Below are 144,179 nucleotides of genomic sequence, written 5' to 3'. Positions count from 1 at the left end.
CTGTTGGATTTCAGTTTGAAAATCAACACTGGGGTTTCCTTTCTTTCCTTTTGATTAATTTTGACTTTGTAATCATACCTCCAGAGAGGTAAGAGTCCAAACAAGTGGCACAGAAACTATTGTTATAAAATCCATATTCACAGCAATATTTATCTGACAGGGAGTAAAACACACACAATCCTGATAGAATTAAAGGTACTTGGGTTGTTTCTGATTAGTGCCGGCCAGGATTAGAGCTCTCTGTGTATTAGACAAAAGTTGACAATAGCTCTAACTGTCTGATGTTTCATGTTTTTTTTCTTGTTTTTTCATGGATTTATGGATCGCAATAAAGATGTATGGTATGGTATGGTATGGTTGTTTCTGATGTGCCAGTATGGCAAAGAACTGACTAGTATGTTTTCCCAAATACATGCATTCAGTAAAAGTTAAAACAAAATTGAAGAAACAAAACAATCTAAACCCATGTTGGATTAACGAGACCGCAATCATGTGTCCACTTACCTGAACACAATGGGATTTATTTAGGAGTAAACATGCACTGGATTGCACTGTAAGTAAATTTTCAGAAGCAGTAATTGTTTTTCTTAGAGCTGTGCACAAGTGGCCGCTCGAAATTCTCCACTCTATGTGTGAGTAAAAAAATGTGTGTGTGTGTGTGTGTGTGTGTGTGTGTGTGTGTACAATTTCACTGAATTTCTCCAGTGGGAGGAGAAATTCTCCAACCGTTTCTCACAGGTAAACATCACCATTGGCAAGGGCTGTAGAACAGCTTCTTTCTTCCCCCCCCCCAAAGGTATGTTCCCCTCCCACCCAATGCCACTGCAAAAGACCCTTCTCCAAATGTTATATTTCTCATGGGTGATTGTGGATAATACAGGTGCTGGCAAAACTGCACCTCTCTGAAAGCCCTGTAGCATCTGTGAGATGGAGGGGGGCAGTGTTGCATCCAACTCCATGAAAGGGGTGGAGCTAACACTGTGCCAAAATCTGTCCTCCAGTTTCCTTAAAGTTTTCTTCTCCCGTGAAAGAGACTTCCACTTTTCTGCCTTTTTAAGGGCATTTTTTTTTAAAAAAAATTAAATATGTGTGGTATTTTTGACCCTAACTAATCACTGTGAGGTGGCTAAGGATACTGGCTGTATTTTTCCTTTCTACTGTACATCTCACCATTGCTCTGCAGTCTCCCAGGCTGCCTGCGCTTCCTGTTCTGAAAAGGCCCTACGGTGGGGAATAAATTCATGATGTCTTGCCCTGGGTGGGAAGTGCAAGAAGCTACAGGCTATCAGATGATTGTACAATGAAAGACAGGACAGTCATACACACACCTCAGCCATCTCGTAAGTAAGGTAAACATAAGGTGGCCATATGAAAAAGAGTCACTCTACAAAAGAGGGCATGGCTCCTGAAGCTTGAACTGTGGTGATGAAGAGGGAATTTCACCAGGTTCTCCATATATACAAATGACAGCTGCTGAAATACCCCTTTTCTATGCAATTGTTAAAGATACAGGAGCTCTGTCCTCCTTTCCATATAATCCGTAGAGAAAGAGAAAGACTATAGATAATACCACTGGAGGGTAACAGTAGTGAAACCAATGACCGATATTACTAATGTTAGAATTTTCTCTTTTAAGAAACATAAATTACCTTAGGGCCAATTCAGACTGTCACTCTGCATATGGCCAACCATGACTGCACCAAGAATGCACCAAAAGCATTACCTGTATCGTATGTAATGAGAACATGTTGTGATTTCACATGGGGCTTCTCAGTCCACATTGTGAATGCCCGTTATTGTATGCAAGACTATAACGTATGCTTGTGATGAATGAACTGGATGGACGTTCATTACAAAGGTAAACCTGACCAAAGATTACTTCTCATGCCTGCTTACCAACGGCAGTCAGATTTTGCATTAACTTTGTCAACAATGTGAAAAGTCAGCTCAGGCTAATCATCATCATCATTATCATCATCCATAGTTACTGTGAATTCAAAAAAATTGTGAGAATTAATCCAAAGGAATATGACATCACAGGTTCAGCAGAAATAGAAATGTGTAGAATTCAGTAAAAGCTTGACTCTTCTTCTTCCTGCTGTTGCTCAACAGTGGTTTTTTTATCAATATTTTTTTAAATCACCAACAGAGGTAAAATGGTTGACAGGCACGCCTACAATTATAGATGATTAACATTTGGGGGATCTCAACTGTGCTGCATTCTGACACAGTGAATTTACTACTTTGTCCCCATAGGTCAGGGTGTTGTACCACTTTCAGCCTGTGCTTGTCCAGTTTGGATAAACTCTCTGAGGGACACAATCCAGTGGTGACTGGGCCCAAAGACAAAAGGGGCAGGGTAAAGAAAACAACAGCATGGTTTTAGCTTAGATCTCTTACTGCTTAGGAGAAGCATTTACAAGTTTTTAGAAACTGCCCAAAAGGCAGGAAACCACCCAATGAGCAGTGTTTGGGAGCAGGTAAGGGATGTAGCCAGAGGAAGGTCATTGGAATTCCAGAGGACTGGATTGGGACCCTGGACTGGGACCCTTGTTGTAGGTTCAGTCTAGCCTCTAGACTCCTCCCATCTTATAGAAGGAGAACCCACCTGCAGGATTGTTTTAGGAGCCCTACCAGGGAGCTGTATCTAACCTTGTAAATGAGTCAATTAAATTACCATCATCTGTGTGGAGCCTGAATTTAATAGCGGAGGATCTACAGATAACACAAAGATGGCTATATCAGAATTCCCTGACACTGCCTCTCTGTAGGCTCCATAGAGAACAAGATATGCAGCCATAATGAGCTTCTTTAAACAAAAGATTTATACCACGCTCATGTATGGAGACTCTCGGAAGTTAGTGGGTCATTTTGATGATGATGTGAGCCTCCTGCATGTCTCCCACTCCTTCCCTCCATTATTCTTCTGAAATATGTTGGGATTTCCTGCCGTATGCATTCAAAGTTGCACTAAAAACACCCACTAGAGGGTGCTGTCCCAGTGAACTATATGGGTGGGAGGTTTTACATTACAGGCCACATGGTTGCTGCTCTCTTCCCATGTAATTCAGCTTGCTTCAAATACAGAAGAGAAGCAGGAAGCAGAGCACCATTAAGGAAATGCGATTTCTCTTTAATCTAAAGGGCTTCTATGAAATCAGATCAAATTCAAACTCAGACATAAGTATGAAAAGAAGCTAAAATGAATATTTCAGTATTTCTTACTATTAAGGCTATATGTTCTTTAAGGATTATCTGAATGTTGTGCTGGTGGCATAGTTATACTGACACACACTCATTCATACACACTTCAAAGGACAAGCAATCTACTGGAGGGAATAAGCCCCTTGCACTGTGAAAGTTCATTGTCAGCTTGTCAGGCTGGCGCTTCATTACAATGCATTGCTAAATCTCAACGTGTCTGCTATGGTCAGTCGCAAGTCTTGCAATAATATTGCCCCACTACTCCATTTGGAAATTCAAAAATGCTCTACAAAGAAGGAGCCAGTGGAGCTTGTAATGTTTAAGGTAATGCTCAGATGGGGGTCAATGGTTTTACAGAGCTGTTCTGAGAGATTCTGAATCCAGGCATGAGGACTTTTCTTTCTTTCTTTCTTTCTTTCTTTCTTTCTTTCTTTCTTTCTCTTTTTCGCCCTCTTCTCTTCCCTTCTCTTTCTCTTTGGTTTTTCAGAAAGACTATAAACAAGAGGCATTGAAATGTATTGATTTTACTTTTGATGAAGTAGTAGTTGTTGTTATTGTTGTTAGTGAACAGCAGATGTAGGTCAAAAAGTCCAGCTTTAAAAGAATTACTTTTTAAAAAAACAAACGAACACCCAACAACATTTATAACAGATTAGGTGAGAAGTAAGGCTCCATTTGCACAACCATTTTTGAGGCGGCAAAGTCCCCATTCCCCCCTCCCCTGGAAATCCTGCAAATGCACACCCAAAATGATGTTATGCGCAATAACCCATTTCCTAAGATTTGGTAATTACTATGTGGATATAGGATACTGTTCATAGCATGTTCTACACACATTTTACTATATCCACATCTAATGTTTGGTAAAATTCTCCTTACCACTTAGCAGATGCCACATATGACCAAGTTAAATGTTCACTGTGCCCAGAAATGACCTTCAAAGCTCAGAAATGCTCTTATTAAAAGGGAGAGAAATATTAGAAAGCTCTGTTTTAAAGGCCTGCTCCTGATGAAAGTGTTACTGTAGTGAGTAGTGCACCTTCTACAGGAAAGCCACATATCCACATAGAAGGCCCCTATAGGAGGTGGGCTTTGGCTTCCAATCTCCAACTTTTTGGGGGGAGGGCAGCCCATCAGAACAGCTACTAGCAAAGTAATGGAGATGTTTCACTGTTGCTTTAACAGTCTATTTTGACAGTGAACTGAGCTGCTTTTGGCAGAGGTAGTCCATTTTCGAACCAATCCAATGTGAGCCCAGGGTAGGGGGGAGTGACTGTGTTCCCCATCTCACGAACAGTCATTTGAGAGATCTTCACATGGGGAATTAATCGTAGTGAATGAAGAATGCCCTCCTACTTATGCAGCACCACCTAAAGGCTGTGAACATGGGAGAGTATTCTTTGTGAAATTCTCAAGTCTATGTGCAAGTTCAAAACATTTGAAGGTGGGTGAGTTTACCAGCAAAGACAGAGACTGATTGTGGAAGAAAATGGTGGCCTGGCTTGCCACAGACTGCTGCTGCTTCCAGCTACTTCAAGAGACTGGGTAAACTTCTGTAAAGAAGAAAAGGTTTGAGAAAGGCACAGCCACCCTATCTTTACTAGTAAGCCTTTTCCACTGCAATATTTTTTAAACTTTTGCCTACCTTCTGAAAAAAGTCATTTTCTACCCTCAAATGTCCATCCTGCACATCTTTGAAAAATTAGATGCCAAATGCTTTAGACACTACTAATTTTACTACATTGCAGTTGTGAGGAAAATTCCGTTTCTTCTGATTTTTTTCTCAAAAAATGACTATGTATGTAAACTGACCCTTAGTAGTACTTACATTAATTTTGAACAATTATAAGTCAGTATATAGGGATGAGAGGAATATACTTATTTTCCTGGACCCAACTATGAGTATTCTTAGCTGAATATATAATATGTTCCCATAGAATTATATTTTGATAGATACTGATATCAAAAATAGCACCTTTATTCTTTCGACTGTTATTTTTCATTTATTAATTACATTCATGTATCAACTTCTTTGGCCTAATGGAAACCTTTCTCCCTGCTGCACACAGTGATAAAATTACCTATGCAATTTTACACCAGAAAACTAATATAAGTGATTGCCTAATATCACCTCCTGAAAAGAGAAAATAACATTTGAAGTCACAGTGTACATTGTCTTGGTAAGTCAATTCATAGTGAGTGAGTAACTACATCTATTTGTACAACCCTAGGTTTAGGGTTGCCATTTACACACTACCAAAAAAGAGGACAAGAGAGGGCACAAATTTTCATAGCATTTGCATTTACAGCTATATATATATGGCTGAAAATTTAGAAATAATTACTATAATTTAAATAGAAAAACAATATGTCTCACCATAGGAGAGAATGCTGACCAGGTGACTTTTGTGCCTGTTCAGTCTGCTATCTAAGGCCGTGGCTAGACCAGGCCTATATCCCAGGATCGTCCCAGGATCATCCCTGTGCGTCCACATGATGTACAAGGGATCCTGGGAGCAGGGAGGGATGATCCCTTCCTTGCCCTGGGATATCAGCATAGCCTTTAATTCCACTTTTTCCGCAGTTTTGGGATGATCCCAAGACCGCAGAACGTGTGGGCAGGCATCGCGGATTGTCCCAGCCCCTCACAAGTAACCGCGAGGAGCCAGGAGCTGGGCACCCGGCTCTGCCCACCACACCCCATTGGAGGTGTGGTGGGTGGAGGGCGATTTTTTTTTTAACACCTAGCATTCCCTTTAAAAAACAAAAACAAAATGGCAGCCATGATGTCGCACGCCATATGTAGACCAGGGCGACGATCTCACGATCATCAAATAACGAAATCGTCACCCTACTACCCCCTTATCTAGCCATGGCCTAAGTGCTAACCGTTGATGGGCAACATCAAGACTCCCACCTTATGGTTCTTTGACTTCAAACCAGACTTGGGACAGGCTGCCTCTTCAAATAGAGAAAAACTTCCCCCTTATAGTATAGAGCTCTACTATAGTTACTGCAGGATACCACCAAGGAAGTTGGAGCACTGTGTATCAAAATAAAGTTTGAAGGAGTACAGGAAGCTCAGTTTTGGAAGACAAATGAAGTGGGAAAGGTCACAACTAAATATAAACCCATTGGACAGAGGACAGCAATGTCCAATATTTTAGGAGGACAGCAAAGACATTCCACCATAACTTTTAAACTCCTGCTGTGTTTTTAAATTGAGACGATTGTTTTATTGTCCTCTGGTGCTGCTGTTTTAATGATTTGTAATGTATACTGGATCAGGATACTCCATGCAGCTTCCATATTAAAAGCACAAAAATACAATAACAATAATTAGATAAAAAAAGACATAGGCCTTAGCTAGACCTAAGGTTTATCCCAGGATCGTCCCGAGGTCGTCCCTGCTTGCTCCCGGGATCCCCTGTGTGTCATTTACATGAACAGGGATGACCCCAGAATGATCCCAAGATAAACCTTAGGTCTAGCTAAGGCCATAGAGTTGTATCCAGATTTAATCATACTTAGAGTAGACCTACTGAAGTATGACTAAATCTGAATCCAGCCATATGTTCGCTTGGCACCTACATTGTTTTCTTTCCATCGCCAGCTGAAAACCTTTTTATTTTCTCAGTATTTTAATACTTAATTTAACTTAAATTTAAACTTTGCTGTTTTAATCTCATATTTTAACCTATATTATTTTTTGCTGTGTGGTTTTATTCTGGTTGTGCTTTTTATATTGTATTTTGTATTTGTGTTTTAAATTTGTTGGTTGTTTTTATGCTCTTCATGGTTTTAATTTTTGTGAACCGCCTAGAGAGCTTCAGCTATTTATAAAAATGTAATAAATAAATAAATATGTATTTGTTTTGTTCTAATTATTATTATTGTATTTCTGTGCTTTTATTATGGAAGTTGCACTGGCAGCCCTTTTGGGGTGGTGGGGAGACAATTAGAGTTAAAGGGAATGGAAATGCCATACGTCAACATGTCTCTGCGAAGTGCTTGAATATGCCCTTGTGTTGCAGAAACAAGAATCCCAGATAAGCATCAAAACTTTGATATTGTATCCACCTTCCAATATAGCATTGATCCATTTACATGATCCTTCTTCGGTTCCTTGAATCCTCAGTTGTCACTTGAGATTTCAAATAAAATCATTAATGTCTCAGAAATTGCCTGGGAGTATAATACCTAAGGGCCTGCTGTCTTATGAATCATTAAATCCCACAAAATATTTGTTGACTCGTCATCTTTCCACAAATTTGCCTTTCTGCATGATTTCTCAGTTTGTTTTTGTGAAAGCCTAAACAAAATCTTAAAATGCAGCCTTCCTTGTAACCTTATTAACTTCCTTCCTTCCTTGATTCACTAGCATGTGTACTAGCAATGCCAAAGATATACGATGACTGGATTATCAGGCTGATTTGTTATTTTGCATCCCATACATGTATTTGTTGGTGCAGATAATTACAGAGAAAGTCTTGACATAAACAGCTTTAAATTCTTCATCTTTATTCCTCAACTATCTGGGGTACTTAAATAGTTTTGTTTTCATTGCTGTCTAGTTTTCAGAACATCGTCATTGTGTGAGAATGCAGGAGAGAATGCCTGACATATATACCTAAGAGGTCAACAAGTTAGTTTGGCATATATAGAATAATTTTGAGTCCTGTAAGATAACATCACTACCGATTTTCTGAATCAAAGCTAGAATTTGTAAACTGGCTATGATTAAACTGATCTTGCTGTAAAGGGAAGTTATTTCAGAACACTTCCTTTCTTTAAAAAAAGGGGGGGCTTGAGGGATCTTTTACAGAGATCATGTTCTTATTCTGTTTTTGTTTAGCCATCGTCTGCTGTCAAAGGTGTTCATGCAGGACTGAGCTATGAGTTGTGGCACTCCAGTAAACCATCTCCTTTGGAACATTTTTAGCAGCACTGCTTTGAAGATTTGGCCTTTAGCCTAGGAAGGTCAAAACACATTTGGGAGCTTATATTATTTGTCACCAGGGACAGTCAAGGGTAAACCTAGAAGCACATTTCTCTTCAGAATCCACATGCTCAAAATTAAAGTAGCATGGCTCAGTATTTGTACGGGGGGAAATCATCTGAGTTTTCTTTTGCATTTTCATGCCAATCTAATATGCAGCAGTATGATTATACCAAAAATGTACAATTCAGGAATAATATATTATGCATGTACATTCAATAGATATGTAAGACTTCTGGGCCAATATAAAAGCACCCTGGTGCGTTACAGAACACAGTTGTCTATACATATGACAGGCCTAGTTAAATTCACCTTGCATCTAAAATTGTGAGGTTACTTCATTTGAAATGATGGCCCACAAAGATGTCAAGGTTGGTTCACAAAGACCTTGTAAAGGTGTAAAACCTTTTGGTAGTTTAACGCTGAAAAAAGAAAAGCTCCCTGACAATAAAATCTTACAAATGGGGGTTTCTGACATAAAGTTTGTTCATGGCCATAGCTGCAGCCAACACTGTATGTCTGTGTATGTAATACTAGAAAATGGGAATGTTGCCAAGTTGTGGTCTGTGAGTTGGCAGCAATGCAACAGAGAAGCACCACATCTCTAACAGTGGAATCCGATACTTGTCTACTCAGAAGTAAGCCCCATTGAGTTCAATGGCGCTCACTCATAGGAAAGCATTGTAGGATTTCTGCTGAACATTTGTTCACACAAGTCATGATGACAAAAGCAGAAATCATTTGGATGAGAAATTATACGAAAGTACTTTGGGAAGGAGTGTTAGATATGTGTTAGGTGATAAGGGAAATAACTAAGGAAACAGAGGAAAAAACACATAATTGAATTAACATGAGATAAATTTATTGTGATTCAGTGAAATGTAGGGCCTATTCAGACAACACACAAAGCCATAGTTAGGGTGCTAACCCTTTTGCAGCAAATGGTTATGGAGCGAGTTTAAACTATGGGCCTTGCTAGACGAGGCCTTAGCGCGCTTTGTGGGCCGGTTTCCCTGCTGTGCGTCCACATGACGCACAGGGGAATCCGGCGGCAGGCCACGCTGAGGCCTTGTCTAACGCGCCATAAGCGAATTTGCTTATGGCGCGCCTTTTCCCCAGCTCCGGCCTCAGGCTGGGGCTGGGGGAAGTCTAGCTACTTCCGTGGCTTTTTGCGGCTACTCGCTTACGAGTAGCCGCGAAAAGCCGCAGACCTGGCTTTGAGCGCTGTGCCCATCGTGCCAGGGGGGGGGGTGCCCATCGTGCCAGGGGTGTGTGATCCGGGGTGGTGAGATGGCGGAGTCTGACGAAGGAGACGGGAGGAGATGGCGGAGGGCGATGAAGGAGATGGGGGAGATGGCGGAGGGCGACGAAGGAGACGGGGGGAGATGGCGGAGGGCGACGAAAGAGACGGGGGAGATGGCGGAGGGCGACGAAGGAGACGGGGGAGATGGCGGAGGGCGACGAAAGAGACGGGGGAGATGGCGGAGGGCGACGAAGGAGACGGGGAGATGGCGGAGGACGACGAAAGAGACGGGGGAGATGGCGGAGGGCGACGAAGGAGATGGGGGGAGATGGTGGAGGGCGACGAAGGAGACGGGGAGATGGCAGAGGGCGACGAAGGAGACGGGGGAGATGGTGGAGGGCGACGAAGGAGACGGGGAGATGGCAGAGGGCGACGAAGGAGACGGGGGAGATGGTGGAGGGCGATGAAGGAGACAGAGGGCGTGAACGGTAGACGGAGATGGAGAGGGGGGCGGATGGGGGGGCTTAAATAAAAAAACCCTTACCTTCTCCGGCGGCTTCGGGGCGCACGCGGCCCCTTTAAAAAAAAAAAATGACGGACGCTGCAGGGATCCAACGTCCCTGTGCGTCCGGCGTCTGGAAGCTGCGGCGGCGCACGCTAACGACAGCGCGCTGCTGCCCCGCCTCCCTGCCGGCATAAGCCGGCAGGTCTAGCAAAGCCCTATGTTTATGTAGTCACCATGGTTAGGAATGGTTCACACAACACACTAAGCCATAAAGTTTAGCTCAAAATGCTTAACCACTGTGGCTTAGCATGTCATCTGAACAGGGTCATTATGACTCATTCCTGAAGATAGCTGAGTACCCTCACAAAATTCAAATTCCTAGTGCTCATTAATAGAAGCAAATGAAATAAAGCCATTCTGTCAATCATTTTAAATTTGTAGGATAGGTGAAGGTTTACACAAAGAGTTTTCATTCTGGCCATGTACCAAAGTTATTTTAGGAATGTTCAAAGGTCCTGGTATGCCCAGTGATTTGAAGAACAGATGCTACTTCTGCCCTCATGCCATATTACAAACTGTTTTTGAGAATCCCTCAGTTACAAAGGAAAGTTGAAAATTAATGGGAATTGTGAAGTGATGCTGTTTGATAAACAGAACACCCTCGGGCATTCAAAACTTAGTTGATTTTTTTTTTTAAATCCTGGCTACTAATGAGAGTATCTTTCAAGGCACATTGATAGTAAAGAGGAAAGAAAAAAGGAATTACAACACAAACAGTTAAACAAAGTTTGTCCAATTTTAAATGTTGGAAAAATGGCTAAATCAGAATTTGAAAAATCTGTAGAACAAAACACAAGTGATGTTGTTTAGTTGGACACAGACAATTTACTCTAGAAATCTGCATAATCAATGGCATTTTCAACAAAGAAGATTATGTGGCATTGGCAACGTCTGTGTGAAATGGAAATTCAAGGTTTCCTAACAGTAGATTGATCATAGTATCACTGTAGAAAGGTTTTGCCTTCAATGAAATAACTGAACCTAAAAATATCATTTCCCTCATCTTCTTTTTTCCTCTTCCTCTGCCTACTAACTCCTTTTTTAAAAAAGAAAAAGAAAAAAAGTGCAAATCTCAATTACACCTCCGGGAAAAAGGTCTAGTGTTCACACTTCATCAAAGGGGGATCAAATACTTTAAACTGTTCTTTTCTAAAGTTAATAGTTTCCAGATCATCATTAGCCATATTTTATTTCTGAAGTGAGGGAAGTCAAGGTTCTGAAAATAAAAGCCACATTCAAAAATCGTTGCTAAAATTGCATGCTGTACTTTGATCTAGTTATCTGATAAACTTAAAGTGAGCCTGGTAATGAGTCTGAACACTGGCACATTGACATGCTTTTATATACAACCACAGAGTTCCATGGGAGTTCAGTATAATTATTCCTATTATGGTTTATGGAATGATGTAAGATTCAGTGTGATGTTATTCTATGACCAGCAGCTTGAGTCTAACCATGCTGTCTTGGATCGCCCGCCCATCATTCCAGCCAAAAGGCAATCCCAAACTGATCAAATTCAGGAGCAAGTGTAACTCCTTATTTGTGTGTGCTGATAGGACTCTTTCAGAAATATATAGTTTTTGAGATCTCAGAGATCTCAGATTTGTCTGCCCACATGTTCTGGAGCAAACAAACATTTTCAGTTTGCATATTGGGGTTAGCGACCAATTCCAATTCAGTGTCAGCAAGTGCAGCCTCATTGAAGACAATAGAGTTGCACCTACTGGGCCTGAATTTAGTTCACAGTAGGGCTCGCTGGAAAGAGCATTACACTACTGATAGCTAGGGCAACACACTGCTTTTTCCTACATGACCTAAATGCAATCTCTAGTCACACAAATGAAAGTCTGAATGACTGCTCAGTGTTCTTATTTCTGAAAGCTGCCTAAGGCTGCTCTGCATCCCTACATTTCTTTTCTTTTCCTCCTCCTCCTCCTCCTCCTCCTCTCTCTCTCTCTCTCTCTCTCTCTCTCTCTCTCTTGGTTGCCTGGAAGAAATATGCAGCTCTTCCTTCCATTTTGTAATACTATCTGCTTCTCCAATTGGAGATGCCACATTTTCTTCTCCAGATTTACAATAGGGCATCCCCATCACTTTTAAGCACAGTTCTCTATCGTTGGAGACTAAAGCCCTATTCAGGCATTCCTGGAAGCATATTGTTTAAACATGTGAAGAGGGGGAGCACTCCAGCTCTGACCCCTCCATCACTGCACTCATCGCCCTGGAGGCATCAAGGGTGACTGTCTGAAGAAGAGGCCTTCTCTATCTGTGCAGGCTCTCCACACCACCCAGAATACTGATTCTCTTCTTTAGAATACTGAGAATACTGCTCTCTTCTTTAGGCACTCTCCCTGCATCAATTGCAATGACGGAGGGGGTCTGGGCTGGAGCCCTCCCTTAAACAACACACTTCCAGGAATGCCTGAATAGTATTACACTACTGATACCTAGAGAAATTCTCTCTCTTTCTCTCTCTCTGTATTTCTTTTGTCAACATGACATAGTACATTAAAACTTAAAAGAAATTGTATTTTAAATTTTTATAGGACCCGAAGATAAACCACATACAAAAAAACCCAGGTTCAATCTCTAGCGTGATCATTTGAGCCATTGGAATGGTGTAATGGGTCTATCAAAGTCCAGGCAATTTGTGACTGTGAACTCAATAAGACCTCCTCAGAGAATACTTTGCTAAGGGAATACCTTGCTGTTGAGCCAGAAAGAGGACTTTTCCATTGATCCTAATAGATGGATTTCCAAGAGGAGAAGGCTCTAGGAATAATAAGAAACCCTTTTCTTTCATATTAAATTCAGCCCCTATGTCTCTAAAGGGCCTGGACCTCCAAGGCCCTATTTGAAGTCCACTAAACCGCCCAGAGAGCTCCAGCTATTGGGCGGTATAGAAATGTAATAAATAAATAAATCATCTCTAGATTGCAGGGAGAAGCAAATAAGCCTGGATAGATGCAGCCCAGACATGAAGCACTCAGCCTGCCTGGACACTACCTCTTTGCGGGACTAAAACCAGCTGCGGCAGTTTTAAACACTGCTACCATTAATGCTGAAATATATTGAAGCTCAAGGATGGGTCCACTTCCTCCAACATCTAAGACTAAAGCAGACATTCCTGAGACAGCAGTAGTAGGTGTAAAATTCTTCATTATTGCAGATTTTTAAACTTCCTGCAGTCCATGGAATTCCTGTGTAGCTTTGAGAATCATCACTTGAGGTGTATTGTTTTTCCTGGAACTAGCCATTTCTGCTGGCTCCTTTTTCTATATTGACCATTGTGTACTATGCAACATCTGAACGTCCAGGAGGCATCATCTCATAGGCCAAGACAGGTTTATAGGATAGCCCAATGAGATTGTGCCAGATCTACACCAAGCACACTTTAAAAATGGTTTGGAAACAGTATATGTAATGTGTCCTGGGCCTGAACAGTTGTCAAAACCATTATAAACCATTATAAGCAGTAGTGTAGATCTTGCCCTGCTGCTATTACGAGGGCTGTAAAAAGTGTTCAAATCCTACCACTGGTACAAAACTTCACCTGGGATTTGTGAAAATAAGACTATTCACCAACAAGCCTATCCACTTTGTCTACTCCAAGTTTCCCCCTTCCAAGTAGTGAATGCAGGAGTCCCTCTAGGCAAAGGGCTCCTAGCGCTATCGATCAAAATGCACTGTGTCTTTTACTCCTTAATGGATTTGTTTCTGGTAAGAAAAAAAGATGGAAGCACTGATGGGAAAACATGGGAGGATTACATATTGAAGACAACATTGTCTGAACCAAATTTTGCAAACGAAGCAAGGTGATTGCACAATAAAAGCCTTGTCTGGAAGCACCCCAGCTCTTTAGGACCAGACAGCTGCCTATCTATCTAGACTATGTCTACTTAAATGCTAACATTTCAGATTAACTAAGCTATTCATCAGGCTGTCTTGAGTTTTATCTGGCTACACAATCAGTCAAGTTATTCATTGAATCAAAGCAGTATCAAGCACTATTCCCACTCAAGGGGGAACTCTTAAATAATCAAATAAAAGGTTGTAACTTCCTGCATAAGTAATTCAGAGCTCTTAGCCTTAAAAAAAATGAAAGAGTATGAAGCACAAATCTATATGAAATGCTTTGGCTGTCTTCCTAGAAGTCATTTTCTTTTCTTCTAAAATCATACCCTGGGATTCTGAGATTCTTTTCTTAGGAACAGATGTACAAAAGGAAACACACACATACACACACACCATGGCAATCTTGTGCAGATTTACTTGGTAGTATGATACACTGAACATACTGAGACTTTCTTCTGCATAGCATCAGACCGCATGTGTGTATTTATATTGAGATTGTGGTTGTCCCCATAAATGTCTTGAGGCAGCAGAAGGGTATGCAGCTGTTGCATCTCTCCAGTCCTTTTAATAGGAACACAGGAAGCTGCCTTATACTGAGAGACCATTGGCCCATCTGTGTGTACACTGCCCTGAGATCCTGATGATAGAGGGCGGAATACAAATATTTTAATAAATAAATAAATAAATCTAGCCCAGTATTGTCAACACTGACTGGCAGCAGCTCTCTGGAGTTCCAGACAGGAGTTTTTCCAACTTTATCTGGAGATGCCAGGGATTGAACCACTTGATCCTTCCCTGTCTGTTCTAAAAAGTTACCCTACAACAGGTGGGGAAGAGAGTTATGAAGGAACCAGTGGAGGAAAAGGGAAGAAGACATCATGACTGCAGCTTCGAACCATTTTAAGGATTGTATAGGACACTGTTTATTTTTGGGGGGGGGGCACCTTTAAGGATAAAACCCTCTTAAGGTCACAATCTCCAGAATCAGAGGCATCATACTTCTGAATACCTGTCACTCGGGAGATGGCTTTTGCCCATGTGTCCTGCTTTGGGGCTTTCATAGGCATCTGGTTGGCCACTTTGGGAAACAGGTTGCTGGACTAGTAGGTCTTTGGTCTGATCCATCAGGGCACTCTTGTGTTCTTAGGTTTTTTTAGTGTCAATCTGGCAAACCAACAAAAACCCGATGGAACAATATGGCTGGTTTTAATCTGATATGTGGGTGATTTCAGTAGGACTAACTTCAGTAGGACTAACTAAGGTAACTTTCATGAAATCAGTGAGTTCTACTTTCATGCTGTGTTCCTGTTATGATCTAGATGTAAATAGACTTCAGTCAATGGGATTTATTCATTTATTTACCACATTTATATACTGTTCTGCTGGCTCCTTTTTCTATATTGACCATTGTGTACTATGCAACATCTGAACGTCCAGGAGGCATCATCTCATAGGCCAAGACAGGTTTATAGGATAGCCCAATGAGATTGTGCCAGATCTACACCAAGCACACTTTAAAAATGGTTTGGAAACAGTATATGTAATGTGTCCTGGGCCTGAACAGTTGTCAAAACCATTATAAACCATTATAAGCAGTAGTGTAGATCTTGCCCTGCTGCTATTACGAGGGCTGTAAAAAGTGTTCAAATCCTACCACTGGTACAAAACTTCACCTGGGATTTGTGAAAATAAGACTATTCACCAACAAGCCTATCCACTTTGTCTACTCCAAGTTTCCCCCTTCCAAGTAGTGAATGCAGGAGTCCCTCTAGGCAAAGGGCTCCTAGCGCTATCGATCAAAATGCACTGTGTCTTTTACTCCTTAATGGATTTGTTTCTGGTAAGAAAAAAAGATGGAAGCACTGATGGGAAAACATGGGAGGATTACATATTGAAGACAACATTGTCTGAACCAAATTTTGCAAACGAAGCAAGGTGATTGCACAATAAAAGCCTTGTCTGGAAGCACCCCAGCTCTTTAGGACCAGACAGCTGCCTATCTATCTAGACTATGTCTACTTAAATGCTAACATTTCAGATTAACTAAGCTATTCATCAGGCTGTCTTGAGTTTTATCTGGCTACACAATCAGTCAAGTTATTCATTGAATCAAAGCAGTATCAAGCACTATTCCCACTCAAGGGGGAACTCTTAAATAATCAAATAAAAGGTTGTAACTTCCTGCATAAGTAATTCAGAGCTCTTAGCCTTAAAAAAAATGAAAGAGTATGAAGCACAAATCTATATGAAATGCTTTGGCTGTCTTCCTAGAAGTCATTTTCTTTTCTTCTAAAATCATACCCTGGGATTCTGAGATTCTTTTCTTAGGAACAGATGTACAAAAGGAAACACACACATACACACACACCATGGCAATCTTGTGCAGATTTACTTGGTAGTATGATACACTGAACATACTGAGACTTTCTTCTGCATAGCATCAGACCGCATGTGTGTATTTATATTGAGATTGTGGTTGTCCCCATAAATGTCTTGAGGCAGCAGAAGGGTATGCAGCTGTTGCATCTCTCCAGTCCTTTTAATAGGAACACAGGAAGCTGCCTTATACTGAGAGACCATTGGCCCATCTGTGTGTACACTGCCCTGAGATCCTGATGATAGAGGGCGGAATACAAATATTTTAATAAATAAATAAATAAATCTAGCCCAGTATTGTCAACACTGACTGGCAGCAGCTCTCTGGAGTTCCAGACAGGAGTTTTTCCAACTTTATCTGGAGATGCCAGGGATTGAACCACTTGATCCTTCCCTGTCTGTTCTAAAAAGTTACCCTACAACAGGTGGGGAAGAGAGTTATGAAGGAACCAGTGGAGGAAAAGGGAAGAAGACATCATGACTGCAGCTTCGAACCATTTTAAGGATTGTATAGGACACTGTTTATTTTTGGGGGGGGGGCACCTTTAAGGATAAAACCCTCTTAAGGTCACAATCTCCAGAATCAGAGGCATCATACTTCTGAATACCTGTCACTCGGGAGATGGCTTTTGCCCATGTGTCCTGCTTTGGGGCTTTCATAGGCATCTGGTTGGCCACTTTGGGAAACAGGTTGCTGGACTAGTAGGTCTTTGGTCTGATCCATCAGGGCACTCTTGTGTTCTTAGGTTTTTTTAGTGTCAATCTGGCAAACCAACAAAAACCCGATGGAACAATATGGCTGGTTTTAATCTGATATGTGGGTGATTTCAGTAGGACTAACTTCAGTAGGACTAACTAAGGTAACTTTCATGAAATCAGTGAGTTCTACTTTCATGCTGTGTTCCTGTTATGATCTAGATGTAAATAGACTTCAGTCAATGGGATTTATTCATTTATTTACCACATTTATATACTGTTCCACATCTAAATAGATTTAGAATAGAAATAGGATCCTATTAATGGTTAGACAGAAAAAGGTCCTAGTACTTTCAGCAAAGCTGGCTGAGGCATGCTGGGAATTTCTCTCTCTCTCTAAACATGCATAGGATTGCATCTTTAATCAGCTAAATCCCAGAATTTGGCTTGACTAGTTTGTTGATCAAAGTGTTAGTCTTGTTAAGCATATCTAACCTATCCACTAGCCTCATTCTGCCACACCATATTTTTTAAAATAACAGAACGCATCAAATGGGCTTTGGATACAGTTGCTCTAAAGTTAATGAAAGGGGGGGAAATGATCTTGCATGTAGAAAATAACTGCCAATAAAAGCTACATCAAAAAGACGAGGTCTGTTTCTTTCTATTTAGTTAGCCATACACATCTGTTAAAGTGAAAACAACAAGAGCTAATTATTATTCCTTATTAATAAATGGGGAAGCTCTTTCACAACAGGGACCAGTCAGGTTGAGAAATGCTGTCACTGAACTCAAAACAATGCTATTGATTGCTACAATGCATACCTACATAGGCTCCAGTGAAACCTTGCACAGTTGGCTTAGTTAACTTGCACAGTCTTGGCAGTGCTAACATAAACCGCAGATACCTCACACTGTGTGTTATCTGTTTAGGTTCATTGTGTTTTCTTTATGTGATTTCCCCCTTCCCCCCTCCTACCTTCAGTCAGAAGAAACTATTAGGAGAGAGACAGATTTCTCTAATGAGCCTAGAGGTAATGCAAAATTCATGTGGTTTCACCTGCAGCTTCATAGGGCATGGCATGCACATAACAACAACAACAACAACAACACCAAAACAAAAAAGGTGGAGAGAAGTTTCTATGGTTTTCTTACAGTTGCTGCAGAAGCAGGTACCTCTGGTAGCCACTGGGCATCATGACCCACTTGTTCGTTTTTAGGAAGAAGTGGATATTTTCCATGGGAGAAGCTCAAGCATCAGATTTGCTCCTTGGAGCATTAATAAAAGGGCTCAGTTAGCTTCATCTCATTATTTTACTATGAGTATTGACTTTGGCCTAGAGTCATGTATAGATAAAATGGTGCAAGGGCTTGTCCTAAGTGATTACTCAGAATTACAAATCATTTCATGTGTAACTGAATACTGCAGTCTTGCTGGCACCCTGCCCCTTGCTTCTAGCCCCTCACTTCTTACCCTACATCTCCTCTGCGGCTGTAAGAAGACCAATATATCCAGCTCGGGTTGAAAAAGCAATTAGTCTTATTCACCGGGAGATGAATTTTAATTTTCACCAGCATGAAGAAAGCACACTCGCCTATCACACAGCATTATGTCAACAAAGATTTCAGGGCAAAAATAGCCAATAGCTGGGTCACTCCTGGGCAATGAAACAGCGGAACATACATAGCTATACATGTGCCTTTTCCTTCAACGCCATAAACTCTATTAGACAGGGAGGGGGTTAGGGTTTGTAATTGCCAATCACATCTGATCATGTATAAAGGTTATCAGCTAAACATATGTGTTTTAAAAAGAAATGAACAAGGAAGTGAGAAAGATAAATTTTTGTAGCAGTGGGATTCTAAAAGCCCATTATTTTTTAGAGTATAGAAAGAATCAATAAAATAAAGGAACACATAAAAAGCGCCAGATACACTCAGCACATCCAAATAAAATAAAATAAAATAAAATAGAAAGCGTAAAGTTCATCTTGCAAAGTGGTGAATGAGAGATGATGAGCACATAGTCTTCTAAAGAAAATACCAGGCCTCCAGAGTGCATCTCTTGTTCTATATTTTAGTCATTTTCCCTGAGCAACCTCTCCCCACGATCCCCACATTTATTCCTAGATTTATTTTACATCTGCGCTTTGTGGAAAGACAAGGGGTGGAGAATCTCAAAATAGGTTCAGTGCAAGGACCTATGAACAAGTATATAATTTAGTATATAACCATGTTAGATGGCTATCAAATTTCTATAAGGTTAAATTCCTATAAGCTATCAATTTCCTCTACAGTAGGAGTCCGGTAAACTGTAAAAGTGCCTTCCGGTGGAGCCCAATTCAGAAAATATGTCAGCATACATTGCACGCATAAAAGTACAATCCTTTTGCACTTGAACAGGATTACAGTCAAGAAAGACTTGCAAGGAATATGTGTTATTGGATGAAGGCAACACATAACCCTAAAGGTTAGAATTAAAATGTGAGTATCTTAGGCTGAATAGTTCCTCGAATATTTGAAACAGTTATACATACGATCCTTATATGTTCACTTGTGTTAAATATATCACAGTGTAAGGCCATCTATTGTGTTGCTGCAAAATATTTCAAGTGTTAGAACACTAAGGGCATGGCTAGATGGGGCGATATCCCAGGGATCACCTCGGGATCATCCCTTTGTGTCCACATGACGCACAGGGGATCCTGGGAATAGGGAGGATATGGCCCTACACTTCTATCCCGACTTTCCCCGTGGTCTCGGGATGAACCCGAGACTGCGGGAGGTGTGGGCTGCTGTCCCGGTTTTGTCCTGGCTCCTTGCGAGTAACCGCAAGGAGCTAGGAGTGGGCCATGTTGCTCCCCAGGATCTCCATGCCCATCAGGGGTGGGGTGGGAGGAGTGGGAAGGTTTTGTTTTGATTTTTAAAATTACCTTTTGCATTGGAGCGCTCCTGCAATCATTTTCAGAAAAACAAAAACAAAATGGCGGGCACAACGTGCTCTTCCTTCTGGGACATTGCGCACCACATGTAGACTGAGGGGGAGGATCTCACGATTATTATATCGGGAAATCATCTGCCTCCATCCACCTGGTCTAGCCATACCCTAAGATGATTCACGAGTATGAGGAATCGCTTGAGGTGGAATGGCTGAGCAGGAGTAGAGATGGGACAATGGTGTAGGCACAGCTTTGTAACAGGCTCGCACCACAAAATTTTACAAAAATGTGGATGAATGACCTAAAACTAGGGATGGGCATGATTTCAACCATAATGCCATTCTGTTCTGTTTCTGCAGGAATTTGCAGTATCTTTTTAAAATCCTCTCAAGATATGTATTTCAATAATATTTAAATGTGCATTCTCTCTCAAAATATGTATTTAATTGTGGGTTCGGAGAGGTTTAAACTGCAGAGAACAGTGTCACAACATTCTGCAAGTGTGGAATCTGGTGGATGACACAATCCACACATTCATCCAAAGGTCATTTGCTTTGCATGCAGAAGGTCCCAGGTTCAACCCCCAGCATCTCCAGGTAAGATGAGAAAAACTCCTGCCTGCAACCCCGGAGAGCCATTGCTGCCAGTCAGTGTCGACAATACTGGGCAAGTTGAACCAATGTACTGTCTCAGTATAAGGCAGCTGCATGTGTTCCTGAGACAATGCCTACCTGAAACCTGTTGAAGCAGAGACTCAGTGCAGCATTTAGGGACAGCTCCTGGATGCATCTAAGGGGCTCCTAACGGCAGCAGGTTGCCACTGCCAAAAGCAAAAAACTGCGCTTTTGTTGCATCGTGGGTGGGGTGGGGTGGCTAATCCAAATGCTATAGTAAAAGCACAGGGCTTCTTGCAGCTGGGCCCACCCTCTACCCAGGTGGACATCAACCAATCAGTGGTCACCATCCATCCACCCATACCTCCGCATTGAGTAGGCTGACCATATGAAAAAGAGGACAGGGCTCCTGTATCTTTAAAAGTTGCATAGAAAAGGGAATTTCAGCAGGTGTCATTTGTATATATGAAGAACCCTTGTGAAATTCCCTCTATATCACAACAGTTAAAGGTGCAGGAGCTATAGTAGAGTGACCAGATTTAAAAGAGGGCAGGGCACCTGCAGCTTTAACTGGTGTGATGAAGAGGAAATTTCACCAGGTTCCCCATATATACAAATGACACCTGCTGAAATTTCCTTTTCAATATAATTGTTAAAGATACAGGAGCCCTGTCCTCCTTTTCATATGGTCACCCTAGCATTGAGGATGGAGCGCAGTTAGATGGCTGAAGGGCTGTGTTCACCTTGCTCCATCCTGAAAAGTTGGGGTAAATTTTTCCAGTCCTTCTTGAAGAAACCAGGGATCAGCCTGGGACCTTCTGCATGCAAAGCATGTGCTCTGTCTCAACAAGCTATGGGCCCTCCCCATCATTAAGCCTTATGAGAGGCATTTCAACCTTTTAGAATGGAGAAAAACATATACAAGTTGGAAAACCAAACCACCACAAATGATAGACAGTCAGGGGAAAGGGTGTGTGACCATTTGGAAAATCCCGAAATGCCAGATGTGGCCTGCAGACTTGAGGTTCCCCATCCTTGACCTATATCAATGGTTCACTTTTCTTTATCCCTGTCATATGCCATACAATGCATAATACTTGCATATTATTCGGTAGAACTGTATTGGACCATACTCATCTGTTTCGATCGTTCTTATCTGTTTCTTCTGCAAAGGCTCTTCTTCATGCCGGTTGTTCCTCACCTTGACTATCGCAATCTTCTTCTGACTGGTCTTCCTTTATCTCATATTAGGTCTTTGGTTTTTATTCAGCATTCTGCCACTAAGATCATTTTCTTGGCTTGTCACTTTGATCATGTGTCTCCACTTTTGCAATCTCTTCACTTGGCATCCTGTTTCTTCTAGGATTCAGCATAAGCGTCTTCTTTTGACTTTTAAAGCCTGTTGCAGTTTAGCTCCTCCTTATCTTTCAGCCTTTATTTTGCATTATAGCCCCACTCGCATTCTTCGCTCCACAAATGCTATGTTTCATATTCACCCAAGGGTTTCTACTTCCCTTGCTCAGCTCCATCCATTCTCTTCCAGAGTAGTTGAGGATGTTTGCTTCAATTACTGTTTTCAAATCTCAGTTAAAAACTTTTCTCTTTTTGAAGTCTCTGTAATCTTAGTTTAGATTTTATTCATTATTGGTAATGCTGATTATTTATTTTTGTAGCATTTGCTGCATTCCCTTCCTTCCTTTTGGTTTTATTTTTTGATTTTATTAGAATGTAATCCTTTCTGGCAGGGATTTGTTTTATTGTTTTATTTTGTACAGTGCCATGCGCATTGATGACTCTAAATAAATAAATAATAAGAAAACACGGATTCCTACAAGCAAATTGGCCTGTGGAAAGAGTGGGCAGATGAAGTTATTTCATTCACTACATAACAGCCAACAGAGACCTTACTGAGGACGTGCCCTCCCTTTTTTATTTCATGTTTAGTAACAGACACTAAGGACAGATGATATAGTCTGAGTGAAGTAATCCCATAGTATGAAAGAGAATTATAATTTTTGGAATGACATGAATTTAGGTAACCACAGAGGAAAAGTTAATAGTAAACCAATTCAATAACCTGCATTTTTCTTTTTGGCAGCTTTTCACAGGTATCTTTACCAGTGTGACCCTAGTCCTAATCTTTTGCGAGAATTACAACAGTGCATAAATTTGCCACTCTGCTATGGAAGAAAGTGTAAGTGTATGTCTAATTTCTGCCAGGGTTCCAAATGCGGTTGGAGACCTCATGGTGTAACTTGTCCAGGTTGGATTTGCCTTTTTAAAGGGCATATCTATATGATGCATGACCTGCCCTTGGGGATCAAATGCCTGAACAAGGCTATCATAAGTCCGACATTTGGAAACACCCCATGCCAACACCCATGAATAATAACTGATTCAATCTGTTAAAATATTTGTCAAACAAAGCAGTTGCACACATACAAGAGTTACAGGACAATTGAGAAGTCTTCAACCTCCCCCTAAGGCATTTGCAGATGCTTCTTTTAATTCCTGAACCATTTCTGTTTCACCCATCTTTAAATAGAAGGCTGTTGGGGACCTCATATATTCTGAGATACAATTGTTGAATGCAATCAGAATCATATAGTGAGAGCTAACTGTACTGGATTTATAAGTAGGGCTGGTGAAACCCTGGAGTTATCACAAGGCCATTGCAACCTTGAGCAATTACCAGTATGGTCAAAGAATCCCCAACCCATCCCTGACACGTCTAAAGGAACTACACTTCCATATTGACTAGTTGTATAACCATGACAAGTACCTCAAATATTAGGAAAAATTACTGCAAGCTCTAAAACCTTTTCACTTCAGGAATGAAGGCTGCTCAGGCAGTTCAGGAGATCTTTCCTGCAAATGTTGATATATGGTACCTGAATCACATATGAGAGAGAGCAATTTATTTTAAAAGTCCTAACCAAAAATATATATGAAACCATTTGAGTGGCTGTGAATCAAATATTTTCTTTTGAAATAAAGGATCAAGTTAATCCAGGCATGGGTCAGTTGCATTCCTGCATATTCAAAATCTGCATTTATCTGCTATTATCTTTTACTTAACTCATTATCCCCTCTCTCCCATTATCCTTTATTTCCTATCTTGGATGAGTGCTAGTGCAATGAAATATCCAGAAGAGGTTACTTCATGTGCTAAGTAACTAGATTCACAGTAACTAGATTCAGGGAGCTTCGGCTATTGGGCATTATAAAAATGCAATAAATAAATACAAATAATAAATAAATTAAGAAAATGCATCTCTACTTCTCAGTAGGCTCAAGCTAGTTGACAAAGCAGAAGAGGGGACACAGTGAGTGACAACAAGGTAATTTCTAACTGAATCTGAACTATTTATGTAGCAGCATAAAACACAGCTATCACCTTGTGTTCACAAACATCCTTTCTGTGGTGACATCCTACTAAGCTTTTGTCCTCGGCGAAATCCTTCAAGTGGAGGACTTGCCATTGCGTTTCCCTGCCACTTTGCTAAATGTACAGTAAGTAGCTCTGTACTCTCTTTTAAAACTTAATAAGACTTTACAATTTCTATCATAACCCCATAATTGAATGTGTGTAATGATTCTTAGAGATGGGTGGTCTATGGCTGGCACAGATGGCCAGTGTGCTGGTGTCGTAAATGACCATTTTATAGATGGATAATGTACTAGAGTCATAATTCTTTATTGCGGATGGTTATTGCTCTCGATCATGACCCTTGGATATTGAGAGTCAGTTTTTAATATCACAACCATTTAGAGGGGTTAATGGACTAGGTTTTGCAGCTTTTGACCTTTAGATGGTGAAGAGAAGGAGGCTGTATTTGTGCTAGAAAACTATCTTTTTATTTATCTTAGATGTCATAGATATACAAGCGTATATTTAGTCAAGACAAGCATTCCTGATAAAAGTGCACATTACTGGAATTCATATATATCTTCATGTTTATTATTTAAAACAAAACACAAAAATTAAAATTATTACCATGCAAGCTTGGAAGCATTTGTCATTGGTTCAGAATCTGAACCGAGAAGATTGATCGCAAGGGAGAAAGTAGACGCTTCATTTAAGGGCATGGAGCTCTTGCTTCAGAAGCTATTTCTTTTGTGTTGTAAAAATGGCTGCAAGTTGGTGGCAGCCATTTTAGTGCTGCTTGCTAGCAAGAACATTGGCATCGGGTCCTCAATTTCACATGTAGCAATACTGATTAAAATACTAAAAACTTTTTTTTTTAAACAATTTCAAGTAGCTGTGAGAATTAATTTTGGGCAGGGAAAGGAGGAAAGATATAAAAAAGGAGGAAAGATAAAATGAGTAAATATATAAAAAATGGATTATGACTTGTCCTTCCATGAACCTAAAGGCTCCTTCTCCTAGAGTTAGTGAAGTGGTGATTCTTGTCCAAGTGACCATTTTCTCTTCCCCCAAAGCTCCCCCACCATCTACCACACTGTTTTGAACACACACACCCAGCCCTCTGGAGCAGTTTTCAGGGTACACAGTGAGCTACAGAGGAAAGGAGGTAGGGATGGATGAATCAGTGACTTAAGAACATACCAAAATTCTCTGAAATGCAGTTCCAAGCTCCCATAAGAACATAAGAAGAGCCATGCTGGATCAGACCGAGGGTCCATCTAGTCCAGCATTCTGTTCACACAGTGGCCAACCAGCTGTCAACTGGAACCCACAAGCAGGACACAAGTGCAACAGCACTCTACCACCCATGTTCCACAGCAACTGGTGTACATAGGCTTACTGCCTCTGATACTTGAGGTAGAACATAGCCATCAGGACTAGTAGCCATTGATAGCCTTAGGCTCCATGAATTGGTCCAATACTCTTTTAAAGCTATCCAAAGTGGTGGCCATCACTATATTTATTTTTTGATTTATTTATTTTTATGTTTGAAAAGGATTTGAAATGGGGGAAATGTGCATTTCTGTGTGTATTTTTCAAAAGTGTGCCCTTTTCCCCCATTGAACAAAGTGTAAAAATGTGCATTAAAAAAAACCACGTACATTTTCAACAACAACAAAACTGCATTTAAAAAACAACACAATTTTGGTGTGTAGTCACAATTTCTGAGAATTTGCAAATATTTCTAAAAAACACACAAACCTACAACCATTGTACTGCTTGCGCTTGCATTCAGGATTGTGAATATGACATTCAAAGATGATGTATGAACATAAATTAAATTCTCGTACATCCCTAGAAGGAGGAATCAGCAAAAATCATCTGCTCCTTTCTGCCAGACTATGGAGTGTAATTCCACTTGTGAGTGGTCTAGATTGAACCCATAGTAAAGAATTAGTTGCCAGGTCCTCATATGAAGAAATTGTTTATGCTTTTAAATGGTCTGAGGCACTGGCTGATGCTGCAACCATTGTGTCTATTGCCCTGTTTCTTCATGGATCCTCTCAACAACCTTGCATGGATGCCACATTACATTTTTTCTCTTAAGGAAAATCTCACTCAGTGGCCTAATCTACACCAAGCAGGCTATTGCACTATGAAAGCAGTAAGAAAGCATTATATAAAAGGCAGGAGCCACACTACTGCTTTACAGCAGTAATGAAGTGCACTGACAACTGTTGGGGACCATTGACACATACCATATCCCACTTTCTTACCACTATATCCTGCTTTTTATATACCGTTTTTATAGTGCAATATCCTGCTTGGTGTAGATTAGGCCAATGTTTCTTAGTTTTCACCTTGCATCCCTGCCCAGCTTTGAAGGACCAATTCATAAATGACAGTGTTCCTGCTATTCAATGGTTAATTGAGTGCACTGTATGTATATAATGGCATCTGTGATGAATGCATTTATTGGCTTTGCATATATATATATATATATATATATATATATATATATATATATATATATGCAGCAAAATAGATGTATGCATGTGTTCCTCACAGGTGATGCCAACAAGTGGGATGCACAGGGTTTCATTAATAGAAAATTATATCTGTCTAGGAACGTCAACATATATAAACCATTCTAGTCCTCTTCATTTGGATTTTGCCTAGTTTTATATAGGCTTCTCTCTAGAGGAACCTATCAGCCAAGAAGAACCACCTGTGGTTAGGAAGCTGACCTACTCTTAGCCAGCTGCTACAGGCACTTAACACAGCACTCAGGCACAAGGGAGTTCACAAGGGTGACCCCTGAGTACTTTGCAGGAGTTATTGTTTTCGAAGACAAAGTCTCATATTCTGCCATTATTACAACATGCATATTCTCTGCCCAGATGATGACCTTACATAAAGCTGATCTGCAACATGCTTTCTTTGACCATTGTACTGAGCAACCCATATTCTATGATAAAAGAAACATTTTGCTGGCCGGGTTTTTATTGTTGTTGCACAAAGGCTCATCTTATTTTTTTACAGGAATCAATCGGTAGGTTGGACACTGCAAACGTATGTCTTTCGTTTCTTTGGTAAGTAATTACTTGAATGCTACAACACGCACACGCATGCTTGCACACACACACACACACACACTTATATGTCTTATAATTTCTCTTTCACTGAAGGATACATGAATCTCATGCACTTACTGAGTAGTTAAAAGCTGCTGCAATTTAGTACATGCGTAGTATAGAATCATAGAATCATAGAATCATAGAATAGCAGAGTTGGAAGGGGCCTACAAGGCCATCGAGTCCAACCCCCTGCTCAATGCAGGAATCCACCCTAAAGCATCCCTGACAGATAGTTGTCCAGCTGCCTCTTGAATGCCTCTAGTGTGGGAGAGCCCACAACCTCACCAGGTAACTGATTCCATTGTCGCACTGCTCTAACAGTCAGGAAGTTTTTCCTGATGTCCAGCCGGAATCTGGCTTCCTTTAACTTGAGCCCGCTATTCCGTGTCCTGCACTCTGGGAGGATCGAGAAGAGATCCTGGCCCTCCTCTGTGTGACAACCTTTTAAGTATTTGAAGAGTGCTATCATGTCTCCCCTCAATCTTCTCTTCTCCAGGCTAAACATGCCCAGTTCTTTCAGTCTCTCTTCATAGGGCTTTGTTTCCAGACCACTGATCATCCTGTTTGCCCTCTTCTGAACACGCTCCAGCTTGTCTGCGTCCTTCTTGAATTGTGGAGCCCAGAACTGGACGCAATACTCTAGATGAGGCCTAACCAGGGCCGAATAGAGAGGAACCAGTACCTCACGTGATTTGGAAGCTATACTTCTATTAATGCAGCCCAAAATAGCATTGGCCTTTCTTGCAGCCATATCGCACTGTTGGCTCATATTCAGCTTGCGATCTACAACAATTCCAAGATCTTTCTCGTTTGTAGTATTGCTGAGCCAAGTGTCCCCCATCTTGTAACTGTGCATTTGGTTTGTATTCCCTAAATGTAGAACTTGGCATTTATCCCTATTAAATTTCATTCTGTTGTTTTCAGCCCAGCACTCCAGCCTATCAAGATCACTTTGAAGTTTGTTTCTGTCTTCCAGGGTATTAGCTATCCCACCCAATTTTGTGTCATCTGCAAATTTGATCAGCGTTCCCTGCACCTCCTTGTCCAAATCATTAATAAAAATGTTATACTAATTATAGATGTTTTTACCAATCTGTTTCAACACTCAAGAATAGTGCTTGGGGCAGATCTGAAACTTGGGGACTTTGGATTAAGAATCCCCCCCCAATTCAAAAAGCTTCACCGTAATACAAGTCAAACCCAGGCCCTTTTGAATTTGGGGGCTCATCTACACCAAGCAGGATATTCCACTATGAAAGTGGTATGATAGCGGTATATGCTATGTGTCAATGGGCCCCAACAGTTGTCAGTGCACTTCAATACTGGTATAAAGCAGTAGTGTGGCTCCTGCCTTTTATATACCACTTTCATACCAGAATCTACTGCTTGGTGTAGGTGAGCCGTGGGGCTGAGTCATTATGGAGTACACTCCTTTCCTTCCCCGGCCACCTGTGTCTTCCCTTTCCCCAAAGAGAGCTGGTAGAAGTGAAGTCTATGGCAGCAGACACTGGTAGGATCCACACTACTGCTTTATAATGGTTTATAACAGTATTGACAACTGTTGTGGCCCACAACACATTCCATATACCATTTTCAAACTATTTTCAACATGTTAGATCCTGCTTGGTGTAGATCTGCCGACCATATCATAAGGTATGCCAGAACCCTGATTGAGACAACAATTAGAATACACATTGACCTGATATTTTATTTGCCTTCTCAGAGGATGTTAATCGCATCTCTTATTGTTGATATAATACTCACCCACCCAATACCTTTTCTATGAGAGAAAAAGCAAGGTAGCAGTCACTGAAATTCTGGCTCTAGGAAGAGGGAAGCACATTACATTTCTGAGATTCAATGTTCCGGATGTCTATGAAAATGTACTTGCTAGCCAGCTGCAGGCCCTTTCCCCATGGTTTAGCAATATTAAGAGAAAATGATACTTACCACAGTACTTTCAAGACCTGACTTTCCTTGCTCTCAGAAAGGCCTTTACTGCCCTCCATTTCCAGACAATGCCTACAGCTTACCTGGAGGGGAAGTATAAAGGGGTTCCTTATGCCCAGCGGACATGTATTTGTGGTGCAGGGAGGGTGGAAGATGTAGTTCATTACTTGTTACGTTGCTCCTTGTATAAAGTTATTAGGAATCATTTTCTGGGAGATCTCCTGAGAACATCTCCAAAATTCCTTTCCACATTTGGAGATATTTCTATTGCTGCAAAAAGAGGTGCTTATCCCATTTCTCCACGGATGTATTTGGGGTGTGGCTTCTTTGTCATGAAAGAAAGCAGTAGTGACTTATGGTGTCTTAATAATATATGATTATTTGCAGAGCAACCACTAGTCCTGCATCAGACTGCGAAAAATGGACAGCGTCCTCCCTCAAGTCTGCACCCCAAGTTCAGCTAACTTCACTTAAAAACTCCAGTTTTGTTTACTTTGTCTCCCTCTGCCCAAATTCAAACTGGAGAGAACTGTTCTTCGGCCACTCTCACTAACTGAAGGCTGTGACATTGCAAAGACTGGAGAGGCATTAAAAATGTCTTAAGTCCTCTGGTCACCCATCAGATGCCAGGTTAGGCAAAATTGTATTGATCAGGCCCATCCTCAATAACCAATACAGCCCCATTCATAAAATATAGATTATGATAGCCTAACCTCAATCAGGGAATGAGAGAGAACTGTTGGCACAATACCAGCAGGAACACTTCCTGTCCCAATCCCACTGGCATAAATAGGATTTGGCAAGACTTTGTCCCCCACCCCCAACCCTGGCTTCTATTTGTTCCAATAGGTTTTGCACTAGAGAACGGTGGGTTGTAATTAAGTGATTTGTAGTGGCTGATTTGACATTTTCTGCCACCTTTCTTTTCTTTCCCTTTCCCTTTCCTTAGCACATGTGACAAATTGATTAACAGTGGCATGTAGACGAAAGACAATAGCATGTAGAAAGAAAAAATAACCCAATCATTTATGCTTAGGTGACCCAGCCCTGTGCTGGTTATCCTTCTCAGGGTTAGCGCTTCACTCTTTGGAATTATAGGGGGAACCAAATTTCTTTCACGCGTTAGCTTATCCCTCCTCAACCCTCTGCTGAAATCATCCTGCATCTAAACGTGCATTTTTATATTGTGCCGCACGGCTTATATTATTTGTCACGAAACAGGAGCCGTACATGGTGTTGCTTCCAGGAACGCATTTGCCTTGTCCCTGCCCCCTCCCTCCGCTTCTCTTTTGCCCTCTCGCTTTGTTTGTCCAGCGCTCTTTTATTCGGTACAATATAACGTTTTAGTTCTTGCAATAAATGCCTTCATGTGGAGCAGTTCAAGTAAGAGAGAATGTTATTAGACTGTGCTCTTAGGCAGTCCACCTTCACACGATCAATACAAATATGGGGCTCCCTGCTCATTCCCTCTTTGCTTAAATTCCCTGCAAAAGTGCAAGGGAAGCAGCAGAGGGGATCATCAATCATGGGCCACAGTGACATACGCTGAAGCCCAACCAACGCCAAGATGTTTTAATAAGGCATCCATTAAAACCCTCAAATAAATTGCAATTTAAAAACAGAACATGATACAGACCAAGTTTTCCTCATCCATCTTCTGGCGTGTCATGTAATGTAATTGCATTGTTAATTTATCCAAGAACTTTCTCCATACACTGTTTCATCGGCATTGCTTAATTTCCCTGAAGACTTGTGTGTGTGTGTGTGTGTGTGTGTGTGTGTATGCACAAGTCTGCCTGCTTCTGCTTCAGGGGGTAGAGTAATGTTTCTGCTTAGCATGGCATTAGCCAGAGAGCTAATCAAAGATTTGAAATGTCTGACACTTTGTCAATGGACAATTCGGCTTTGTGTTGTTGCCTTCCCAACTCTCGCCCGGAGCGCCCTCTCCCTCCCCTTTCTCTTTCTTGCCCGGCTTGCTATTGGTTTATGCCCCTCAAGAGTGGGATCACTCAGAGTGCCTGTGGATCCCATCAATACGTATTGACAAAAGGGTTTAGGGACCATTTAAGATCGCAAAGCAGTGACACTCAAAACAAGACAATACTGATTTCTGTTCCCAGGCTTAGGACATGTGCATGGAGTTTTGACAGGGGTAAGGAAAGTGAGAAGCTTTAAATCAATAGCAGAGAATGAAAAAAGTGTTGCTATAGAATAATGTCAAAGTGATTACGCTTACTCTTCCCTCCTTGTTTTTTTTTTTTTTTTTAAGGGCTTGGAGGAGAGATAGAGGCAGGGGCTCGTATGGATTTCTTTGTCTTCCACGCATAAATCTAAAAATAAGCAATGCAATTCTTCATGTAGTGTTGCATCAGCAGATTTTTCACTTTTATTTATTCTTCTGGGTTTTTTCCTTAATCAATTCTTTATCTCTTTCTGCTATGAGGGAAACAGTTGAGAGGCATAAAATAAGATTTGCCATGTACATTCAGTTAAAATCTGCACTGCTGCTCTAGCAGTAATGCCATCCAGGTATCGGTTTAAATCTAATAAATGTCCTCTCAAAAAGTTCTCGGAGCTGAAGGATATGCAGACAAAGGGAAGTAGGATTCTACCCCACCCCACCCCAATGAAACCACTATTAATAAATCAGACTATAACTGTAGGTATCAAGGAGCAATAAACAAAGGCAATTAAATCCAACATCACCAATTTGATATCTTCCAGAACATTCCACCTCTTTCAAGATAGTTGTTCCTGAGGTCACATTTTACTTCATTGCATCCACTTGTGTAGTAGGGGTCAATCCGGTGTCAGAACACACCAATAAAGGCATTATTTTCACAAAATGCTGATCTTCATACAAAGCAGTCTTATATGGAATCAGACCAGCAGTCCACCTAATGATGGACTGTCTCCTTTGTCAGAATTCCCCAAAGCCTCAGACAGGTATTTCCAAAGCCTGCTACCTGAGATTATTTAGGTAGGGAGATCAGGAATTGAACATGGAACCATCCATGGGACAGTTCATACAACACACTAACCCACACTCAGTGATTGAGTGTGGGTTGCAGTTGAACTGTGGGTTAGCGTGTTGTCCAAACCCAGGACATTTTCTGCAGGGTGGCTTGTTAACCATGCAATGCAGCTTGTTAAACACCCTGAACAACAAACCATGGGTTCTCAAGGTGGCTTATTCAAGAAAAATAAGCCATACTGCATGGTTAACAAGCCACCCTGCAGAAAATGTCCTGGGTTCAGATAACACACTAACCCACAGTTTAACAACAATCCATACTTAACCACTGGGTCTGGGGCCACAGCTAGACCTAAGGTTTATCCCTGGATCATCCAGGGGTCAAACCTGTTCATCTAGGTGACACACGGGGGATCCAGTGCTCAGGCAGGATAAACCTTAGGTCTAGCTGTGGCCTGGGTTAGGAAGTCCATGTGTAAATCCCAGTCCATGTGTAAATCAGGGGTGAGGAACCTAAAGCAGTCTGAGGGCCACATTGAATTTTCAATACGTTATTGGGGGCTACATTCCAGTCATAGTTGGGGCTGAAGGCAAAAGGGACAGAGCCAACGGCAAAAGGGATTGAGCCCAAAATACCAAACAACAAAAACAAAAACAAAACCCAGCCTATTTTAGTTTAAGAGCATCATCAGATGGGTGGAAAATCACGTTTCCCTCCCGTCGCTTTGCCTCATGCTGCTGTCCCACAATAGGGACAAGCAACTTCCTCTTTCTTCACATGGGAAGAAAGAGGAAGCAAACAACAGCCACGTGGTCCATTCAGTGGCTGTTTTTAATGCTCAACTTCTTCTGCACACAGTAGGAAATGGCAGCAATCCACTACAGTAACAATATATTTCAGATTTTCCAGTGGGGACGGTTGTGATGGAAAATGAGCAGAAGGAGCAGGAAACGCACAGGAGGTGGACAGCGTCATGAAAAGGACCCCTGAAAAACCATGAGCAGCCAGTAATGACCGTGCTATAAAACACTTGTCTGATGAACCCCTAAAGGTCAACTGTCAGTATCTAAGCCTTAGGAAAGGTATTTCAACCTTTTAGAATGGGGGAGAAAACTGTACAAAAGCTAAGAAAACATGAAAAAGAGGTCTGTGAGCCAGGGGAAGGAGGATGGTCTTGTCAGGAACTCCAGAGAGCTAGATTTGACCTCATGAGGGCTGGATTTGGCCCCTGCACCTCAGCTTACCCACCCCTGGTGTAAAGTATATGCTCTGCCACTAACCTATGGACCCTGTCTGAATGATGACCACTCCAAGCTACTTTCCAGCACCTGAAAATGTTGACCTTAGTAATGTGATCCTAAATATGTATTTATCCCCAAACTCCACAGTATCCAGGGCTCTTATTTGTCCTTACATGGATTTAGAATGAATGTCTCTGGAATGTTCACATGTCATAAAATTGGTAGAGGAAAGGTTCCTGCAAATGAAGGAACAGTAAGCAGATAAGCAGTGGCAAAGCCGCCCAGTCCTGTGAACCGGCCAGAGAGCTTCGGCTATTGGGCAGTATAAAAATGAATGAATGAATGAATGAAAGAAAGAAAGAAAGAAAGAAAGAAAGAAAGAAAGAAAGCTAGCTAGCTTGAGAGAGCCACCCTCTTTTTCAGCCCCACAGCATGTAGTAGCTTTCTTTATCTCTTGCCCAAGTGCAGTAAACTGTCTTTAACAGCCTAGAGGGAATCTACACGTCGTACTGAAGGCGCATGCAAGCGCCTTCAGTGCGACCCGAAAACGCGTGCGTAGATCCTGCCCTGGAAGAGGCAGAGGAAGAGGCAGAGGAGGAGGCGGCTGGGGAATCTGGCCGCGTCCTTGCCGCCGCCGCCCACCACCTCCCCGCCGGCCTCCTGCTGCCGGCGAAAGAGCCTCTGCTGACCCCAGCTACTCACGGTGAGGAGGGAAGAAGCCGGGATGGGTGCCGGCAGCAGGAGGCCGGTGGGGAGGTGGTGGGCGGCGGCGGCAAGGACGCGGCCGGATTCCCCAGCCGCCTCCTCCTCCGCCTCTTCCAGGGCAGGACCTACACACGCGCTTTCGAGTCGCACTGAAGGTGCTTGCGTGCGCCTTCAGTACGACGTGTAGATCCCCTCCTAGTCCTCTAAAGTCATGTGCCATCAAAAAGTGTTCCCCATGCAACAATCGTCAGAGATTGTACACGAATCCAGGATGATGCTCTGAAGATGGGTGAAGGGTTGTGTTCAGATATTTTCATGGTGTCAAGACATTTTGGCAACACTGATCAAACCCTAGCTCAAATCCATCTCCTCCTATGATAACTTTGGCTTAACCTGTCAGTCCCCAATCCTGAAAGAAAAGCCTAAACATCTGTTTATGTTTGTTTGTTTATTTATTTATTAAATTTATATACCACCCCATAGCCGAAGCTCTCTGGGCGGTTTACAAAAGTTAAAAACAGTGGACATTAAAAGAAGTATGCAAAATTTAAAACCATCAAAAAATATAAAAACAACAGTATATGTTCATCCTTTGTTACCATTGGTTCATCCTCCCCTCCTTATCTTCCTACGACACCCCACTATATTTAAACTGTGAGATCTTCAGGGTAGGGACATCTTTTTTTAATGTTATGATTATGAATACTGATTGCTCTGTATTAACTAAGCAGCAGTAACAAAATTGTGTGTTACTGTATTGTATTGTTTTATTTTATCTTTGCGCACTGCCCTAGACATTTTAAAAACAGCAGCAGCAACAACAACTCTTCCTAATAAATCATGGGATGCAGGAGGACTAGAGACAACAAACTCAAAGCACATAGCAAAGCCACCCTGACTTAGTGCAGGACTCTGGCTTATTAAAAGATAGTGTATAGAACAAGAGAAAAATCTGAAAGACCTAAATATCCATTAAATGTCTTCTGTCCCTAGAGGGAGTCGAAGATAATATGTACATAGGATGCTATTAGATTAAACTGTAGCATAGCAAAGGTAAAACATAAACTTCTGCATTTCATTTCCCTCTGACTCCACTGTTTAAAATTCTATCCCGTTCCCATACCTGTAACTCAGGATAACACTGCATAAATTTGATAAAGTGGACTCCAATCCATGAAATCTCATACCATAATAATTTTCTTAGTCTTCAAGGTGTTACAAGTCTGTTCGCTATTTTTGCTACAACCAACACCAATTCATTCCTCTGGAAAGAATTCCTAGAGTAGAAGATATCCAAACACACTGATTAAGGAGAATTGGCTTAGCAGTACATGGTGAGAGGCCAGTTGTCCTGCTGGGATCTTTTAGAAATGCCAAGTCAGACCACTGTACCTTTCAGATTTGAACGGACATCTGGCAGGCATGACTGCTCCACTCTCTGCCATATTGTGATATCAAAAGATGCACTGGGAGCAATCCGGACTAGAGAATGGGTGTCATATTAGGCTTCTTGAATCAATCCACCTGGGCAACCAGAAACAACATGAACCTGTGCCAGGAACAAGTGCACTGGTTCCTGCTAGTTCAAGTGAGTTGTCAGGATTAGTGTAGGTGGCACAGCCCAGTGGAGAGCAAAGCCCTGCACTCAGAATTGGTACTTCTTCCAACAGTTATCTATCTGCCTTTTCTACTTTGGGACATTTGGTGGAAAATGCCCATCTTGATTTAGGCTTATGTGTGTGACATTTATGGTTGTTTTACAAAGCAAGGTAAAGCAGCCACAATACAAAGAACTATTAGGTGATTTGAGTTTGCAGTAACACCTCCCCCACCCCCACCCCATGATTTAGAGCATAAAGAGCAAAACACTTTGGCTTTTGGGTGGTATAAAATATAATAAATAAATAAAACAGTGAGAATGATCATGTTTGCATGGAATATAAGAAATATTTTTGTTTTCTATTTTAGAAACACTGGGTACGTCAAGTGTGTGTGGGGGCATTTACAGTCCATGGTAGTCTGCTGGGATGGGCAAATCTGTCAGGGTTGCCTTCTCCTGCATATGAATTTCTACATCTTCAGTTCTTTCTCTCCTGAACATGAAGAACTTTGTGAATTTGGGTAAATTCTTATCAGAAACAACTCTCTCCCAGCTACACCAGCCAAATGCAATAGATAGATACAGCTATTCCCAGCATGGAGAGGCCCATCATGTACCTGGCTGCCAGGATGCTGTTTAGATAAGGTGCCTGTCAGAAAAAAAAGAGGTGGCAACCCTTATTCAAAACTAACACAGAGATTCAAAGTCAGACGTTTAAGTGCACAGCTCTCAAAGCCTTGGTCCTGGATGGATGAATTTATCGGTTTCATGTTCTCCCACATTCAGTTTTTATTTTGTATCTCAATTTCTTTTTGTCTTGATTATGAACAACTTCACAAATATTGGTAACTGCTTATCAAAACCAAACTGGAACGAAATTCTTCTCACCCGTCTCTAGCTAGCTATGGCCATTCTTTTAAAGAGTCGATTTCTTTTCTTTCTTTTCTTTTTCACTTCCTCTCTCTGAACTCTTTCTTGAACCAACTTACAACGCTTGTATCTCCTGCTGCCTTCAGCAGTTGTGTTCCTTAATTTAAACCCCCCGCCCCCACCCCCGGTTATGTAATTAAAGGCTGCTTGAATTCCTTATTGGCTTAAGCTCCCTTCTTAACTCTAGTCTGTGACCTCATGTTCTTGAGATACTAAAATTGTCCTGGACGTACCGTGAATAAACTTATTTTGACCACTAAATTACCTATGTCTGAATTCAATTTGAGGCTTAAATCTAAAGGCGAAAACCTCCTATATGTATATATTTGAACACAATGCATGACCTTTAAAAATCCCCTAATGTTACTATTCTCCTGGTAAGGTAAAACCACATGTCAATGCTAAGTGTGTATAAAATATAGACCTATATTTGCATAGACATGCAAACTGTTTCATATCTCTATTTTTCCCATTGCGCTTTTAAAAAGTTTATTATTCTGCACGAGGACATGTTTGAATTCTTAAAACAGCCATATTTGCTGTTTAGAAGCCCCCTTTTTCATCGATCCAAAGCCCTAATAGAGCCATCAGACTCTTCAGGTCACAAAAGGTCCTTTAGTGCCCGCTACTTTGAAAACAATCCCAGGAATATTTACAAGTGAGCCAATGTGCCCCCACCCCAATAATATTTCCAAGATAACCTCAAGAGAAAACTATTTAAATTTTGTAGCATAAATCTGAGGTCTTAGCCAACCTTCCGTTAGCAAGTTGCCTCCGCCAACTCTCATGCTAATTCTCTGCAGTACCTGCAGTTTTATGAAAGCTATATTTTATCTGTTTGGTTATTTGCAGTCGCATGAGAGCTGAAAAAGGAATATTAGCACCACTCACTTTTTATAGTGGGAGTCATAGTACTTGGTTGACCCCTTTTTCCTGGTCCTATTGAATTTCCTATACAAAGGAAATGAAAATGTTTTATATTTAATACAGGGAGCACATAAACAAGAGATTTACTTATTGCATGTAGTGCTGTTGCCATTTTCTGCTTTTCAGGCAAGAAGTTTTTGAGGAAAATGGCTACGTTGTTTAATGTGAACTGAGGGGACAAGAACAAAGGATACATATTTATGCAACCAACGAAGCAGGAGCGGTTGGAGGGAGAATGCAGTTTAACATTGTTGCTCATTTTCTCTATAGTAAATGACCAACTGGGTTCCTGTGTTTTCAATTCAGGTTGCCAACTTTTTAAAAATTAAAGGCACTACTCCGGTGCCTTTAATTATCTGTTCTGTCAATCTATAAGCAAGTGGGTTTTTTCCCCGGTATGGTAATAACGTGATGGAAAAAAATCAGCTGCTAAATCTCTACTGCTTGAATCCTGAGTACCATGAGTGGAAAGCAGCTTATCAAATAGGTCTTTCCACACCCCGTCTACACCTTGCAACCCTCTGTGAGAGGAGAAGTCATTCAAAACTGGGCAGAGGCACCATGAACGACCATAACTCTACTTAAATAAGGTTGTTCCTCATGATTTTGACACACTCCTCTTTCTCTCAACAGCTCCCTGCACCTCATTCTACCCTGTTTTGGCATGTCCCCACTCTCTGGAATGGCCTTTGGTGGCAAGAGGGGGAGAGGAGGGGAGGGGAGACCTGATTTCCACAAGTTTCCTTCCAGTCACAGCACTCAGGATCAGGCTGTTGATAAAGGCATAGGAGCAGGGTCTGTAAAAACCGCATTAGCCATAATTCCTATTTTTAACGTACAGGTGGTATTTCATTTTCCACAGTGCTCATCTTCAGAGCACAAATTGGGACCTGGGATGTGGAATGCTTTAACCTTCAAAATCCTTTTTTCTGTGCATTTGACTGCTAAAACAGGCTAGGGATGGGTGAGAAATTCATCCCATCGTGTTTTTTAAATGATTTACCTGGTTAGTATTTAAGAACGCTAGATCAGACCAAGAATCCATCTAGTCTACAAGGTCACATTCTTGTACTCCACATTAATCTACAAGGTCACACCCTTGTACTCCACATTAAAAAAAATCAGTCCTAGATGACGCAGGCTGAGTCAGTCAGCGGAATTTGGATGCCATTCAGAGATGGCAGATTTTAAGCTCACCTGGCATGGGTTCTATTTCAGGTAGCAGCATGTCTTAGGTGGCTATTGCCAAGTCAACTAACATAACTATTCATCCTGCTTCTTCCCATGATTACCAATTTGTATTCTCCCATTTTTCCTTGTAAGAATGCATTGAATAAATGGGGAAGGGGTGAAGAATCGCCCTTTTTAGCACATTATTAGCCACTTGGTTGTTATTATGACGGTATTTTAAGAGTAAATAATCTATGTGCAATGAGGTATATATACCTGCTGTTTTTCTTAATACTTGGCATGGCTTCCTTAGTTTCCCCTTTTATCTTTATTTTTAACAGAAAATCAGAACAAAATGCTGAAAATAAAAATAGAGTCAATTTTAAGTATAAAATTATTGCTTTCACCCCAAACCATCACATTCCCCACTTGGAATCTAGTTACTTGAAGGACCGCCTTCACCCATATCAGCCTACCTGCACTTAAGTACAGAAAGAAAGACCCTTCTCATTGGCCAACCTGTGAGAGCAATTAGGTGGGTGTCCATATGGGAGAGGGCCTTTTCTGCAGTGGCCGCAAACCTCTGGAACAAACTCTCATCGGAGATCCAACATGCACCATCCTTGCAGGCTTTTAAGAAGGCCTTAAAACATTTTATTTTACTGTGGCCTTCCCATGACCAGTACTTTTATTGCTCCTATTGTTGTTCCTGCTAGTTTTATTGTTGGTTTTATTGTTTTAATTGCTATTTATTGTGATTATGGTTTTATTGTTTTAAATATTTTAACTGTTTTTATGTATGTTATTGTTGTAAGCAACCTTGTGAGAACTTCTGCCCTGAAAGGCAGCCAGGAAATGTTTTAAATAAATAAATAAATAAATAAATAAATAAATACTGTTCTTTCAATTTTCTAGATATCTAAAAGGCAAATATTCTCACATTCCTCACTCTAACCTATATATCTAACCACATGTACATTTACAACAACAGCACATTGCTGCGCATACTTCAGGAAACAAGTCAAAATAAAGTAACATAATTAAGTGGTCAGGAAAATCAATAGTCAAGTAAGCAAAACAGGAGCAATGCACTTCCTCAGAAGCAAACGTCAGCATCCCAGATAGTTTCCAATACTAAATCCTCAAAATGCTGATTTTAAAGTTCACTCATAACCAGTACCAATTGAGTTGCCACTCTTTTTCTTGAAGGGCTCGGAGCCATTCATTGTGATGTGACAGGCAGAATTTCAGCAGGTGCAGTTACTCTCCTCTGTGCTTCTTCTTGCACCAGAAATTAGAGTTACCACTGATGATAAAGCTGTTATGGTTTCTGTGTGAAAAATGACAGTGCTTTTGTCAGAAAACTGGGGGTGGAAGAGGAAGAGGGGAAGACACTCTACCACTAACCAACAAACAAAATTCAAATAAGTAATTTCGTTTCTGCTTTACCCCTTATGAGCCTCCTGCCACAGCAGCAGTGAAAAGATTATTCATAAGCCACATTTGTAAACAAAAAACCTAAAAACGAATGCTCCATTTGTTTTGTTCAACAACAACACTAAAAATAAATGGTAGCCATCTTTATGTGGCCATATATAAACATAGGTAACTTCCTTCCAAGTATTTAGTAAATAAAAATAGAACTCAACACTGCCATGCTTCCTTCTTCTTTGTTGAATCAATAAAGATTAGGAATGGAAACCACTTTTCCAAGAAATTATCGGAGGCTCTTTAAAGTTGTTAAAAGATAAATTATACGATTGTATATTTCATCCTTACTTTATGGTGTGTTTATTACCTTTTATCCCTGTGTATAACCTCATCTTTGATGTAGCAGATGTATAAGGTGTTTGTTCACCATTCTCTCTATTCCTTCCCCCTTTGTTACATTTCCATTTTCTTATCCCTAACTGGTATACAAATTGTGTTTGCTTTGTACTTAGCATAGAAGAAGAAGAAGAAGAAGAAGAAGAAGAAGAAGAAGAAGAAGAAGAAGAAGAAGAATTAAAATCTCCCCCCCCCCCAAATGATAGTATGCCTACTTGTATCTCTCACTCTTTACATACTTTTCCATCTTAAATTAAAAAGCTAGCCAAACTGTTTCTTACTCCTGTCTGATGTTATCTGACCTATACTATTTATGGCAACTAACCCAAAAAGGATGGGGAGCACAGACCAGTAGAGCTCCATGAAAAGATGTTGTAATTCAGACATGGCCTTTGAAGCTTCACAAGACCTCAACCCATGTCTTCAGGGGCCTTAGTGTATGGCAGCTGAGCACAGTGATCTATCTGTAGAAGGGTAAAACAAAAATTCAGTAGGTACAGTTTTCTCCAGAGTTGAGAAGTGGTGATGTGAAAAGCTACTCTGGCTGAACTTTAGCTTGCCATACTAATGTCAAAAACAAGATCTAATGGGGTTTCCAAAGGGGTCTCCCATGAGAGATACTAGGCTATTTGCTACAGTATCCTCTTGAAAGCTTGTGGTTGCTGAAAATATGGGTTTCAATGTTCACTATGAACCCCCAAATATTGTGGAAGCCAATCCTGTGGGATGCTTAAAGTAGAATTCTATTTTTAAAAATTAAGCACCTCTTTTCATCCTAGCCATATCCCACAATTCACGTGCAGCGTATCTTCTTATTCAAAAACCATGGCCATCTCCAGGTTACTGAGGACCTCAAAACAGTCTCAATGGGTGCCCTCCCGCAGTGAGTTTTCTTTCTGATCACCATTGTCAAAAGTTGCTATTGACAATATGAGCCAGTGTGCAAGTAGGTAGTGGCAACTACTGGTCCTTCTTTTCACCACCACCATTGCCTGGGCCAGAGGAAATGACAGGTGAACGAGCAGGTTGAAATGGTGAAGAGGAGGAACAACTCTGGTCACCACACCTAAAAAAGGATACTATAGAGCTGAAAAAAGTGCAGAAAAGGGCAACAAAAATTATTAAGGCTGGAGCAGCTCCCCTATGAGGGAAGGTTACATCAGCTGGGTTTGTTTAGCTTGGAGAAGAGGAGGCTGAGGGGAGACATGATAGAGGTTTACAAAATTGTGCATGTTATGGAGAATGTGGATAGGGAGACATTTTCCCCCCTCTCTCAAAATACTAGAACCCAGGGTCATCCCATGAAGCTGATTGGTGGGAGATTCAGGACAAATAAAAGGAAGTACTTCTTCACACAGCACATAGTTAAATTATGGAACTGACTACCACAAGATGTAGTGATGGCCACCAGTTTGGATGGCTTTAAAAGGGGGTTAGATAAATTCCTGGAGGCAAAGGCTATCAATGGCAACTAGCTCTGATGGTTGTGTGCTATCTCCAGTATTTGAGGCAGTAAGCCTGCGTGCACCAGTCGCTGGGAAACATGGGTAGGATGGTGCTGTTGCACCATGTCCTACTTGTTCATTCCTGGCCGATGGCTGGTCGGCCACTGTGTGAACAGAGCACTGGACTAGATGGACCCTTGGTCTGATCCAGCATGACACTTCTTATGTTCTTAATTCTAGGGGGCTCTTGTCAGTGGGCCTGACCATGGACACCTTTAACACCAGCCCCGACCATGGCTTTCCATTATAACCTCTTTACACATGATTATGTACACTGATGTCACTACAACAGTTAAGTTGTATGTATGTTTCTTTCACCCCACTTATCTATATGGAGGTTTAATATCTGTGCCGGGGGGGGGGGAGTCATGTATGAAGAAGCGCTCAGTGCCTGTACAAACCCATGTTAGAAAAAGCAGTAGGAGGCAACCTCTGTCCAGTAGAAATCCATATATCTTTTAAATTTATTTTAAATTCTGTTGGGTATACTTATAGGTTGCCATTTGGAATTGGGGCTAAACTATCTCAATATGTAAAAATAAGGATTGGATTTTGTGTGTATGTGTATATATCTTTCTGTTTTAAAAGGGAGGAAAGGACATAATCTCAGTATGTCAGTGGTGTAATATGGGAAAACTACCCTTGTACACAGAATTTAGACTTTCCACTCACAGTAAATTAGTGTTTCTGATTATACCGAGTCTACAGAGGAAACAGACATAAATATTTTGTCTGACATGAGAGACAGTTTGGAAAGAAGTTAAGGAAAATAAAGGTTGCTTGTCCTGGAGATTCTTGGATGTTGTTCTAGACCTCCTGTGCAGTTAGAGAAAGAAGATATGGATATATTTAACAGATAAAATGAGTCTTGTAAAGAAGCCAGGTTTTAATCATAAGGGAGTATTTTCTAGAGTGATTGAGATAATGTCCATGCCAAAACGAAGAACGGGAACATGTTCCTAAAGAAAACAGAGACCATAGCACTGAAGTCAGAATTTAAAAATAAGTTCAAGTCATGGGCAGACGGGCTTTTTTTTTTAATTAAAAAAAAACAAGATTAACTTTAGGAAAACCTATGGATTTTAAAAAATAAAACCTACTTACGTCAATAGGAAGGTTTCTATTGGCCTCAATGGGTTTGGGATTAGTCCTGTTTCTATGTGCCTATGATGCATGCCTGGATCCCAGAGTACATCTGGCTGAATAATGAATTTAATGAATGCTGCCAAATGACTGAGACACTAGCAGCCTGCCTTGCCATAGGGACATTGACAATCCCCATCAATAATCTGTCTGATCTCTACTGGATGTCACAAGAGACTTGAGATTGCTGCTTCTCCTCTACCTTCCTAAATATCTGTTAAATACAGGAAAAGTACAGGGGGTGGGTGGCGGAAATCTCTAGATTTGTTGATTGAAATATTCTATTTAGAAAATAATACATTCTATATCAGGTTAGATTCCCCCTTGACATTTGCTTTGCAGTGGATAAAATTGCTGCCGTCTTTTCACTGGGTAACAAAATATTCACATGGTTATGAGTAATCAACCTGCAGAGAATGAAAGCCAACAGTGCTCCATCGTCTTCAAGCACTGTTTGTTACCAGTCATCTGTGTGTCAAGGTGACCTTTGAAAGTCACACATGGTGTGTCATGTATAAAATCCGGTGGACTGATAGATCAGCACAAACAAGACTGATGGACCCTTCAAAGGATCCTATTTTTAAAAAGTCTGCTTTTACACAACTGTGACATGTTGAATTCCAAGATTATAGATGTGTCCAAAGCCGCAGATTACTCCAAAGCCACACACTTTGCTACTCTTACAACTGCTCTGTTATGGGCTGGCTCTTTCATATTCACAAGCTAGACTGCAGTCCTGTTTGGACAGCTGGGCCCTCCTCCAGAATGTGCATATGGTGGCTAAGCTGCAGGTTCAAGTGACATTCTTGACCCCTCTGGGTATTGGCTAAGCTGCTTAGAATCCATGATGATAAGTAGGGGACTAACAACAGCTCTCCCATTCCATTGTAGTTGTACTGTTACCAAATATACTGTTGTTGTCATTGTTGTTGTTGTTTAATTTGAAGAGGAATGTGCAGCCTAGAGCATCAAATAGTATTTGGTCCTGAAAGACAAGGCTGGTGATGGACATTTTCTGGCATACAGGGACTTCATCCATTGCTTAACTAAAGTATGGAGGAGGAGTTTGAAAATCAACATGGTTGCTCCCAAGCATTTTTCCTGCCTCCTTATGAGTGTGATATTGTGGACCAGAAGCAGATGAACCATGATGTAGGCCATTTTCAGGCCAAGGTCAGTTGCTTGCAAAATAGATGTTTTTAAAATCTAGGCTGTACTGGTGGCAAAGGTAAAGTAAGAAGTACTTCAGGATGGGAGAATGAGTGATTTTCCAGCTCACCTAAGTTAAGGTGACCATATGAAAAGGAGGACAGGGTTCCTGTATCTTTAACAGTTGTATTAAAAAGGGAATTTCAGCAGGTGTCATTTGTATGCATGCAGCACCTGGTTAAATTTCCTCTTCATCACAACAGTTAAAGCTGCAGGAGCCCTACCCTTTTTTGTATCTGATCACTCTAGTTGTGATGAAGAAGGAATTACACCAGGTGCTGCATGCATACAAATGACATTGGCTAAAATTCTCTTTTGAATACAGCTGTTAAAGATACAGGAGCCCTGCTGCTCCCAGACTGTGGAATGGCCTGCAGGAGGAGATTTGTCAAATTAACAGTCTTTTAGCATTTAAGAAAGCTATAAAGACTGATCTCTTCCAGCAAGCCTATCCAGTGGAATTTTAGGATGCTTTTAGGATGTTTTAACAATGTATACTGTTTTTATTCAGTATTTTATGTATTTTATACTTACTGCTGTTCCCCGCCTCAATCAAAATGGAGAGGCAGGTAAGATATTATTATTATTATTATTATTATTATTATTATTATTATTATTACTGTTATTATTATTATCCCTGTCCCCCTTTTCATATGCTCACCCTACCTAAGTTCACTGACAATCACTTTGAAGTTCATCTCAGCTCACTCCTGTTTTACTTTTCCATCTGTGTTTTGGCTCATTTGAATAGGAAGGTGCATATTTTTGAGCATATTTTTCAAAATTGTGGACTCCCACCCCCCATTGACTAAGGGTGTGATTCTATGCATGCTTAGACAAAAAGAAAGCCCCACAACTCCCAGCATTCCCTAGCCAGCCATGCTAGGAGTTGTTGGACTTTTTTTCTGAGTAAACATGCAAAGAATTGTACCTTAAAACATGAAAATGCGTATTTTCAAAGCGTTTTTTTTTAACACAAACTTTTCAAATGTGATCACAAATTTGCGCATCTGTGAACATTTACTGAAAATAAGCACTCCTGCTCATGTCCGGGATTGTGAATCGGACATGTTTGCATGGTTTGTGAACAGAAACGAAATTCTCAACCCTAGAAGTATTGTCCTCACAGCTGCTCTGAATAGTTATATAACGCTTGTCGAAAGAAGGGAAAATACGGGAAATGTATAAAATGCAGCATAACTCCTAGTAGTCTGGTACTTGGAAGGATTTTTTTCCTCAGGACATTAAACTGATTTTGTGTAAGGAAACACTACTGTTAGCCTGCAACAGTCTTTAATTGCAATGAGGTGACAACATACTGGGTAATGAGTTGTAGATGTGTTTACAATGAGTTGACAATGTGTTGGATAAATGTTCTCCTAAGTTGTAGATCTATTTACAGTGAGCAGTGGGGGATGTTCATTAGTTGTCGATTTGTTTGTTTACATTGTTTTCGATTTGTGATTGCTTTTATTAAACAATTTGCAGGCTGATGAAGTAGGATTGTTTGTATGCTTTAATGATTTACTGTTGGAACTTTTTTTTCCGAAAAAGTACTTAACTGCTTCGTCTGTCAGTTTCCACTGCAAGCGATGCCAGTCACAATAGTTTTATTAGCACAGCATGGGCCATTCGTAGGAACATTACGCAGCTAAAAACCCTAATGCTTTCCTGTTCGGTGAGTTGTCATTTGGTTGGCTCCAGCAAACAGATCTTTCTGCAGAGTATAAGCAAATACCTTTTAAGGTTATAACTTGAGCACAAGAACTCCACACTAAGATCTATAAAGCACCACATGGAGTAGTGCTGGCAATTATTTTTCGTAGTCCCTCCAAGAATGTCAGAAGTTAAAAACCGCCATTCCCATCAGCTACTGCTACTACTTTAATCAAACTTTCAAAAAATTACCATCAGTGTGAGCTTAGTTACATAATGCAATGAAACCCAATATACGCTGGAGAGCTATGAAGAGGTCTTTCTACAATACCTCTTTCAGTCGTTCCTAGTAACTCAGTGTAATCTTTACAGCATTGTGCTACAGTAATAACTTGATACCCTCCAATATAAGCACAAGCCAAAATAAATATTTTTCATTGCTTGTTTTGGTGACATCACAATTTACATGTTATGATCACATTCCCCATTTCCCTAGAATAATACAATTTCCCAAGCTGTCTAGTTTTGTAATTAATTTCATAGCATCATATTACAGTTGTGGACTTGCTTTTCAGTTCTCTCTCTTTCCATCATTGCTCTATTCCTTGGCCAATACTAATGTCTGCAAAGAGTTTCCTTACACTTGTGCAGTTCCATTACTTATGGAAATATCATTCGTTCGAGCAGCTTTTCTTAACATCTCATGCCACCTCAGACATGATTTAACAGAGGCAGTTTACACTTTCAGATATGATTCACCAAGTGTCAAAGATGTGATTTAGGCTACAATCATATACCTGCTGACTAGGGAGTAAGCCTCACTGAACCTGATGGGATTTACATCTGTGTAAACATGCATAGGATCAGGTTGTATGCATTTAATTGACATACACACATGTGTAACCAAGCCACAAGAGATCAAGGGGAAAATGTCACAAGACACATTGGCAAAGTGTGGGGCTCCAACATTTAATTGATTAATCAGTTAGATTCATTGATTAATAAAACGGCATATGGCAAACACCACCTTAAAAAAAGGCATTGTTTCTTTTCTCTTAGACAGGAGAAATGTCCCTTCTAAGATGATGCCTGCTATGATATATATGTACATCATCTAAAAAGAAATAATTGGTTCTTCCTTCACAAATAGTGTTTTTACATATGCAAGTTTATGCAAATTTATTCCATGGGTTAATCAACCAAATAACATAATTAATCAATTTAAATTTCTTAATTTCTTTTCTTGAGTTACAGGCCTAGCAAACAGTGTTCTAGAAAGATTGGGAGAGAGTGTTCCAGCAATGTAATGAAGTCAGCTTCACCTTGCCTAAAATGACCAAGGGGCTGGGGTAATACTTCTATGAGGAAAGGTTACAATGTCTGTGTAGCTTACAGAAAAGACAAATGAGGAGGGACGTGATATAGATGTATAGAATTACACATGTTGTGGAGCAAATGGATTTGGAGACATTTTTCTCCTTGTCTATTAATATTAGAACCCAGGGACGTCCCATGAAACTCATTGATTCAGGACAGATAAAAGGGAGTACTTTGTCACACAGTAGATAATTAAACAAGAACCAGTGATGTGTAGTGGTTAGAGTGTTGGACTGGGAGTTGGGAAATCTGAGTTCTAGTTCCCACTCATCCATGGAAACTCACTGGGTGACTTTGGGCTAGTCACAGACTTTCTGCCCAACCTACCTCACAGGGCTGTTGTTGTGAGAATAAAAATAGAGAGGATTATGTATGGCACCTTTGGTCCCTTGAAGGAAAAAAGGAAGGATATAAATGCTATAAGGATATAAAAGGAAGGATATAAATTATATAAAAGGAAGGATTTATATAAAAAGGAAGGATATAAATGCTATGTTATAAACAATAATATAACAACTATGGGATTCACTACCACAAGATGTAGTGATGGCTTTAAATGGGGATTAGACAAGATCATGGAGGATAAGGCTCTCAAGAGATTCTAGTCATGGTGGCTATCTGCTACCTCCAGTATTAGAGGCAGTATGTGTATGTACACCAGTTGCTGGGAAGCATGAGCCAAAGTGTTGTAGATTTCCCAGGGGCAGCTGTGTTAGTCACTGTGTGAACAGAATGCTGGAGTAGATAGACCCTTGGTCTGATCCAGCATGGCTCTTCCTGAGTCCTTTTGTTGCCAATGAACAGCTACAGTACAGCAAAGGCCCTATGGGAACTAAATGCCTCTACATTTTGTATATCACCTAATACATGGTGGTAGCAACCATATTTGATAAGCAATGCACATACCGTTTGAACCTCTACCCATTCTCAGATCACATAGAAAGTTTATGCAGTTGAAACTACAGTTTTGGTAAAACAATGTGAGAGTTCAGGGAATCACAAAGAAAAACCTCCCATCAAATCTATTTTATATGAATATGATTTATAGCACATTCTTCAAATCTGGGGGTGTTGCAGTATGAACCCTGCCACTTCTCAGAGTGAAGAGATGGGGAAATACTTGATTTAGTGGAGGATATCTTAAGATACGTCAAAAACAGAACAGTCTCTTCTTTCTTTGAATTGTTCCCAGTCAAGGAAATAGGATTAAGGATGTTGAGGGTTATATTCTTTGTGGTCTTAAACTATAATTTAAAAAGAAAAATTACAGGTATATTGCCAATCAATAATGTTTCCCCTGGATTTAATAATAGCTACTTTGTGAATACTTCTCAAAATCTAGAGAACATGCAGTACAATTTTACGCATGTTTACTCAGAGATAAGTCCCACCCAATTCAGTGGAACTTACTCTCTAGTGAATGTGCTTAGAAGCATAGCATTAAATTAATAATTTAAAAATGGATTATTTTTGTTAAGTTTGTTACAGTCAAATTGTAACATTTATATAGGCATTATCAGGAAAATTGCAATAGCAAATGCAAAGCATTTATGGCACAATCCTATATATGTCTACTCAGATGTAAATCTCAGTCAGTTCGGATGGATATACTTCCAGGTAAGTGTGTGTAGGATTGCAGCGTAAGAGTCATGAACTAAATTCTAAAGTAAATCTGCAGCATGTTGTAGCTTAGATGATAATGATGATGATGATGATTGATTTATTACATTTATATACCTCATAGCCAAAGCTCTCTGGGTGGTTTACAAAAGTTAAAAACAATGAACATTTAAACCATAAAATACAAACAAAACAGACAATATCCATTTAAAAACAACTATTCTGGGGTCGGTTAAAAAAACTCAGCATATGCTGCTAAATGCCAGGGAGAAGAGAAAAGTCTTGCCCTGGCGCTGAAAAGATAGCAATGTTGGTGCCAGGCGAGCCTTGTCAGAATTCATTGTATACTGAAGCAAATGTATATTATCCTGGTCTAAAATTCTCCGCTCCCCCTTTGTCATGTTCAATGTCCTTTCTCACTGTACAACACCTTGCCCGTTTGGTTTTCTTCACTTACGTTATGATGTGGCATCACTGATAATTCCAGAGGAGGCACAGGGCTATAGAACCAGCTGAAAGACATGTTCAGACTTATTCCCTACTGGCTTCCAGCCCCAAATGTTATTATTCATGTAGAGTAAAGCCAAATAAAAGATGGTTTTGTGGTAGGACAATGGGGGGTCAATTTTCCAAAGGGTAAATGGCAGGCACTCATACAAATCCCATTAACAAATAATTGGAACGATGGGCACACATTTTCCCTCCACACCCCCACTGTTTTTGAAACCTTCCCCAAGGGGATGAATTGCCATGCTGACTGTAGCTTCACAGCTGATGCTGAACTGTCTGCTTCTTCATTGGCCTCAGCTGGGAAACCCGCTATGCACATGTTTTCCCAATGGATGTCAAAGATACTCTTTATTTTTCATTCACAACCAACTTGACACCATTTTTATTCAGGAGACTTTAGTCTTATTTCCATTTAATGTAAAATTCAATCACCATCAGAGGGGATATGAAATAACAAGGGATGTCTTCTGCCCTAAATGCTGTTTAAGGTCTCTACCTTCCATATTCCAAAGATGGGGTGTTGGATGTGTGTTTTCTTTGTCACTGGAGTTTCTTTGCTGAAATTGATGCTCATCAAACCAGATACATTCCAACTGGAAACACATGAAATTTAAACCAGCTTTTCACATGGACATTTTTTATGGCAACTGTTTCAGCAAGCCAGAAAAAGCAGACACCTATAAATGTATAAGGTGATGGATTAGATTGTAATGCAGTCTGGATGCATATGGAGGTGGTCTTTGCCCTTCAGTGCAAATCCGTTTTTATGATAAAAGGAATCTATTGGAATTAACAGTGTGTTGTCCAGGCAACAAGTAACACTGTACATATAATACAGCTGGGGTTTCTCAGAAGCAGGAACTAATCTTATCCCTAATGTGAAGAATTAATTCCCAAGGCTGATTTTAGTGTGGATTTATGCTTCTGTATCTGAGTTTCTGATAGAAAAATTGCAATATTGGTAAAGAAAATTTCTTCCCTATTTTATCAGCATGATGTTATGAACCTATATTCATCATGTTGTGGAGCTGTGTAGGTCATATGGCAAAGTCAACCATACGGTACAACCTTTTTTATTAATAATACTGGTAGTTAAGGTAGAACTGAGATGGAAGTACTGGTGTGTTTATGGGTATCAGTGGCCATTTATAGCCATCCAATTGTAAGAAAAACAGAGAACAATGTACTGACTACTTATACTGGCCTGTTCCTGTTTTTAAATTGACAATGAACAACAAACAACCACTTGACATGGTCTATGAAAGTTGAACACTTCAATGTCCTATTTATTTCAGTGGGCAGACACGTTTACAAATCTGCATTTTCAGACCTTCTCAGCACCAATTTAAATGTTTGTCAAATTCCAATGGAGACATTTCTCTCTGTGTGTTTTTAACCCTTCCCCCCATGCAGTGCTGGTGGAATTTTGGGAAGAAAATACGATAGGGAAAGCTTTTAAATTCCTACCCAGAACACCATAGCCCCAATCCAAATTACTAAATAATCCAATCACGCATAGCTATGCTATATGTGTTTTGATGAACATATAGTTTGGCCCTCAGCATCTAGTGGGTTAATATTTTTATATATGACACTATGAAACAGCACTTTACATTATCATTATTGTCTGCATTGTTGTATCTGATAAATGCCTAAAAACAACAATAGCAAAATCAAAATTATTGGTCAGGTTGATAGCCATAAGTGACCTTGTAAAACTACAATTTCTGCTGAACAGTGATGAAATATTTTACTTATAGAATAGTTATGTTTACAGTCACATTGTTGTTTAAATGAATTTGTCATCTTTGTTTCTTTTACTGTTGTGATGATCTTGGGTTGAAAAGAACCAATTCCCCTCTCATCCTCCCATTTGCATGTAGAATAGAAAACTTCTATCACCAGCCTCTCTCCACTGGTAACCCTCCTGTGCATGCAAAAGCTATGGTCGTGGAGTGTTCTATGTACCGAAGTCACACGTATAGATCCAAACATTTTGATTAAAACCTCAAAGAATGGATTTCCTCTTCTACCCTTTCCCTCCATTCCCTTGTATGGCTTCTCTTTTCTTTCTAGTATTTTTATTTTTAATTAAATTGAGCTACTCGGGGAGATAGTAATCCAATGTCACAGAAGTGGATTTCTGCTCCATAATGGTGGTGGTTCTCCTCCTCCTCCTCCTCCTCCTCCTCCTCCTTCTTCTTCTTCTTCTTCTACTACCATACCCAAATTAGGTTCGGAAAGTTCTGCAACCTTCTAGAATATACTTTGGGAGCATGAATGGGGAAGAAGAACCTTTTTTTGCTAACTGTGACCATTCCATTAAGTCACATAGGATTTTACTCAATTATTGTCTGAAAATCAGGACAAAAGTACTGCTATTGTTATTCATGATGGTAATAATTAATAATAATTGACTTCAAAGGGAAATAATTAAACATGTGCTTAACTCTCTTCCAGTAAGTTACCTGGACCTTAAAAGTGTGTAACATTGGCTGATCATGTTCATTGTGTGTAGTCAGTTAGTTAATTGCACAGATAAGAACCTCTTGGAACAAGACATTCTGAGAATATAAATGACTTGAGGTAAGGAGTCTACAGAATATTTACACAGATTGCTTGGTAGGCATCCAAAGAATTCACATCAGAAAATATTTGGATAATAAGCACTGAGTACTGAATACATAGGATTACACTGACATGAAATTACATGAGTATCACATGGTGAATTTGTATAGTCAAGAATTTTGCAAAGACGATGTTGGAGAATGGTTGTTCCCAATGGAATCACGGGCTTAAAATCAGAACAGGTATAAGTGTTGAATCAACACTTGTAAAATATAACCTTAAAATGACAAGTGGATGTAGAGAATGTTAAGAAGATTGCCAGGCAGGGGTTGGGGTAGGGGAGGAAATTAAAATGGCAAAATGTGATCAGAACACCAAGGATATTTAAAAATGCAAACAAGATTCACATTCAAGATCTAGTTTTTTCAGCACCTTTGAAACCACTCCTGGATTGTTAAAGTGATAAAAGAGTAGATAATTTCCCACCAGTTCAATCTATGCTCATGGGTAGAGAGAACCCAAGACATTTTTATTGCAAAAAATCAAAATGGTGCTTTCCATAGTGTCGAAACGTATAACAATAAACAGTTGACATCAAATTTTATTAGTTTTAACATCAAAGGTAACTGTAACAACAAGTATGTTGCCATAACATAGCCTTCCCAACATGATCCACACATCATGGTCCCCTAGCCAACATGGACAATGGTCATGCTGACTGGGATGTGGGGAACTGTAACCTGGAAGGCACCAGAATCGACAAGGCTGCAGTATTATATCATACCTAAACTCCACAGTTCCTTCAGTACCTATTTTCTCTTCACAAGATGCAATATTTGTCTGGCAATCTGCCATTTTGCTGGCCTTAACTGATACCCTGAACTCTTCTCCAGGGCCAATGACACTTATCAGTGACATAAAGGTTCCAATGTATGTAATTTAAATTAAGGTGGCATTTGTATTTTACCTTTAAATCCTGTGGATTCACAAGGGGACATAGAATCATTCCCTAAATAGTTAACCCTGATAATGTAATTACCACATTGAATCACACACACACATATGAAGAATCACACTATAGGCCTATCTAGTCCAGCATTCTGCTCACACAGTGGTCAACCAGCTACCTGTCGGAAGCAGGCTCATGTTCCCCAGCAATAGGTATGCAGAGGCATCCTGCATTTGATACTGGAGGTGATATATAGCCATCATTACTAGTAGCCCTTGATGGTCTTATCTTCCATGATTCTCTCTAATCACTACATCTTGTGGTAGCAAATTCCATAGATTAACAACATGCTGTGAGAAGAAAGACTTCCTTTTATCTATTCTGAAACTCCCACCACTCAGGTACATGGAATGACTCCAGGTTCTAGTATTATGGAAGAGGGATAAAAACCTATCCACATCCACTTTCTCCATATCCTTTATAATTTTGTACAACTCTATCATATATCCCTGTACTTGTCGACGGCATTGTAACTCATAGGAGAATTACTTCGGCCCTTTGACCATTTTGGTTGCTGTTTTGTGCACCTTTTCCAACTCTACAATATCCTTTTTTAGGTGTGGTGACTAGAACTGTACACATAATTTCAAGTGTAGTCACACCACAGATTTGTATAAGGGCAGTATGATATTGGAACTTTCATTCTCAACTACTTTCCTAAATATGGCAATACAAAACAGGTGATATTCACGGTAGGGGTGTGCACGGAACCCCCGATCTGCTTCTCTTCTAGATCCGCGATTTGCGGATTGGCCCACTTCGCTCCGCCCCCGCTCCGCCTGTGTCCGCTCCGCTCCACTGCGGAGCTCTGGATCCGAATCGGAGCTCCGTTTCCCCCCCCCATAGGGTTGCATTGAAAGCTAAAAAAGTATACAACTTTTTTTCTGTGAAAGTTAAAAACCTCAAGTTTGGCACCATGACACCTCATGGACGTATACACAGGCACGCCAAGTTTCAAGGCAATCCCATCATCCCCTGATTTTTGGGGAATTTTTGAAAATCGGGCACCCCATTCACACCCCTTTCGATAGCTCCATCAATTTGCACGTTAAAAACCTCAAACTCGGCACCATGAAAGTTTATCCATGTGTCCACATGGACGCCCAGACTCAAGGCAATCCCATCATCCCCTGATTTTTGGCGGGGCTCTAACCTCTAACGCACCACCCATAACCCTAAGTCACACCCCTTTCGATAGCTCCATCAATTTGCACGTTAGAAACCTCAAACTCAGCACCATGACAGCTTATCCATGTGTCCACATGGACGCCAAGTTTCAAGGCAATCCCATCATCCCCTGATTTTTGGGGAATTTTTGAAAACCAGGCACCCCATTCACACCCCTTTTGATAGCTCCGTCAATTTGCATGTTAGAAACCTCAAACTCGGCACCATGATAGCTTATCCATGTGTCCACATGGATGCCCAGACTCAAGGCAATCCCATCATCCCCTGATTTTTGGCAGGGCTTAACTCACCCCAAATTGTCCCATTCTACAACTATGTCAATTTGCACGTTAGAAACCTCAAACTCGGCACCATGATAGTTTATCCATGTGTCCACATGGATGCCAAGTTTCAAGGGAATCCCATCATCCCCTGATTTTTGGGGAATTTTTGAAAATCGGGCACCCCATTCACACCCCTTTCGATAGCTCCGTCAATTTGCATGTTAGAAACCTCAAACTCGGCACCATGAAAGCTTATCCATGTGTCCACATGGACGCCCAGACTCAAGACAATCCCATCATCCCCTGATTTTTGGCGGGGCTTAAACCTTTTAACTCACCCCAAATCAAGTCCCATTCTACAACTACGTCAATTTGCACGTCAGAAACCTATCCTTTGGTCCTATGACAGCTTACCCATGTGTCCACATGGAAGCCAAGTTTCAAGGCAATCCCATCATCCCCTGATGTTAGGGGAAGTTTTGAAAATCGGACACTCCAGTATGTCAGGGATTTAAAGTTGCAATGCAGACAGCTCAATGGGGCCAGTTCAAAGGAAATCCCAACATGCCATGAGATAACCCTAAATCTTCTTCCACACTTGAAAAATGGATTTTTGAACTTGATAAAGTCCAAGTGAGTGCAGGAAGGACTTCTCCCCTGAGTCAAAGCAAGACACCATCCCTGCGAGGCGGGAAGGGGAGAAGGGAGGGAAGGCAGGAAGGCAGGCAGGCAGGCAGCATGCATTGTAGTGCCGCAAGGATGGCTTGAGCACTAACACATAGCAAACCAACCCATAAGCGGGCGCAAGGAGGAAGTGAGGCAAAGATGGCTGGTTGTTTCTTTCTAAGCCAGCAGTTACGCATTGAGGGGCACAGAGGAGGACGACTGGGAGCAAGCGTGCCAGAGGGTGCTGGGCATGAACCGCAAAGCCCATCTCCCAGGCACCAGGCGGGCAGAGAGGCAGGCAGAGCAGGCGAGGAGTCAGTCCTGGCAGATGCCCCACCACAGCAGCACCCCGGGGGAGGCAGGCAGGCAGGCAGGAAAGCAGGCAGGCTGCGGGCATTTCTGGGGGCACAAGGAAGTGATGGCTGGTTTCTAAGCCAGCACTGCAGTTAGTCACACATTGCAAATGCAAACCATCCCAGCGAGTTGGTCACCGAGGAGGAGGACAGGTCCAGCAGCAGGCTCATGGGCTCAAACGATAATGAAGGACTTGGGGATACTCCTCCTCCTCCTCTAATGCCACCTGCCTCTTGTAAAGGGGCACTTTTCCCATTCCCACCCTCAAAAAGAGAACGCCGGGCACAAGTTGCAGAAGAGACTGCCTCTGCCTGCTCCTTCTCCTACTTCTGTTGCGGAGCAGCCAGCCAAGGAGTTGCCCGTTTGATTTTCACAGCAGGAGAGGCAGCCTGCTTACTGGTGCCAGACTGAGCCTTCCCTTGACCACTGCTTTCAGCACACCCTGCCACAGACATGCGCCTGCTCCCTCTTCTCATGATGATATTATACTAATATTAATAATAATATGTATAAGAATCTACTAATACTACTAATAATATGTATAAGAATATAATATTAATATTAATAATAAGATGTATAAGAATCTACTAATACTACTAATAATATGTATAAGAATATAATATTAATATTAATAATAATATGTATAAGAAGAATATACTATATGTAGGGAAATGGGACAAGAAGTGTGTGTATGCTTTGCCCAAACAGGATTTGAAATGCTCAATCTGTGGCTGTTGCACTTCACAAACAGCGCACAGCACACTCACACAATAACACAGTCACACACACAGTCCAAGTAATAGAGAGAAGAAATAGAGAATAAATTTCTTTTGGTATTTTTTTGTATTTTTTTGTATATAGAAGGAAGAAGGAAGATGAAACACAGTCAGCCTTTAAGAGAGGGAAGGTGGGGGACAACCAAACAACCAAACAAACAAACAAACACTCCAAAATTTAAAAATAAAGTTTATATTAAATCAAAGTAAGGGAAAAAAACAGAGCAAACTAAGCAAAACGTCAAAAAGAAGCAAACACACACACACACACACGTGCCAAGCTAAATCCTAAATCTATCTCTCCAAACACAGCAGCAGCAGCACTGAACTAAACTAGCTCCTCTCCCCTCGAACGCCAAACCCACAAGACGCAGCTCAAAGCTCTGCCTCTGAGGGTGCCTCTGCCTTAGTCCCCCCCCTCGAACGCTGGGATTGGAGGATGCTTGATGAGTGATCAGGATTGGGAGTTGAATGTGCCTGTCATCGCTTAAAAAAAAAAAAGCCGTTTGACCCGCGCTGTCCCTGTTTGTAATGTTTGTTTACCCGATTTTTAAAAAAATATAGCACGCGAACCACACGACGCAGAGAGGTGAGAGTAGGCTCAAAATGACCCCCATCCACAACTGTCTAAGCACAATAATTTTCAGAAAGATAGCTTAAAAAACAACCCAGTTATCCCCAATTCTTTTCCGCAATGCAATCCTATGGGCGAAAACCGCCATTTGACCCGCGCTGTCCCTGTTTGTAATGTTTGTTTACCCGATTTTTTAAAAAATATAGCACGCGAACCGCACGATGCAGAGAGGTGAGAGTAGGCTCAAAATGACCCCCATCTACGACTGTCTAAGCACAAGAATTTTCAGAACGATAGCTTCAAAAACAACCCAGTTATCCCCGATTCTTTTCCGCAATGCAATCCTATTGGCGAAATGTTTCAAGATGGCGATCGGAGCGGTCCGCCTGAAAGAGGAGCTCCGAAAAATGGGCGCTTCTCTTCGCCTTGCTTCTAGGGCTCCGCGGTCCGCTTCTACTCTGCCTCTGGGCAAGGCGGAGCAGGCCAATTCGCTCCTGCTTCTGCGCTTCTAATCGGAGCGGAGCACATGCCTAATTCACGGTGTCCATTAACTATTACCTTCATTGGATGCCCACAGGGTATTTTGTTCTATCGAATTGAGCAACACTACTAATTACTGTTGTATGTATCATCATGCTTAACTGATAACCTGACTGTAAATGTAAACCATAATTTCAGTTGAAATTATATAAATGTTTGGAGTAGGAATGTGGCAGCACTGAAACCCCAACCAAAGGGTAATTCATGGGTAATAAAATTACCTGCATTTCAAAGATCTCTGAAATAATCTCTGAGTAATAGTGGGTGTTGTTTTTTTAAAAATGGTGTGCTGCCAAATGCCCACATTACTTTCATTTCCAAAAATGTTTCTGGCCTTGCTTCCATCTCAAAACATAAGAAATGCAATGAAGTTTAGTCATAAAACATTAATACCACATGTCAAAGTAAGTGGTCTTTGGATGAACTTTAAAGGGTTTCTTCTATTAAGCTTATAGAAGTAAAGGAAACAGAAATATACCCCATAATATAAAGCAAAAGAATCGGGGAAATGTTAGACTTAGGCCTGTGAATTTGACTTCTTTGGGCCATATTCAAGAGATTTTTTTTAAAGAAACACACAAACTGGGGATGTATGGAACAGAGCTGAATTAGGTCATGGCTGCTCTGAAGATGCCAAATTTCCAGTGTTTATCTCCAGAGCTGACTATGCCGGTTTCCTGTCCTAGGAAAACAAAGAGAAGGAAATTATTCAAAGCTCCACAAAAGGGAGATTTCTCAGTCCCTTGAAGAAGCAGGTGTCTGAAAGTTTTATGGGATAGTATTATTATTTTTTGTATTACTTTTTTAAGCCTTTTGAAATATATAAAATAACTGAAGTTATTTACAATTTGGAACCCTGGAGCACAGTTCTCAATGATTAGTATCACAGACAAAGCTCTATAAAACTTACCTGAAAACATGGATTTTGTCACTGGATTGTGGCCATTGTGTACAGAATTGTCCAAGTTCTTTATGTTTCCCCCCCATTTTAATTTCATTTGATCTCTATATATGCCCAGCATAATGGAACCTGCATTCTTGATCATTGTTCATGAATGTGCAGAACATTAACCATATTGTAGGTTTGCAGGAAGATGTCTTGTCAGTTCAATTGTGCACTTCATTACATGTTGGACGTTCTAAATAGTTTTACTAGAATTTGCATGGTGTCTTATTGTATGATTATAGTGCAGGGGAATCTCTTTATTTTTTTGTTTGAGAAAGCCATTATATCTCACTTGAATGTTTTTGAGCCATTGGTGTGTCTAGGATACTACTAATAAAGCCAGCAAGCTGAAGATTACATCCTAGGAAAGACTTTGGATGGATATATATATACATACATATATATATATCAGTTACTCAACAGCTTATGATGACTCCTAGCTGAATGTGTGAATTACTTTCATTGAAAAGGTGAGGTGGAAGTTCTGTCTGTGGAATTTGATCAGCAATGGCTCATTTGTAGACAGGAAACACCACTTGTTACCGCAGCCATCGACCTAATCTACACCATGAAAGCAGCATGAAAGCAGTATATAAAAAGCAGGAGCCACACCAAGCAGGCTAACACAGTATGAAAGCGGTATATATTGTATTTGTGTTTTAAAATTGTTGGTTGTTTTATTATGCTCTTCATGGTTTTAATTTTTGTGAACCGCCAAGAGAGCTTCGGCTATTGGGCAGTATAGAAATGAAATGAAATGAAATGAAATGAAATAAATAAATAAATAAATAAAATATGGTATGTGTCAACAGGCCCCAACAGTTGTCACTGCACTTCAGTACTGCTATAAAGTAGTAGTGTGGCTCCTGCCTTTTATATACCGCTTTCGTAGTGCAATATCCTGGCCATCAAGTGATGTGTATGTGTGTGATATGAAGTACCCATAAGGTTTCACTCTTTGGTAAGTCATATTGAAAGTGACAGGTTAGTCAGCTTGAAGTGACCATGGTTATATTGGGCTGTACACTTGCACATTTGTTTTTATCACTGCTGCTATAACTGTTATATTCTTGGATATTCCAAGAGTACTTAAAAATTCCTGAGACAGGGCAATAAAATGTACCTAGTGAGCTTTGGATGCAGTAATTTGCCAGTTGCTGAAGTGGGCCTCCAGTTGTCAGCAACATCAACCACATCCAATTTTTCAGCATAAATTTGAGGGGGGGGGAATCCATTAAATTCAAATTTGATTTGACAAGCAGCAATCAGTTTACATTTCCCTGAAGGCAATTGTTGACGTCAAGCTTTGTAGCAAGAGAGATAAATTATTATACTAAAAAAGCACCCAGTGTGTGTGTGTGTGTGTGTGTGTGTGTGTGTGTGTGTGTATGTGTAGGGGAGGGGGTTGCATCTAAAACTATAAAGATCAAAATAGATACTTACATCACAGGTTGAACCAATAGTCTGCAGGATATTGATGGTTTGGTTTTGTCAAAAAAGTTTAAACAGTTCAGATCATTCATGATAAATTGGTTGTGGGAGAGCTTCACTGTGGGCCTAGTAGATCATTGTTGGCCACTCAATGATCAACCCTAAAATATTAAATAAGCAATGGTCTCCCCCACCCCAAAAGGGATCTCAGTTTGTGGGGCAGCTCTCGTGGCTGCTGTGTGTGTGTGTGTGTGTCCGTCCAGATCTACACCAAGCAGGATATTCCACTATGAAAGCGTTATGAAACACTACTGCTTTTTAGAGGTATTGAAGTGCACTGGCAACTGTTGGGGCCCATGACGCATACCATATAACACTTTCATACAGCAATATCCTGCTTGTTGTGGCTCCTGCCTGTTATATATCGCTTTCATACCATTTTCATAGTGCTATATCCTGCTTGGTGTAGATCTGCCCTGTGTGTGTGTGTGAGTTATTTCTTAAAGATATAGGAGCCTTGCTAGGAAAAAAAAAGGACTTCTCAGTGCTATATTAATACTGCAATCATGTACTAATGTCCCTGTTCAGACAACATGCTAAGCCAGAGTGGTGAAGCATTTTGAGTTAAACTTTATGGTTTAGTAGCGTAATGTGTGAACCACTCCTAACCATGTTGGCTACATAACCATGGTTTAAAGATGCTCACTAACCATTTGCTGCAAAAGGGTTAGGGGTCTAACCATGGCTTAATGTGTTGTCTGAACAGCCCATTAGTAAACTCCATACTCTGAATGCAGGTCCTTATATAGTAAAAATGACACCATCTGTGGATGGAAGGAAGGTATTAGTAGTGTGGGAACCCCAATATTTGCAGAAGTACAAAAGAAGTTAATAACAAAAAATCTCTGGAGGGGACAGAACATGAAACAACGCATGGAGGACTGAGTATGCTGTTCTCAACAGGCACTGAATGCTGACAGACTGTAGGGAGAGAAAAAAGGAAATTCAGGTTGGAGAAGTGGGATAGAATGAAGTGACTTGGAACCTGAAAAGTAACGTTCCACAATGCAAGAACTTTTGTGGGGGAAATCTCTGAGTTGCTTCTGTGACAGCATGGTTTTCTCTTTATGGTCAGGGTCATTTGATGTACAGTAAATATGTCTTTGGCAGTACAAAAATGTGTATTTTTATGTAAATGCTTTCAACCATTGCTCAGCCAAAGTGACTTGTGAGCAGACTTACCATTCACTTCACATATTCTGAAGCTATAATATTCTAACAGATTAGTTCAGTTGGGTTGTGAATGGTTCACCAGACTTCATTTCCCAGTGACTCAATGTTTACGGCGTGTGCTCAATTGTTTTAAATCATGACTAAAAAAGTGTAAAACTGGTCTCTGACTGAATTCATGAGTCCAGAAGAATTCTCTGCTCCACTGAATTCAATAAGCAGCATGTATATTTATTTTTTAGGTCTATTATTTTTTAACCTTTTGAGTGTTTTAGAATTGTAGGGTTGGAAGAAGGAGCTGGTCTGAAATGCCAATTTTCAGTTTGGAAACTCTGTAGCAGAAGAAACTTCCTTTTCATGAAAATGTGAAATTCCCTCAGTAATTATAGCTTTGTAATTCAGATGACTGTAAAATTGCACCTGCTCTTTCAAGGCTATTGTCAAGGAATAGGGAGTTGTGGGGTGGGGGGAAAGTTTTACATTTGTGTGTGCTGTAGCGTTTAGTCAGCAAGAAAAGTGAGAACACAGAAGGGAGAATTCCTCGGTTTCCAGACACTATTTTATTGTAGTCGGAATTCTCACAAAACATCAATTGCCCTCCCTAGATGTAAAGTGCCAAAAGGCCTTTAGTGTTCTCAGCCATGGGAACACGATTCCTCTCCCCTGAAGAAAAAATGGCCATTTTGCAATATGAGAAGCTGTGGCTATCTAAAGGGAGGACTGACATTTCAGGCCATTTTAAATGAGTTATATTTACTATTTCTTTCGATGTCTGTGGTCCAAATACATTATCCTGCCAAAGTCTTTCTCTTCTGCTGGCGAGTTCTGCTGAACGCACTTGGGTAACATTCCAAGCAAGACCAAGTAGGATGTGGCGAGTTTGCTTCACTCTTTGATCTTCAACTCTCCCCCACTGTGAGCCACGAATTACAATTTCAAGAAAAGAAAAGCAATAGTTTCTTTTACTAGGAAAAACTGCCTTTCACTTCTATTAAAACTGTCAAAAATGCCCGAAGGGAACAAAGCAAATGCCCCTCCACACCATTATGAAACAATGTGGAGTTGCTGTCAGCATCAGTGTAGGTATAGCATGATCAACGTAGTTTCAGTCCTCTCTACTAAAGCTAGTATGCCAACAGTGCCTTTTTGTGGTATCCATCTAATGGATAGCAATTGCTTTTAAAGGATGGAATAGCCAGGGACTTAATTAAAAGCCTGGGAGTTAGCCAAAAAAGAAAGAAAGACCCAAACAACCTACAAAGAATCACAAGATAAAATCCATACATTATTTCAAGGGAAGCACTGGAATATTTAGTAGGCAAAAGCAATCCTTTAAATTTCACCTTTGTTTTAAAACACATTTATTGCAAAATAAAGGTTTGGTATCTGACATGAAAATTGTACTTCAGCTAACTGAACCCATGGAATAACAAAGCAAAATATATTTGACTGAATAATATTGATTTTACATGAAAGCCCATCAGTTAGTGAAATGTAAAAACCAATAAAGCATCAGCCATAGCTGGGCTGGATATCTCTAGACACAATTTATTTTTACATTTAAACCAATTATTGGGCTTGTTGCATTTAAAAATGTGTACCTATATATCCTTACAAGGACTTTTTTATTCAATGAAATCAATTGGATTGATCTCCATATTCCATATTAAACACCAATCTTAAATTACAACTGACACGTTTTGAAGGCCACCATTCAAGTATCTAGGCGGAAATAAATCCCATGAAGCTTTCTTCACAGATTTTGCTGCCCAAACACAAATACAAATATTGATTACATTTTAACACACAATTTACAGGCTATTTCAATGCTAATTCTTGACTAAGATGTGTTCAATAACAATGGGAATGTATAGAAACAAAATCCTGCCTGAGTGCCTTCCTTTTGCTTATCTGTGTGACATGGTTTTTTGGTTACCAATAATATTGGATGCTTATGAGTGGTCTGTTTGGTAAGTCTGGCTCCCTACAAACCATAGTTTGCAAACCACACGTCAACTCTGGGATACAAGGACCTTCACTACTACCCTTCCTGACAGGACCCAAGCATAGTTTTGGATGGGGATCCATTGTCTGTGGCCCAGGCTGCAATACCATTGCCATAAAGGGAGGGGGGAATGAGGATAAATTTTAGATAATGCTTGAGGATATTTATAGAAGCACATGTCCCTGTATATACATATCTTTTGTCCAAATCAAAAACAGTACAAGCAGCATCCCGAACAGTGAGTTGCTAGTCCGGACCCTTCTCTTGAACAAAGAGAATCTCTTTATGCAATTAATCTAAGGCCTTAGCTAGACCTAAGGTTTATCCTGGGATCGTCCCAGGGTTGTCCCTGCCTGGTCCCTGGATCCCCTGTGTGTCATTTACATGAACAGGGATGTCCCCAGGACGATCTCGGGATAAACCTTAGGTCTAGCTAAGGCCTTTGGAAGCCAGATTTCTGCCTACTCTATGTGACATGTTGTCTCAGGAACTTCAAGTCCCAGAGCCCCATCTGCTTAGGTAGGAGGGAGGAGGGAGGGACAGCTTGCAGAAGGAACAAAGAAGGAGCATTGGTGCCAGGAAGAGTGACAGCCAGTTCTGCTGGTAAAGTTTATAGGCCATATATATTACTCATGTATATATGAGTAAATGACTGCTTCATAAGTACCCTACAGAGTTTTCTGAGAATATTCAAGTCTACTTTGACCAATATGAATACCCTCATTTATCTTATTAATTGAGAGTTACAATCAGAAAAAACAATCCCTTGCAATTAATTTTCAGTGAAGTGTGCCCCTATGGGTTTTTCCCCCCACATTGCTAGTGGCTGTGTCAGAAGCTGCAAGAAGTTTTAGCATGCTAGCATTCATCAGAAACTGGAACCATTCAACTATGGGACAAGAACAGTTAAGCCACGTACCTATTTTGCCTTGAGTGCAAATCTGCTAGAGATACTGACTTTGCAGAGATAAATCATGATTTTGCAATGAAAAAGGCCATAGATATAATGCTTAAAAGTAAATTTCTGTTTATACAGTGTTTGCAACTGTGTTGTTCTATTAGAATATCATCATCATCATCATCATCATCATCATCATCATCAGGATAATAGGACCAACTAAAAAGTTACAAAATAGGTAGCAAGCTGTGTAGGACTCTTCTTCTGTATTTATTTATTTATTTATTACATTTCTATTCCGCTCAATAGCCGGAGCTCTCTGGGCAGTTCACAAAACCAGGTTCTTCAGCCTGGATGTTATGTTAAACAAAAATAGCAATAAGGGGGGGGGCATAGTAGGAAAGCTGTAGGCCATGGTGTAATTTCAGAAACGTAGAAAATGTAATTTCAGAGTTTAAAGAAAAGCTTTATGTGTGTAGGAGGAAGCCCATGTTATCAGTTTGTACTGTGCCCCCATGCCTGGGCTGTTCTTACAGCTAGCACAAATTCCTGTCCTTCTCCCCTTTGCAGTCATTCACCATGATTTAGAGTTACCCATGTAGAATGCAGTGTTTAACATGAACCATAGTTCCTGTATGAATCAGAATTGGAAAACATGGTTTGAATCATTGGTAAACCATGATTATGAAGAAATTATAGTTTTAAACATGTTTAGCATAGTCATTGATGTAAATCTGGTTAAGGGTAGGGAGGGGTATTTTCTTTGGAGAGGATGGAGACCCATTGGAAACTGGGGCATGAAATTATACATCTGTACTAGACCTTTGGGTAGATTTATTCGCCAGCTTAGTTATCTAAGGCCTTGCACAAACAAAACAAAACAAAACACACCTTTTCTGAACCAGTTATATAATGTTTAAGTAGTTTTATAATGCTTTTCCTCCTTGATGAACACAACTATTCTTCAGCAAGCAACTCCACTATCCTGCATATTCAAGCAATCATCCTATATTTTGCAGCAGTGACTCCAAACTAGGCTTGTCCTTCATTTGGAAATATGCCTCTTTTGGGGCCTGATGAATCCTCTTGAGGGACCTGGATTGACTTGTATTTGTGAGCCAAGATGTGCAACAGTGCCACAAACCCAGGAATTCTACCACCGGGGTGGGTGGGGGTTTGCACAAAATAGGAGGCTGATTTGTGCAAAATCATGGCCATATATAGTTTAATTTGTGCAAGTTAGACCATTTTTGGCTGTGATTTTGTGCAAATTGTGTTATTTATGCTGTGAGCTGTGCCTCCCACCGAAACACACCCAAACATCTGGGAGTTGGCCTGACTCATCACACACTGAGTTGGACCAGCTCGCAGATGGCCGAGCCAAAATCTGGTGGCAGGGAGGGAGGGGGGACAGGCCAGTGAAAGCTTGCCAAGCTCCCCTCCCCCTCCTAACGGATTCCTCCAACATTGCTACTCCCAGATCTTCAGTAGACTTGAATTATTATTATTATTATTTATTTATATAGCACCATCGATGTACATGGTGCTGCACAGACCACACAGTAAATAGCAAGACCCTGCCGCATAGGCTTACAATCTAATAAAGTTGTAGTAAACAATAAGGAGGGAAAGAGAATGCAAACAGGCACAGGGAAGTGTAAACAGGCACTTTCTCTGAAGATCTGATGTGTTCAGTGCATACAGCCTTGCAGGCCACAAATACCCCAATCTGAGCTCTCTGAAAACCTGGGTCTCACTGATTATATTATCCAATTTGCAATGTTAATGTAGTGAGATGCTACACCCTGTTGTGCTTTTTTAAATGGAATGTCTTCTGCATTAAAGTGCAAAAGAAAGAATTCAATAATTTTCTATGCAGAACCACACTATGAATGTTTTCTACTCATCTAACGAATTCAGCCTAGACAATTTTTATGCTTAGCCAATGAACAAAAAACACAAGCTGATTTTGCACCATGTGACTTTCGACAGTAATCGTTTTGTAAAAGATGACACGGATGACTAAAGAACACATAAAATAAACCATATCACCCAAGCATAATCTTTCTTCATCTGAAATTCAACTGCCTGAATTACTTTAGACCAGGAAATGAAGAGAACATCAGGTTGGATTCAGTCAGACATATCTACTTGTTATTTGCACTATTGTCCCATTGAAATCAATGTCACTTAAGTTAGTTGTGACTAGCTTTTCACATTGATTTCAATTGGACTTAAGTCCAACTAACTTGCCCAGATATATTATTGTGAAATTTCTTCTTTGCTAAGAGCTATAAAGTGCTGTTGCATGGTTTGCATGTCTGGGTAAGTGGTGTTCAGCCTGTTCTAGAAGGCTTGCACTCTCCGTAAAGGATAGCATGCTTGGGGGTATTTGTAGATCCAACTTGCCATTATAGACTTTTTACCAGGTTAGTCTGACATGCCAGCTGGGCTGGGCAGAGGGTGGGCCAGTGGGGCCAGTTGACATGGGCCTACAATTTTGAGGTGGACTACTCAATGTTGCAAGAATGTTTGAATGGATTAGGAGTTTTGAACATTAACATTGACAAGGCAAAGTTGCTTGATTTTTCTGTTGATGATGATGATGATGAATTTGCCCAAAGAAAAGCATTTCTGAATGTGAAGAAGTTATGTCTTATACTGTATACATCTTGAATAAAAGTGCTTGCCATTAACTTTTTTATAAATCATTCTAGTTCATATGTATTTAGAACTGATTAAAAAAACTTAATGAGCAGTTTGAAATGGGGCCGACATTCCCATCTGGCCCGGGCCTATGACCAGCTTCGCCCGGCCCTGTATGCCAGTTGGGACCCTACTGGATACAGAAAGCCTTGCTTCATTGATCTATGCCATGGGGTTGCTCTTGGAGACAGGCCAGAATTATGGCAGCTAGGGTACTGACTGAAATTGTACAATCTTCATTTTTTGTTTCTGGACCCATTCTCTGTTGTGGCACCCCGACTATGGAATGCCCTCCCCTTGGAGGCCCGACTGGCACCAATGCTGACTTTATTCCGGTGCCAAGTAAAAACATGGCTTTTTAACAAAGCCTTTAATGGTTAATTTAACCTGGCTTGCACATTGTTTTAGTTGTTTTAATTGTTTTTACCACTTTTAAATTATATACTGGTTTTAACTAGATTAATGGTTTAATTTGTTTTAGCTGTGTACATTTATTGTTTTATATTGTATGATTTTATCAGTATACCTCCCTGAGATCCTAGTGATATAGGGTGGGATACAAATGTTTTAATAAATAAATAAATAAATAAATAATTCAAAGTATTGGCATTAGCCTTCATGGCTCCTGGCCACATTATCTGCCTTTGCCCTGAGATAATCATCTGGGGCCCTGCCTCCACATTCTCCAGTTTGGTGGGTGCCTACTTGTGAGTAAGCCTTTTCTGTGGTGGCTCCCAAATTTTGGAAGTCTCTCCCTAGAGAGGTCCACCTGGTGCCTATTTTGTTGCCTTTTTGGTGCCAGGCAAAGACCGTTTTATTCTCCCAGGCCTTTGAAAAAACAAAACTGCTGCTTGTTTTATTTCTAAGGATATGTTCAAAGCTGCATTTGAAAATTACCCTTTCTTTTCCATATTTTACCTGCCTTGATATTTATCTCTTTTTGAAAACAATTAAATATTGTTCCTGTTTTAACATTCTTTTTCTTATGTATTTTATCAAATTTTATTGTATTCGTTTTTATTACGGCCTGAGCCATTTCACTATAGGGTTGGTCATAAATTGAATTAATAAGAACAATAACCATTTTTATTCCGCCCAGAGAACTTCGGCTATGGGGCGGTATATAACTGCAATAAATTATTTATTTATTTATTTATTTATTACATTTCTATACCGCCCAATAGCCGGAGCTCTCTGGGCGGTTCACAAAAATTAAAACCATTCATAATATAAAACAAGAGTATAAAACCATAATATAAAATACAATAAAAAATACAATAAAAAAGCTCAACCAGATAAAAACAGCAGCAATGCAAAATTACAAATTTAAAACACCATGTTAAAATGTATTTATAGATTGTTAAAATGTTGGGAGAATAAAAAGGTCTTTATTCCTTATTTATTTATTTAATTAATTAATAAATAAAATTCCAAATATTTGAAATTATGACTTGTTTTTTGTTTTTTAAATTCTCTTCATAAATCCACGTGCATATCCTCCAAAAATCCACTGAGCAGCAAAGTAAGCAGGTGAGAATTTTTCAGATACTTTGAATAGCTGCATCTTGCCACCACAGATTATGGCTGCTTGGATTTAGGGAACATTTTTTTGGCTGAGGAAACATTCCAAAGGGATAGATTAATCTATGTAAACCACACACACAGCTCAGCTGAAACTGCTGCTCAGCATTCTAAATTGCCTGCTCCATCTTCTTTCAGCACAAAAATGCACATTTCTTCCTATAATAAAGATATTTTATAATAGCAATAAGACAACTCCAGTGTGTGTGGTTATCATGAGATAATCATACCCTAGGGGGATTACAGATACTTGGCTGTGCCTCATAACGCCCCATGTGTGTGTTTATCTCATGATAACCCCACTCTCTTTTGTATCTTATTGCCTAATTATCCTCTGCTAATGCAAAATACTAATTTTTTGTCTGGAACAATATGTGCAAGAATCCACTGCTAACAATCACTGGAGGACATTGACAAACAATGCTGCCATTACTTTATACCCACTTCCAATAGGAGAATTTACGCACACAAGACACCACAACTTAGAGATTATTCTAAATTAATTCAAATCCCTCTGTGCTTTTTACAAAGCTTCTGTGAAAGTATGCAAAAGAGATCTGAGTAAATATTTTCCCCAAATCTGCAGATACTTCCTTCTATTTCATCCTCTCCATATTTTTTAATTTTATTGCATTTTACTTCTTTCTTTTTTTCTTTTTATCATTTAATTAATCCATGCATCAATTGCTGTCAAGATTGTGATGGAAAAATATTCTAGAGGAATGATTTTTGTTTGGGGTGTGGATTTGTCCTGATTGACTGAATAGGAAGTCCAATAGTGTAGTAGTTTTGCAAGGATGAGGAACTGCCTGCTCCAAATACCACAGCAGTTTGCACATTGGCGCCAGTCCGGCCTCCAAGGGGAGGGCATTCCACAGTTGGGGTGCCACAACAGAGAAATCCCTCTCCTTTGTCCCATCATAGCATATATGTTGCATTGGTGGGATGCGGAGAAGGGCTCCTCCAACAGATCTCAAGTCTAGGGCAGGTATATATAAGGAGATTTTTCCCAAGCAATTTTCCAAAGGTAATACCATTTTCAACATTATTTTTACTAGTATTCACATTTTTGTGTGCATTTCCCCCCAACCTACACATTTTAATGTGTTTTTTATTTGGATAACTCCTTTGCAAAATTCAGAAAGGTGTGAGTTCCAATTTGTGAATTGATCCTAAATCAAAAAATTAGCTAAGTTTGTTTTAAAATGTGACAAATTTCTCCCCTAACCATGAACATCCAGGTGGTGGGCTAAGTAAAGTACTATGCACACTCCCTAACCATCTCATGAGCACTCTTTCACATGTGAAGGGAAGTTATGAAACAAAATAATAATAATAATAATAATAATAATAATAATAATAATAATAATAATAATAATAATTTCTTACCTGCCTTTCCCTTTGGATCAAGGTGTGGAACAACGTTAGTACAACAATACAATAAAATCAAATACATAAAATTAATTAAAAGAGCATATAAAACCAACACAATATTAAAATAGCAATCAGGATATTTTAAAATTCTCACGTTTAAAATTCATCTGGGTAGGCCTGTCAGAAGAGACTAGTCTTTATAGCTGTCTTAAACTTGGAGGGAGTGTTAAGTTGATGAATCTCCTCTGGCAGGCCATTCCACAGTCTGGGGGTGACAGAAGAAAAGGTCCTCTGGGTAACAGTTGTCAGCCTAGTTTTGGCTGACCGAAGTAAGTTCTCCCCAGAGGACCTGAGTGTGCAGAGGGCATATTGTACAGGGGAAGGCGATCCCGCAGGTAACCTGGACCCAAACCATGTAGGGCTTTAAAGGCTGTTGTCAGCATAAATAAACTTTTAAGTCAGTGTGCAGTTCTCTAAACCAAGAGTCAGAAAATGCTGTGAAAACTGTACTGAAGCAATGCAGGGAGGGACTGTTATTCATTTCAAAACAACAGATCAAGTGAGTAATTAGCGACAGAGTTTCAACAACTCACATAGTAAGATAAAGCCAGTCAAGATCCTGTGTATTGCTTCACTTCACCACACATTTAAGAAGCAAGCAAACCCCCATACATTAACCACATAGTAAGCTGGTCACCTGTATTCCCCAAGTGACATTAAGTGACATATTTATTCTTTATAAAACCCAACCTTCAACAGTAGTTGTACAGGCAGTTCAAACCTGTGAGTAAAACTGGGATGTGCTCATTAATCCTACACCCTTCTGTTACATCTCCATCCTCCAGTCCCATCTTCACCTGTTGGAGGCCAAAGATCTGCTCTATGCATGTAGGCTCCCCACACAATTTAGAATCCTGCTTGAAAGGTAGCGTAACAGGCAACAGGATGCAACAGAGAGGGTTCAAAGCACATCCCTGCTCTGCAGTGGGGATCGTGCGAGGGTATAATGCCTGTATAGGGCTGTAGTGAATGTATGGAAGGCCTAAGAAGGCCATTGTCCCTCATCCCAACCCCCGTAGGGGGTTCGCAAACCCCATTCCATGCATTGAAAGAATGCATGGTGAGGGCCACATGGACTAGCTCCATCCCCATTCCCAACTACGCACTGCCTACCCCCTCTCATTGGCCAAATGAGAGAGCCAGTGCAGTGTAGTGGTTAAAGTGTTGGTCTGGGAGTTGGAAGATCTGGGTTCTAGTCCCCACTCAGCCATGGAAACCCACTGGGTGACTTTGGGCCAGTCACAGACTATCAGCCCAACCTACTTCACAGGGTTGTTGTTGTGATGATAAAATGGAGAGGGGGAGGATTATGTACGCTGCCTTGGGTTCCTTGGAGGAAAAAAAGGTGGGATATAATGCAATAATACATACATACATACATACATACATACATACTCCTTCTGATATCCACCAAGCATGCAGATGTCAGGAGAGCTTTGAGCCAGCACATAGCTCCTGTGGGGGAAGAACTACCCGGGGGTGGGGGGAGCAAGGCTAGCATGTGGGAGCTGAGTGCTCCCTCTCATATGTTGATTAATTCTGTGTGCACAGAACCTACATGCATGTAACGTCTATACGCCGAAGCATTTGCTGTCTTCCCAATTGTCAACTCATTGAGGCCAGAGGCAAGGAGAGTAGGTGCCATCCTGCTCAACAAGCTTGCTTACTGTATGCTTTTTAGAGGTCCTTGAAAGAGCTTTGGGCTTGTTTCTTTCTGAACATAATAAATCAAGGGCCATCTCTTCAACTCTGTTTTACATAACCCTTTGTGTGTACAATGCTTTAATGTTTCCCAGCCTCCTACCAGCCAGCTCTTTTGAAGACTCTGCATGTTTATCTCTCTTAACCACTGCCTACAGATCTCATTTAACAGCCCTTTGATTATTTAAGATGCTCTTTTCTGAATTCTGGCTGCATGGTGCCAGTGGAAGAGAATTGCCTCAACTCAATCTCCTCTTAAGTTCCTAATTCTGCAGCCAGAACATCTGCTGTCTTGCCCCTGGCCTTTTGGCAGAGCTTCCTATCATATATTTTTGGGAAAGCAAATCCTCATATACCAAGTTATTTATTTTATTTTTCTAAATTTGGATCATAATGCCTTCGAAAGAGCTGAGTGGCCTTTTAGGCTCATAACAGTAATCTTTCGTAACTTAGGCTGAGAGATAATAACAAGTCATTAAGTGAGTCTCACAGCTGAACAGAACACAAGTTCTTATCTGTCCAGCACTCTACAAACTGCACCAGAGCAACTCTCAAAGGCCTCAATAAGATGCAGATCATAAATTGCCTTATCACTAGTACATTGATGGTGCTATATAAATAAATAAATAATAATAATAATAGTAACCTTATTCTCTATGAATGTGTTTAATCCCCTTTTGAAGCTGCCCATGTTAGTGGCCATCACTGCATCTTTGCTACCACAAGATGCAGTGATGGCCACCAACCTGGATGGTTTTAAAGGGGAATTAGACAAATTCATGGAAAATAAGGCTATCAATGGCTACTAGCCATGATTGCTATATGTTACATTCAATATCAGGATCTTGGTGCCTAGTCACTGGGGAACCCAAGCTGGAGAGTGCTCATGTCCTGCTTGCGAGCTTCCCACAAAGAATCTGGTCGGCCTCTGTGAGAACAGAGACTAGATAGGTCTTTGGTCTGTTCCAGCATGGTTCTTTTAGGTCCTGCAATTGCTCTAAGGTAGTGATGAATATCAATGTGATTGACCTAGTGCATGTTATTTATTTCACATAATTGCAGACATAGAACCACTTCATATGTAGAATTTTAGAGTATCTGAACCAGGCCTATGTCCTATAATGTTTAGGGAAATAAATTGGGATTCAAATGAATAAATTGGGAATCAAATGTAAACCCAGCTTCAGATTCCAAAAATCCAGCTAAAAGACTAAGAGCAGAAGTTACTGCACGTACCCCACCATCTGTATTAAACATCTAAATCACCATTTGGTCATTTGGGTGGGATAAGTCTGAACCCTCCTTGCCCCAGTTTCATGTGGGGGCTAAAGAAAGAAATTCACTTAGCAGCCACATCCCTAAACATTGCTCAGCTAATCATCTCTTCTACTTCCTCATAATGCCTTCTGGCAAGGGTGTGAGGTCCCTCTCCTTCTCACTCATCACTCAGCACAGATGCTTTTTACCTTCCAGTACACCTTGTTACAATCTGCCACTGATGTTGGGACTGCCTTTTTGCACATGGGAGGAATGTACTCACACTTGTCAGAAAAAAATGTATTATTTTAATACTGAACTAATTCAAAATAGTTAACTAAATATTCCCCAATCCCACAAAGGAGATCTGTGTGCATTGCAATGTTCATCCATATCCTATGGAATCAGCTTGATGTATGTTTTGATGCTCATGGGGAAGTGCATCTTTATCCAGAGCTGAGCCACCCATTGTTACAACCAAGTACAACTGGATCAGGACCAACAGAAACTCAACAGGCTACTGGTACCCACCTTAAGGTAGCCTCATAAGCCTTCAGGCAGACTCAGATACTACTTATGCTCCCAAATCTGTGTTTTTGTAAATGTGTGGCATTTCTTGCCATGTGTACAGGTGCACATGCAAATAAGTTAACTACAGACATTTCCAGTAGCATGTATTTGTCTATTAAATAAACCATGTGGCTGTTTTTCATGGTCTGTAGAGATTTTGCTGGAAATATCAACTGTGCTTAACCCTTTTACACTTGCACCTGCATAAACAACAATACAAAACAATCCACAAACTTCGTCATGCAACAATGATGTTCAAAACTATCCTTATATCATCTATGTCAGCAAGGCTTTTGCCTTGAATGTGTTGTTCATCCTCATCTGGAAAGTATTAGCACCTTGTTTTGTTTCTCCTGTTCTACTTGCATAGGTATTGTTTTTCATTTATACTTGTCATTTCAGCATAGTTCAGGAGCCACTAGCGTGACAACAAATGCACTTTAATAAAAGTAATATCACAATGAATTCAAGTAACACTTTAAAACTCTTCATCAATCATTGAATTATTTGAATTGAAGCTCCTTATCTTTTTATCTCTGTTGTCATCACTGAAAAGGATTCTTTTTTCCTAAAAGAAGTTTAAAACTGAGAAGTCTTTATTCAACAATAAATTTTAAAAAATCTAAATACAGGAAACTACCAGCTATTCTCAAGTGCAAAATTGAGTGGTTGGTGTATTAAGATTCGCTAATTTCCATAGCTGGTGAAGGAAAGGGATGTTATTAAATAACTCATTGTGCTTCCTTTGTTTATGGCTTGATGAATTGGGCAAAATATTACAGGGCAGTATCCAATGTGACACTACCACTAAAATAAATTCCCTTGCACAAGGATAAACAACTTCTAGTGCAATGCCAATAGCACTCTCTGGGGTAAGGGGTTTTCCAGGGGAATCTGTTGTGCCAGCAAGCACTATTGCCACTCTGCTAGATGTCATTTACATTCATGCAACATAATTTATGCTGTTTTATTATGGTTTTAATTTTTGTGAACCGCCCAGAGAGCTTCAGCTATTGGGCGGTATAAAAATGTAATATAATAAAATAAAATAAAATAAATAAATAAAATATGTTACCAGTACTGTTGCATTGGATCCTGCCCATAATTCCCTGCATATAATGAGCTTTTTAACATGAGGCATTTATTGCATGCTCATCATTCCTTACTCTGTTCTTTAGGTGATATAATGGCCCTCCAGTTTCACTTCTGTTGTTCTAAGATCACATTCCTGTTTGTTTGTTTTCAGAGCAGGAAAAATTGAGTATTACTTGTGAAAGTGAAAGAAAACATATTTTCCGACTTGCTTAATTGCATTATTCTGCTATAGCACAATGCCACCTAGAGGTAATGTAGCAGAAAAGCAAGAGAGGAAAAGCTTTGTGTAGAGTTCAGATCTCAATTCTGTGATGAAACTCAATGTTGCAACAGTGGATTAAAAGCCTCATGTAGAAAAGCTCAATGGCTCTAGTAGGATTAGTAGCAATTCAGAATATGTTTACTCAGAAATAAGTCCCATTCTATATTTTTATATATGACGACAGCGGAAAGACTGATATATGCACAAAGATGGAAGGACAAAATAGTGCCCACAACAGAGGAATGGCTACTGAAGATGTTCGAGCTAGCGGAGATGGCGAAACTCACGGCAATAATGAGGGAAAAATCAACTGTAACATTTATAACTGAATGGGAACCTTTTGTAAACTTTATGAAGGGACGAGAAAAAAATGACTTGTATATCTGTGGGTTCAATCAATAGCGTGGAAAATATGGAGAGAGAAATTAGAGATTTGGATTTGACAGTGATAAAGAAAAATAATAATAATGACGATATTATTATATATCTTTGCTGAGGAGAATATTGGAAGAACATTTTATTTGGTGATTTGTTTGTTTGTTTGATTTTGTTTTGTCTTAAGTTTTGTGGATGTGTGTGTATTGTTAGTGTTTTTTTATTTATTGATGTTTGGAAATAATAAAAAAAAGAGAACAAAAAAAGAGAGAAAGAAATAAGTCCCATTAAATTCAGTGGGGCTTACTCTCAAGAAAGTGGGTATAGAAATGCATTGACAAATCCAACTACTTTAGGATCATTTCCTAAAGTATATACCTGCCTGAACCTTAAGATCATCATCATCAGTCCTTCTCCAGGAGCCCCTGCCAAAGAAAGTGAGATTGGTGACCACTAAGAAGGGGGCCTTTTCTGTTGTGGCAGCCCAGTTGTGGAATGAGCTTCCCAGAGAGCTTCGCCTGGTGCTTACGTTATGCTCTTTCTGGCGCCAGGTGAAAATCCCAGGCATTTTAAACTTTCAGTTTCTGTTGTTTTAAATCTGTTACTGTATTTTAAATCTTTGAACTGCTACTAGGTATTGTATTGGTTTTTATTTGTATTTTATACTTTAGTTTCTACATATATTTTATCATATTGCATTGTATGGTGTTAATTATTGTGAACCATCCACAGAGCTTTGTCTATTGGGTAGTATACAAATGTAATCAATAATAGATAATAAAAAGTAGTTTAAATGGTTGGCACAATAGGCTGCAGCTGATGATAGAATTGCATAATCATAGTGTAAAAATCCCTCAGTATTTCCTCACTGTTCACATGGACTTCAAAATCCAACCTGGTTTTCCTTTGGAATGCAGCTTAAGAGCTCAGTCCCATCCTTGAAAATGCATGGTGCTCATAGGCAATATTATCTTGAAAGCCCCAAAGAAGGGAGAAACCACAGGGAAGCTCTTATTCCTCCCAAAGATGCAGCAGAAGAACCACATTCCTGATAGAAGGAAACGATGCTCTTTGACACTCATGGGACCTCAGAGTAACTGCAGCAATAGTGCCATTAAAAAGCACACACACCATAGACTTCAATCTAGGCTAGCTGAGGAACAAAAGGTGGCCGAAAATTCCATGTTTAGCTACTCACAGCACAGCAGTCTTATTCCAGACATTATTTCCTGATTTTTAAAGCCCTTTTTGGATTGACACAATAGCAAAATCATCAGAGAGATAAAGATGGGAAACCCAAGCATATGTTTGTGTGTGTGTGTGTGTGTGTGTGTGTGTGTGTGTGTAATATAACTGCGATTTCCTGCTTTGATACAAAAGTTTGTGCTCAGGTAATAAAAGTGGGATAAGATGTGGACAATAAAATTAGTATCAGTCCACTGTCTGATGCATAAATTAAGAAGATGCTTAACCTCCAGTCAGCAGGCATTTCTCATTTAAGCTCTCACCAAATGGAATTGTGCCATACTGTAATTTCAGCTGGGTTGAGTAATTCTCCTCTGAAAAGTATCATAATGTGTGTGTGTGTGTGTGTTGCATTTCCCATGATTTATTTATTTATTTATTTATTGCATTTTTATACTGCCCAATAGCCAAAGCTCCCTGAGTGGTGTTTTAAAATTGCTATCCTACCATAAATCTCTATTTTCAGCCCTAAAATAGAAATGGGTGAAGGTTGGTGTAACCCTAGCAACTCAGCTAGGTTACACTGGGGCAATGTTGGATTATAGGAATAAAAGAGTTAATGGGGATTTCTATTTAGCTTCAGTGGCAAAATGTGGATGATGATGATGGATGATGACGACGATGACAACAACGACTTTACATCTCCTGCAACAGTTTGGTGTCACTGGCACTGGAGACAGCTTCAAATATCCATTAGGGGCTTCAGAATCTTTAGCATTTATTCATGTATATATCTTAAGATGTTTCCTAGATCCTCCTTGACATATCTTCCAGCAAAGTTATATGAAAATATAAGAATCACCTTGCTAAATCTGACTAAGGTCCCTCTCATCCGGTAGTCCAACAGTGGTCTGCTAGATGTTTCTGGGGACCTGTTTGTGACCCATCAACCTTTTAGCTCTCACAGCTAATTGCTATTCTTTCAAGAATTTGTCTAATCTTAAACACATACACACACACGTGGACAAAATCTTATGCATGTATAGACAGAAAAAATCCTACAACTCTAAACAAGCATAGGATTTCACCCTAAAACACTTTAGTGAGAACCACAGAAATGGTTGCTGATTCTCTCTGCAATGGCAGAGTTTTAGTATTGGGAGGGGGATGGCTGAGCAGACACAGTCATGTATATGAGTACTGTGTGTGTGCACGTGTGTGTATCCACACATATACATTAACCTCACATTTACAACTATACATGAGGAAGCTGTACAGCTGGGCTTATTATTAGAAAACTTTGAGCAGCTTTTATGTGGTGGACCATCACTGTAGAATGTTTTTATCTGCCAAACCTGTTTCCATTTTTATGTTATTTCTTTATTTCTTTTATAAGACTGTTTTGTTTTTAACTGTTGTAAGCCACTCAAGTGATGCAAATGGGCCATACACACACACACACACACACACACACACACACACACACACACACACAGAGAGATAATCTCCCTCTCCCTCCCATCATGTTTTGGCATTTACCTGCAAGTGCAGGATGTGTGTGCACATATTCATAACTTTATGAACGCGTGTTACCGAGAGCACATCTGTAAGAAAAGAGCATATGTAAATGAGTGCGTAAGAGAGAGCACTATGTATGTGTGTGTGACAGCATGTGAGACAGTGAGTGAGAAGTGACTAAGCAAAGAGCTAAAATATGCAGAAGCTATTTTTGTGTCCAGGAATCAGTAGGCATCGGTGAGAATGTTGATTCAGTTTGGCTTTGGTAAGAATTTGCCAAAATTCACCAAGTTCTCCATATTTGGCACAAAAAAGTCATGATTTTAACATTTTGAATATGGGACACACTGAAATTGGCAGATTTATCCAACCAAGCCAAGGCATTGAGTGCTTTCCTTTTAAAAGTCTAGGGTTGAATCCCTGAGTACTCGACCATGTTAGTGTATAACTGGAGTTCCTCCTCTTCTTTGACAGCTATATAGCACGGAGGTACATCATGGTCCTCTCCATGGTGGGAATAGCTGGAATTACTGGATTTGGATGGTGCAGAAGGGTGAGAATTTCATTTCAGTTCATTTTTGCGAAGAATTTACCAAGGTTCGCAAAGTTCCTCATATTCGGGATGGAAAGGACTTGAGATTTTTTAAAAAAAATCATACATGGGAGAAAGCAAAACTGACAGCTTCACCTTTCCTAGAAATCAGATCTATGGAATTACGATTTTCTTAGATTTTCTCTGTTCCACATGCTCTCATTATAACAATTCTTACAGCATATTCATCAGGTAAAAAAAGCAAGAGAGGTTTTTTTTTTTTTTAAAAAAAAGTGAGAGATAGAAATGCAATATAGATGGGAGTAGAAGATATGAGTCAGTATCATGACTCCTGATTTTGTTGCAATGCTGGCACAAGTGGCAGAGTGACTTGGTAATTGTAAGAGTTACCTTTTCCTGAAATTCTGAAGGGACAATCTTCCTCGCTTGAACTGCAGCAGCATCTGTGCTATTCACTCAGGTTTCTCTCCACTCTAAATAATGAGTGTCACATGTTTGTCATAGAAAATAGAGGGCATATTCTATTTCCTGCAGTATTATGTCTTGGGCAAAACTAAAATATATAGTGTAATTGTATGTAATCTTCTAAATATGTATTTTATTATTGCAATGTTGGTTTTCTTTTTTAAAGGACTGGATATTTCAAGACACAAAATAATGTTTTTGGCTACTGGAACATAATATGAAAAAGTAGGACTGATCCAGGAAAAAAACAGGACATATGGTTACTTCATTACAACTGTCATTGCTAAACTCATCATTGCTTATACTTTCCAGGTATTTGGATATTATTATAATCCAGGTAGTCAAAATAAGTGTTCTGCCCAAGGATCATAATCAAAGTCAAAGGCTATACACTTTCAGTACTGGGGGCCGCTTGAAATTGTATACATTTCTTACATGGAAAGCACTTGTGTATGGGCAAGAGCTTTAAAAACATGCATAGATAATCTCATGTGACAATCACATCTATTTCACTGAGTGTCAGGATAGCACATTGTGAAAGTCTGAGGACATGTGTGTGTCCTGCTCCAGCTGGGTCAGGATCTATGTTGGTGGTGACCCAGCACCCCCTCTGCCTCAGAAGTTGAGCTCTGTGCCTCTCTAGAAGTCAGATTTGAAGGCATGCCTTCTGAGGGTCCCATTTTGAAATAGTGCTGGGGTCTTTGGAGGTGACCTATGAGATGCCACAGAACAGACAGGTAACTATCATCCCTATCTTCAAGAAGAAGAAAACAGAGCACACACACAAATCAGTCAGACTTTGATATCAGGGAAAATATTAGAACAGATTATAAAATGAGCTGGGCTTTAACAAATATGCTCACCATGGGAAACGTGCACTGCTCTCCAGGAGATATGACAAGCAGTTTCCTCTCCTCCTCCACTTTTAAAGCTGGGAAGGTAGAGGGAAGAGTATTGGATGCTGCTTCCTGGAGAAGAACTTATGGGCAGTAGTGCCAAACAGGGGAATGCAACCATGTTACTCCTTCTTGATCTCTCAGTGGCTTTTGATACTGTTGATCATGGTACTGTTCTAGACTTTTTCTATGAGCTTGGAGTTGGGGACACTGTTTTAAAGAAAACTGTTATTTATGGGGTTGGATCCAGAGAATAAATAACACTGGGTGACTGTGCCTCAGCTCCTTTGCCACAGGGCACTATGCTGTCTCCAGTTTTGTTCAACATGTATATGAAATGGTTGGGAGCAGTCATTGGGAGATTTGAGGTACAAGGTGTCATCAGTATGCTGATGACAGTGCTACCTCCAGTGTCTGAGGCATGTTATGAATTGGTGTTTGGATGCAATTATGGGCTGGCTGAAGGCCAATAAATTGAAGCTGAATCCTGATAAAACGGAGACCCTAGGTGGGTTCCCCCACCCCCGGATCTGGGAATTGGATTGTTTACATGTTCTGGATGGGATTGCACTCCCTCTGAAGGAATAGATCCTTAATTTGTGGGTGCTCCTAAATAATCTTTATCATAGGAGGTCCAGATGATCTCAGTGGCTCGGAGCACCCATTACCAACTTCAGGTTTGCCAACAACTCTGTCTGTTCCTTGATAGGGATATCCTAGCCAAGGTGGTACATGCACTGGTAACTGCCAGATTACTATAATGTACTCTTTGTGGAGCTGCCATTGCACCTGGTTCTGAAGCTGCAGCTAGTGCAGAATACAGCAGCTAGAATGCTCAGTAGGACATCCAGCCATGTTAACACCTGTATTAAAAGAACTGCACTGTCTGCCTATTAGCTACCAAGCCATCTTCATGGTTATGCTGTAGACATGCAAAGCCCTAAACAACTTGAGACCAGGACACCTACCAGACCTTCTTCCCCTATATATACCCAGCTGACCTTTAAGGTCTTCAGAGGGGTTCTTGCTAGTCATTCTGTAACCAATAGAATGTCATCATATAATATCTGGAAGGTAGGATTCTCAGTGATGGCAGCTACCCTCTGGAAAATCCTTGCCCATGCAATTCGGGAGGCAAAAAATGTTTTAAACTATTCCTAAAAGGCACTTGCTCACCCAGGCTTCCTCCGGCTTCTAATTAATTAATTGTGATTAATCATATGCTGCTCTATCTTACTGTTCCTTGCATTGCTTTTATAGTTACTGTAGTTGTAACTGTTTCTAATAGTGTATTTTAAATGCGATTTTTAATATTTATATGTAAACCGTTGTCATGTTTCCCAAAAACTCCTGTTTTATTGGGAGACAATAGAGAGGTCTGCCACATAATCCACAAAGCTTTATTCGGACAATAATCCTCCCACCTGAAGAGAGTCCAATTACTAGGAACTTTCCTCTAGGCAAAACTATGCAAACTAAGCGAGACAATTGTCCTTTCAAGAAGAACAGAAAGACTTTTCCTAGAATGCTTTAACTTCAGGGAAACTGGTTCTGAAGAAGCCTTCGGTGAGAAGCTAGCCGGGCCGACCTACTCTCGTCTTCTTTTAGCTCTGTCCATTTTAGTCTGCAGCGTACTGTAGGATCAGCTAGCCTTAAAGTGCCCTCCCCCTTGGAAGAATACTGGTGGTTTCCCACAGACTGTGTGTTGTTAACGTTTTCAGAGATAAGGTCTGGCGAAGCTTCATTCCCAGCTGGTGAAGAGTCCGTGAGAGGCACCTCTTTCACTCCCCGTATAGGCTGGTATGTTTCTGGCCCCATCTCTTCTGCTTAAGAATCTGATTCTGATTGATCGCCTGAAACTCCTTCCCCCAGCCTAAGGGGAATAGGCCTAGTGATGACAACCATTTAGAGTTTTTATTATATACAAATTATTAATAAATAATAAATAAATGTAGGCATTTAAATAAATAAATAAATAAATAAATAAATAAATAAATAAAATACACCCGTATAGGAATGGGAAGTGGGTACCTGGCTTGGCAATAGTATGTATGAAAAGGATTTCTAGATTGCAGTCCATTACAAGCTGAACATGAGTCAGCTATGCAAATAGGGACGGGTAGATTCACCCTAATCCACCTTGTGTGCAGCTTGCCGTATTCCTGCCAGCTGCCTACCCCTGCTCACTGCATGGTCCACAGGCACCCAGCTTGTGGTGTGTGGCATCCTGATCTCTCAGTGTGCCACCATTTTGCATAAAAAAGGTGGCTTGTTCTTTTACATAAAGAGCCTTTTACACAAATGGTGGCCATAAAGTGGCCATTTAAACAAGATTGCAGGAGCTGTAGTCTTGTGTAAATTGAGGTTTTATGGCTGCCAATTGCATAAAAGGCCCTTTACATAAAAGAGTAACTTGCCATTTGTATGCAAAACGGTGGGTTGGTGGACCAGGGGGGACCACCACACTTGCCCAATTTGATGCGGCAGTCTGCAGACTGGAGTCTGGGGGCGCCGAGCCAGTGGGGAAGTCTGGTGGACTCCACACTCTGTCAGACTCCCACGACATGCCTTTGTGCAAAGAAAAAAAGATGTGATTTTGGGCTGCGTTAATAAAACCACCATTCCCATGCCAACAATTCTACTTTATTAAATAAAATAAATACCAGTCTTCATATACTTGAAAGGTGGTCACATGGAAGAGGGCAAAGACCACTGCTGTACCAGAAGCAGGACAAGATCTAATGGGCTTAGGATGGTAGGTTTGAATTAAACATTAGGGGGGAAATGTCTTAACAGTAAGAGCAGCTTGACAATGGGGCACACTACAGAGTCAGGTGTCTTTCCCTTGTTGGAGGTCTTCAGACACAAGTTGACAGCCATCTGGTGATGAAGCTCTAACTCTGACTAGATCATCTTCTTTGAGCAGGAAGCTGGACTAGATGGCCTACAAAACCCTCTTCAGCTCTATGCACTTGTGTAAAAAAAAAAATCATACACCAGCTTTGGCAGGTTCCTTTTTGAAAATGGGACCGACCATCCCGTGAGCTCCGCCATACCATTTGCACCCTTGATATTTTCCGCTTTATCTTTTCATCACTGGTTTTCCAGAAATGGTTTCTCCCCCTCCTTTTCCCCTAAATCAAACAACCTAAACTGCTGTCTCTGAGATCACAAGGCATCGTGGAAGAATGTAAAGAGTATTCTAATCCCAGAGGAAAACCTTCTTTAAGTGGTGAAGTGCTTGCAGTCGAAATCTTGAAAATCTTGGGGAGTGAAATTTCTTATTGTCAGAACTCTCAATAAAAAGAGCAGCCACAGATACTGAAAGCATTAAATAAAAATTACCAACAAGCTGTCTTACCTGTGTGCACTCAAGTGAAAGGAAGGGCAAACAAGAGCAGGTAGTGCTTCTACATCAGTCAAAATGCTGACAGCTACAGTGTAATGTCTGACAAGGCTGACGTGCCGTACTCCCAAAGATATTTCTTACTGAATTGAAAAAAGACAAATAAATTAGTAATAGTCGCTCTCCTGTCAATGTCCTTTTTTGTGATCTTCTCATGCTGATAATTAGCATTGTCTGGTGCAATTCAGTGATACACTCATTCATTGTAAATAAAGGCAGAGTCAATTATTTTGTACTTTTAAAAAATTGATATAAGGAGAACAAAATGAATTTCATCAACTAACTTGGAATCTTTCTTCTTCTCCTTCCAAAGTGGCTTAAAAAAAAATAGAAGCAGCAACAGTTAGCATGACATTTTCCCCATTTGGACAAGCTTTGCCTTCACATTCCTTCTATCCTTTCCACTGAGCAATAGCTTTTTGTCTGTCAAATTAGAAATGATACTGCAGACTACGAAAGCAAGCAAGAAGAGAAATATGAGAATATATGAACCATCAGCTCAGTATCAGGGACAGCTAGACTATCTAGGACAGTGTTGATCTCTGTTGAGGGAAGACCAACATCAAGGACTGGATCCAAAAGTGCCCTTTACATAGGAGAAATTCGCTTTTGCTCCCGGAAGGACTGTTTCCAACTTAGTGGAACAATATTGCCTGAGCAAAGTGAACCCCAAAACACAGGGGTTCTTGCACAAAATCTTGTGTAGGGACAGAACAATCCATTCATTTCAATTTGCACAAAAATTGGTGCACACTTTTGTGCACAATTTTCCAAATTTTTGTACACAACTTTGCCTAATATGTACATTCCATGCAAGCAATTTTCCTAATATAATTCATTTTAATGTTATTTTCACTAATATATGCATTTTGTGCGCTTTTTTTTTAAAAAAATGCAAAATTTGAAGTGCAAATTTCGAAGCATAGTGTGAAGTGCAAAAGTGCAAAATTAGGCAAGCACACTAAATGAGTTTCTCCACCATCCCTACTGTTGTGTTCAACTTTGTTCAAGGTCATTCTCAAGATTGGGACCATCACTCAGTGTAATAGCGCACATGCCATCCATGCAGAAGATCCCAGGTTCAATCTATGGCATTCTTCACATAGGACTGGAAAAACGTCTGCCTGAAACCATGGAGAGCTGCTTCCAGTCAGTGTTGACAATATTGGGCAAGTTGGACCAATGGTCTGACTCAGTATAAGGTAAACTTCCTATCTTTTTATGCCTTCCTAGAATTTATATGCTATAACATTTGTTTTCCTTATCTGCTGTTTCTGGAACATTGCCACTGCACTGTGAAAAATCATCCATGAGCTCATGTATGGGGGGTTTTCTCTACCCAGCACCAACACCATCTATGGGGAAAATTCTCCTTCACTGAGTAATCCCACCAATGGGGTTTCTTATTTTCAGCAAATCCTTATATTTCTGGGCCTAAGGAACTCTCTGCCACAATAACTCAGGATTCCCCAAGCTGGCCCTTTTCTGCTGCCACCAATTCTCTTAGAGTACTTTAAGTCCTCTTAGTAGTCTGGTATAAGAGGCTTAAGCATGAGATGGGCGTTAAAGCTAGAGACAAGATGAACAATTAAACAAGTTAATTTATTAAAGGGATATTTAACACATAAGGGAGAACTATTATTTACTTTGGGGGTTTCATAAAACTGCTTGCAGACACTACTTAAGGATTCAAGCCTCTTAATGATTTCTTTTACTTCAGGCCAAATTCCCTAAACCTCCACCCTGGCCAAATACAAGTAGATCCAGCTCTTGGGTCTTCCTTTGACACCAAAGTTTCTCCTGTCGTGCTACTGGCCGCTTGGATGGTCTATCTGCATTTTTTCCGCCTGATTGTGAACCCTTCGTCTGGCAAGATCTTAGGGAATATCTTAAATTTCCTGTCTGCTTCCTACTCCTGATCTTAACCAGCCATGTATAGTTAACCCACAGAGAAGGAATAGCTTAATATTTAGGCTTTAGCTATTCACTTTCTTCTCAACTTTCTCATAGTCCTTTTAAAACGCCATCAATTTATCACTAGGCCTTCCCCCTCACTCTACCATAGACTGACTCACTTCCAGCTGTCAACTGTCAATTTCTTAACCATTGTTTCCCAAGCACTCTTTTCTACCTAGCTAGTATCTGCAGCCAATCAAACAATATTCAAAACAATTGTCTCTGTCTCCCCCTTCAGAACTTCGCTCAGCAACTACTACACGTCTGTCAGTATCAAAATAAGGTCTCATCACATCTATGGCATAATATAATTTTCATAACAAGTGCCCATTAAAAACATGGGGGTGGGTATGTGAATCTTTTTTTGAGAATCCCCCAGGCTCTAAGACTACTCTTGCATACACACACACACACACACACACACACACAGAGAGAGAGAGAGAGAGAGAGAGAGAGAGAGAGAGAGAGAGAGAGAGAGAGAGAGACTGACTATCTGTCTGAAATTCAGCAGGCTTCATCCCCTCATAAGGGATAACTTATGCTCAAACATTTCATGCAGTTCTGCCAAGAAGTAAAAACATGAAGGGTGCTGCTTACGTAAAAACTTCTGCACCCTATCCCCACCCCCACAAATCTGCCATGCTTGTCTACTTAGAAAGGGCTACTTCACTCAATTCTGTCAACTGTCACCCACCCCCAATCATAAGCTTTGGATTTCCCAAAGCCCTCAAGGTTCTGATTCGGAACTGAGTCAAAGCAGGCAGTCTTCAAGTGGTCCAAGCCAAACTGGGTCCTGTTCCAAGGTGGGGTCTGAACTAAATCTTGCCTTCAATGCCCACCCCTAGTTGAAATGTATACTTTCCATACTTTTCAAAAGTTGCTGTGAGAGATGAAAATAAACTGTGTGGGATTTTGATCTTTGATGTAGTGAATAAGATGTACAAAAATTCAAGTGGAATAAATGGAACCTTATTCTATAGACAAGAGTGGAACGGTGCAGGTGCTTTGTCAGCATGAGATTAAAACATTCATAAAGAAGTTAGTATGGAAAAATGGTTTATTGGTAACAAGTTATGCTTGGGGATTAAGAGGTTACAGTACAACAGGCAGGTCTTTCAGCATGAAACAGAGAAATTGTTGTGTATGGGAGTCGCAATTAAAATATATGTATACACACAGAATTTACAGGCACCTTGGGTGTCCAGCAGTCACCTGGGCTTACTGTCTTCAATGTGTAGTGGCATTGGGCCAAAGTTGTGAAATCCCAAGAAAGCTCTATGTGTGCACATACATTGTTTGTAAGTAGGCAAGCTCATGTTTCTTCTGGATCATGTCCAGTGTATATATAGACATTTTGATCTGATACAACCCATTGGGAAACACTGCCTAAATCTTCAGTACCTTTGGTTATGCATATGATACTTTTTTCTACCCCATTTGTTTCTTCATTCAAATGCCAGGGCAAGGGCATTTCATGCCTATGTAGGGATGGATGAATCTGTCAGCTTCGTTTTCTCCCACATTTCAGTTTTTAAAATCTCACCCATCCTTAGTCTATGGCAGATATTATATGTTCACAGTTTTGCTTTTGAATATATAGATGTTTCACATGTTGTAGAAAAGATGTCTACTGCTTATCTTCACAATGACTCATTAAAGTGTGACAGGATTTTTTTTTTTACCTAAAACACCTATGCCTGAATCTAGAGAACCATGCAAATAGACCCACAGGCCCCAAAGATCATAGGAATGTGCAGGTTTTTGAGAGCACATGGGCAAGACACCCTCAATGCCCCCCTCCCTCAGTAAATCTACTTCCTCCTCAGTGCCATTGTCACCAGCTGCTACTTCTCCTCATCCTCTTTCTCCTCATTGCTACCACTTGCTCATTTTAACTTGCAGACATTGGCTGGGACCATGCCTTTCACTTGTAAATTAAATATCTTTATTAAGACCCATCTAAATATTATAAAGCAGCAAATTTTGCTCTCAATTTTCACAGGTCTTTCTCACCCTTAAAGTTGGGCAATTAGGGGAAAAATGAAGGCAATGAGGAAACATTTTCTGGTGGAGGGCATGGTGGAAGCCCAATTTTAAATCTAACTTAGTAAAGGTTAAATTTTCATTGTGATAATAATGATTCAAAATGGTCCTTTTCCCAACTAATTTGTCTGGATAGTTCTGAATGCAAAAGAATGCAGGTGGAACCATGTGAACACTGGGACAACCAAGCAAAAGCAATTCTACCTTTGAAAATATAAAGACCAGAAATTATTCAAATTAATCTCCGATACACATACTGAACATTGACTCTGAGGAATAGTTTTGTGAAACTTGAAATCTGGCTCACTGCTTTGTGGTTTTTAGATGAACCTAATGAAGATATTTACAAGTGAGAGGTACAACTATCATGGCTCTTTTGTTGTGATCTTAGTTGCTTCTAATGGAGGTAGAAAGCAGATATTCAAAGTAGGGTTGCAATAAGTCACATCACAATCACATTCTTGAGAGCCACATTTTGCGTATGCACACATGGAACACTTCCTAAGATAAGAACAGAGTCTGCTAATCTTCAATAGCATTGGTAAATCTAAAGTAAAATGAAAAGTTCCCTAGTGAGAAGAATCTACATCCACATTCCTTTTCTCTATTTAAGTGAGCATTTTTTAAAGAGCGGGTATTCTTAATTATTCTCCAAAGTAACCTTTCTTTTTAGGATCTCCATATGCACTCCATTACACCATGATGCCACTTTAAAACTGTATGACACATTTAGGGTCCTATTGGTAGGTTGAAAAGGTATCTATTAATTTGCCCAATGCTTTGTTATTTATATTTCCTTTTAAAAAAGCTACTTGTAGTTTTGAGGTCACCCCTTACTTCATCTTCATTAACTCTGCTAGAAAAATCAAAATAATAATATCTCCACACACATCAAAAATAAACAACGAAAAATAGTTGCAACCAAAGTCTTAAACCAAAAGGAGTCTGTGATGAAATTCAGGCCAATTGGCTTTATGTAAGATAACCATATTAATTAGCTGGCTTAGTCATGTTAATATGGTAATTCTAGCAATATTTCACCCTACTCATCATTAGATTAAGCCTCCTTCATCTTCTAGTTAACTTGCAATTATAGTCTTTAATATCTGACATTCACTTGGATTTTGGTCAATCCATACAATGCCAATATTTAACGATAAGGTCCCTGGGTTAATCAGCTGGAAAATATTCCCAGAAGTTCCAACTAATCAAATTTGCTCATGCAATTCAGCGAGTATATTGCCATGTTAAGTTTCAGAACAGATGTCTGAGGCAGGAGAAGCGCCCTTGTAGCAGAATTCAAATCTCGCCCCCTTGCTCGGTAATGACATAGGTTATTAAAGCACACTTTTTGGGGGGTGACCTAATTAAGGCACTCAATCAAAAAGAATCAACGCAGCCACACCGTGTCTCTGCCTTCTATGAGTGTTTTCAAATCGAAATGTAGCACTGATGAAAGCACAGCATGAAGAATGGATAGAAGTATGATCTCAGCTGAGAAATTAGCCCTAAGCGCTAGTTAATGAAGGCAAATAGGATTTTGCACACCAACATATAAACTTAGCAATTGTAGATTGTATTTGATTGCCATTTGCAGTAAGATAAAGCCGCCTGATATAATTTTCTGCCTATTATTATTGTTTAATGCTTTGCTAATCCCCCTTTTTTGGTGGTGTGGGAGTATGGGAAGTCTGGAAACATGGATCGTTGTTAGTATCATCACAATCAGTACCTGTCTGGTTTGTCATTATACTATCTCTCCAATGGTGCTTGAGAAAATCGGTGAGCTCCATTTTTGGTCTCCTTATTTCTACATTTGACAAATTGTCTTCACGTCTGTCAAAAATGTGAAGCTGGAAATGCCTAGGATAGCGGCACTATCACTACTCATTGATTCTGACACTGGAGACTTCACCTCTTCGAAAAACTCTTTACTTAATCCTATTCCAAAATGAACCCGAAGTGAAGTCTTCATTATCTGCATTTCATTACAAGTGAAAAGAGTCAGCCACTCCCATCCGTGCTATTTTAAATTCATACTGACTCAGGCTCAGTGGTGCCAGATCAGGAACAGAGACTGAACTATCATAGGCCATGTGTTCATTCAGGACCAATGAAGGTGTGGTGACCAATGAAGGTGACCAATGAAGCCAGTGTGGTGTAGTGGCTAAAGTGTCAGAGTAGGAGTTGGGAGATCTGGGTTCTAGTCCCCACTCAGCCATGAAAACCCACTGGGTGACTTTGGGCCAGTCACACACTCTCAGCCCAACCCACCTCACAGGGTTGTTATTGTGAGGATTATGTATGCCGCCTTGGGTTCCTTGGAGGAAAAAAGGTGGGAAATAAATGCAAAAATAAATAAATAAATAAATAAATAAATTAAGGTGAGGATCAAGCTCTGCATTGTGTGCTATATTCGTTGTGTGTATGGAACCTGCTGCCACCATGCACAGATCTTCTTTGCTTGGTTGGACCAAATTTATCTAGATAACGATGAAGAAACGAATCCCTTTTTAATGTTTGGCAAAGCAGCAGGTGACAGATGATTTAAACAATGCTCACACAAAGAGTAATCTGATCTTAATTCTCTGTGGTATTCAATAAGCTTTTCTGTTTTCCCCAAGCAAAAGTGAATTTCAGAGGAAACATTCCAATTAACTTTAAGACTGCAGTCATAAACAGACTTACTAGGAAGTATACTCCACTGGAATCAGTGGGACCTATACCTGAGAAAACATGGTCAAGACAGAGCAGTTCAATCCAAGTATTTTGGCTTGACTGAGGTTGCAGATCAGATCTCCCTTTATTTAAATAACATTTCAAGGCACTAGCTACCAGAGATTATGCTATGTAGCCATGATAATTCCACTCGATTGATCATAGCCATGCTGTTTTATCTTGATGCATCACAATTACCTTACTATTTCATTATTTACTCATTGCTTTCCCTGACCATTAAAACCACCCATTTGCTTTTATCATACCCATTTACCTTGTACGGGCACCACATGTTTGTGATGTGATGTAATACATACTACCATGACACATATATGGGTGTTATTTCCTCCACATGATTAAGATAATAAATAAATCTATAAATATTGCTTTAATCAGGTTTGATTTACAAATGTTAGCTGCTGGGAGTGCCATTTTTCTTAATAGAAAGGCGGAGCACAATTCTAATAAATGCATAAAAATATGATTGCATGGAGAAAGATGGAGGTTGCATGGGGCAGCCGGCCTGCTGCTATTATGTCCCTTGCCAAGACCACCTCCACATTGTCCATGCATTGGGATTCCATCTGTAAACAGGAACCCTGCTCAACACACTTAGGCTCTCTCCATGATTAGGAACCCTGCACAATTAGGGCTTCCAACCATATGTGAATTCACCAGATGTTCTCCTTTAAAGACAAGATGACCAGTGACTTGCAGGGGGTGCTAGCATGGGTGGAGTCCCTTCCTCTATTACTAGCATAGCTAAAGTTATAATGCAGATATGAACTCTAATCTTGAACCACTGAAACCAATGGAGGTTTGATTGATTTTCATAGGATGTGGATTGCATCCTGTTACAAGGGTAACTACAGTTCTAAGTATCTCTATATAGCTGCAAAATCTGAAAATGCATCAAAGCTCACATATTTTCATTTCTAATCCATATTTCAAAGGTTTGAAACAGAACGCATTCCAGCAGCACCCACTAAAAATCCTTTCCAGGGAATCAGGGGAGGCTCCTGAGCAGTGGGGGCAGGGCTGGTGCTAAAGGGAGGCATGGTTGGGCACCTGCAGAGGACCACAGCACAGCAGGGGCCTGTTGACGAGGCCTGCTGGACTTGCTCCTCTTCTTCACGATTGCAACCTGCTCATTCATCTGCCTCTTTCTCTGGCTTAGATCACAGTAGTGGAGAGAAGGAGGAGCAATAGATGCCACTGCCTGCTGGATCACTGGCTCCCTTCCTGTGAAAGGAGCAAGTGGTAGCAATGATAAGAAAGAGGATGAGAATCAACAGTAGCAGTGAGAAGGTAGACTTACTGAAGGAGGGAACCCACTAAAGGAGACTTGCTCAAAAACCTGGAGCAAGCACTGAGTGAGGGTGGTGTTATATGGGGCTGCAGTGGGAGGAGAAAAGCACTTAATTAAGCAGTAGGACCTAGTGCTAGTGGAACTCCCATTTGTAAGTCCACTGGTAGCCTCCACAGCTGTTGGGGGCCAGTGGAGTTGGTGAGGCACTGAATCCATTCCAGATTTCAGTCAGATCCAACCATAACTCTAAAGGACCTAAACCCACACCCCAAATAGGTTCAGGACCTTGGATAGTTCCTTTAGAGTTCTGGCTGGTTCTGACTGAAACCCAGAATGGATTCATACCCCCCCCCCTGGAAATGGAGCCACTAGGCTCCACTCCTGAGAAGGGAGGGATTGATGTTGGAGAACCCCGCCAGATATCAGGGGCCTAGGAGACAACAATTTGCAGAGGGGACTCAAACCTGTTGTGAGCCTTGCTACCCAGCCACATTCTTAGTGTACACCAGGGATAAGCAACTATCCTTCAGGTGTTGTTGGACTGCATGTCCCATCATTTCTTACCATTGGCTATGCTGGCTAGGTCTGATAGGAGTTGCAGTCCAACAACATCTGGAGCACCACAAGTTTCCCACAGCTGTCTACACACTACATTGCTATATGTGACATCTTATCTCAGAATACGTTGAGGCTCAAAGAGGTCAGGGTAATATTGGCTTTGTTCCAGGCCTTTTTATCCTGAGATGGACAGCAGGAAAATGCTATAGCATTACAACCTGACAACAGAAACGTAAATTAAATGTACCTCAGGTGAAAACAAATTGCATTGCAAAGCACGTGCTATCACTCACACACACACACACACACACACACACACACACACACACACACACACGACTGTGTTAAACAATTGCCTGTTTCAGATTCAGAACGTGGAAACATAAGAATAAATTACTAAAAAATAACCTCAATTCCTTCAATGGTACATCTGTAAATAGTTATGTATGCAGCTGCAATTAGACTAGTGGATATAGGTCACAATTCAACTCCAATGTCTAGTTTAATATATTCTCTTAAAACCTGAGAACTTTAAAATATCATAAGTCGTCCCCCCCCCACCTCATTCTTATTGCTAATACAAACCCTCTATACAAAATTAATTCTATTTGGAAAAGGGACAAAATCCTCATCATTAGCAACTAAACCTCAGAAGAGACAATCTTATAAATGCACTGTAGCTTTAAAAACTATATTGTTGCTGGTTCCTGAAAAGGACTCTTATAAGATCAGAGGCCTATTAAAAAACAGAAATGTTCGACATCTGTTGCTGCATTGCATGAATGCAAGACAGAGATATATTAATACCATATGTGAACGAATATGATTCAAAAATTCTAGCTTTGCTGGTACTTCCCAAAATAGATTGCTATGTTTCTTGAATAAATAAAATCATACATACACACACACACACACACACACACATCCTTTATTGAAAAATTAAGATTTTTTTCTTTTTTTAAAAAAATGCTACAGCATATGTAATGTGCTATAAAAAGTGGTTGGAGCATGCAAGAAAACAAGGAGATGAGGAGAAAATACAAAGCAGAGCCAAAACAGAACATGTGTTGAAGGGTCTATTAAAGTGCAATGAGGTTCTTACACAAATAAAGGAAAGGTAACTTTAAAAAACACATGATTTTATATCTGCAAATTGCAATCTGAATGTCCGTTTCTCTTATCTGTAAGGCTTCATCTCCAAGCAAGTTCTGGACAAGAGTAACATTACACACCTACATTAGGACAGTACCCCCTGCCCACCCACCCCCACCCACATTTTTTTTCTGCGGCCAACCCAGAAATCACAAATAGTGTGGAAGATTTCAAAACTCTTCATTAGGTTAGCTGGTAAACAAAGCAAAATGGGAAGCGGAGTGGGGGGCGGGACCTGGCTGGTGATAAAACCATGGAATCTACACCAGCTGTTTATTGCAGGATTGTACCACAGCCGTCACTAACAGGGCACATGACGTTTACCTGCTCCCGCGGTGATCTCAGCTCCACCTCTCAGTTTTCCCGAAATATCCCTGATTGCTTTTGCCATGTTTTTTCTTGCTCTCTTGCTTCCATTGCGAAGAATGATTGTGGTGTGCCCCCCCCTTTTTTGAGGTCGTTGCTGTTTGCCATGAGTTCTGGGCTCAGCGAACAGGCAATCAGCTGTGAGGGCCGTGTGCATGGGTATCTGTGTGTTTCACCACCAAGGTGTTTTTTTTAAAAATCAAACAAACATACCTTTGCATAGGAGTGCATATTCGTCAGAGTTCCTACCCTTCCCCCATGTGTTGCTGTATAGCTGTGCTGGTGCACATACCACAGGAGTCATTAAAAAAAATCCTGTGCCCCATAGCCATCCGCCTAGCCCTGGCCACTTCTACCGATATGCAAGTGGAAGCCCCGCAACGGGGCACACGTGCTCCTACAACGGCACACCTGTAATTGTACCCCGTGGGTGCCGATTGTGGGAGCGGGAACATTTAGGAGCATCCTTCCTCCGTAGAGAAAGGGCTATAGGTGTCACAGTCTGGGAAGTGAGATGAGTTGCAGACATTTAAATCAGGCTGAAGTTGGTGCTCTGATGGATTCTGGTAGCACCCAGGACTATCCCTGGGGCTGCTGGGATAAAGAGAGACAAACAATGGTTGATCTGCCATTTTTGAAAATATAAAATCTAGCTCCTGCCTTGATCTGTCCCCATCCCTAGGTGAAACACATAGGGCAGTATGAAATGCTGGCAAATCCTTCAGTGCCAAAAACGCTGCTCTAGTGGAAGCCCGTGCTACCTAGCACAACCCAGGAAACTAGCTGAAACTATGACTTCCAGGCTGGCACAAATCAGTGGAGCTGTCTTCTGTGAACCCTGCTATCTTGACCCAGTCCAATAGCAGTAGATTTGGCTAGTTTCTGCTGGTGCTAACTGTTGTTCCTGCTAGTGCAGTGGTAGCACTGGATACAGCCCATAGAAAGAAACTATACAGGGTTTTTTTATATATTAACAAAGCTATTGATAATTTTAGATATTGTATTAGGTAATAAAAATAAAAAAGTAAATATAAGGCGAATCAGGTAGCTTTACCTAGTAGTTAGGGGGTGCTCTCAGAGAATAAAGTCCCAGCTTCAAGTGGTATAAGAAGTCTGCCCCATACCTATTTCCTGTCCCATAGTTGCTACTACAGGTGATGCCAGTGATTAGTACTAGCGATTTTATACATCAGGGGTAAAGAATCTTTTTTATTCTGTTGAGAGCCATATTGTCTTGGGGATTATCTGTTGGGGGCCACAGATAATCTCTAAGCAGGGCTGAAGCCAGTGATGGTCAGGCCTAGAGTGAAAAGAGGGTGGGGACACCCCCTCTCTTTCTGCCCCCCTTTCTCTTTCTTTCTGCCCTCCTTTCTCTCTCTCTCTCTCTCTCTCTCTGGTTAGGCAGCTGGGGGGGGGGCAGATGGCTCTGAACTGATTGTTGGCAAAGGGCTTTTGGAATTAGGTCGAAGGCCACAAGTGGCCCTAGGGCTGCAGTTTGCCTAACCTCCTTGCACATGCAAAATTTGTGCTCTGCCTTTGAATGAGAGTCCCTTACATGTCATGGAATACATGGAATACATGTAGGGCAGGAGCAACAGGCTCCCCTTCTGCCATCTCATTCCCCCCCCCCAGCACATCCCTGGAAGGGACTTCCATAATGTGTGTCTGTGGTACCTCAAAAGCCCTTTTCAGATAGCTGCGATGTTTAGGGAATATGTGTAGGGTGGAAAAGGGTAACATCATGGTGGCAGTAGAGGTACTAGAAAAAAATATTGGGAAGTGTTATAGAAGGTGTAAATTGTATATCCCAGGTTGAGGTGGGCTTTGATTTCTGAAAGAGAAATAGTGCCTACTTTGAATTAACATTCCTATCCTAATTAGAGATGTGAAGGCCCGGAAAAAAAAATGGAAAAATTCAGGAGAAACTGTTTTTCTCTGTTTTCCCCCGAAGCATTTTTCTGGGTTTTTCCCCGAATTTTTTTTTAAAAAATGAAGAAAAAATGGATTATGGAATGTTTTATTTTAACACGATGAATAAAATGTTTAAGACAATGTGTTCATATATTTACTTCTCCAACTGATGTCTAAAAACTATGTATAGTATCAGAGTATTACAATTTCTGTGCACCAAGGACAAGCAAGCCCTAGGTTGTACATGGAGATTACAACTCCCAAATGCAAGAGCAAGATGCATTTCTGCCTCAAGGGGGCACTGCCAGTGAAACATAGACTGAAACTGATAGTGATAGCTATAGCTCAGGAAATGAGTCTGATTAAATTTCATGCATATTCATTGAATCTTGGTCCCCCCCCCTTTTTTTTCCTCAGTTCTTTTTATGGGAATGGGTGCTTTATGTCCGCTTGGAATTGTGGAGGACTAGTGGAGACATAAATAATTTTCTTTGTTACTAATGTTGATGGTTTCTTCTTTTGTTGTTTTTCAAATTGTTTTTTGCCTGCTCCTCATAAACTGGCAAAACCAAAGAGGTTACTCATAGTTCAGGTGTTCCTTACAGTTCTGGAGCTTATAGCTCCATTTGTTACCAAAAAAGCAAATATTTTATAAAGTAAATCCAATTTGTAATAATTGTTTAAATACACTGTACTCAATATACCAAATGTAATAATTTTATTTATTATTGGTTTGGCATAAAATTATTACCAAATGTAATAATTTTATGCCAAACCAACTTGGACATAATTACATTTTATGGTCCTAAAGTAACAAAGTGACTTCCAATCTGTAAAAAGTGCTAATATTGCATTCCCCCTCCGCCCAATTTTTCCAAAACATTTCATTCCCCCCACCCCCAGAAAAATCCAGGGGGAAAATGTTTTTCCCCCCTCATGGCTTCAAAATTTCCAGAAATTTTACATCTCAAATCCTAATCATATGTTGTTGAAAGAAAAACCTCTTGGTTTTGATGCTGTGAACATTCAAGTATGCATGCTTAGGATTGGAGCTTGATTTTAATTTTGAGTTTACAATATACTGATAGTTTCTATGGGAAATTTGTGTTTGCAAGGTTGCTTTCCTTCAAGTAACCACAGAGTCCAAAAACAGGTGTGGAGTGGGAGGCTGAGCTACTTGCCTCCTTACATCCCACACACCCCTCTATGGCATCACTTATGCATGGCCCAACAATATATGCATTCATTGAATGCATAGCTTTCTTCCTGTTCCCCCTGAACATCTGAACAGTTTTGCCCCTGGAGGGTAGGCAAAAAGCACGTAAAAGGCCCCTGGGCCAAGCACTAGCATCTTGAGTTAAAGGAAAACAGTATGGGAGAGTCTTCTGCCTGAGAAGTAGACCATGTAACCAGAAAGCATCGCATAAGACAGCCTATTCATTTCACTGAGCAAGAGGCAGCTCCGTATGTCCTTAAATAAGCTGCATCAAAGAGTTGGCAGAGGAGCAGCAATGTTTACATGACATTCTGTCTCCTCATGAGAACTCCTGAAGCAGCTGACTCCAGTGTAAATGCAAGCAAAAGGAGGGGCAACCCACCCCAGGGCTGATAAACTCTACAGACTATTCTTCTGAAAGCCTCATCAAGGATTTCCTTCTGCAAAAGTAAAAAGAAAAAGAAAAACAGAGCAGAACAGAAAAAGAAAAGATAGATTTTAATGAGAGAGGGAGTAGACTGGTATGATGTGGAGGCGAAAAATAAACATTGCCTTGCTATCAAAGTGATATTGGTACATATTGACAAGCATAAAAATAGTTTCAGTAGCACTGGATTTTATAGAACAGTGGTCTTTAAATCTGAGGCACTGAATAACCAGACTGTAAATTTGTTTTCAGAAGAGAGTCATAACTAATGCGTTGCGTAATTAAGAGCTTAGCCTAGGAAGTTTTAATTATTCTAATTGATTTTACAATTTGATTTCTTTCTAAGAAACGAGAATGTCTTAAAACCATTTCTGTACCATAACTTCCCTGAACACGGTTTTACGTGCTTAGTCCAGTTGAAAGGAAAAGGCTGATGCACTTCACTATGACTGTGGGTAAGGCATCTGCAGCCCATCAGTAGCCATGATCCAGTGGGCCGTGGCATGTGGAGGGCAGCGTGGAGAGGCAGCAGTGGTGCAAGACATTGCTCCCTGAGGTAAAGCAGATTAGCTGAAGGATTTAAGGGCACAATCTGATGCATGTTGAAGCAGAAATAAATCCTAGAACTTCCAGCCTTTCCTAGTCAGCCATGCATAGGATTGCACCCTTACAGACTTGGGAGACAGTTGTAAACTTCAGCAGCTTCAAAAGCCCTTTTGTTCTTTCCAAAGCAACGTTAATACTTTCAAAAGTGCAAAAGAAAAGAAAAGAAAAGAAAACCCACCATATAAGCCTTTGAAGGAATGGAATGTTGATCTATTGATAAAAGTCGAAATTGGAAAATGGTACTCTGTGTTTCTCTCATTTAAGATGCAACACTGAGAAGTGGGAGATCTGTGGTCAATTATTATTATTATTATTATTATTATTATTATTATTTATTTATTTATTTATATAGCACCATCAATGTACATGGTGCTGTACAGAGTAAAACAGTAAATAGCAAGACCCTGCCGCATAGGCTTACATTCTAATAAAATCATAATAGAACAATAAGGAGGGGAAGAGAATGCACCAAACAGGCACAGGGTAGGGTAAAACTAGCAGTATAAAGTCAGAACAAAATCAAGTTTTAAAAGCTTTAGGAAAAAGAAAAGTTTTTAGCTGAGCTTTAAAAGCTGCGATTGAACTTGTAGTTCTCAAATGTTCTGGAAGAGCGTTCCAGGCGTAAGGGGCAGCAGAAGAAAATGGACGAAGCCGAGCAAGGGAAGTAGAGACCCTTGGGCAGGTGAGAAACATGGCATCAGAGGAGCGAAGAGCACGAGCGGGGGAATAGTGTGAGATGAGAGAGGAAAGATAGGAAGGAGCTAGACAGTGAAAAGCTTTGTAGGTCAACAGGAGAAGTTTATATTGGATTCTGAAGTGAATTGGAAGCCAATGAAGAGATTTCAGAAGTGGAGTAACATGGTCAGAGCGGCGAGCCAAGAAGATGATCTTAGCAGCAGAGTGGTGAACAGAAACCAACGGACTGATGTGAGAAGAAGGAAGGCCAGTGAGAAGAAGGTTGCAGTAGTCCAACCGAGAAATAACCAATGCATGAACAAGAGTCTTGGCAGAAGAGACAGACAAAAATGATCCTGCTGGTGTGCGTTTTTTCTTAATCAGCCCTGATTTGGACTAAGACTGTGGGAGGATGGCGGGGTGATGGTTTATTCTTTCCCCCAAACCCATTATCTCTCTCTCTCTCTCTCTCTCACACACACACACACTTTGCCAAAGTTTGTTAAGTTATGTCATTTCTATACTGCACAGTCCAACCATTAATAACACCTTTGTTTTTTATTTCTCTGTTTTGGTCATAGAAAGCAGATAATTCAACGTTTGATTCTGTGATGAGGCAGGACCTATCTACAAATCCTCCTCCAGTTTCAAAGCATGACAATAGGCTTAACCTTCAAATAGTATGCTCAGACTTTATTTTACTAGCCTTATATAGCTTTTCAATGAGTTCTGGAACTCCCTGTTAGAAGTGGGGAGTGTTTTTATACAACCTTCGCAATTGAAATCTGTAGTGTGTGTGAACATATGCCTTTCTGATGTTTGTAGACAATATGGAAAAGCACACTTCCTTTGAATATAGTTTATTTTAGAGTTTGGGGGTGTTTAAATCCCATAAGAATTTATGATGCTGCCTAAATTTCTTCTCTCCAGAGAAACAAAATATCTCAAATGGCTCCTTTGTAAATTATCAGAATGAAAAAGGGTATAATAATGCTTTTAATTGTAAAGTACAGAAGATGTCTATTTTCTGATGGTGATGATGATGATGATGATGATGATGATGATGATGCACTATCACTGGATGTTTGTAGAACAGATGAGTACCCACCAAGCCAACAGCTAAAGTAGTGGTAAGTGTTGCATTGATACAAGACAGCTGCCTCTTGCAAACACTATCTAGACCAGTGGTTCCCAAAGTGGGTGGTATTGCCCCCTTGGGGGCGGTGGGATTGCATAGGGGGGCGCTAAGAGGCAAGGAAGCAGCAGGGGGCGCTCAAGGTGGTCTTTTCCGAGAAGCACCTCTCCAGAAGGTCTTAAAACCCAGGGATACTTTTATGGGAGAAGGTAGTTTGGTCCTAAGCCATATAGGGGAAGAATCCACACATGTAATAATACTATTTAAGAAGAGTCCTTTTAACGGTGAACTGAAATATTTCAAAAGCACCAAAACACTAATGAAGAGCCATACCCTGCTTGGTGTGCCCCGCCACGCCGGCTGCAAAACGGAGGCGTTCACTCTCTTTTCCCTCCCTCCTTCGGCAAGCCTGCGGCGGGTGCTTTGGAATCAATATTCCATTAATTGTTACTGTTTTGAATTTTATTGTTATTAACTTCCTTAGTGGGTCGTTGAAAACCACTATTCTGAATAATGATTTTTATAGGGTAGGGTAGGGGGCGCTGGGCATGAGTTTGTGGAACCAAGGGGGCGGTGACCTGAAAAAGTTTGGGAACCACTGATCTAGACAGTGCTCAAAGTGGAGTGGAATAAACCACCTCATTTATTTTCAGGTGTACATTTTCAATGATCCTGGCCTAATTTGAAACAAGATGATGCCATTTCTCTCCCCCCACTGACTCTCTACTCATTACACTGTGCAAAGCCTAGCTTAAAAGCAGTTATTGGAGAGGTGGACCAGAGCTATAATGGTAAAATTTGAAGTAGAGGAGTTCATCATAACAACTAGGAATGTGAAGAAATTCATTCCATTCACATCTTAATATGAATTTAAAAATTCTGCACTTTTGAAGGAATACTCAAATCAACACACAATTATCCTTCAAAATTTGCATATCTCCAAATTTTGCACTGGAGTTCTGTAATCAAAACACGTGTACAAAAATGCATATATTATGGGAAGGTGAACTCAAAACTGTATATATTAGTGCATTGTATCAGGCAAAAATGCATGCAAAAATGCATGAAGAAATGTGTGTGGGTTTTCATGTGATTTGTTTTTTTAAAATTCTCAAAATACAGATCAAACTGAACATAAGATTGGAAAAATGAGAAACTGAAGGAAATTGAAATCGACAGATTCATCCATTCGCTACACAGACCCAAGGAGATTCCAAAAATGGAGGCAACTATGTTGATCTATGTATATGGCTGGGAAGACTTGGATTCACATCAGCCATGGCATTCACCTTGAGCCAGTCATGTCTACCTAACAAAGGGACCATGTGATAGGACAGATTTGTGCCGCAATCCCTCAAGTTTACAACACTGGCAAATACCATTCAGGCAGATACATCATCACTCCTGCTGTAAAAAAATGCTCAGAGCTCCACACCACCACTGCCTAGAAATAACTAGTGGCTGAGGAAGAGTTGTATCTCTTACCATATATCCTTGCTGCCCCAGCACATAAGAGCTTGGCCTGGTACCTAATAAAATGTAGCCCAGTGCAAAGGAGGAGCCTAAGTGGCTTGGGTTACAAGCTGCCTTCCTTGTACAACTCAAGATAGTTTTCCGGAGTTTCACTCACTTGTACATTCATTCCCAGCAGAAGCCTAGTACTCATGCCATGGTGCTGGATGCTAATAATTGACTTCTATGAATGATCTATAGATGGTTTTGAGTTCCTGCCAAAGATAATACATCTACTGAAGTGGGGAGGGGGGTGAGAATGAGCTTTATGGGAAGAGTATCCTTGTTTCCCATAAATGATGAATCAATCCATTATATTTGTGATAATCAATGCCATGGATCCTCTTCATGTCAAGGTGGGGGGAGGAAAAACTTGGTGAAGAAGCAAATCATTATTAATTCATTCATTGCAATAACATTAATCATGATGAGCTAATGTGATATTAATGTGGCTGTAATATGTTCTTCCATTGGAATTTCACTGTAATATCAGAATTAACTAATGTACCATTGTTTTAAAGAGTGACTAAATTGATAAATAACACTGAAAGCTTTTTAAATGGGGCTAGACATGAATCTACCTACTTGTAGCTGGATGGCTAGATGAAGAGAGCCCATTTCCCTCCCACCCCTACACTTGTGGGTATGCTAAACTGCAGCTTTGCAAGGTTCATGAATTATTGCCCCACCGAAACAGCCAATCAGTTCATCCTATAGCACAGTAGTGTTCCAGGAAATATTGATATGGTATATTAGCACTTCTGGGAATGGCATAATAAGCCGTGGTGATGCCTTCTCTTGTCTGCTGCAGTCTGGAGATTCGAGCGCACACTCAGACCACTCAGCATCCTCCAACCAACCTGTTGCCCATGGGGATATGCAAAAGATGGCTTCTGAAAGTAGATGCTAGATTAAAAGCTGCTGCAAAACAGGTGGTGGCTTTGTTTCTAAGGAATCCAGTTTTACAGTATTGTTCCTTTCCACTAATTTTCTATTCTTCTGGCCGTGGTTGTTAAGTTGTGTGTGAGAGAGACTGTATTGGAAGTAGGGGCAGGAGAATCACATGTGGAGAAAGTTATGAATAGTTCTTTGGATCCCATGTTAGCAAAGTTTATTTCTTATTGCGGGGGGGATGCTAGCATGATTAAAATATTTCCCACGTGCATCTTTAAATCTTTTCTCAGATTCTCATTAATGTCCTACATGGAGCAATACTAATGTTTTATATTATTTATTTATTTATTTATTTATCTATTTATACATTTGTATACCACCCTATATCACTGGGATCTCAGGGCGGCGTACAAATAAAATCAGAGCAATGTAAAACAATAAATACACACAGCTACAAATGTATTAAATCATTAACAAACTAAATCCAGTAGAAAAGTTTAAAAACGATAAGAGCAATTAAAACAATTAAAACTGCACAACCTTGGAGAATGTAGCCTTCAAAGGTTTTAATAAAAAGCCATATTTTGAGCATCATGACACGGGGGAAATCATGTGCTTAACTGTCGCTTCTCCGCAGTTCCTCATTCATCCTGGAGAGGAAAGAGGAAGTAAACAAAGACCACGTGGGCCCATTCAGGGGCCATTTTTATTGTGCCACTTTTTCGGTACACAGCAAGGGATTGCGGCACATTCCGGTTTTGGTTTTTTTTTAAAAAAGGCAGGTAAAAAAGGGGTTTATTTTGCTATGGAAAAATGAGCTGAAGGAGTGGGTGGCACACGGGAGGCAAACATCATCGTCGAAAGGTGTGTGCACATCCGTAAGTAGGCAGTAGTGAGCGTGCGATAAAATGCTCGACTGATGAACCTCTTTAATTTGGCGCTGAAATGGAGCCAGTGTCGGCACCAAAATGAGGCCGGTCAAGCCTCCAAGGGGAGGGCATTCTGCAACCAGGGTGCCGCCACAAAGAAATTCCTCTCCCATGTCCCACCATAATGTATTTCTCGTGTTGGCTGCCAATTAGTTTCCGGGGAAAGTATAAAGTGTTGGTTATCACCTTTAAAGCCCTACATGGTTTGGGTCCAGGCTACCTGCTGGATCACCTTCTCCCATACAATCTGCCCCATACACTCAGGTCCTCTGGGGAGAACTTACTTCGGTCAGCCAAAACTAGGCTGACAACTGTTACCCAGAGGACCTTTTCTTCTGTCACCCCCAGACTGTGGAATGGCCTGCCAGAGGAGATTCGTCAACTTAACACTCCCTCCAAGTTTAAGACAGCTATAAAGACTAGTCTCTTCTGACAGGCCTACCCCGATGAATTTTAAGATGCCTTTTTTAATGGTGTGCTGCTTTTAATGATGCACTGGTTTTAAATGTTTGAATTAGTTGTATGTATTTTATGGAGTTTTTATTTGTGTTGTACCCCACCTCGATCCAGAGGGAGAGGCGGGTAACAAATAAATTATTATTATTATCATTATTATTATTGGGACGCAGCGGAGGGCTCCTCCCACAGATCTCAAATCTTGGCCAGGCATAAATAGGTAGAGGCGTTCCCTCAAGTACCAAGGTCCCAAGCTATTTAGGGCTTTAAATATGTCACTTAGTCCACGTTATATCACCCTAGCCCCACCTCTTGACCTCCAACCATCAGTCTTTTGTTAGATTCCTGGCTTTTATGCCCTTTCTTCCCCATTCCAAAAGGTTGAAATCCTTCTCCGAAGGCTTAGTTACTTGAAGTAAGAGCCTTAAACTAAAATATGCTGGTATTTTGGTTTTTTGACCCTGCTGCTTTTGCTTTCACCCCATCTACCTCTGGAATGCAGCCTTCAAGTGTTTCTCCAAAATGGAATTTGGCCCTGGGGCTGAAAGAGTTTCTGCAACCCTCCAGTATTGCATGTGTGTGTTCACACCCTGGCATTGCCAACATAATACCTTGTCCCCACCAGGCCTGAGCTGGTGCAGGAATGTCTCTATTTAAATAGAAAGATTTTTTTTTACAAAGAGTTAAGTTGTCGCTTAGAATATAAGCAAGAATTGTTTTGTGACATATCTGTTCCTTTAAAAGAGTTTTTCTTTTCTTTTTTCAAATCTGGATTTTAACAAAATATCTTCCACTGACAACAGAAGTATAGACAAAAGCACCAGTAAATCACCAAGGATAAGTCGAAATGAGTAGGCAAAGCTTGTAGAGAGTGTGTCAATAGGATGGACAGAGCAATCCTGTGGTCTCTGAGCGAGCATCCCAGGGACCATACAATGGCTCAGAAAACTCCTCTGAGGTCTGAGACAGCGCTCCGACCTTGGAGATCCAACCCCAGACCCTGCCTGCTCATAGCTGGTGCAGAGAGAACTGTGCTGGTTGGGAAAGCAACCTCAGAGGAGGAGGAGAAGGAAAGCAGGCATTCTGGCGGGTGGAAAGGGCAGGAGACTGGAGAAGCCAGGATACAATATGTCCTGTGCCTCCCCAGCCTCCTTCCCTTCCCCTGTAAAGTGCCATCACTAGATTTTCTAGTGAGAAATGGAGTACAGGTAGGCAAAGACCACCTCTGCCACTCCTCCCACCCAACTGGCTTCAGCACGGCAGGGCACAAGAATCTCTAAAGACTCCAAATCCAGTGGCTTACAAGCAGTGATTAATTAGTCCATAGGATAAAGTTAGGTTTGTGAGGGATGGCTAGCAATGGCTAGAAGTCCTGATGACTATATGCTACCTCCAACATCAAAGGCAGTATGCTGGGGAACATGGACAGGAGAGTTTTGTTGCACTCATGTCCAGCTTCTGGGTTTCACACAGCCAGCACATTGACCACTGTGTGAACAGAATGCTGGACTAGATGGACCCAGCATGGTTTATTCTTATGTTCTTACTTTCTGGAAGTTCTTAGTTGAACAGTGCCACAGAACTGAAGATGAGCAAATTATTATTATTTATTTATTTATTTATTTATATAGCACCATCAATGTACATGGTGCTGTACAGAGTAAGACAGTAAATAGCAAGACCCTGCCGCATAGGCTTACATTCTAATAAAGTCATAGTAAAGCAATAAGGAGGGGGAGAGAATGCAAACAGGCACTGGGTAGGGTAAACAGGCACAGGGTAGGGAAAAACTAACAGTATAACTAACAGTCTCAAGTCCGAGTAACATCAAGTTTTAAAAGCTTTAGGGAAAAGAAAAGTTTTTAGCTGAGCTTTAAAAGCTGAGATTGAACTTGTAGATCTCAGATGTTCCGGGAGAGCGTTCCAGGCGTAAGGGGCAGCAGAAGAGAATGGACGAAGCCGAGCAAGGGAAGTAGAGACCCTTGGGCAGGTGAGAAACATGGCACCAGAGGAGCGAAGAGCACGAGTGGGGCAATAGTGTGAGATGAGAGAGGAGAGATAGGAAGGAGCTAGACAGTGAAAAGCTTTGTAGGTCAACAGGAGAAGTTTATATTGGATTCTGAAGTGAATTGGAAGCCAATGGAGAGATTTCAGAAGTGGAGTAACATGGTCAGAGCGGCGAGCCAAGAAGATGATCTTAGCGGCAGCGTGGTGGACAGAAACCAATGGACTGATGTGAGAAGAAGGAAGGCCAGAGAGAAGAAGGTTGCAGTAGTCCAACCGAGAAATAACCAGTGCATGAAGTTTTGTTTTTCTAGGTTAACTTGTGCTGTACCATTTCCTCGCAGCCCCCAGGAAAGCCAGGACTTTAAGTTTGCAACCCTTGACACACTTACTTGGGAGTAAGCCCCATTGAACACAATGAGACATTCTTCTGAATAGACATAGATTGCATTGTAAGTCTATACCCCTTAGCATACTTATTTGGGAGTAAGCCCCAATGAACATAAAGGGATTCCTGAGGTGGGATCAGATCTGCTTCCCTTTTGCAGATACAGGAAAGTCCTTCCTTGGCACAATCCCAGTTTTACACACTGCTGATTTCACACCATTAGGATTCCTTTTCTCTGACCTATGTTAAAACAGAATGAGGCGGGGGGGGGGGGGGACGACCATGGGACGTCTTGGATGATGCCGACTAGTCAAAAGCATGTGTGAATTTCCATGAGTGGCCAATCATGAGCATGCTTTATTTTGCTTGTGTGAAGAAGCCCTGAGGATGGAAGAGGAAATGCAAATATTCTGATATACGATGTGCCACTGAAGTCCAAAGCATGAATGTTTCCACATAAAATAGATTAGTTCCATTCTTTTCTTGCATAGCCAGAGCACATCTAAGATAAGAATAAATAATATACAACATAAGCTATGGTATTATTAATTTGTTTAACTGTACAGGCAAACTATTTAGTAAAAAAAAAAGAGAGAGAGAGAGAGAGAATTTTAGCCTGAAAAACTGCAGTGCAAAACTGCAGCTGCTTTGGTATCGTAAATCATAGGCGTCTCGTATCTTAACCATGTCTTGAATTTTCTCAGCAAATGTATATTGGGAGTTTGCTGTATGTTATATTTTATATTCTCTTTAAGAAACCATGCAAGAATGCAGCATTCCTGAAAGCAGTTGCTAAACTTCCAAATCTCTTGGTGATACCTAGAAACATAGGCTTTTTGTTTGGCATGGTTTTGTTTTAAGAAATGGAAAAATAATTATAAAACATATTGTGCTAATAAATCAAAAAAAGGCGCTTGAAATAATCTCATAAAATGTTATGGTTTAAATAATGCCCTTCATCAGTATTCTTTGTTTAACATTTTATGTTTATTGATAAATGAAGATGCATTTAAATAATTCAAACAAAACATTAGCTGCAAGCAAGGAATTAATAATTGATAGGACTGGAAGGGGTTGTTTCACTGGGGAAATAGATAATATTAGCTTAATGCGGGGCTGCAGGAACAGAGGAAATGTAATGGATCTGCCTTTTTAAAAGTGATGATGGTTATTGTGGTCTAAAAGTTGCTACAAAGGCAAAAGCGGGACAGCTCTGTAGCTGCAATAGATTTCACTCATAGGAGCTGACAGTGCAAATTATGGTTTGATGGACCAGATTTATACATGGGAGGAGAGCTAATGAACTTGACATATTCTAAAGGGGCAAAAAATAAACACCATTAAAATGAAATCTGATCATTTTAATGAGCAAAAAAAAAAAAAGATAAAAATACCATAGGATTATGGAATCTTCAAACAGTTGGAGATTTATTTATTTTTATTTTAAAAAACATCTCATCTGTTTTATACATTATTCCATCAATTATGACTTTTGAATAATTAAAAAATAAAAATCTGTAAGAAGATAGGGAGAATACAAAGGATTGCTTGAATATTATTATTATTATTATTATTATTATTATTATTATTATTATTATTTTGCTTTAAGAATCTATAGAGTGATCCTATTCTTGAGTTGCATTGCTAGGCAGAATAAGTTTGCACCAAATCTAATGATATGTCATAGGAGAAATTGTGTGCAGCATGGCAATAACCTTGCACTGGAAGAAGGCTACTGCTTATCTCAACCTTATGCTATAGCTGGTTGGGGTGAGGAGAATGGGCTAAATAAAGGGAAACTTAGGTAACAAAGAACTTCTCTAAATGAGAAATTTATTGCACACTCATGATTGGCCATTCATGGAAGTTTACAGGTCCTTTACATGACATCTTCCATGCCTTTCCTAGGTAATCTCACTTAAAAAAACACACAGAGATAATGGAGTATTTAAAATAATCCCAGGGTTAATTCCACTGGCAAACGCATTGCATTCCTAGATATGCGCATCTCTCACCAGCCCTTTTCCTTGGGAGATTGTAGCTAGGCATCAAGTGTGGGACCTCTTGTATGCTAAGTGTGTGTGTTTTCCACTGAGGTACAGAGCCCCACTGCTATAGGGCCCTTTTGGTACTGGACTATATGGCTGTTCCCATCCCTTGCATGGGAAGGAGAGGGTGAGTGAACCATGTTATGGCCTTCGCTACCAAGGCTCCCATCATGTTGTTCCTTGCTATCTGTGGCTGTGTGGCTCTGAGGTCTTTATTCTGGTTTTCCAATTCTCTGTTTTCCCATTTAAACTAATTGTTTCCAGCAAGACCTTTAAAATGTAGGGTTTCCCTTATGGAAACCATAAACAGATCTTCCTGGGATGAGGCTCAAATCTTCATCTTCTGTTTTCTTGGAGAGTGTGATGTATCTAGGGGTGCCGTAAACATCCCTAGCCCCTAGAGCTCACTGGGTCTGGTCTAGACTTTTCCTAAGACTCACCAAACACCAGCTGCCACCACCTGCTGATTTATAGAGTGAAGCAGGACTCTCTCCTTTATATCCTTAACATGTGGAGAGTGACAAGCCAACCTTCAAATTCACACAGACCAGAACACAGGCATTTAAATGTATAAACAAATATTTAATGTATTTAATAGGTCAACATTTGGAACAAACAGTCACATGATAAATAGTAATAAATAATGGTCTTTAAAAACTTAACACCACATCTCTGAACTTCTCTGTTTTCTCTGTAACTAAGGGTGCAATCCTATGCATGTTTAGGCAGACAAAAAATCCTACAACTCCCAACGTTCCCTAGCCAGTATGGCTAGCCATTGAATGCTGGGAGTTGTAGGACTTTTTTTGGTATAAACATATGTAGGATTGCACCCTAACTTAATTAACTCAGGCCCCCAATTGTTCTCACTGTCTCTTTCCATCCTAACTCAATTATCTCTGACCTTTCACTAATTGCCTCTGTCTTCCTTTTAACTGACTTTCTCCAACTGAGGCCTTAGCTAGACCTAAGGTTTATCCCGGGATCGTCCTGGGGTTATCCCTGTTCATGTAGATGACACACAGGAGATCCTGGGAGCAGGCAGGGACGACCCCGGGATGATCCCAGGATAAACCTTAGGTCTAGCTAAGGCCTGAGACTAACTTCCCGTATCTTTGTATTCTGGCCTCAGATGTCAATCAGTCATCCACTCACTCTTCCATTATAGGAAAGGATTTTAGTTCAGTAACAGAGCACACACATGGTCCCAGGTTCAATCCCTGGCATCTCCAGGTAGGATTGGTAAAAAATCCTAACAAATCAGTGTTAACACTACTGAGCAAGGTGGACCAGTGGTTTGAACTAGTATATAGAGCAGTTTGCTGTGATCTCTTGGATTGCCCTTTTCCATTGAGCTACTGGGCAACTCACAATACCACCTGCTGTGAGTTTGCTATTGCAGATTCTGTTCTTTATTGCAGAGGTGCCCCCTCTTTCCTACAAAATGGTAGCCCCCTCGTAGGGATGGCAGTGCAAGCATTGTACTGTGCATTGCTTCCACAAGGGGATGTGAGCCCTTCTCCTGTCTTCTCTGTGCAGACTTTGACCATGTCTACACCAGCCCGATAGTCCGGGCTGGTCATGGCCGAGTCCCTGTGTGTCCATATGACACACAGAGACTCCCGCGGTCAGGGGGGGACAGGCATAGGTTTTCCCAGGGATAAAGAACCCCTGAGAAAACCCATTTTTCCCGCAGTCTCAGGACCATCCTGAGATTGCGGGAGGTGTGGGCGCCTGTCTCACCTGGTGCCGTGTTTACTCACAAGTAAGCACAGCACCAGAAATGGGCACAGAGCCACACTGCACAGCTCTGTGCCCATTGGGGAGGGGTGGCAGCAATTTTGCCATGCCTGAGATGGCAAGGAGGGGGCCTTGGGGGGCGTTTTCAGGTTTGTTTGTTTTTTAAAAAAGCTACTCACATTTTCGATGGAGTGGGGCCTCACTCTTGCACAACCAGCCCAGCTGCTTCAAAAAAAATGCAGCCCGCGCCGTCCCTGGACATTGTGCGGGCTGTGGACCCAGTGGGAGGATCTCAGAACCAGGAAATTCCGAGATCCTTCCCCCTCCCTCCCAGAAGGCGGGAGGTGTAGAAAGGGAGTTTGTTACCTACTTCCACAGGGAAGACTGATGATGGAGCTCTTCCACTCCCAAACCTATAACATGCCCTCTTTCGACTTGTTCCTGTCTCATGCGTTGGACAATCCCAGCTCATTCAAAAAGTAGAGAAAGAAGAGGAGAAGAAGAAACATTACCACAGTAATGGACTTCCCATTCCAGTTGTTTTCATCTAACTCACGCAGATGGTAGGCCAGGCTCTCCACTACCTGCTCTTCTAAGAATTGCTCTTCAATGTGTGTGTGTGTGAAGTGCGTGAACCTGAGGAGTTTGAATTTCTCAATATGGACAGATTGTACATTGGACTGAGTAACATTAGCGGGAGGAAAGCAGCTTTGTTTTCCAGCCATAGCAGCACTCGGCGTGACATTTAGAGAGACTTGCCTTCCTTGACAGTAGGCACATATGCCTGCTATTTTGTTTTTAAATACTTGTAGTGCTTTTAATAACACCATTACAGCTGTTCACGAAACGATGCCTCAAGACAGAAGCACTACAATGAAAAGAGAGGCTCAGCAAGGGAACGTCTCCGCTTGTAACTCTTCTCTTGCCAAGAAGCCTAGACGGAACATATGGTCACTTTGTAAAGGTGAGTTGAATAAAAAAAAAAAAGCAGTAATTGTGGCCAATATTTGTCAGCTTCAATTCTCCATTTTGAAGCATACTGTAGTTGAATGTGACCCTTGTTAATTTGAGTTATAGTTTTATTAAAATACAGAACTGCCCCACTCTGTGACTGGGAAAACAATTTTAAAAATAAATGCCTAGAATGATGTGCTGCCAATTTTTTCTCCCCCTCCCCCGATTTGTCTGGAGCTATCATTTAAAAATTAATGTTTAATTTTGTAGCAGCAGCAGAATCGAACACTATTAACAGCTAGTTTGTGTGGACAGGAGAAGTTATAAGTTAGACTAAAAATCCCACTGTTGATGTGTCTATGCATGTTTTTGCTTGATTTATCTGTTTATTGATCTGGCTTAGAAGAGCCTTTCCCCGAAGGAATACACAGGGCAGCATCAGCAGAGAGGGAGATCTCTTCTGTTAGTTTTTTCTGGAGCTCACCAAGGAAGGCTAAGGGTTGAGTCAGAGTGGAAAAGAAGGTTTACAAGCAGGGAAAGGAAAGCTGGACTGTAAAAGAATTCAAGATGCCACCGAACGTAGCACAAGTTGTGTTTTTTGGAAATACTAACAATTTTGTATCCAACACATAGTGTTCTTAATTTAAGAAGAATGCACGAGGCAAGCGCCTGCTATTGGACAAATTTATTCCAAACCACAGAAGGAGACTCCATTTTGAGAATATTCCAGCTTTCCCTATAGCTGCTGCCACAACCTAGGGTGACTAGGGTGACCATATGAAAAGGAGGACAGGGCTCCTGTATCTTTAACAGTTGCATAGAAAAGGGAATTTCAGCAGGTGTCATTTGTATATATAGAGAACCTGGTGAAATTCCCTCTTCATCACAACAGTTAAAGCTTCAGGAGCTATACTAGAGTGACCAGATTTAAAAGAGGGCAGGGCTCCTGCAGCTTTAACTGCTGTGATGAAGAGGGAATTTCAGCAGGTGTTGCGTGCATAAAAATGATACCTGCTGAAATTCCCTTTTCTATGCAACTGCTAAAGATACAGGAGCCCTGTCCTCCTTTCCATATGGTCACCCTACATGACCACTTCCTTTGATTTTGCATATGGCTGCACGTGTTCCCTCCAGCACACCCCTTCTTAAAGAAAACTTAACTTGATATAAATCAAATAACTATCAATATCAAGGCTGTAGATGGTATAAAAATTAGGGGTGTGCACGGACCCCCCGCTCCACTTCACTTGCAGATCCGCGATTTTCGGAGCGGGCCGCTTCGCCCCGCCCCCGCTCCGCCCACTTCCGCTCCGCTCCGCTCGGAGTTCCGGATCCGGATCGGAGCTCCGTTTTCCCCCCCATAGGGTTGCATTGAAAGCTAAAAAATTATACAACTTTTTTTCTGTTCATGTTAGAAAACTCATGTTTGGCACCATGACACCTCATGGACGTATACACATGCACGCCAAGTTTCAAGGTAATCCCATCATCCCCTGATTTTTGGGGAATTTTTGAAAATCGGGCACCCCATTCAGACCCCTTGGGATAGCTCCGTCAATTTGCATGTTAGAAACCTCAAACTTGGCACCATGAAAGCTTATCCATGTGTCCATATGGACGCCCAGACTCAAGGCAATCCCATCATCCCCTGTTTTTTGGCGCGGCTCTAACCTCTAACGTACCACCCATAACCCCCCTTTCGATAGCTCCGTCAATTTGCATGTTAGAAACCTCAAACTCAGCACCATGATAGCTTATCCATGTGTCCACATGGATGCCAAGTTTCAAGGCAATCCCATCATCCCCTGATTTTTGGGGAATTTTTGAAAATCGGGCACCCCATTCAGACCCCTTGGGATAGCTCCGTCAATTTGCATGTTAGAAACCTCAAACTCGGCACCATGAAAGCTTATCCACGTGTCCACACGCACGCCAAGTTTCAAGGCAATCCCATCATCCCCTGATTTTGGGGGAATTTTTGAAAATCGGGCACCCCATTCACACCCCTTTCCATAGCTCCGTCAATTTGCACGTTAGAAACCTCAAACTCGGCACCATGACAGCTTATCCATGTGTCCACATGGACGCCCACACTCAAAGCAGTCCCATCATCCCCTGATTTTTGGGGAATTTATGAAAATCCAACACCCCTTTCCATAGCTCCATCAATTTTGCACGTTAAAAAAAACCCTCAAACTCACCACCATGAAAGCTTATCCAGGGATACATACGCACGCCGAGACTCAAGGCAGTCCCATCATCCCCTGTTTTTTGGCAGGGCTTGAACCTGCAAAATTTGGAACTTCCAAAACTCCAAGTGAGCGCAGGAAGGACTTCTCCCCTGAGTCAAAGCCACACACACACAACATCCCTGTGAGGTGGGCAGGGGAGGAGGGAGGGAAGGCAGGCAGGCATGCAGCTGGCATTTCTGGGGGCATAAGGAAGTGAGCCAAAGATAAGCCAGTAATGCATATAAAATGGAATAAATAAATAAATAAACAAAGGAGGGGTGGAATTAAAAGCAGCAGTGTTGCTGAATAAACAACAAGAAGAACTTTTTTAAAAAGGCTATATCTGTCTTTTACCAGTAATAGGGGGACGTGCCCGGGGGAGGGGGAAGCAGCTGCCAATTTGACTGGTCCTAGTGACCAGTCTTTTAAGAAGCAACACTGTCAGTTCAACTCATGAAAGACATTGCTCCACCACTAAGAAATAAACACTCACTTCAACTCATGATAGGCATTGCTCCACCGGGTTACTCTCTTTGGAAGGCTCTGATGGCCTTCCAGTACAGGAGAGAGTGGGGGCACGTCCACAATGAGATGCCCTAGGGGAGCTCATCCCCTTACACCACATCTTTTCAGTTGTTCCCCAAAGTTAGGGTGGGTAGCAGTGCTGTGTTTCTATCTCTTATTCTTGGCTTAGTATATGATTTCAGGTTGTGTTTGTGCATTTGGTGGGGCTACTGTATTAAAAAACACTGGGAAAAGTCCGTTCAGATTAAGAAAGAGAAGTTTCCCAGAATCCCAAGTTAACCGTTTTGCCTATCCCCTCCTCCAACTTTGGGATCATCATGACCGGGAGCTGACTCTGCCCCTCAGCCCTTTGAAAAAGGTATTTTTCCCGCCGATTTTTAAAAAAATTCTAGCGCGCGACCCGCACCACGCAGAGAGGTGAGAGTAGTCTCAAAATGACCCCCATCCACGACTCTCTGAGCACAAGAATTTTCAGAACGATAGCTTCAAAAACAACCCAGTTATCCGCGATTATTTCCCGCAATGCAATCCTATGGGCGAAATGTTTTCAAGATGGCGATCGGAGCGGTCCGCCTGAAATAGGAGCTCCGAAAAATGGTCGCTTCTCTTTGCCTTGCTTCTAGGGGTCCGCGGTCCGCTTCTACTCCGCCTCTGGGTAAGGCGGAGCAGGCCAATTCACTACTGCTTCTCCGCTCCTAATCGGAGCGGAGCACATGCCTAATAAAAATGCAACAGATCCTTCAATGTGGGTGGGAGGAACCTTCTCTTTTTCTCATCTAGAAAATAAGAAAATCTCTCCACCTTCTCCACTACTGGTAAACACTACTATATACAGTGACATTAAGTAAACAGCTCCTATATTAATTGACAGGTAGTATCATGCAGTAATAGATGAGAAGATCTAAATAGTTACGCCTCTGTAAGCTCCACAAAGAAGGTGGAAGTATTCCATGCTCAGGAGACACTTAAGATCACTTATATACACCCAGCTGACACTTAAGATGGGAGCCCTGCTGGTCATTCCAAAATAGAAGGAATGTTTCAAAGATGAACCTCAGCAGAGGACCTTCTCTGTAATGGCACCTACCTTCTGGAAAACCCTCTCCAATCCAGTTCGGGAGGCAGAAAATTTGGCATCTTTCAAACGCCTCCTAAAACTGCACCTTTTCACCCACGTCTTCCCTGGGCTGTAAGTAAACTGATCATGCTGCTCCATTTTGCTCCTTCTTAAAAGCTTTTAGAGTAGTTGTTTTAACATTGTGTTTTTAACGTTGTGTTTTTAATATTGGGCCTTGCTAGACCTACCAGATAATCCGGTGGGGAGTAGGAGCGACGGCGCGCTGCAGCGAGTGCACCGTCGCCCTTTTCTAGATGTAACGCACGATGGGGTAAGGGGAAGCCCCATCGCGTCCGGCATTTGTTTTGGATCTTAAAGGGCCATGTGCGCAGGAGCACACCAACAGAAAGAAGTCCTTTTTAAAAAAAATATAAAGGGTTCCCCGCTCCCCCTGCCCCTGATTTCCCCCCCACAATGCCTGATGTCCCCCTGCCTGCTCGCTCGCCCGTCCTTCCCCCGCTCGCCCGTGCCCACGCCCTGCCCGCTCGCGCCCACCCCCTGCCCGCTCGCTCACCTGTCCTCCCCCCGCTCGCCGTGCCCACCCCCTGCCCGCTCGCTCGCCCGTCCTCCCCCGCTTGTCATGCCTGTCCCCTGTCCCCGTTCTTCTTCCCCCCATCCGCCATGCCTGCCCTTTGTCCCCGTTCTTCTTTCCCCCCGTCCGCCATGCCTGTCCCCGCTTGCCATGCCCGTTCCCCGTCCACCATGCCTATCCCTGTTCTTCTTCCCCCCCTCTCCTTCCGGGTCTGCTGTTTTCCCCGGCCCCCATCTCCCCCCCTGTGATTCCCCCCCCCCGGCCTGATGGGCACAGCGCTCCTATGGAATGCTGTGCCCAGTCTGCGGCTTCTCCCGGCTACTCGCGAGTAAGTGAGCAGCCAGAAAAAGCCACGGACCCTGCTAGACCTTCCACAGCCCCAGCCATAGGAGCGCTGTGCCCAGGAGTGCTGGAAAAGCTGGGCCATAACCGCATCCGGTTAGCCCAGGTCAAGGGATGCACAGGAGGGAGACCGGGCCTCACACCGGGCTAATGCCTCATCTAGCAACGACGATTGTATCTAAATGTATTTTAATGTTGTAAAATGCAGAGGGATTTTACTATATTCAGTGGTATACAAATGCCACAAATAAATTAAAAATTAAAAATAAATATTTTGTAAAGGAGAAGCATAGCTTGGAAGGATGTAAAAGATGTGTGTGTGTGTGTGTGTGTGTGTGTGTGTGTGTGTAGCTACTACATCTCTAACTTCCCTTTTTGAGGCAGTTTTGGCTAGGGTGACCAACTGTCAGGATTTCCCCGGATTTGTCCTGGTTTTTGTTCTTTCCATGGTGTCAGGGGGGATTTTCTATAATTTTCAATAATGTCCTGGAATGACACACCTTCTTCTTTAAGGCTGCCATTAGCATGGCAGGAGGGAATGACATGCTTTCTTGAGGCACATCATTCCCCCACCCCGAGCTCCAATTGAGGTCTTAAAGGGGAAAGTGGGTCATTTGTGGACATTATAGAAAAGGCCCCAATTGGAGTGGATGGTGGTGGTGCAGAATGAAATCCTTTCCCCTCCTCCACTCCAATCGAGTTCTTTAAGGTGGCGGGGGAATAACGTACTTTCTGCAGGACTCAGAAAGCTGCTTCTCCACACACACACTAGGTGTCCTCTTTTTTGGTTTCCCAAATATGGTCACCCTAGTTTTGGCCAACATTGGCGAAAGAGCAAAAAAACAAAACCCAATCAATATGGTGATAACTAGTGCTGGGCCCAAAATTTCAACCACTCCATTTTCAGCATTTCGTGGGGGGATGGGAAAAAAAAACAAAAACATGGGCAAAAGAGGCTGGGAAAGGAGAGAATTTAGGAGCATTCTCTCCTTGGGAAGGGAAACAAGTTTTCCACATACCTTTTAAAATGTAGCCAGTTGTTGAGGGGTCTTCTTTCTTTTCATTTTTTCAAAACACCCCCAGCATTTTCAGGATCTCAGGAATGCTTCCTGGAGAGGGAGAGGTCACATGGTCTCCAATAGGCATTCACTTCTGGGCTCATCCAAATGGTGAGGGAAAGGGAGGTTGATTTATTGAAAAACTATGTGGAAACCCTGGCCATCTCCCCAAGGAGAAAATTCTCAGAATTTTACCCCCTCCCTGCAAAAGAGGCAGAAAAAATGCCACTCTTGCAGGAAGAGAGAAAGTTCCCCAAAATAGAGGGCAGGATTTGGCCCAGCACTAGTGATAACTTGCTAGGACTGCAATCTTATGCATGGCTACCATTCTTCACCATATGATCCACTGAATGTAATGGGACTTATTCCCATGTAGATACAGGACTGAAGCTCAAGTTTACTGCTGCAACACTACATATTTGAAGCAATTGTAACTGCAAATGTCAAGCCTCAAATTCTCAGCATCCCACTCCCTATATGCAAATCTATGAAGTGGGCATAGGGCTTTTCTACACAAGGTTGTTAATCAGCTGTAATTACTTTCAGTTTCAGAACTGAGATCTGAGCACTAATGAACCAGTGTTTCCCTTCCTGGATTTCTACTACATAATCTTTAGGTGGCACTGCAGTACAACAGAACAGTGCAAATACACAAGAGGGAATCACATTTTTTGCTTTTACAACGAAATACTACATTTCCCCAGCTCTCTCTATATATTCCCTGTAGTAACCTATGGCTGCGAGAGCTGGACCATAAGGAAAGCTGAGCGAAGGAAGATAGATGCTTTTGAACTGTGGTGTTGGAGGAAAATTCTGAGATTGCCTTGGACTGCAAGAAGATCAAACCAGTCCATACGCCAGGAAATAAAGCCAGACTGCTCACTTGAGGGAATGGTATTAAAGGCAAAACTGAAGTACTTTGGCCACATAATGAGAAGACAGGATACCCTGGAGAAGAGGCTGATGCTAGGGAAAGTGGAAGGCAAAAGGAAGAGGGGCCGACCAAGGGCAAGATGGATGGATGATATTCTGGAGGTGACAGACTTGACCTTGGGGGAGCTAGGGGTGACGACAGCCGACAGAAAGCTCTGGTGTGGGCTGGTCCATGAAGTCACGAAGAATCGGAAGCGACTGAACGAATAAACAACAAATATATATATATATATATATATATATATATATATATATCACAGAATGTGCTCTTTAGTCACAGAACTGAGCCTGGAGGGTCATAACATTGTCTAAAGAACCCATAAACAACCACAAGTAGGTAATGAAGAGTGCAAGATCAATGCCTTAGTAGAAAAGCCCATAATCATACTGCTGCTTTATAACACAGTTACTAAAAGAGAAACCCCTTAGCAGCTCCATGTCACTGCTGGCAGTGGGAAAAGCTAGAGTCCTCCTCTTCACTCATACTATTTATTTACATTTTATTTATTTATGTGTTACATTTATTTACCTCCCCATAGCCGAAGCTCTCTGGGCGGTTTACAAAAGTTAAAAACAGTAAACATTAAAAGTATTCAAAATTTAAAAACATAAAAACAACAGTATAAAAACATTCTCCACCTTGATGCAAATGGCGTTAGGACTCCAGTTCTGCATCCCTACCTACATATTAACACTTTTGCCTCCTCCCACAACCCAAGTTGTTAGGAAATAGGAATACCAGAAGGTTGATGGTTCTTTAAATTATATATATGGATCTGCCCTCACAAATAACTATACAAAGAAATAATTTTGAGGCTAAACTTTCCAAGACATGTAGGATTGATTAAAGCCAATCAATGTTTTAAACTGTCACCCAACATCTTGCTTTCATGTTCACAAACTCCTGAGAGCTGGTTTTGAATCCACTGTTTATCTTTATTTTAGGTGATTATCAGTTAGCACTTTACGACACTTCAAAAGCAAGTTGTAATAGCAGGAAAAGGCTTACCACCATTAGCATGCTTTGCTCTTAAGTGGAGCCTGTATTTGTCTTCCTTATAGGTTTTTATTTATTTATCAATAATACTTTCTTAGGAAAAACAACAGCTAGAAAATGACTTTTCTTGTAATGCAGAAAAACAAATGAATAATACTGACAAAATCCCCACAATTAATGAAAGAGCAGGAAAATATTTGCTGTAGAAGGCTTGTTGTTTTTGTCCTATGATGATAGATTTGCTTCAGGAAATCTCATTACAGTTTGATGCATGTGTCACTTTATGAGTGAAGCTCAGTGCTATGGGAGTACCATGTGAGTGTCATATAATGTAACCACTTTTATTGGATAGGTAAGTAGGTAATAGCTAAAAGCCTCATAAATCAGTTAAATGTTCCTTCAATTTATAGAGAATATTTGATCTAAGGACATTACTGTCTGGTGGGCAACTGAGAGAAAGAGAGGCCATGAAGAGTGGCGGAGATGGATATGCAGGATAATTGTTTGTATTAAGATTGTCTGTGCCAGGATCAACACAGACTTGAACCATCTTTACAGCCCAGTCCACAAAACAATATAGAAAATCAGCTTAAGTGGAACAAAATCGGTCCTTTGGTTTAGCTGGATTTAAACTCTCATTTACTCCTTTGTACAGTGTATCAAATGCTTCCACATTAAGTTGCAATGTGAGTTTGTGAGGGTGAAAAATAAAGTACATACTGGCATGCCAGGCGTCATGATTTCACACAATGCCACAAATGAACTACATATGTCAGAGCCGGGCAATTGGCAGGCAGGACTTAAGATGTGGACCTCCAGTCTATGATTTACAGGCTACCAACCCAGCCAGGAGAAAATGAGCAGAAACCTTGTGTGAGTGGAAGTTTCTTCTGTTTGTGCAAGAGTACCTTTGGATTTTAAGATCATGAGATGAACCCTGCTGGATCAGACCAAAACTGTAGTCAGCCCAGAATCCTGTTTCCCACTGTGGACAGCCTCTGAGAAGATCATAAACAGGAAATGATGAGGACAACAGCTCTCTCCCGCTGTTGTTTCCCAGCAATTGGGATCCAGAGGCTTGCTGCCTCTGATCCTGGAGATTTGTAACTGGTAGCCATTGAGCGCCTAAGGCCTTAGCTAGACCTAAGGTTTATCCTGGAATTGTCCCAGGGTCGTCCCTGCCTGCTCCCGGGATCCCCTGTGTGTTATTTACATGAACAGGGATGACCCTGGGACGATCCCTGGATAAACCTTAGGTCTAGCTAAGGCCTAATTCTCAATGAATTTGTCATAGAGTAAGGCCACCCCTCTGGGACACCTCTCTGTGTTAGAGTGCAGGCTTTTCATGCAAAAGATCCTAGGTTCAGTCCCTGGGAAAGATTGCCGTCTGGAACCCTGGAATGAAGCTACTAGTTAATGTAGATGATCTAGACTTAGATGGACTCAATGGTCTGATTTGGTATAAGGCAAGTTCCTAAGATCCAAGCCATATTTTGCAAAGCTTACTTTTAAAATAGCCCCTGCCCCCACTTTTTTAAACTTAAAAAATGTGCTAGCAGAATAGTAAACTGTGAGTTAAGACAAATTTGAAAATATATTGCATTTGAACTTTTCAACCAGTTGTGCTACCATAATCCAAAGGAGTGTTGTTTACTTGTCATATTTGTAAATTATGAAGTCAAGAAAAGCAGTTGTGCATGTGTTTCATTTCCAAGTCTGTACTTCAATGTATCTTTAAAATTTTGATTTGTGAAGATGGTGATGCTCTCAGGCATTGCAAGTTGGATTGTTCACCTATTCATATTTTAGTTTGCTGAATTCCTTCCATTTTAAGTCACATCAGAGGCCTTTAAAAATCCTGTTACACTTCAAGTAATTTTTCACTATGGAAAGAATGGAAGCAATGACAAGTTAAAATTTCTTCTTGTTTTCTTTCTTTGGCCACATAAGCAGTACCTGTAGCATTCTATATTAAACTTGGTTATTGTGCTAAGATCATTTAATTTTGCAGGTAGAATCCAATGCTGCCATTTCACTCATGGAATGACTTTTTGACCCAGGAGACCCTTCTGCTACCATAAGAACAGAGGCACTTTTCTGTGATTTCCCCTTTTCCCTACAGTCCTCCATGCCAATATTCCCATAGTTCTCCTTTTCTCTCTCTCCCTCTCAGCTGTTCCTCCCTTCATTTTGAAGGGATAAGAGAAGGGGGAAGAAACCATTGTAGAAGATGACAGGGATTCAAACTTTTCAAGTAATGACAGATAAATAGTAATATCTGTCCCAGCTTTGTATTGGTTTGAAAATATTAGAAATAGTAGACCTGTTTTAATTTCCTTTGAATGCTTCCAGAAAGGGAGAAAGAAGTATCACTAAATCCATGGCAATTCAAATTAGGATAAGTGCATGTGCAAAGGCTCACATTTTTTTTCTAAAACAAGCAATTGATTTTTTTTTAATCTCATGAAAATGTTGATCATTAACGTGTTCTGACATACCATCTGTTTTTTACAGATAAAACCATCAAGCAATTCTATTCATATTCGACAGAAGCAATATCGCTAGACATTTAGACTATAGATCTATTGGAAAATTTTACTGGAGGTGAGGGAATAAAATTAAACAACATTAAAATGGCTACATGTCAGTATTAACATCTGATGACAGACTTGTGGCTTTATACAATGACTTCACTTGCTGTGAAAGGATTAAATAAATTCCATACATGAAACTTATTTCTGGCTCTGAGATTAGGACATATTGATTCCTGCACTTTTCACATGCAGATCCAGGGAGGGGTTGAATCTCCCTTGTTGTTAAATAAAGAGGCCCTAGTTTATCCCAAGCTCTGGTGTCTATGTCTTTATTCCGTGCTTCCTTATCCACTCGCAATAAGCAACATTAAAATGGCTTCATGTCAGTATTAATACCTGATGACACTCTTGTGGCTTTATGCAATGACTTCACTTGCTGTGAAAGGATTAAATAAGTTTCATACATGAAACTTATTTCTGGCTCTTGGTATGCAGAGGGCATTCTTCCTTAAGGATTCTTTAGAGTACACAATAAAGATTCAGAGATTGTTACCTCCAGATTTAATTCCAGTGTTTTATAAGCACCTCTGCAAGAAGAATGGTCTGATGTCAACTTGTATTCTAGGAAAAAATGGAAGAGGATGAGTTGGATAAAGGTGTTATAGATGACAGAACCATCTATGGCTTCTCTCCTCACTCTCAGAATCTGGACTATGAAATCATATTTACAGTCCAATCAATAACCATGTTGAGGCAAATAAACTTCTAACAGATTTTAGTGGAAAACAATTGAACTAACACTGCTTAAATTCAGCTGGTTTAAATAGGTTGTGAAACAGCTGCCTGCTATGTATTTACATGAAAAGAACCTGGATTTGTCACAGGTAAGAAGGAAGCACAAATCAACACAAGACCCTGAGGTTGTGCTGAATTCTGCCAAAATTGCGTTTAGCATGGCTAGTTAAGAGCAATGGAAAATTTGGAAGAATTTTCCTGCCATATTTGGTTTTAAATTATGAAATATCATTCAGTTAAGAAAAAATAATTATCAGACAACTTGGCTTAGAAGATTCTGAAGCCTTACAAATGAAATTTCTTTCAATAAACTGTTTTGTTATTTATAAATGTCTCCCCAGAATGATCCTGCCTATGCATTAAGATCATCAACAAAAGCCGTCTTGTGTCTCCTAAACCCACATTTGATCAAGATAAGGGGAAGGCCTTTTTAGTGGCCATGCCGAGACTCTGGGCCTAGGGAGACCCTCTTTGTAGGCTTTTCCTGATATTGGCAGATTTGCTGAGGGTGGTCTTGTTTTACCCTTAAGGATGTCTTTAGCCCATTTGAGGTTTTAGTGATGATTATTATCACTGAATAAATTTCAGATATTTTAATATTAATAGCTGCTTCTCTTAATTTTTATTTTTTTATCTGCTGCTTGTTCTTTGATGTTGATTTCAGGTTTTTTTTAATTATTTGAAATGGTTTGTTTTCTTGCACTTTGTTGCTAACGGACTTGAACTTTTCAGGCAAGACAGAATATAATGTTTTAAACCAATATCAGAGGCAGTCAGACTATATAAACCAGTTGCTGGGAAACATGGGTGGGACGGTGCTGTTGCACCATGTCCTGCTTCATAGTTGAATATCATGCTTGGTGTAAATGAGCCCTAAGTCTGCACTGAGATTATGCAACATCCTCCTTTTCAGCCTCCATCACTGGTGAAATGTAGAGCTTTCCTACAAGATATCTCAAGGGGAATAATTGCTGTCCGACTATCAGGGCCCCTCTCCACTGGTGGAGCAGCAATTTCACAACTTCCTATGGCTCCTCACCCAGCCTTTTGCCATGTCTGAATAGATATGTACCATTAAGCATGAGCTTAATTCTCCCATTGGAATCAGTGGGGCTTAAAACTTTGCTTAAATGTGATGGCTTGTGCCTATGCTATTTCTGTATACATACAGCCATTTTGAAACATACTATTGCACATTCTTAACAAAATGTCTCCAAAATAACTGCGATATTCCAAAGGAAAATAGATGGACATTTTAAAAATCAATTCCTTACACAGAGAATGGAAATAACATCCCCTGATAACAATTATTTGCTTTCCTGTAATTTATACTGTAACAGACAGCTTTATTAAATTATTATTTCTTTTCTTATTAAAATCATATCGTGAAAAAAAGCCTGTGGTTGAGCCTATGGTGCTCTTAAACAACTATTGTGGATTAGTGCCCAGAGTCTAATAATGTAGGGATGAGAGGGTTGCATCCCAGGGGTTGTGTACAACCTGTCTTGGTGGTTTGTGCAGGCCCTACTGTCATAGGAACGTATGGAGCTGGCTTCATCTAGACCAGTTTTGTCGACACTGGCTAGCATCAGCTGTCCAGGATTTCAGCAGGATCCTTTCCTAGCCCTGCCTGGAGATGTCGAGGATCAAACCTCTGGCCTTCGGCATGCAAAGTATGTCCTCTACCACTGGGCCATGGCCCCTCCCTTTAAAATCACCCAGATAAGTCCTGTGCATAAGGGAAGCTCCCACCTCCTGGTCATAGGAACAGAGGAAGCTGCCTTACCAGCTTCAGGTCCTTGCTACTGTTGATATCACCTCCTGAAATCCCAGTGATTTTGATGGGAAACAAGGTGCCTAGGGAATGGACATCTTGTTTCCTGGCAGGATTGGGCTTTCCACTACTCGCCAAACAATTGGCATATCCAGTGCATTCAAGGACATTCGTCCTATCATCAGGGTAGATAGGAAGGTATCCCATTCAGGCTCCACATCACCATTAGCTAGAGATGTTCAGGACTTTTCGAGGATAAAAGCAGAGGCTAAAAGCACTTTCCAAACTGGCATCCAGCCAAGTCAACTTTGTAAATCCAGGACTAGGTTATTAACATATCATTGTAATCATGGGTATAGCACATGCTTTTTGTTCATATAGTCCAATCCCTGGCATATCCAGTTAAGGATCTCAGGTAGCAAGGCTGGAAAAGATCTCTAGCCTACATCCAGATCTACACCAAGCAAGATATGGCACTTTGAAAACATTTTGGAAAACTATATATGAAGTGTGTTCTTGGCCTCAACAGTTGTCACTACTGTTATAAAACATTTTAAAGCAGTAGTATATATCCTGCCTAAGCTGATATAATCAAATTTAAGGCAATCCCTTTTCCTTCCAAGAGAAGCAACTAGCTTAAATCCAAGTATTTCATGTATGCAGTGTTTGTGAAATATATGTCATTAGGTCCCATGTTTCATTAGACTAAATGTTGTTTTCATGTGCACTATCATGGCTAACCAGGAATGAGCATGTAACTCTGATATATTACTCTGCTTAAACAATAACATGTAACGTTCTTGTATGCAATATTTATTGATGTTATGTCATTGCTTATTTGCCACTTACCCTGAAGCTGTCACTACCAATTTGGGACCCAGTCATCTTAAGACAAGTGGCTATAGACTTCACAGCTACGGTGATAAGGTGTTTTTGTTTTGTTCTTTGGCTCTGTGTGCCAAAAACATACGTGTATGTTTAAAAATCCCTGCTTCAAGTGCAATTTGTAAAAGTATACTTTGAATTTGTTTGGCTATAAGGAAAGTATTATTATTATTATTATTATTATTATTATTATTATTATTATTCTGTTGCATTTGCATTTCAGAAGAAAAGAGTCATGACAATTGCTCCCCCTTTCCATTAAGGAGCAACAGTTCTAAACTTCAGGGATACACTTAGTATCAACCATTTAGGCAGCCTACTTAACAACCAGATGCAGCAGACTGTAGATAATCTCCCTAGGAGATGTGAAAAGGAAGTGGGATAGGAACTCATCAGAGTACATCAGAGATGAAAAGATACCCTGACTTGGTCCAAGAATTAGAGTCAATGGCCTTTTGGGTATGCTTCATCATTATGATTCTATGGCTGACTGAAATGAAATGAGTCTAGTAAAAGTTAAGGCTAAGTAAGGGCTTACACTTCTTACCACCTTCACTTTCTGTAGTGAAAGAAAGACAAGTCCATGCGAAATTCCAGCTTTCATCCCATAAGAAACACATGCAGGATTCAACTTCTGGCAAGGCACAATTAATAGGCATGTGCTCCGCTCCGATTAGAAGCGCAGAAGCAGGAGCGAATTGGCCTGCTCCGCCTTGCCCAGAGGCGGAGTAGAAGCGGACCGCGGACCCCTAGAAGCAAGGCGAAGAGAAGCGCCCATTTTCGGAGTGCTCCGGTTTCCACGGTCCGCTTCTATCGCCATCTTGAAACATTTCGCCCATAGGATTGCATTGCGGAAAAGAAAGGGGGATAACTGTGTTGTTTTTGAAGCTATCTTTCTGAAAATTCTTGTGCTTGGAGAGTCGTGGATGGGGGTCATTTTGAGACTACTCTCAGCTCTCTGTGTGGTGCGGGTCGCGCGCTAGAATTTTTTAAAAACCGGCGGGAAATACCTTTTTCGAAGGGCTGAGGGGCAGAGTCAACTCCCGGTCATGATCACATGATCCCAAAGTTGGAGGAGGGGATAGGCAAAACGGGTAACTTGGGATTCTGGGAACTTCTCTTTCTACTCTGAACGGACTTTTCCCAGTGTTTTTTAAAACAGTAGCCCCACCAAATGCACAAACACAACCTGTGAAATCATATACTAAGCCAATAATAAGAGATAGAAACACAGCACTGCTACCCACCCTAACTTTGGGGAACAACTGAAAAGATGTGGTGCAAGGGGATGAGCTCCCCTAGGGCATCCCATGTGGACGTGCCCTCACTCTCTTCTGTACTTGGGGGGCCATCAGAGCCTTCCAAAGAGAGTAACCTGGTGGAGCAATGCCTATCATGAGTTGAAATGAGAGTTCTATTTCTCAGAGCTCTCGTGATGGAGCAATGGCTTTCATGAGTTGAACTGGCAGCCTTGCTTCTTAAAAGACTGGTTACTAGGACCAGTCAAATTGGCAGCTGCTTCCCCTTCCCCTGGGTACGTCCCCCTATTGCTGGTAAAAGACAGATATAGCCTTTTTTTAAAAGTTCTTTGGTGCCAAACTTGAGGTTTCTAACTTTCACAGAAAAAAAGTTGTATACTTTTTTAGCTTAATGCAAGTCTATGGGGGGGGGGAAACAGAGCTCCGATCTGGATCCGGAGCTCCGCAGCGGAGCGGACATGGGCGGAGCGGGGGCGGAGCAAAGCGGGCCGATCCGAAAATCGCGGATCTGGAAGTGAAGTGGAGCGGGGGGTCCGTGCACACCCCTACAATTAACATACATGTATTGTACAGGTGTTCTACATCTGGGGCTAATAAAGATGTGAGGAGAGGGATGGTGTTAGCCTTGCCTCTTCCATCCCCACATTTACTTGTTGAGGGTGACTTACTGAAGAGAAGAGCCTCCTGTGTCAATGGATGCTCTCCATGTGATCGTGAATGCTGATTTACCCATTTCTAGATCACATGGAGAGCCTCCACAGCTACACGAGGCTCTCCTCCTCAAAAATTCTCCCTCCATAAGTAGAGGGTGACAAACTGCACTCTCCTTTCTTGTGTGCTTATTGGGTCTAGATGTAAAATGCCTGAATAGGGTTTGGTTTCCGATTGAAATTTATTTATTACATTTTTACACTGCCCAATAGCTGAGACTCTCTGGGAAGCTCACAATTAAAACCACAAAATACAACAGATCAAAAGATAAAAAGTTTTAAAAATACCACATAAAACCAAGTAACCCAGCAGCAGTTACAGCCCAGGAAAGCTGGTGTGAAACTCAGGAGGCATTTAAAGGATGTCATATTTTCTGCCTCCCAAACTGCATGAAGGAGGGTTTTCCAGAAGGTGGGCACCACTACAGATATCCTGCACATGTTAGTGGAGACATATGACCACCTTGCCATAAATTCATATAACTGGGAATGCGGATGCTGGAGAAATCTGCAACAGGTTCAATGAGCTCAGATTGCTATGAACCAGATCGGTGGATTCTCCAGCGGTCCAGCTTTTTGTGGATAGAGGAAGAAGTCAGGAAATAACAACTCAGACGCCAAAGATTGGGTAAACTATGGCTTCTTGATTAAATATTGGGAATTTCACCCCTCCCTGGATCTGCACATGACAGTGAGGGAATCTAATTGCTCTTTCTCCAGGCAACCAGCCTTGGTTATGGGCAAGCCACTCGGCCAAGCCAGGAGTCAGGTAAAACCCAGCACCTTTCTTACACTACAGATGTGTGTTTGAGGGAAACCACTCCAAACCGTTGGGCCAATGCCCATCAGATAATCATCCGCCACTCCGCAGGCTCTGGTCCAACTTTGGATGCTCCCTGGTGTCTTCTTCCCCAGCCATAATGGGGTGGGGAAGGCCTGGGGTGCAGAGCCCACTTTTAAAGGCGAGTCCCCGCCCATGCTTCACCTTGAGAAGGTGCATCACAGGTGGGCCAGCCTGCCCCTAACCTAGCCGTGCCAGCAGGGTGGGAAAGGGACTTCTCAGTTACGTGGATTCCGTGGACTTGAAGGCCATTTTTTCACTCTTGTGGGGATTTGCACTAATTCGCATCAACACTAATTCATATTAGCATTAATGTCCATTAGTGCAAGTAGAATGAAATACTGATAAGACAATTTGATTCCGTCAATGAGCAGACAACAGAATGAAAGACGCCTTAGAAATGGCAAAGCACAGCTGGAATGGATTTAACAAAATTCGTACATCCTTAATGAAGGCCAAATCTACACCGTGTCTCAAATCATTATAAATGTGGAATAAAAAGCAGGAAATAACACTATGAATGTAGCATATGGAATGCGGATTGTGCCCCTACAGTTATCAGTGCACTTCAATACCGCTATAAAGCCATAGTGTAGATCTAGAATAAGAGTCATCACAGGCTATCATCTGTGGATGCTGTTGGATGAGATGTTAGTGAGAATTGGCTGATAGGGCATTAAGGTATTCTTTTTAAAAGTCTGCCATCCCCACTTGGTTTGGATGACACATAGAGGTGGCTATTGGTTCATGTGGCAGCTCTTACCATGTGGTGAACTGTCCGTGGGGACTGACCCATCATGCCAATTTATTCATTTTTACCACACAGAGCAATTTAAAGTAGCCAGACCTTGGCAACCGTAACATGTAAAGTGGGGTTTTATTTAAGAGGAGCATAAACTGTTCCTTTGTGATCTACAGGACCATATGCCGGATCCGTCACAAGTGCATTTCTTAGATGTTAAGTGGCAAGCATTGCATAATTTACATTGTGAAATGGGACATTTTCAAAAGGTGGGTAGTGGCAGACAGACAAAAAGCCTCCTCTCTGGGAACACATCCTTTGAAGTTTGTTCAGGACCATATTTACATTCGTTATGAAAGTAATGCAGCAACTGGGCTTACAAGTGTAGGAATGACAGAACATATGGAGAGGCTGGCAGCCATGGATTCCCTGGTGTGGCGGCTACATTCCACGCACTGAGAAGGTGAGGCTTTAAAATTCATTGGAAAAACTATAAAATGTGCAACCAGGATGCCAAACACAGCTTTATTTAAAGAAGAATTGCAATTATGGAAGGGACTCAAATAGTTTAACAGCTAATAAAATTTAAGGCTTTAAATAATTATCCTTTCAGCTAAGCTTTAGCAGTTGAGCTCATTCCCTGATGCTGTCACACGCAGTACATATAATCAAATCTAACAGGCTCTTTTGTTTATTAAATGTCTGGATTTCTCTCTTACTCAAAGTTGCCATGATTTGGAGGGATCTGCTGCCCAGTCCAAAACCTCTACATCGGAGCAAATCAGATTTTGAAAAAATCAGCAACATTTCTCAGGAGGGTTTAACATGTCTTTAGAATTGCCACCAAATTTCAGTAAAGTGAATCTGGAAGGAGCTTTCCCTGCCCATGGTTGGCACTCCACATCATTTGGTAAAGTATCCATGAGAAGCTTCCTTCCAGTGTATTCTTTGTACATAACCTGTAGCTATACATATTTACCACAGATGGATCTAGCCTAATCCAAGGGGCTCAGGGTGACTATGAGCAACCCATACCATGCATGGTCATTGGGATGTAATGATATAAGCCACCTTGTACAGGGCACCAGGGCAGGGAATCCCTGTTTGTTTCCTGGGGCCTTGAGTCCCAGTCCCAAGTTATCGTAGTCCAACTCTAGACATAGGTGAATTAAGATGTCAGTACCTTGGACAGAAATATTTGTTACTTCTTTCTTACATTATTATGCTGACGTTCCTCTACGGAGGACTCTCAGTGTTCCCCCCTCCCCCAACATTCTAACCATGATTTACCCTGATTCACCTTTTGAGAACAATGTGGTGTTTTGGATCTTAATTTCTGAAACACTGGTAGTAGTTTTTCCTCTGTGCAGTGGCTTACAAGATCAGTATTTATAGAAGACCTGTTCTGCCTTTCAACCTGATTTTTGGATCTGGGTGATGGTGCCCTGGAGCAATGTAAAGGTAGTTTAAATATTAGTGTCCTGAAGAACAGTAATAAAGTACCAAATGGACAGGTTTTATTTCTAACACAGCAATTATGCAGGTAATATTTTCCCCCAATCCATCTGCTATTAGATGATATTTATTTTTTAAAAAAATGTTAGGAAAGCTGTCACTGGGGGCCTTGCTAGACCCAGCCGGCTAAGCCGGCAAGGAGGCAGGGCAACGGCGCGCTAACCATAGCGCGCGCCGCCCTACCTCCTAGACGCACGACGCGCAGGGACTGCGGAAGCCCTGCAGCGTCAGCCATTTTTGTTGTTGTTGTTAAAGAGGCCACGTGTGCCCTGAAGACTCCGGAGAAGGTAGGTGGTTTTTTTTTTAATTAAGCCCCCACCCTTTTTTTAATTAAGCCCCCTGCCCCCTGCCCACTCTTTCCCCACCCTCCCTCCCCGTCCCCTGTGTCGCCCTCCGCCATCCCTCCCCGTCTCCTGTGTCGCCCTCCGCCATCCCTCCCCGTCTCCTGTGTCGCCCTCCGCCATCCCTCCCCGTCCCGTGTTGCCTTCCGCCATGCCCCTCTCCTGCCGGTCCGGCCTTCCCCCCCATCTCCCCCCCGGGATCCCCCTGGCCCGATGGGCACAGCGCTCGTATGAGCGCTGTGCCCAGTCCGTGGCTTTTCCCAGCTACTCGCGAGTAGCCGCAAAAAGCCACGGACCTTGCTAGACGTTCTGCTAGACGTTCTTGCTAGGCTGCAGAAAAGGCGCGCCATAAGCGACTTCGCTTATGGCACATTAGGGGAGGCTTCAGAGCGGCCTGACCCCGGATTCTCCTGTGCGTCATCTGGACGCACAGCAGGGAAACTGGGCCTCACAGCGTACTAAGGCCTTGTCTAGCAAGGCCCTGTATTTAAGGAGTAATGTTGTCCTATACAGAAATATGAGAATTTCATTTCAGTTTGCAAAGTTCATAGTTACCCTGAGCCCCTTGGAGCAAGGTTGGCATACGTCTGTGAAAAGTTTTCGCATTCCAGAACTTGTAATGGCATTAAAAATGATTTTTTTTAATATGCACTTCAAAAGCACCTTTAAAAAAAACATACACATTTTCACACTTTAGTCAATGGGAGGAAAGCACAGGCTTCTGAAAAATGGGCATTGAAATGCACTTTCCCCATGAGAACAAAAGGAAAAAGTAGACTCAAACAAAAACAGAAGTGAAGCGAACCAAGCATACATCAAAGACAGTTGTACATTAGAGAAGGAGCATATACTTTGCATGTGACAGCTATAAAGTTCAGTTATGGCACAGTCCTATGCACGTTTAGACAACAAAAAAAGTCCTACAACTCCCAGCAGGCCTCAACCAAACCCTGGAGTTGTTTCAGGCAGATAGAAGACAGTCATGGACAAGATAGAACAATGGTTTGACTGAGGATGAAATAGCTTCTTATCATCATATTTGTCTACTCCCATTTAGATATGGAAGTGATGAGAAACACTGTCTCATGTTTTAAATGGATATTGTTTTTTATACTTTTGGTTGTTTTTTAATTTTGTATATCTGTTTTTAATGTTCATTGTTTTTAAGTTTTGTAAACCACCCAGAGAGCTTTGGCTATGGGGTGGTATATAAATGTAATAAATAAAATATAAATAAATATGATAGCTGACCAACTGGGAGAGGAAATGTCTGTTCTGGCTGACACATCATGATTGCAGCTCAGGGGTGCTTTTAAGACCAGCTTTATTCTTGGACTATCAGGTGACAGCTACAGCCTGGGTGCCCCTTAGGTGGTATGCCTTCAAGGAAGCAGAGCCTTCTTGGTTGCTGCCCCAGACCTGTGGAATTCCTTTCCATAGGCTACAAATCTGGCTCCTTTCCAGGTTAAAACACTTTTCCTTTGAGAAGCTTTTGCCCACTAGCTCATGTTTCATTCATGCCGATTCCTTTCTTTTCTTTTTGCTGATTTTCCTTTTCCCCCCATTGATTTGTTGCTATTTTGATTTCTCTTTCTATAACCCCCCTTGAAAGGCAGTGTACAGATTGCATGAGTCACAGAATGAGAAAGGACCCATTTGGGCCTTGAAGTCTGGTCTCCTGGGTTAAAGCAAGTTGTCTTAAATCTGGCTCACACATTGCCTGACTGAAGTACCTGTCTCTCTGGCTCCCTGCCCCCACAAAGTATGCTGGACTGTTATTACAGGTGCCTTGCAGTGGAATAATGATGATGGTTATGATAACAAATCCAGTGTTGAGATTTGGCCTGGAGTGGAAAATATAGGCCTCAAGTTCAAAAATGTTATGAGGTTCTAATACCTTTAAGTCTTAACCAATAGGAAATACATGTTTATTACCTGTCACACATATTTGTCTCCATGCCAAGAAGTCCTGAGTGAATGTGCATCTAAGACTGTTTAGACACAGTGCAAGCTAAGTAATCATTATAGCCTCTGCAAAGGTAAACATTCAGGCAGAGGATGTGATGTTTGAAAAGATTAATCCGTTGCTGAGTAATACCCGTCTGAAAGGTTTTATATGCCTGGCTTATAAGAAGATAGTGAGAGATAGCATATGCCATAAACACAGCTGTTAGGGAGGGAAAATCTATTGCACAGATCTTTTTCAATGAGAACCTCTGACATTCCAAAGTTTTTTTTTTAAAGTTCGGATGCTGATTTGAAGGCTTCAGCTCTGTTTGACAGAGTGGAAAGAAAAACCCCAGCCTGCTTCTTTGATGGGGCATTTCTCAGAGATGAGTGAAAAGGAATTCTGGCTAACTGCGAAGAGAACAGAGAAGCTCTTTTTGCCATTTGATGTAGGATCTGTTGCATGAGGAAGAAGGGCAGGGGGAGGAAGGTGTTCGCTACCCAGTCCTCTCTTCCATCCCCTGAAGCGGTTGGGGATTTTCTGTTTCTGTCACCACTCTTATCAGCACAAACCTACATGTATCAACACTTTGACAAAAAAATAAAAAACTTCAGAGAGATGCATACTACCTGCCAATCCAGCAATCTCCTTGTCCGGTCCGATAATTATGAGGTATTCCAGAGAAATACCTGGATTAGAGAGATGATGTATCATACTACTTTATTATCTCTTGCCGCAGGGTGTGAGTTTACAATATAGGATTGCTATACTTTTTGATACTTTATTACTCGCATCCATTCTGGCCTGTTTCAAATATGATATCTGTCAGGATGTTGCTTACCTTGCAGTTTCCATTCAAAGAGTAATACACAACTATTGACAGGCCTATCTGGGAGTAGAAAGCTTTTGTGCTGAGTTTCTTTTCTTTCTCCTTTCTCTTAAAAGCTCCCCCCCACCTCACTCGCTTGCCTTTGGTGAATTAAAGTTTCATTACAGGACAGGTGGAGGCAACTTCACATGACGAAGAGAGAAATATTTCTTCTGTGTAAGTACTTCAGTCACAACAGAGGGAGGGGGGAATACCTCTATCATGCACTGTAGTGTATTGTAGAGCAAACACATGCTCTCCTGTCCAGGGATAATTCCATTAAAATATTGCCTTTTAGGCCCTTTCTACACCTAAGGATTATCACAGGGAAATGGAAGGATCATCCCTGCCTGCTTCCGGTATCCCCTGTGTGTCATTGGGATGCACAGGGACGATCCCAGGAAAAAAGGCAGGTGTAGAAATGGCCTTAGAAAGGTGTTTATTAAAGCAACTATTTAAAGAGGTTCCAGACTGGAACTTACCTTTCAAAAATAAATTAATCTCTCTTATCCCTGGGTCACTAGTGAAAACATTTGAGTGAACCCAGAAGACATGGGATCATTGGCTTGGATTATGGGGGAATAATGCAGAAAAAAGCTGGGCACTGTTGACCTAAGACATTTTGCTGCCTCAAGTGGAGGCTAAATGGTGCTTCACCCACCCTGGTAAGACCAATACTTGCTGCACCATTTAGACAACAGTTCCTGCCTTCATCATGATGCTGCCTGAAACTAGTAGTTTCACCCTGCTACATGTCAGAGCTGGCCCTGAGGCTGGGCTTGGGATGATTAAGTTCCACCTGCTCAGATGGATTCTTGGACCTTCTTGTAAAGGCAAAGAATGGAACATGAGCATCATTTGTGGTGGAAAGGAGGGATATAAAGCAAATTCGGCTGAAAGGAAGGATATAAAGCAAAGTACTTAAAGCAAATTCATCCAGTTAATTCTAGCATCCATCTAAGGATACCACTACTTGTAAGTAATTTGCTTCTGTTTCTACAACATAAGCCAACTTGCAATGGGGGTGGGGGAGGAGGACTTGTGGACAAGAAAGGTCTGAACATTTGGAAGGGGAATGCTCTACTAGAACATATTAGGTGGAGATTCCTGGTTTACACAAAATAATAAGCTGTATGTTGATTGTGCTTAATATGTAGTGAGGATGGAGATGAGCTTAGTCCTCTGAACAACCTGATCCATTTATTCTCTCTTGAGTAGGGATTGTTGTGTCCGACTGTCTTTTTCAGCAGTAGCGTTCTGTGGAAGAATGCTTCATTCCAGCCTTACTAAACTACAGCAGTTGTCCCACGATTTTGCAACACTTGGATTCCTCATATACAAATACCCACTGTCAAGCAGAAGTGAGTTGCTGTGTCCACTATCTGATTGATGCTGCAGGAGCCTGAGCTCAGCCAAGGGCAAATTTACAATCAAGCAGACAGAGACGAGTGACTGTTGTTTAATAGCCCAACTATAAAGTTAAGGTTGGGGAAGTGACTTTGATCAGGAAAAAAAAACAAAAAACAAAACCTGAAAGACAAAGGGTAAAGTAGCTTCTTCTCTCCCTATCCCCTCACTTCTCTGATGACATTCGCAGGCGTCTGATGTTTCATTTCAGCTTTTTTTCTTTTTTTTAAAGCTGCCCAGAGACCACATCATGCATCTCTTCCATTTTGTCCAGTTTGGCCTTTGCTATAGCCAATATTATTGCATTGCCCTGAGAAACTTTGGTTATAAATTATTGTGTACTTCTTTTCTCCACTCCGTAGCAATAGTTAAAAAGTGTATGAATAACACAGTGCGTTGTTTTCTCCAGCCTACTATATAATAATTTATTTCAGACCGGATTAAACCACTTGCAGTCATGCATTTGGGCCTGGAAAAAGTCAATGAAGCAAAATTGGCAACTTCAAGGGGCCTTTCAGCCAATAAAGATTAAAGTTATTGGAAAGGGTCCATGTAACTTCAATCGTTTTTGGATAAGGGTCTCTAGCAAAAGCTGCCATTTAACCTGTAGATATCAATTCCCTACAGAAAGCCAATGCCATTTGGTAGTTTGGATTCTCTCATTAGATTTGTATACTTGGAAATATGAATATTATAAATAAAGGCAATATACATTATTGGCATGCCAATTTTTCTTCCCCTACTCATTTTTAGCATTCCTCTCTCCCTCTTAGTCATCACTTTTATCTTATCCAGGCTCCGTCATTGTCTAAATTACAATAATGATCTATCTATGTTGTCAATTCACCCTTGACTAGGGTGGGGGACACTTGTCCCATGGGAGGAAAAAAACTCTCTCTCTGCCAGACAACTGCCCCACTCCAGTCTCTCTCTCTAACACACACACACACACACACTGCCTGCAAACTCACCCTTTGAAATCTCTCTCCAAATCTCTCTCTCTCTCTGTCTGTGTGTGAGCATGCATGTGTGCCCAGTTAATTCTCTCCCCCCACACACAAGTCAACAGTCCCCCCCCATTTATTTTTGTCTGTTCCAGTCAACTCAACCACAACATTACTCTGTCTGCAAGCCAATATACCCTGAAATATCTTTCTGTGCAAGCAAACGGACCCAATCTCCCCCTTTCTCTCCGCCAGCAAACTCACCACCAACTCTCTCCCTCTCTCTCTCTGCAAGTCCTCACCTCACTCAAATCTCTCTCTCTCTCTCTCTCTCTCTCTCTCACACACACACACACACACACACACACACACACACACACACACACACACACACAGAGAACTGGCTTTTCTATTCACCACCCTCCCCCACAGCCTTGACTTTCTTCATTCCCCCTATGACCCCCTTTGCTCCCCCACACACACACACATGGCCCAATCCCCTTTGTTTTCCACCCTCCTCCTCCTCCCTTTCCCCCTTCAATCCACAACACACCGGCATAGCTTGCCTTCTGCTGCTCCTGGGCCTGATCTACACGTTGTTGCGAAGGCGCCTCCGTGCGCCTTTTTAAAAGACGTAACCTAAAAGAAGCGCCTCTTTCTTTACTGTGTGTACTGTGAGCTAGGCAGCGCTGCCTGCGGAAGAATCTCTACCCCATTCAAAGACGCTGCTCTGCTCTGGCCGCTTCCCCCTCGCGTGTTCTTCCATTCGAATAACCCCCCTCCCACCCGGCAGCTCTTCTGGCGTGTCCTGGCGGCGGTGGCTCCTCCTGCAAAACACTTTTCTCACTCGGTGTGTTTGTATTTGCATTTGCGTGCGCGTGTGCCAGCACACACCGAAGAGAGTCCCGGGGAGATGACACCACAGGGGAGAGCGAGAGGCAGGAGCTGAACTCGTCTGCCGCGCGCACGTAAATCTGGAGTGTCTGTCCAGATTTTAGTTGTTTCACTTCACCTACTACCTGATAACCAGTAGATATGGTAGAGACTGAATCTGGGAACTTCTGTGCCCAATGGGAACTGTGATTCTTCCCGAGTCCATATTTTTAGAATTCACATTTATCTTAGGGTATTTTCATAGAATCATAGAATAGTAGAGTTGGAAGGGGCAGATAAGGCCATCAAGTCCAACCCCCTGCTCATTGCAGGAATTCACCTTGAAGCATACTTGACAGATGGCTGTCCAGCTGCCTTTTGAATGCTTCTATTGTGGGAGAGCCCACAACCTCCCTGGGTAATTGGTTCCACTGTTGTACTGCTTTAACAGTCAGGAAGTTTTTCCTGATGTCCAGCCAGAATCTGGCTTCCTGTAACTTTAGCCCATTATTCCGTGCCCTGCATTCTGGGATGATCAAGAAGAGATCCTGGCCCTGCTGTGACAACCTTTAAAGTACTTGAAGAGTGCTATCATGTCTGCTCTCAGTCTTCTCTTCTCAAGGCAAACCATGCCCTGTTCTTTCAGTCTCTCCTCACAGGGCTTTGTTTCCAGACCCCTGATCATCCTCGTTGCTCTCCTCTGAACACGCTCCAGCTTGTCTGCATCCTTCTTGAAGTGTGATGCCCAGAACTGGACACAATACTCAAGATGAGACCTAACCAGTGCCAAATAGAGGGGAACCAGTACCTCATGCAATTTGTAAACTATACTTCTATTAATGCATCCCAAAATAGCATTTGCTTTTCATAATGGCAGGCATCTAACATCACTGCAGACATTTTTTTAAAGGAATAGGAGAGCAAGTCTTACTATCAGAGAAAAGTTTCATCACTAGACTGCTGAAATCAACAAATTTTATGTCCAGCTCAAATGTCTAGCCTCATCTTCCATACACTCCAAAAAGTTGTCACCATTGCTTATAGTACCATTTCTTCTCAAAGAAAAAAAAATCTTCTCAGCCTGAGCATACCAAACGTAATTTCAGTGGTGTTGCTCAGTCCACCAAAAATTCAAATAATGGCATCAAATCAGGATCATTTGTCCAAGATATTTCACAGCTTGAAAACTCCCTGAAGATCTCTCTCAGCACAAGGTACTACTCTGAATGTAGATGTGACAGCATAGGTAAGAGTCAGCACCTGTTTCCTCCTGGGAGGCCCAATGGGAGCTGTCCCAGATTCTGCAATATCTGACCATGGCCTTCCTTAAGAACATACGAAGAGCCATGCTGTTCTACATGTGTGGCTAGATGCCAGTTGTGGAACAGGGGAAGTTGCAGCATAATGATATCCTATCAAGCTTTTTGCATCACTAGGCAATATCGAGGAAAGAGGGAAGGATAAGATGTAGAACTGCTATTTTCAGTGTCAACCCCAAGGACGGCCGCAAGCTGTCCACCCCGAGCTAATTATTTCCCTTTAAAGTAATCATCTCCTTACTGATGAAAGAGGGGAATGAATTATAGGTTAAAATTCATGCCAACTGCTATGCATAAAATATCTTTTAAAAATATCCATGTTTCTCCTTTAAAATCTCCCTTTCTGTCCTCTCCCTCTCTTTAGGTGTCTAGGCATTGATATAATTTATTGTATCTCATCAACAGAGTCCAAATAACCATTAAACAAATTAAAGCATTGACATCAAGATCACTTGAGTCTTTATAAAACACAATTTCCTCTTAACTGGATTCCAATTGCATTGTTAAGTTGCTTCTTTCTGTTTCTTATTTGGCTCCAAAGTGCAGCAAAATTATTGAGTTTAATTTCAATGCATGGATATTCTCTTGTGCTGATGAAAAGAAGGACCATCTAATAGTAGGAAAGTTATTAATCATGACATTTTCCAAAGACCTGTTCACACACTGAACTGCATGAGCTTGCTCTACTAGGGAGTTATGGCTGTATCCAGAGTAAGATGTTATGTAGCCTGGCTAGTTTGATTTGCAAATTTGTCCTCACTAGGTTCGTGAATAGCCTGGCACTAGATTGCAAACAAACTCAGGGGGCCTATTTATGGGCAATGGATATTAAAAGATGCTGAGATGTATTACTACCACCTGTATAGATATATGAAAGAAAAAATGTGTAACTTGAAGTCAGCCTAAGCAGTGGGGAAGGGAGGAATAGTTGTAGGATTTGCCACAGGCTAAGAGCCAAAGGTGAGAGCCCTGTGGCAAGGCCCTTGCCTTCTATTACCTGGTGGGCAGGGGAAATAATCCGTTAGGAGCTGCAGGTGGAACAGGCATTCATCCCAGCAAATTCCCATGTCCCTTCTAAGATCTGGGAGTTCACTGGCAGAAAAGTTTTGGGAGCTTCAGGGCTACTGTTGCTTTGAGAACATAAGAAGTGCCATGCTGGATCAGACCGAGGGTCCATCTAGTCCAGCACTTTGTTCACACAGTGGCCAACCAGCTGTCAGTCAGGGACCAACAAAGCAGGACATGGTGCAACAGCACCCTCTCACTCATGTTCCCCCAGCAACTAGTACATATAGACTTAGTGCTTTGGATACTGGAGGCAGCACATAGCCATCAGGGCTGGTAGACACTGATAGCCTTCTCCTCCAGGAATTTATCCAACCCTCTTTTAAAGCCATCCAAACTGGTGACCATCACTACATCTTGTAGTGATGGCCAGTAAATTCCAAAGTTTGAGACTACCACTCCCTTCATATTTCATTCTTTCCTTCCTACCTGTCCAACTGGTGTATTTGCAAATACACAGATATTACAAAACACTGTAAGTCATACGAACTTGCCCTATACAGAGCCAGGACATTGATCCATCTAGCCAGTGTAGTTTACTTTAACTGACAGTAGCTTTCAAGGGCCACAAACAGAAGTCTCTCCTAGCATTGCTACCTTGAACTAGAGACTGAATCTGTGATCTTAAGCATGCAAAGCATGTGATCCCTTTATTATAGTTTTCATTTAACAATTTTTATTAAGGCCATCCTTAAAATTATGACAATATGATTATTGCCCTACAGAAGCTGCAACTACACTACTAAGGTAATGTAAGAATTCGGTCTTAGCGTGGAGGGCCAAGGTGACTGCCATTAAAGTTCTGGAAATCCTGTGTGGTGCAATCTACACAATGTTCAAGCCAATGACAGGACATACATGGAGCTAAATAATCAACTGATTTTTAAGATTACATAAGTCCCATTGAAATAAAAATGTAACCCACACTTATCTTGCTTGCTGACATTACTCACTTTGATCTGAACCTATTGAGTAAATGTGTGTACATGTTTACACGCAGAGAGATTAGCAAGAGAAAGGAAGAAGATTCCTATTGCAATAGCTCAGAAATATTTGGAGCTATCTTTTTTAATTGGACCATCTGATTTAAGACATTCCCTTATCTTAGAAGGGAATCCTGACTTACAGACATATACATTGATTTAGAGTTCTACCCATTCATCTTTCCCTTTCATAACATAATAAATGTCTAGACACAAGATATATAGTTCTTAATGGCATGCATATTTAATCATCTCTGCTCACACTGCAGTTTTCCTAAGTTAGTTAAGAAAATTACTATGTTAGAATACATTCAAACAAGTTTGCTGCAATGTACGATTTTAATTTTAATTTTTTTTAGAAGGAATAAATAAACAAAAAAAAGAGTGTTCAGTACTTAATATATATTGTCCAAGCATTTATGTATTTTAAATAAATTCAACATTTTCCTTTTTTTATTTTAGGAAAGAATTTCATTTGCATTTGAGAAAATCCTCAAATTAAATTTAAATATAGTTTTTTTAAAAAAAAATACAAAAGAATACAATTTGAAAAGCTGTCACACACTTCATGGAAGATAGGAAATTTGTAAAAACCCAATTACTTTTCTTTGAGAAAAGTCCTACAATAAACAATTTTACCCTTATAAAGCACCAAATAATATAAAATATCCATGATATTTTCTAATCAAATACAAGTTCAAACCCAAACATGATTTAAATTTAGAACAAAGTTTCACTAGCATTTAGACACTTGGACTTTTTAATGTAATAGGTTATCAAAGAGGATTTTTTCCACAAATGAAACTATCAAATAAAATCACCTATTTATCCCAGAAAACAATGGTGCTAACCCCATCTTCTTCTTGAGTTAGACATAGTCCATATCAAATGAAATGGCATCTGTACCATGACAATTTTAGACAGAAATTAGATATATTAAGATGAAAATCCATTAGAAGATTCAGAACCCCCAAGCTGTAGGACCTACTTACTTAACTGACTTAAATCCAAGTACTTCATCTTAATAATTGGTTTTTGAATCATACTCTTGAGAGCTGCCAAGTTGAATTCCAAGTTAAAATAGTCTGGATTGAAATCAATCAAAATGAGCCATGTTTGGCTAGAGAGGAATTCACTGTGTGGCCGTGGACCAATTGCAGGCACATGGAATAGCTGGAAATGTGTCCTTTGATCAGATCATCACCACTGGCTGCCAATTCAAGAAGAAGGGAAGCAGTGTGTGGAGGAACTTTATAATCGATTCTTCTGGTCTTTTGAATTAGGGCACGAACAGTGCACATGGTATCTGTTCGCACACATAGTTCCTCACTCTGCTAGTGATAAATACACAGAAACCTCTGCTCTATGCATTCCTGCTGGGTGCTGTGGCTAAAGTGGAATCCCATAACGCAGGTGAACGCAGGTGACCAAGCATGATCAGCAGCTTTACACTGTGAGGAAGGAGGAGGAGCCACAAAGAAGTGGGTTCCTCTGCTTTTAGTGAACTATTCTGACATTACATGGGTGACATGGAAGTTGCTTCAATGCAGCTTCTTCTTATGTAAATCAGCTGGAAGGAGCCCAGACAGCAGCTTCATCCCATGCCAGTGTTGCCCACTTTTTGGAAAAGGTGACACTGGCATGAGGAGGACTGTAGGATGGTCTTCTCCCACTTGAAATGAGACCATTCACATTACTCCAGTGACATAGGAAGAAGCTGTAATGCAGTAGCTTCCAGGCCAACCATGGTTTGGATCCAAATGTAGTCATACCTGGGGATGAATTAATCTGAATTTACCTAATTTTGCACATTCAAACCACTATGCAAAACAAAACTCAGCTATCCCTTGAAAATCACACCTCTTCTAATTTTGCAATGCATTTCTCTACTTAGAAAATGTGTACAAAAATGTGTATATTAGGGAAGCTGACATTCATGCATTATCTTAGGAAAACTGCTTGCAAAAAAGGTGCGCATTAGATAAAAATGCACCTAAAAGTGCATGTTCTAGAGAAAATGTGCACAAAAAATGCTGATGAATTTTCATGCAAATAAACAACCACAATAATAAAACCTCTGAAAGTTTGAAATGAAATGAATTTAAGACAGGAGAAATTCTCAAAGTACAAGATGAACTGAATTCAAGATTGTAAAAACGAGAAACCGAGAGTCACTGACAGATTCAGCAATCCCTAGGCCTACCTAGATTAGGTCAAATGAAATCAATGGGAATTGAGTTCATCCTGACTAACCTATGTTTACTGAGTTCAATGGGTCTACTCTGAGTATGACTGAATCTGAATCCAACCAAAAATATTGTACAGGGGCGCACTGGCAGTACAATATAGATCATCCCCTCATTTTAGAATGTGAGGCATATGGTACAAACCACATTTTTTTCTGACTGTGATAATTTTTCTTTTCTTTTACTCCAAAAATAAAATATAAAAAAATGGTTATCTGCTTCATCTGGGGAAAACATCCAATGAAATAAAATATTTTAGTGTTTCTCATCACAGTTTGGGAGGTATAATCCTTATAAATGCCATACATCTTTTATGCATTTTGACAAGTCATTGACATTCCCAAGCTGATATTAATAAGAAAAGAACTGAGGCATTCAGTAAATAGGCCATAATAAGATCAAGTACTGGAGTCAGGGAAAACTGATGGAGCTTGTGGCTCATGATTTACAGGTTTTGGTGCAGGACTATAAATTCGAGACATTTAAAGTTAAGTTCCCATTCCCAGGCAATAGCTAAAATTGTTGATGAAATTAAACTTCACATTCAGTTTCGATTTCCCAAACCGCAGAAAACCTGCAGGTTCTGAGACCTGGTCAAATGTCTTGCTTGGCCTGTGCTGGATTTCCCACAGAGTTCTTCAAGATAACTGCAAGAGTAGTTTGCACTTGCCTTAGGTGAATATGGCCTTCTCTCCAGCCAAATGTTGGAAGTTCTCTTGTAGGGCATGAAGTCATGGTGGTAATTTTCTGATATCTTCTGTCAATTGTTTCACTAAGAAGCGCATGAAGGAGCTTCATTTTCCTGCTTACAATTAGGAGGCGAGTCTTGACAGTGCTGATATTAGGCTCGGTGCCTTGTGTGGTATGAATTTTGAGGGACTTACTGGCTATGACTCTGTTTACAAAAAGCTTCTGTGTGTGGGGTGTGTGCAATCCAGTGTGGCTCAATGGTGCAGGGTGAGGAGATTTAGCTCGTGATGCTCACACCATTTTCACGCTAGAAAATCACCTCCACAAAGCTGCAGTTTGCGCCTCCTGCATCTGGGTTCTGACAAAATAGAGGGCCCCGCCATTGTTCTTTCTTAATAAAGAGACATGGCAGGTCACAAGCATGACTGAAAACCAGGCTTAAAGTCATGTCTAACATGGCCCCAATCCCTACTCAGACATTAGCAACTTGAATTCTGTAAATGCTGAGGATAGGAAGAAATCCAGTTTGCATATATTGTGAATGTACCCAGTGTCTCTAATTTTGGTGAGGCTGGGAATCCATTCTGGGTTTCAGTCAGAACCAAATAGGACTCTAAAGGAGCTATCCAAGCTGTTGAATCCTAACACCAAAAAGTTAATCACCTTGGATAGTTCCTTTAGAGTTCTGGCTGGTTCTGACTGATACCCAGCATTGATTCACAGCCCCACTGAAATTGGAGCTACCAGCCTCCAAAAAACGTAGCTCATTTTGCAACTTCAATCAACATGTGGACCCAAACTCAGTTATCCTTCAAAATTTGTGCTTCTCCAAATGTTACCATCCCTCTGGGGCCACAACAGCTCAGTTACGTAGAGCAGGTATAGGCAACATGTTGCTCCCAAACATCACTATGTTCCTGGGACATAGTGGGTCCCAGCAAAGTGCCTTACCCTTTCCATTTCACTTAGGGATGTCACAAAAGTCATGTGTGTGTGTGTGTCCTGACAGACTCCCCCCGCCCCAGCTTCCCAACCTGCTCGCTGAGCTGTGGGCTGCTTGTGGACCCATTCGCTGAGCACCCCACAGCTCAGTGGGCACACAGCACTCACTTGCCCCCTTAGTGAGCTGCCATTTTGTTCAAAAATGGTGGCTCAAGCTTTTCTGGAAAGTGAATGTTACATAAATGACAGTTGTAAAGGGGGCATTTATGCAACATTCCAGGAGCGAATGCTTATCCGCTGCTTGCTGGACTGTTGAGAAGCCTTGCACAGTGTGTCAAGCAGGGGCAGGCAGCAGCAGTGGCTCAACAGGCACCCAATGAAACCAGGCACAAGTGAGTCCAGATGTGGATCCCTATCCCAGTTTTCAAAATGAAACAAAAAACAAAACAGCTTTTCTTACCAGCAGGTGGGATCACTTCACAGCAATGTGAGGCTTCCAGCAGCTGCCATCTTCAAATCCTGTTAATGTGTCTGGGTTTCTTGACAACTAACTTTTGTGCCTAACCATGCCTCCTTTGGCAGCCATTTTGTGGATGTGCCCAGGACATTTAGTGGATAAAGTGGCAGTTACGGGAACTCTGGGGGAAAGTGACCACGTCATACTTGAATTCTTGATTATGAAGGAGACAAAAGTCGAGCATAGCCATACACGTACTCTGGATTCTAGGAAAGCTGATTTTAATAAACTCAGAACTATAATAAGTAAGGTCCCGTGGCAAGGGAGCCTAATGAGAAAAGGAGTGCAGGATGGGTGGGAGTATTTAAAAAAGGAAATTTTAAAGGCACAGTTACAAACAATTCCAACAAGGAGAAAAGATAGAAGACAACAGAGGAAACCAATGTGGCTCCACAAAAAGCTTAGAGACGACCTGAAAACAAAAAAGGATACATATAGGAAGTGGAAGGAAGGCCAGGCTACAAAAGAAGAGTACAGACAAGTGGCGCAGAAGTGCCGAAATGGCGTCAGGAAGGCTAAAGCTGTGAATGAGCTGAGATTAGCGAGGGATGCTAAAAGCAATAAAAAGGCTTTCTTCAGATACGTGAGTAGTAAAAGACAGAGGAAAGAAATGGTGGTTCCACTGCTTAATGAGGATGGCAAATTGATAACAGATGACAAAGAAAAGGCTGAAATGCTCAATTCCTACTTTGCCTCGGACTTCTCCCAAAAGCGGGTCTATGACCCCCCTGGAAAAAGTGAAGCAGAAGTTGAGGGGGAAGGATTGCAGTTTGAGATTGATAAACAAATGGTCAAAGAACACCTAATTTCCTTGAATGAGTTTAAATCTCCAGGGCCCGATGAACTGCATCCAAGAGTAATGAAGGAGCTAGCAGAAGAACTCTCAGAACCTTTGTCTATTATCTTTGCAAAATCATGGAAGACGGGTGAGGTGCCGGACGACTGGAGGAGGGCTAACGTTGTCCCTATCTTCAAAAAGGGCAAAAAGGAGGAACCTGGGAACTACAGACCAGTCAGTCTGACATCCATCCCTGGGAAAATTCTGGAGCAGATTATAAAGAAGTCAGTCTGTAAACACCTTGAAATCAATGCAGTGATCACTAGAAGCCAACATGGATTTGTCAGGAACAAATCCTGTCAGACTAATTTGATCTCATTTTTTGATAGGATAACCTCCCTTGTGGACTGTGGGAATGCTGTGGATGTCAAATATCTTGACTTCAGCAAAGCTTTTGACAAAGTACAACATGACATTCTGATTAACAAACTAGCTAAAAGTGGGCTAGATGGAACAACTATTAGGTGGATCCACAGTTGGCTACAGAATCGGACTCAAAGAGTACTTATCAATGTAACCTTCTCAAACTGGGGAGAGGCAACGAGTGGGGTGCCGCAGGGCTCAGTCCTGGGCCCAGTGCTCTTCAACATTTTTATTAATGATTTGGACGAGGAGG

This window comes from Elgaria multicarinata, chromosome 2 (assembly GCF_023053635.1).
Source record: "Elgaria multicarinata webbii isolate HBS135686 ecotype San Diego chromosome 2, rElgMul1.1.pri, whole genome shotgun sequence".
Lineage (NCBI taxonomy): Eukaryota > Metazoa > Chordata > Lepidosauria > Squamata > Anguidae > Elgaria > Elgaria multicarinata.
This window is presented reverse-complemented; position numbering follows the sequence as displayed.